The 122,879-nt window shown below is 38.2% G+C and overlaps 3 protein-coding genes and 1 pseudogene across 11 annotated transcripts; 2 read left to right on the forward strand and 2 right to left on the reverse strand.

The window, feature by feature from the left end:
• Window positions 1-7,125: 7,125 nt before the first annotated feature.
• On the reverse strand, window positions 7,126-21,817 carry Pm20d2 (peptidase M20 domain containing 2). 2 transcript variants are annotated; one of them, XM_004860216.3, is made up of 7 exons: window positions 21,197-21,812; window positions 19,091-19,239; window positions 17,481-17,623; window positions 15,570-15,724; window positions 12,873-13,008; window positions 8,919-9,026; window positions 7,126-8,717 (listed from the first exon to the last, which is right to left on the reverse strand). In XM_004860216.3, the coding sequence occupies exons 1-7, from the start codon at window positions 21,665-21,667 to the stop codon at window positions 8,563-8,565; spliced, it is 1,317 nt and encodes a 438-aa protein (XP_004860273.1). In that variant the 5' UTR covers window positions 21,668-21,812; the 3' UTR covers window positions 7,126-8,562. The 2 variants fall into 2 exon arrangements, with proteins under 2 accessions (XP_004860273.1, XP_004860274.1); XM_004860217.3 differs by lacking the exon at window positions 8,919-9,026 and having other exon boundaries at window positions 21,197-21,817.
• A 33,961-nt stretch (window positions 21,818-55,778) lies between these two features.
• On the forward strand, window positions 55,779-60,409 carry LOC101702136 (KRR1 small subunit processome component homolog pseudogene; annotated as a pseudogene).
• A 5,996-nt stretch (window positions 60,410-66,405) lies between these two features.
• On the forward strand, window positions 66,406-84,391 carry Srsf12 (serine and arginine rich splicing factor 12). 8 transcript variants are annotated; one of them, XM_013077974.3, is made up of 5 exons: window positions 66,406-66,608; window positions 73,893-73,997; window positions 75,851-75,954; window positions 76,121-76,262; window positions 83,852-84,391. In XM_013077974.3, exons 1-5 carry the CDS (start codon window positions 66,451-66,453, stop codon window positions 84,219-84,221), a joined length of 879 nt encoding a protein of 292 aa, XP_012933428.1. In that variant the 5' UTR covers window positions 66,406-66,450; the 3' UTR covers window positions 84,222-84,391. The 8 variants fall into 8 exon arrangements, with proteins under 8 accessions (XP_012933428.1, XP_087044140.1, XP_004860275.1 ...); XM_087188014.1 differs by lacking the exon at window positions 73,893-73,997 and adding an exon at window positions 74,121-74,462 and having other exon boundaries at window positions 66,439-66,608; window positions 75,831-75,954; XM_004860218.4 differs by lacking the exon at window positions 66,406-66,608 and adding an exon at window positions 66,824-67,014.
• Window positions 84,392-94,036: 9,645 nt separating this feature from the next.
• On the reverse strand, window positions 94,037-97,366 carry Pnrc1 (proline rich nuclear receptor coactivator 1). Its single transcript, XM_004860221.3, has 2 exons — window positions 96,887-97,366; window positions 94,037-95,111 (listed from the first exon to the last, which is right to left on the reverse strand). Exons 1-2 carry the CDS (start codon window positions 97,364-97,366, stop codon window positions 94,668-94,670), a joined length of 924 nt encoding a protein of 307 aa, XP_004860278.1. The 3' UTR covers window positions 94,037-94,667.
• Window positions 97,367-122,879: the final 25,513 nt, after the last annotated feature.

A 122,879-nucleotide genomic window follows, 5' to 3' on the forward strand; every position in this document is an offset into this window, starting at 1 on the left:
CAGCCATCTCATCTTCGATAAAGGAGCCAGACACCCTCACTGGAGGAAAGACAGCCTCTTTAATAAATGGTGCTGGAAAAATTGGGCTTCAACTTGCCAAAGATTAAAACTAGACCTATATCTCTCACCATGCAGTAAACTAAAATCAAAATGGATTAAAGATCTAAATATTAAAATAGAAACTCTGAACCAGTTGGAACAGAGGTTAGGTAGAACCCTTGAAGCCATCGGTGTAGGAAAAGATTTTATGAACAAAACCTCAGTTGCCTGTGAACTAGCACAAACAATCAACAAATGGGATCTCTTCTTATTAAAAGGCTTCTGCACAGCAAGAGAAACCACCAGCAGTGTGAAGAGGCAACCCACAATGTGGGAAAAAATCTTCACCTGCTCTTCCTCAGACAAAGGTCTACTGTCTCGAATCTATAAAGAACTTAAAAAGATGAGACCTCCCAAATTTAAAGACCCAATCCAAAAATGGGCATCTGAAATGAAGAGACATTTCTCAGACAAAGAAGTAGAAATACCAAATAAATACATGAAAAAATGTTCAACATCACTGGTCATTCGAGAGATGCAAATGAAAACAATGCTGAGATTCCACTTCACTCCAGAAAGAATGGCTGCTATCATGAAATCAACCAATAAGAAATGCTGGCAGGGCTGTGGGGAAAGAGAAACCCTGCTCCACTGCTGGTAGGAGTGTAGACTGGTGCAAGCATTGTGGAAATCAGTATGGAGATACCTCAAAGAATTAGGACTGGAAGTCCCATTTGACCCCACTATTCCACTGCTGGGGATCTTCCCCAAAGAATTAAAAGAATCATACCACAGTGATATATGTGTGCCCATGTTCATAGCAGCACAGTTTGTGATAGCTAAAACTTGGAAACAGCCCAAATACCCATCAACTGGAGACTGGATAAAGAAAATGTGGTTTTTTTTATAAAATGGAGTACTACTCAGCCATCAAAAATGAGAAATTAGAGACATTTATAGCTAAATGGATGCACATTGAGGTGATACTCTTAAGTGAAATAAATAGGACATTTATAAATACCGAATAGTTTCTCTGGTGTGAGGAACTGAAAGTGTAAATAAGGACTAAAATGTATAATAGGTAATGTGAAATAGGAAGAAAATAGCCAAAGGGGAAGGAAGTGGGAGGGCTAGGGGAAAGTATAGAAGGGAATGGGATTAATATGAGAAAATGGAAAAATAGGAACAAAATCTTTGTAAATAGGGAGGAATGGAGGGGTTGAAGGGAGAGCTGGGCAAGGGGGAAAATTAAGAACCAAGAGAGACTATGTAAAGGTGCAAATTTCCAATGATGAATGTCATTATATTGTATACCTAAAATGCACCAATGATTAGAATGAATAATCAATAATGCAAAATAGGAAGAAAAGGTCCAAAGGGGTAGGGGTAGTGGGAGGGGCAGGGGAAAGGAAAGAGGGGAAAGGAAAAATGATGAGAAATGGAAAAAATGGAAATAAAGTCTTTGTAAATAGGGAAGGGTGGAGGGGGTGAAGGGAGGGCTAGGAATGGGGAAAAAATAATAAGCAAGATGCATTATGTAAAGGTACAATTCCCAATGAGAAATGTAATTGTGTTGTATATCTACAATGTACCAGTAAAAGAATTTAACACAGTGCAAAAAAAAAAAAAAAAAAAAAGAATTTACCACGAACCACAGCTTTTTTTTTTTTTTTTGTATCAGGGATTGAACTTGGGTCCTTGCACTTGCACTGCGAAACCACTGAGCTAAATCCCCGGCCCAACCACAGCTTTTTGAGCACGGACTTTATCTTACTTTTCTTCTTTCACCTCGTGCTTAAAAATAGCCATTGTTCAACAACAGTTCATTGAACACAAAAATTGATATTGTAATAGTTAAAATACCAATAAAACTATTAATAAATTACTTTGGGGTATTATGAGAAATCAAAGTGCTTTAAGTTTACACAAGTAATCATAAATTCAACAAATGCTCTCTTATATCCTAAATTCTGTGGCACTTAATGAGTCCTACAGAGAGAAGTAATTAAAAAGGAAAAATTTCCTGAGAATTTCATGAGAATTTAAGGTTAAACAGCATTCCACAAATTAAGAAGAAGCAAGCTTAACATTATCTACACTCATCTTGGGGGAAGATAGCAGTAATTAATAGTATGGTTTGAACACCCACAATCTGAAAATCCAAAATTCAAAATGCTCCAAAATGTAAAACATTTTGAGCACCAACATGACAAAAATGGGAAAGTCCATAACTGACTTCATGTGATGCATTGCAGTCAAAATACTAAAAATGCTATATAAAGTTACTTCAGGCTCTCTGTAAAAATGAATATGAAACAAAGGAATTTTGTGGTTAGACTTGGGTTCAATCCTTAAGAGATCTCACTATGTCTATGCAAATATTTTAAAATCCAAAATATTTCTTGAAAGAGGAGACCACCCCTCTGTATGGCATTGGGCAACTATGGGTTAAATGTGTTATTAGGCAACTATGGGTCAAGTAGATAACTATGGTCTTTGTAGAATGTACCTGAGTAGCCATGACAGCTTCTGTAATGTCAAGAAAGGAGTGTTAACAAACTCAGAAAATCCTGCCAGAACTCTTTGCTCTCCCCTACTCCACTGCTCTGCTTTGTGTAAATCTTGCTTGCTATATTCCCAGGGAAAATTTAATGGAATCAGGCCTTGTCGATGTCAAAAGAGGTATATAAAAAAGCACTAACTTCTATTCAGGGCTCTTGAGACTGACAGGAATCACTTGCTTAACCACTAGCACTATAAGCCACTTTTTTGCTTCTATCTTCGTGTTAAGAGTATCTGTCCGGAGTTCTCACAGTTACCTGCTTCATTCAGACCCCAAGTACTTTGGATAAAGGATACTCAACCTTAAACAACTAATTTTATACAGGTCCTATACTTAGGCCTGCTTAAAATTAACTCACTAGAGAGTTAGAAATTTCCAATTTGTAGTTATATTTAAACCACTAATTTAGGTTTACCCTTTTTTTTGGTACCGGAGATTGAACTCAGGACCTTGTGCTTGTGAGGCAGGCGGTGGAACCACTGAGCTAAATTCCCAGCCCTAGGTTAACCTTTTTAAAGTCTATTAATTTAACATAATCCTATATTGGTATTTGAGGAAAAGGCTTTCTATATAGAGTATGAATGAGGTTATAAAAACATGTAATAAAAACATTTTCCAAAGAACAAAGACATCTAAAGCAGGACCACTTATACCTCTAGTTACACAAGAGACAGATACACTCAGAAAGTTAAAACCTATCTTGTGATCACACTGTGTCCACAAAGCTATTTTATTCATTGCTTTGTTGCACACCAAGTTACCTCCTACTGCCCAGAACTTGATCCCCAGCCCCTGGCCACCTGTGTTCACCTTACCTGACTAAACTTCCCCTCCTCTTCAGCATTTCTCTACCCTCTCTATTGAACTCACTAACCTGTAAGATTAAAAAACTTGCTGGCTGCTGTTGTGCTAAAAAAACCTCAGAGGCCTAGACTTGTACACTGTAGTGAAGGGTGGACTCTCTGCCAGGAAACCTGTAAAAGGGTGGACTTGTGCCTTTTTCCAGGAAACCTGTTGTCAGGTGGTTCCTTTAGAAATGGCTCACCAAACAAAAGTATTAGCAATCCTTCTCATCTTGAACAAAGACTTGGACATCTTGAACAAAGACAGGGCCAAAAGTTTAAAGTGAGAGGTGAAGTTGGATAAAGGAAGAAATAGCTCTGCAGTTCTCTCTGCCAAACAGAGAGAAAAGGATAAAAAGTAACAACAAAAGTACACCCAGGAGACACAGGGTAGGCTGTGGTGAAGTCAGGATACATCTCTATTATGGTGTCCACATCTTGTGGCAGCTCATGAGAAGTTCTATATACTGAGTCCTGAGAGTTATCTGGTGCCACCCTGGGGTCTTGTTAATTTACAAGTCCTGCTTATTTCCCCAGCCAGTTTTGCCTATCTGCTGTGTCAAACATACTGTTTCTTCCCAAACAAGTCCAGAGGCATACAACATGGCATCAAAAGGCTGTGTAATCAAGCCACCACCCTACAGAATCAGGCCTTGTCCTGGACCCTTCCTGGCTGGCTGACCACTTTCTGGTGTTCCTGGCTCATACTCCTTCTTGGGCCCATTGTTTCAATACCTTTAATCACATTTGCCCCTTGCCTCTTCCAGTCTTTGTCTAGCTTCATCCAAACACAAATGTTTCAGTTCACTTCTCAAGGGGCTACTGCCGTTTCTCACCAGTTGTCCCTACCAGCTCCACAATTTTGCCTCCCATTCAGCTTGAAGAGTTTGATGAGCACCCATTCCCCCTTACCCAACACCTTACCCTGTTCTTCATTACCTGTTAAAATCCAATAAATGATACCCTATTTGTTCCCAGCTGTCCAAGTTCCTGAACTCCATGAACAATCATAGCCTCTCCTTACATCCTGCAGCACACCCTGAAATTAAGTGAAGGTGCATCTGGGGCAACAAAACATTAGCCATTGCTATGACAACCAATTGCCTCATGACAGTTGCCGTTCAGCTAGTCTCACTTCACTGATTCTTGCTCTCGGCCTGTCAATAAAAGGCCACTTAATAAACCTGAGGCACACTTCCTCTGCTAGCCATTCCTGGGAGGTCTCACTCTGAACCCAAAATTTGGGAGGCAGGTGGCGGCACCACTGAACTAAATCCCCAGCTGAACCCCAAATTTGGGCTGCCCGAGTTTTACTGAGTCATCACCATTTACCTAACAAACAACAAAAAGTCTTATTCACCAGGAATAGTGGCACATGCCTGTAATCTTAGAACTCTGGGAGGCAGAGGTGGGTGGAGCACTGCAAGTTTGAGCCCAACACGGGCAAATTTGAGAGACCATGCCTCAAATAAAAATGAAGGGCTGGAGATGTAGCTTAGTGTGAAGGCCTTGGTTTCAATCTCCAATACCACTGGAAAAGAAAAAGTGTTTGTTAGTAGAGTAGTCATACATGCCTGTAATCTCAGCTATTTCAGAAGCTGAGGCAGGTGGATTACCAAATTCAAGGTAAGCCTGAACAACTCAGCCAGACCCTGTCTCAAAAAATAAAAAGGACTGGGGTGTAGTTCAGTGGTAGAACTCTTGCCTAGTATGTGTGGGTCCCTGGATTCATTTTCTAGTGCTATAGAAAAGTCTTTTTTTTGGTCAACCTCTTAAAAAAATAAACATTCATCTTTTAAGAATAAAGAACTTATGTGGTGGATTACAAACCTGTAATCCCAGCTACTCACTCAGAAGGCTGAGACAGAATTGTGAGATCGAGACCAGCCTCAACAACATAGTGAGACCTTGTCTCAAAAAAAACTGAGAGAATGAATGAATAAATTTAGCTAGGCATGGTGATGCGTGCCTATAATCCCACCATTCAAGAGGCTGAGGCAGGAACATTGCCTAGCAAGACCCTGTCCAAAAAAAAAAAAAAAAGAAAGTGCTAAATAGAACCTTTATCTAAAAGTGACTCTGTTCACATATAATTTAGCATTTCTCTTTACATTCCAAAATCTTTGAAAATTTAATCCAAAATGTGAAGACCAATGAACAATGGTAATTTAAGCTAAGTGTGTTTGTGAAAATTTAAGTCATTTAGGATACATACCTTTAAATATAAGGGGAAAGAAAGAAATTAATTCCAAAAGAAAAACAATAATTTCAAAAGAAGCAGTATCCTAAATTCAAATGACATAATGAAGGTCAGTTGTAGTTCATGTCTAAGGATACAGGAATTTACTTGAGAATTTATGTTTTTATTTATACTTCTAGTTGTAACACAGCTTGATAAATTCATTGGTATATGAAAAGTAAAAAAAGATTTTAAAAAATCTGAATTATATTAATAAGTAAAGTAAAATAATGTTAAATGTCAAAGATTAAAAAGCCAGGGCTGAGGATTTAGCTCAGTGGCACTGTGCCTGCCTCTCAAGTGCAAGGTCCTGAGTTCGATCCCCGGTACCAAAAAAAAAAAAAAAAAAAGAATGAAAAAGCCTTATTTCTAGACAGATTTAAAGACTGTCAGTTCAACTTCTCTGACATATCTGTGACCATATTCCAATGGATAAATCCATATTTTAACTGAAAATTTAAAATTAAAACAGAAATATACCAAACTCAAAAATGGCTCAAATCTTAGTGGTATGTAAGGATTAGTTCTCCACACTGGGACATGACGCACAGAATTATGCAGATTACACCACTGTTCTGTGGGTCGGCTGCAACTCCACACTTTGCTCTCATATGCAACTTTATCAAAATGTAAACAAACCATTAACAGCAGAATGTTAACCTTGAATTTTCTCTAATTTTTTTTTTTTGGTACTGGGGATTGAACTCAGGTCCTTGCACTTGCAAGGCAGGCGGTGGAACCACTGAGCTAAAATCCCTGGCCCTAATTTGTTTTTAAAAAGTATATTAATCACATACAAAGCACAAATATTTTGTATGAGTAACAACTTGCGACATTTCACAAACAACAGGATGTATCAGTGTGTTGGAATACCAATTAATGATTACTAGCTCAGTGGTTTCGATCCCTGGTATCAAAAAACAAAACAAAACAAAACAAAACAAAAAACAATTAATGATTACTGAGAATTTTATAAAGGTTTTAGAAAATAAAACCTTGTTTCTTGGGATGCAAGAATTTACATTAGTAATTTAAAATATCTATTTGAGAAATTTAAAAATTGATAATTGATAAACTAAATCTGTTTGTACAAACCAGGTATCTCAGACATGTCTAATTCAGGCTGAAGCTTCTGTTGATGCCCTCTCCTCTATATAATCAGACAATGGGTGGCATGCAGGATCAAGTTCTAAATGGTGATATGAAGAGTGAGACAACTGCTTGGCATAGAGCAAAATCCTAAGGCAACAGGGTAATTGTAACCCAGTGTGAGGTAAAGGTTAAATGGGGACAGGAAACTTCTAGTGTATAATACAAAACTGCTAATGAACTATAATATATTAACCAAGGTCAACATGTCAGGACATCTAAATCCCTTTCTTGGTGTTTTCAATGTAGAGGCTTTAAATTTTATCCCAGGACAAAATTTAACATGACATACATCAAAGAGAAATTGGTTTTATTTTACTATACAGAACAAGGGCTGGCCAGCTTTTTAAATTAAGGGCCAGATAATAAATATTTTAGGGTTTGCAGGTTACATCATCCAATCTGTTGCTTTTGTTTTTACAGTATTTAAAAATATAAAAACTATTCTTAGCATACTGATTGTATAAAAAAGGTGTTTGTTTAATCAGGCTGTTGTCTACAGACCCCAATATGAAAGAAAAGTAATTCTTAACTATTAACCCTTCCAAATACAACCCCTCTTTCTAAATAATTTCAGATAGAATAGGAATTAGGAGTTATCTGAACACTGTAAGAAGAGGTGATCTCATCTAACTTTCCAAGTGGCAAACTGGCAGATCAGAGGTCCCAAATGATTTGCTTATACCAGAAAAGACAAATGCACACTTTCCTTCCTCTTTCATTTCTATCCAAGACCTCCCTTTACAATAAAGTATAGCAGAGTTTTACTCTAATCACAGCATAAAATATGTTTTACTAGATATTTTTTTCACATCCTTTTATCATGTTCAAGAAGTTCACTCTAAGGAACCATGAAAAACTTATAATTTTTAATAAATATTGGGCTAGCATGAGGTTTAAGGAGCCTCAGAATTCTGTGCAGTCAGGTGAGCCAGGCTGGCTTCCAAGTAGAAGGCACTACTGGGGGTCATCAAAGATTTCAGAGAGTAAAGCAGGTGCTAGCCAGTGTTTCTCTTTCAAGTTCTCCTAGAACATCAGGGCTACTACACAAACACCTTATAGGAAGTCCAATCCTGTTTGTCTGTAATTTTTCCTGTTACCATACATTGCATTAGGAATTACTTTAATGCCACTTCTTAGCGTTAACTACATGTAAAAAGAAAAAAAAAAAAGAACATTCTCATTTTCCTTCAAATGGTAAAACCAAAGCTTATTCTTTGTACCTGAGTTTCTAGCTGTTTCCCACAAGCATTTCTGATTAAAAGCCTACTTTTATTACAAAGAATTCTTCTAAAGCAAAACAACTGTAGTCAGATATTTGAAACAAACTTTGCCTAAATTTAAAACATGAACTTAAAAACTACTTCAGAGAATATGTTTACCACTTATACCATAAAACTGTATCATAGGTGTCAATTCAAGTTTTGAAATTCCTTAGACCTTTACAAATACACATTATATAAATTTATAAAATATTATCAATGATAAATCATGTATCATCTAGCTTCTTTAGGAAATGGTTTCACATACCAACTCCTGAAATATTACAATTCCAGCAAGTATAGACCTGCAAATATTTCCATTTTAGATATGAGTGTTTTCTCCACATCCTGTCCTTATCACATAAATTTGATGTCTTTAAGAATAAAAAATAAACACATTTTCTTTAAAAAGATTAAAGAAAAATTATCATTTCCTCTTGACTCATAAATGACTTATAAGTCTCCCTTTTATTCTACTGTATTTAAAAACTGTTCTTCTTGAAGTTTCAATCTAAAGTCCTCTCTGATTCTTTCCAGCAACCCTGGTTTAAAAATAACGTCCAATGCAGTCATTGCCAGAGCTTTGGCCACACGTAAAGCATAGAACTGAGCTTCTTGTGATCCTAAAAGATAGAAAAAAATGAATTAAAATATCTCCATAGTTATTAAAAATTAATTCAAGTTATTTCTCAATATCTAAACTGCCTCTCCAACTGTCTACCACACTACAGTACTTAGGTGACGTTAGGTAGTGAAATAAGAAAAACAGCTACCACCAGTGAAAGAGAGCACACACCAAAAAAACACTCATGTCTGACACTTACCTGCAGCTTCCGTGTATTGTTCAGTATGATTCAAGGCCTCAGATCCGATGTAAAAATATGGATGAATTCCAGGAACCACAAAAGTAACATTTCCAAAATCAGTAGATCCTCAGAATACACAAAGTATGAAACTTATATTTGAATGATGAAATTATAACCAGAAACCTGTACTCGGCTATAGTTCTCTACCTTGTTAGAAGAGATCTAAAGAAGTGAACTCCTTGGAGAGCTGTCCATGCACCCACACTCTCACTGCCTCCCCTTCCACTTATTTGCTTCCACCTCCATCATTGCCGCATAGCCCTAATGATGTCTCCCGGGCCTGCTTGCCAGCCCAAGAGCTACTCTCACTTGTCCTCCAAGTAGCACTCCACTGTTGTCTTCCTGTCTGTACACTCTGAGGGCCCTTCTTCTGTCTCTCTCTGGACAGCCTCCTCTGACCATGAAGTATTCCTTATTCAAGATTCAATTCCAGGCCCTATCTTTTTCTTACACTTCATACTGTCTCAAGATTCTGTCCATGAGTATTGCTTCAAATAACCACCAACTCAAATTAATTAATTCTTAGTCTCTTTTAAGCTCCATGCTTGTACATCCAATTGGCAACCTGGTATCTCTGTTGGATGTCTTTAAACTATGTATTTTCAACAACATATCCAAACAAATTCCTTGCCTACCTGTTAGCAACACCTCCCAAACAGCTCAGAATCATAACACTTTTCTAATCACCTTCACCAACATCTGTCTTCCTTTTTTTGGTACCAGGGATTGAACTCAGGACCTTGTGCTTGCAAGATGCCACTGAGCTAAATCCCTGGCCCAACCCCTCTTCCTTTTCCAAGCACTCTACACTAGATCTACACTTTTTCCTGAACTAATATAACAGTCTCCTAATTGGTCTGTAGCATCTACTCTATTTGCTAATACTTTTTTCAATCTTACATGGTTTGGTCTGACTCCACTCTCCTTTCTAACCTCATTCTCATAACAAGCTCCCACTTATCCTCTAGCATCCAGCTGCTCTGGACACTCACCACGTTCTCTGCTCCACCACAGACCTTGCACATGGTGTCTTGTTTTTACCAACTTTACTTGTTACACTCTGGATACTACATTAAACACCATTTCCTTGGAGAAAGCTGACTTCACCTCCCTCATAAGGCCAAATTCCCCTAGCAGAGGCACTCACAGTATTATATTAATTTCCTAATTTACAGAACTTTTCAGTTTCAGTTTTCCATTTATTGAAGTATTGGTTAACGCCTGTCTCACAAACTAGAATGTGAAGCTCAATAAGGCAAGAAATGGTACTTTAAATCAGCATGCATCTAGCCTTTTACATGACTGAGGCTAACTTTTTTTTTTAGTAAATCATAGTAAAAACAAAGCCCTCGGGCCAGGGATTTAGCTCAGTGGTTCCGTCGCTTGCCTTGCAAGTGCAAGGACCCGAGTTCGATCCCTGGTACCAAAAAACCCCCCAAAACCAAAAAAAACCAAAAAACAAAGCCCCGTGTCCACTCAATGTATACAGAATGCTTATTATGCATCAAACACTGCCAGGCATAGTTAGACTACACAGGAATAAGTGATAAGGGAATGAAAGCAAAATATGTAACAGCAGCTAACATTTATCTGGAATTAATATGTTCTAAACATAATTCTACATGCTTCATATATATTCTCATTAATATTTTGAACAGTTCTCATTTTACACAGGAGGAAGCGGAGGTTTAAAGACATGAAATAATGTGCCCATATTCTCATAGATACTAGCTATGGCCAAGCTACTGGAAGTTACTAGTTACTACAAGTTACTAGTTACTACAGAAGTTACTAGTTACTACAAGTTACTAGACCAAGGCCAAGCTTTGAAGGTTCTATAAAAGCACACCACTTCAAAAAATATTCACTAAATGGGCCGGAGATTTAGCTCAGTGGCACTGTGCCTGCCTAGCAAGTGCAAGGTCCTGAGTTTGATTCCTGGTACACATACAAAAAAAATTCACTAAGCACTTCATAGTGTCAGAAATGGCTCCATACACTGGGGATATATGAGATGGTAGAGCAATGACAAGATGAACAAAAGCCTGCTGCGTATTTTAGCACCTTACTTGTGGGCATGACCCTAAAAAGCCTAGAAATCATAGCCAAATCATAGCCTCTTTATTCTACTGTTTTGTCTATTATATATAAGGCAAACCTTGGCTAGATCTCACCATGTCTCTTTCGGCAAATAGCTAGAATGTAGAAACATGCTAGGGTACAAGCACAGAACCATGAAATTGCCTTGACAACAAATTCAGTCTTTAGAATGGAGCTGAGCTCTCAGTGCTGTTCAGAAAATGCATGTGCGCACATACATACCCCTCTGATGAGCCTGGCCAACTCCTTTCCATAGCAATTCTCTAGCAATCCGCTAGCTAACCACCTCAACATTCACCTTGTACTACCAACTGCTTCCTAGGGAGGACATCTCTCACTCAATTCCTGCCCTCCTTCCCAAAATTTACCTGCATTTATTTCTGTCAAGTATTTCTTTTAAAAATCTTTCCTAAGTCTCCCTCAAGTTTGCATTCTATTTTACTTTAAAGCTAACTTTCTTAGAAAAGAAGACTCTTTCTTTGCTATCTTTTAAAAAAGAAGAGTCTTGCCAGGGATTTAGCTCAGTGGTTCTGGTGCTGCTCGCAAGTGCAAGGTCCAGAGTTCGATGCCTGGTACCAAAAAAAAAAGAACAGTCTTCCTTTGTTATCTCTACTGTCTCAACAGTAAATAAATAAAATGGGTGGAGAAGTGAGATTTTGCATCTGGTCTCAACCCCCCTTCAACTGTCTCTTCCAGACCATCCATAAATTTCTTATTGCTGGTCTAATAGACACAGACCAGACTTATCTTATTCAGTCTCTTCAGCACCTGACATTATTTATTCCTGTTCTAGAAGTTCTCTACTCCTTTGGCTTCCACGACTGCACTTTCCCCTGACTATCTGGCTTTCTCTAACTACTCTATCTCCTTCTCAAGCTCCTTTCTTTGCCATATCTTAAATGCTATTGATCCCAACGTTCCACTTTGTGCATCTTCTCCTCTCTGAACTCAAGATAATCTCATTAATACCAGTCTTCAATTACCTCCCACATACTGACAACTCCTAAGCCTTCAACCTAGATATCTTTCAGGGTTCAAACTCAGAAAAGCTACTGAACAGTTCCACTTAGAAATTATATAAGCACCTCAAATTTAACATACTAGCAATCTATATACCAACACACCTGGCCCCAAACCATTCTTGAATTCCTTTTCTCAGTGAATGACAATGACACTCCATTTTTATCATCAAGTCCTTTGGGGTCTACTTCATTAATATTTATTATATTTAGGAGATACATCTCTAACTTGCAAATGTACAGTAATAATATGCTTATAAAAGGAAATAAATCTAAAATAAACCCAAGTATGATTAAATTCTTTTTTTCCTCCTGGTACCAGGGCTCAAACTCAGGACTTTGCGCTTGCAAGCCAGGTACAGTGCCACTGAGCTAAATCCCTGGCCCTAATAATTTAAATTCTTATAACCATCGGTTACTCCTTAGAATCTGAAAATGCCCCAGATAACCAAGTACTTAATAACTTGTTTATTGTGATGACTGAGAACAAATTAAAATTTATTTCCTATTTTATTATCTTACTTCAAAATTTGAAGTGAATTTAAACACTAGAAATATTTAAAACATAGACCAAAAAGTGGGTTGGCTATTGCTAAAAACAAATCTATTAATTTGACATTTTACACTCATTGAAGAGTATGTTAGCTTCTTTCCCCTGACCATTAAGTTTGTGAAAATACCATTTAAAATATCAGCAGAACCTCTTCACCTCCAAACCATTAATCAAAATCATTTGACCAAAGATGGCATTTCTCTTCCTCAAATAGCTCAATAAATAAAAGAACTTAATTACCTGAAGGGCCATTCAACATTGCATCTTCTGAAATGAATTCTATACCCAGTTTTTTTCCATTTTCCATATAAGTTTTCCATAGGCTCTTATTGGGAAGAACATTGTAATAATCATGTGTTCCACTTTTAATTTCTACCTAATAAAAATTATAAAACATATTTTGAAATAAAAAACTCAAATAAGTAATTTCAAACAAGGGCTGGTTTTCAAACAGGAAAAGATATTAAGAGCAGGCACTTTCCCATCCAGATATAAATTCTCTCAAATCTCTTACCTTAAAAAAGGTATATTTTTATTTTTTTATAAAGAGTTCATAAAACCCTATCTTCTTACTTATGCGCCAAACCTTATAATGTCACCAAGCTCTATACTACCAGCATGTGCCAACTTCAATCATCTAAAAAGGGTTTGGGGATAACCAGAAACTTCAATTTTGATACTAGCACCCCCGAGTAATTTTGATACAGATGGTCAAAAAACCACATTCTTTGAAGAACACTGCTCTGTTTCATCTCCAAAAGAAAGAAATTCTGCATTACAAACATTCAACATACAAACAGACACTGACACTACAGCCTGGTCTGAAAGGGACCCTGTGAAAGCCTCATAACAAAAAAGAGCTGAAAATGGTCCTCATTTATTAATTCAAGTGTATGAAAACAGAGAAGCAGTTTATGTGTGCCCAGCTACATAGATTTAGACTTAGCTTTCATGGAATAAAAATGGGCACTATTCTCTCAAACTAAATTCCAAAAAGTTAGCAAAAGCTAATCATAAAATAGCAGAGATCACATCTATATTTGGCAATATCTAAGGTAGAAAAATGCCAACCTTGTAATCAGATCTTACAAGTCAGTCAAAATTATTAAAGAAATTATTTAAAAAATTATTAAGAAGGGCTGGAGAGTTAGCTCAGTGGTGCCACCACCTGCCTCACAAGCGCAAGGTCCTGAGTTTGATCCCCGGTATGAAAAAAAAAATTAAGAAATTATTTAAAAATTTTTTTAAATATAGGTTCAAATCTAATAACAATAAACTCTACTCTAAGGATATTGTATATTTTCAGATATTAGCTAATTATAATAGTTTAGTATGTTATTTTGTCATGGCTTGTACCTAGATGTCCCCTCAAAGCCTCATGCACTCATAGGTGGAGCTTTTTGGAGCTGGCAGGGTCTATGGTGTGTGTAATACTGAGATTAAGACTTTGTGGTACAAAATTAGTCCACTGAGAGGGTTAGCATAGTTCTGGATGGAGATAATAGGAAGGCCCACCTTGGGTGTGGGTGGCACCACCCAAAAGGCTGGTAGCCTGGATGGAATAAAAGGGAAAGGGAGGCTTACTGCTGCTGTTGCTGCTTCCTGCCTACCCTACCATAGACTGTTTCTCCTCTGCCTTGCTCCTCTGCCTTGCCCCTCTGCCTTGTCACCCTGGCTTGCAGCCAGCCCGATTTTGTAGTAAAACCTCTAAAAACTGTGAGCTGAATTAAACCTTTCCTCCTTTAACTTGTGGGTGTCAAGTATTTTGTCCTAGCAACAAAAACTAAGACAATTTTATAAATATTTTAAATACTGACCATAAATTTTTACATTATCTTTGCTGACTACATTCTCTGAGAGCTCTTACTCTGTCCTCAAATATCTGAAAGTAGTATCATCATCCTTCAAAGTTCAATTTAGATGTACTGTCATCTGTGACACCTTCCTCTTAACAGTCCGAGAATACAGCTTTCCTGTCTTAGATTCTTCCTGATGTTTACTATCCATGCTATTCCTAGAACACTTAGCATACACTGTCTCGAAATTACTGCTACTGTGAGACAATGCTACTATGTTAATATATCATACATCACTAGACTATTAGGTACAGAAAAATCTAAGTAATACATATGAAGGCTAGGCTCTAACACATCTGTTTTCACAACATCTGGTTTAACCTCTCACGAGAACCCTAAGATAATGTTATAATCCCTATGTTTTTAAGTAAGAAAACAGAGTTCCAGAGATATTAAATGTTTCTAAAAAGCTACAGAATTATCAAGGCTGAGAGGCACAGGTCAAGATCCTGTCTTTCCAACTAAACTAAGTGTAAGATTCTTATTTTGTGTAATTCTAAACCTCATCTACTTTACATCATATAGCCTGATACTTAAATATTACTGACTTTACTGTTCAACTCAACAAAACATTATGACTACCTTCTGTGTCTACTTTAACTTCCATTCTAGCAAGCCATATTTATATCACTAATACACTTTCATATCACTACACCAAAAACAGCTTTTGTAGGTTTTGTCAAAGTCTTCATTTCAGGAACTACTGTAAATAAAGTGATTCTAAAAGCATATCTGCCAATAAGGAAGGATATACCTGCAAAAAGGCAGGGATTCTAGTGCAGCAGTACCCAAACTATTATAATTACTATATAAGTGAAGTGACCTATATTTTTCATACTGCAGACATTGAATAAAATACATAATTAAAGACTGTCAATTAACTATTTGGCCAACTCATTTTGCATATTCAAAACATCATCAGCAAACACAAGGCCCTGGGTTCAATCTCCAGCACCCAAAGCAACAACAAAAACCATCACCAAATGAAAAAGAGGTAAGTTAGGTTTCAATTTAACTTTATATAAATAGCTTCAACCCACATATATTCCTCTGATTACAATTAACTCTGGAAAGTTCTTACTGTGCACCCTGTGGCCAAAGCTGCAGCTCTGAAGCAATCTTCTGCCTTTTTGGTCAAAACTTGAAGTTCTTTCATTGAGGGTGCACGGAAGTAATAGATTAATTCAGAATAAGAGGGAATGATATTGGGTTTTACACCACCATTTTTTATTATACCTATAAAAAGAACCAAATTACTGGAATTAAGCTTGGTGATCATTATTTTAAATTTTAATACACCCATAAAGAAAAATAATATAGATTAGCTTCACAGATATACCAATCAAAGATGTTGATATCTTGTACAAGTTTCTATACAGATAGTGATTATTCCCAGCTAATAGGAAAAAACTGACTATATGTATTTTATCCTAATAAATCTAGATAATGTTAAGAAATTACGATGGAGGTGTGCAATGTAGCTGAGTAATAATATATGAGAGGCCTTGAGTTTGACCCCCAGCACTATAAAAACCCCCACAAAATTATAATCTAGACTATACAGAAACTGTTAGAAATTACATAACTACAGAAAAAGTACTATCTCAAACTTTCTTGAAAAAACTGGTTGTATAGTTTGATAAACTTTGACATAAAAAAACAACCAAGCCAATGTGAGGATGCACCTGGAATCCCAGCACTCAGGCCAGCCTGACTACACAGTAAGACCATGTCTCAAAAAAACAACAAAAAAAAGCTGGGCATGGTTACATATCCCTATAGTCCCAGCACTCTGAGAAGGTGAGGCTGGGGCATTATAGATTCGAGCCCACCCTGGGCAATTTATTAACCATAAAAACTCTGGGTTCAATCCCCAGTACCACCAGTGAAAAAAGTAAACAAAACAAAAAACAAAAAAGAGAAACCCACCAAACAAATCCCCCATGCTGAAAAAACAAAATCCTCCCCAAAAAACAGTGGTATAGGTTTTATAATTACTCTCATACTTTAAGAATCCCATGAATATGTTAAATGGCATCTAGGTTTGGGAAAATAATTTTTATACCAAGAAGAAACCAATGCAGATAAAAGATGACTAGGTTCTATAATCTGGCCCCCCAATCCCACATTTATTTTGAATTACACAGAATGAAGATTTACCCACTGAAAGTATTAACTAGAGATATGAAATCTAATTCTATATGACCTACTTAATAAAATGTCTACTCTAAAAAAATCTTATTTGTTCTTTTTTTTTTTTTTCCAGTACCAGGGACCGAACTTTGGACCTTGCACTTGGGAGGCAGGCTTGGTGCCACTGAGCTAAATCCCTGGCCCTTATTTGTTCCTTTTAAGGAAATTATGACAAGTAGGTAAAAGTCCAATTACAGAATGACTTTAGCCTTCAGCAAAATCAGTTAAAGAAATGATATTTAAGTATAACAGTTTCCTAAATCATAAGGAAATAAACTAAAACATACAATTTGTATCTTGAAGACAGTACTTTATTACTGGGTTTTTTTTTTTAAGTAGTGGGGATCTATTACTGAATTTATATTATGGCGATAAGCATAATTTTAAATGATTTTATTCGGGATTTAACAGCACATGGGTTTTAAATAAAACCAAGAATCATTACATCTTAAACTGAGGAAATGACAAAACCTTGTCATCATTAAGACAGTGGAAAATTAATTCCAACTTTTAAATACCCACAGAAAGAATATAGCCACCTACATAAAGCCTTTTACTATATTACTCCAAAGATATCCATTTGTATTTATGTACAATGGTCCTGTCTTCTTACACATACATAAACACTGGAGTATCTGGTCACATCATTTTCTGAAAATACAGTTAAAATTATAAAAATATTCATATGAAACACAAAAGTTATTTCCAAGTGGTTTTAAAAAAATCTAACATTACATAATTATGTTGCACTGAAATATATTAAACATCATCTATTATACAAAGCATTTGACATTCATACCATGAACTCTCCAGGTTGGTTTAATTTGTTGTCTTAACACAGACAGATTGTTGTAGGCAAGAACAGCAGCGTCCAAGGCATTTACTCCTTCCCAAGGATAAGCAGCAGCATGAGATGCTTTTCCATAGTATTTCACAGTCACACTAAAAAAATCATCTGAAATTACTTTCTCTAGTATGCCTGAAGTAAGAAAATCCAGTTAGGCATGGTGGCACACACCTGTAATCCTAGCACTCAGGAGGCTGAAACAGGAGGATCACTGGAAGTTTGAGGCCAACCTGGGTTATGTAGTGAGTTTAAAGCCAGCTTGAACTACACGTCTCAAAAAAAAAAAACCCTCAGAAGAATTACTGTCATACAAAACTAATTCAGACTGTTGAAATTTTGACTTGCAAATCACTTATAGTAAAAACAATGTAATTTACTTATGTTATAGTTTATTATTTTATTATGTAACAGCGTGCCTGATGCAAAGAAAGCATTCCAGAGAGAAAGGCAATTTTGTTCAATCAACCTTCTGCAGATTAAATATTGCACAAAAGAAGAATCCTGTCTTCTTTTATACTGCATTGTAATGGTTCTTTAAGTCTGCAAAAATTCAGATAATTCTGTCTTACAGAGGAAAGGTCAGAAGACAAAAAGTAACATTTGAAATTAAGACAACAACTGAAAATCAGATTATACTCACAATGCTATCCAGGTTCTATATTTTGGCTCACGACATAGTTTATCCTCTTTGTTGAGAGGCAAGTGGCGGAACCACTGAGGTAAATCTCTAGCGATTTTTTTTTTTTGGTACCAAGGATAGAACTCAGGACCTTGTGCTTTTGAGGCAGGGGGTGGCACCACTGAGCTAAATTCCCGGCCCTCATCCTCTTTGTTGGGACCAAATTGAAATAAATAAAATGGAGATGTGTGTTTTCTTCCCAACAGTTTCTTGCACATCTTTTCAGTCAAAAAGCCAATTTCATTTCAAAGGACAGATTATTTTCTAAAAACCATATTATTCTCAGAGTTCAAAATTGAAAATGAATGTCAATATTTTTTGTTTTTTAATTTTTGTTTTATTTATTTTTGGCAGTACCAGGGATTGAACCCATGGCCTTCACACTGAGCTATATCCCCAGCCCTTTTATCTTGAGACAGGGGCTCACTAGTGCCCAGGGGGCTCACTTTCAATCCACCTGACTCAGCCTCCCAGTGTACTCAGATTACAGGTGTATGCCACCATGCCCAGATAACTACATTATTCCTATGTATTAAGGTATTGTTTTAATAGTCCACTATGAACACTGTAATTAATCTCAATTAAAAGAGCTTGTCAAAAGTCATCCAATATAAGTCAAGATACCATCTCATTATCTTTCAACTTACTTTTTTTGTTGTTTTTTTTGATACAGGGTCTCCTAAAATTGCCCAGGTTAGTCTTGAATTCATGAGCTCAAGTAATCTTCCCACTTCCTGAGTAGCTCAGACTAGAAGCACATACTACTGTACCAAACTCGATTTACTTTTTAAATGCATAAATGTGAAAGTTTAATCTCTGATTTAGACATAGAAGACATAGCCTGTTTTCCACTAAGAAGTTCATCTTCAACTTGCTTACTTACTCATGTTCAGCCACATCCAGGAGATAAGCAGCATTCTCTTGGGATGGATGGGCCATAAAAACAACATCAAGGTTTTTAAAAGCACCGGCTTCAATTAAATCAATTTTGCCACCACCATCTTCTTCTGCAGGGGTTCCCAAGACAATTACCTAGAAAGAAATATCTATATCAGAGCAAAACAACCAAAGTCCTAGTAGGAAAATATCAAACAGGTTCCCTAGCATATGCATTCACAATCTACAACAAAGCCTGTAAACTATGGAGAGAGATTTTGTCCTATGCTTATACAGTTGGTGTACATATATAATCCTAAAACACAAAATTTAATTTACATTGTTATACTAATTTGGTGCTAAGAATGAACTGGAAAATTTCCCCAATTTTTTTTTTTTTTTGGTACCCAGGATTGAACTCAGGCCCTTGTGCTTAGTTAGCTAAATCCCCAACCCTATTTCCCCAATTTTTAACAACAAAATTAAAAAAAAAAAAGGAATATCACATCCTTAGTTTCTCAAAATTTGTTAGGACTTATTCCTTAAGGCTTCTTCATGGCTAAGCTATTTAGTATTTGTACGTAATTATTTGTATTTTATTGGTAAGGAACTTTCCAGGGACTTATTAGTTATCCTCACAACAACCCTGTGAGGTAGGTGAGTGATAAGTTTTAAGAAGGGTCATTTTGAGAAAGAGTGAAATGTCATGCTCCAGGTCACAGAACAATTCTTCAGGCAGAACTGAGATTATTTTGCATAGACTATCTTGACCTTCAGGCCTGAACTACCTACTTTAAAAATCTTAATTCATTAATCCTTTATGAAGAGCATCAAACAAATCTTAATACCATGGTTAGAAATGGCCAACTGTTACATAAACTTACTAATTCGATTCCACCAGTTCAATCAGGCAGATTTACTGGTCACCAAACACCTAATTAAACAAAAGAGAACTTTACAGAATAAACATTTTACTTTGATATTTAAACTTAACTTCTTCAAACAGTTTAAAAAGCAAAGATAAATATGTATAAACAACTAAAACACAATGAAATAAACTAAAAGTGTCTTAGCTTGTAATGAGAATCAACATAAATTCCATTTTTAGGTAAAACAGTTTACCTTGATAAAACTGAGAACAGCCACTTGAAATTAGAAGTTGTTGCAGTTCTCAAAAGTCCAACTTTCTTTATAAGTTACACCCAAACTCTTAAATTAAACCGCTCTTTATCTTTGACTTATTAAGGGTTCCAGAGGACAGCTCAGAACCTTTATAAACCTGGTTAAAGGTAAATCCAGGTTTTCAGCCAATGGGAAAGGACCTTTCCCCTCCCTAAAACAAAGACCTAACCAAATCCAAAAACAAACCCCCGGAGGCAGAAAAGAGAACACATCCTAAGAGAAAAAGCCACAAGAATTGGAACTGTTAGAATAAAAGAGAAAAATTACTGACATTGGAAAAAATGGGCTAAAGAATATTAAAACATTTGTCTTCCCTTTAACCTGAGTGATGATGAAAGTATCACAGAATGAAGAATACATCATCTGGAAAAAGAGTAACACAAGATGAAACTTGCCTATGACAAACATAAATGATATTCCCCTGTTGAAAGAATCCAGATATTAAAACCGTAAAATAAGAAATTAAGACTTAACGATGAACTCATCATTGCAGTACACGTTTATTAGCTTTCCGGTTATGTGTCTACTTCTAGAGGTTTGGTGGTTCCAGCGACCGAAAACTTCCTATCCAACTAACGATTACTCAAATTACAATACCTCCTTGGACTGCCACAAACCAAAGATTCTGGGGAGTCTGTAAAGAGTAGTTGTAGGGTTTCCCACTTCTTCCAGATTTTACACAACCTTGTCAGCAAACTACAGTTGCTATCAGTTACCTAAAATGACCCATAAGGAAAACTGGGCTTGGTTCTAAGTTCTTTCCTAAGGAAGAGTTCAATTAGTTGTTTACAAATTCAAAGAAGAAAGAAGCCTGCAGAACGCACCCGGGGTGGGGGTGGGGGGCGGGCAGCAAGCGAGCCGGCAGTGGCTCGCGGCCGCCCGCGAGACTCGTCCCTGCACCTGCCTGGCCCGCGCCCTGGCCCCACCTCACCTTCACTGGCGGCGGCCCGGGGAGGCTCTCCAGGGCAGCCCTCAGGCCCAGCGCGGCCGCCGCCCCGACCTCGGCGATGAGGTTGTGGCCGCAGGCGTGGCCGATGCCGGGCAGCGCGTCGTACTCACAGAGGAAGCCCAGCTGCAGGGCGCGCGCTTCAGCGCCCGGCGTGCGGCTCCCGGGCGGCGCCCACTCGGCGCGGAAGGCCGTAGGCAGCTTGTAGTGCCGCTGCACCGCCCAGGACGCGGCCGGCGGCTCCTGCTCGAAGAAGCTCGTCAGCACGCCATGGGCATGGTGCTCCTCGTAGGCCAGCTCGGGCTCGCTCCAGATGGCGCGGCTCAGGGCCCGCAGCCGCTCGGCTGCCTCGTCGATGCGCTCCGCCGCGCGCAGCTTCAGCGGCTCCAACAGCTCCAACTCGGAGACGCCATCGCGTGCGTCACCCTCCAAGGGCCGCTCCTCTCCAGGTCTCATCCCGACGTACCTCTCAGCTCTAAGCTCGCTAGCTCTGGCAGGTGGCGGCCCACTTCGCCCGTCCACACCGCCGCCGGCCCAGAGAACTACGGAGGAGCAAGCCGGCCCCAGCTGCAAGTCTCCCGGGAGCTCCGCCCCAGAACCCTGGAGCCCCGCCCCTCGGCGTTCCTCTTTTACTCTCTTGGGTCTCCTTGGCTGTCCTGGCTATTGAATTATGCTCCAAAATCATTATTACTTTTCCATTGCTGCTTATTTTCCCCAGAAGCAGGAGAACAGTTTTATTGGTTAATAGCCATCAGAAACAGGCCAACTGGAGCACTGTCCTCTGAAACATGCCTCTTATCTAGTTCTAATGATTTTTTTTTTTTAAATGGTACAATGCGGGTTGTGGTGGTGCACAGCTGTAATCCCAACATTTGGAAAGCTGAGGCAGAAGGACCAAGAGTTCCAGGCCAGCCTGGGTTACATAGAAAGATCCTATTTCAAACAACTATAATAACAAAAACAAAGCAAAAATTGTATGGGGTAACTTCTAAAAGAGCGTCAACAGAAATGCTATACAAAGAACACTATAGCATCACACATTTAAGTTTTTGGTACTACCCCTCCTTTCTTTTCCTTGAGGTTGTGCTATTCAAAAGCTGTAACAACAACAACAACAACAACAACAACAACTACTACTACTACTACTACTACTACTACTACTACTACTACTTACTGCCGGGGATTTAGCTCAGTGGTTTCTGCGCAAGCGCAAGGACCCAAGTTCGATCCCTGGTACCAACAACAACAACAAAAGCTGTAACTACTTTATATATTTTTATCATTAGAATAAACTAACATCTAAAATAGCACCTGTGTGTTGGCTATATTACAGTTCATCTGAATAGAGTGGAACTGAGAATTTGAAATGTTAAAAAAATAAGAAAGTTAAAATATTTATGGCAATATTCATACGATTTTGTTGATGTGGACACTTGTTTTGAATAGGATCAGCTTTGAAAGGTAACATGACTAGGCTTGTTTACAATTTTAATTGATGCTGAATTCAAGTAACATGATATGTACAGCTGGTGTTCACATTATAACTAGGTTTTAAATTACCCAGTGAAGAAATCAAGATGTCATACTCTTTTTTTTCTCCACAGTGTAACATAATGTCCAAAAAACTGTTGTTGATTATATGCCTATTAATAACACTGTGGAGATTTATAGTCTGAGGTTTTCCCCTTAGTTTTCAACTATTCCTACTCTACCGTCTCTTTTTTTTAGTTAGATTAAGACAAAATATATTAATGTAAAAAGCCAAATGTAACTTTTGAAAAGAAGTCTGTAGGAAGCTATCATACAGGAAAACTATCAACTATTGTTTTTGCTATTTTATATGTTAACATTGCCAGATTGTTATTTTCTAACATTAATTGAAAATTAATATGATTCTCAGCACCCTAACTGAAACTCAGCCCTAAAGACAACAAATGTGGTATTTAATTCCTGGACCCCCACAGCTGTACTTAGTAAACCTTCTCTGGTATGTTTCTGACAAAAATTCTCCCGTGTCTATAAGATTCAATATTATTGTGCTTAGTTGACTAAAAGCCCTATTAGAGTGAAAACAATAGATGACATTTGTATAGCATTTCCTCTGTGCCAGGCACTGTTCCAAATGCTTTACTATTAATGCGTTTAATCATCACAATCTATGAGGTTGTTAATGTGATTATTTATCTTCACTTTACAGATGAGTGTCTGAGATTACACAGCTAGTAAGCAGTGGATCCAGTGTTACAGAGAAGCCAAACTCTAGCCACCACACTCAACTGCTTGTGTAAACAGACATTCAAATTCATAAATGTATCTACAGCTCATCTATTCATATAAGACTTACAATAATCACTCATCTTGGATAAATTGTACTGCAGCAACTCTCCCTCATCAGTAGAACCCATGTTTATTCTTATTAGACAGCAATAGAAAAGGAGTACATAAAAATTTTATATACAAATTGCTATTTCTATTATTTGTCATAAATTAACAAAGCTATCACTTGATATTATAGTTTAGATCTAAAATAGCCTCCAAGCTTCATGTGTTTGGAAGATGATTGTATTATCAGGGCATTATAGTTGCTCACTATTAGGAAGTAGGATTTGGTTGGAAGAGGCAGGTCACTGGGGGCATGACCTGAAAAGATGTATCTCCCTTCTTGTCTCCTTCCTTTGCTCTCTGCTTCTTGTACACCATGTGGTGAACAGACTCCATTGGCAGTTGGACTCCAGACCATGTGTGCTATGCTCTGGCAGAAAATTTGTCTTTATTTTGCTCCTGTCCTGGAACTTTGTAGGAGACTGAGATTAAGGGTAGTGAATTTATTAATCTGGTGGAGGAAATTTCAAATATTCAGGCTGCAGCGTGGTTACTGCTTGCTACTTTTAGTGAGATCTACTGTGAGAAGCAGTGGGTGAGATGAGGTGAGTAGAGATAGTTCTCACTTGAGGTCTGGTTTTAAAATATAAAGATGCTTCTTCTTCCCTGGCTGCCAAAAAACAAAAACAAAACCCAGCTGCTATCACAACTGACTTAATGTTGAAACAAGAAATTCATGACAAATTAGTGCTTTGGTAGAAAGAGTCGAGAAAAAATTTACTTTACCATGAGAAAGCAATATTATTCATGGGTGAAATACTACCCAGATTGTATAAGACTATACTGCATGTTATTTTAGCCTTCAGATTTAGATTTTCTTGTAATAAGACAACATGCTTTGGCATGATTTATAATTTTTGACTTAAGATAAAAATAATAATAAATAAATTTCCAACACAGTCCAACAAACATAACCTAAATGTCTTTTGAGAACACAGAAAAAGGAATTCAATGAAAAAAAAATAAAATGAGGGCCAGGGATTTAGCTCAGTGGTTCCGGCACTGGCCTCGCAAGTGCAAAGTCCAGAGTTCGATCCCCGGTACCAAAAAAATGAAGAAAATTAAGGGTAGAGTTAAAGTAACTAGAAATACGGGAGAGAAAAGTAATAAAAGGTGATAAAATGCTGTGACATTTGCATGCAGATATTTCACCAGAAAACAAATAAAAGCAAAAATACCTAGAAGGCCTTTGCTTCTATTGGATAAGGTTCTGTTACAACTGGTTTTCAAGTTCTGTGTAGATTGGCTCAAGTGGCCATGAAATGCCGGCAGCTATTTTAAAGCACTGACCTGGTATTCAGTGACTTGAGGCTCCCTTTGGCTTCCTTCCCTCCTGCCAGTGAGATTAGTTGCTCTGCTCTCCATAACCATTCCTGGAAATGAAGACAGCAAGGTTCTCTCAGGGGACAGGCCTCTTGTTTGCCAATTCTCCACCACGGCCTGTATACAACACTACAAAGACATACATAGCCCAGACTGTGGTGGACAAGAACTTTTCCCCCCTAAAGTTACAATTTAGGGAAATGAGTGGAGAAGTTTCACTGCTCCCTAGCCCCTACTGGCACAGTGCACATCTAGAGCCTGGGCCCAATGCAGTGCTTGAAGGTCTTCCAAGAGATTTCTGCAGTGATTTCTCAAGCAATGTATAAGAGACATTATCGAAAATCCTGGCCATGGGTCTTGTCCTCCTGGGAGCCAGTACGATGTCTGTGAGACTGGAAAGAGGAAAATAAAGACACAGAGACAGAAACTTGAGAGTAACTGAGTCTTGGGCTGATCTAAGCTACTCTGGGCAGTAAAGACAAAGACACCAAAGACTTCCAGTGTTTTTTGTTTTTTTCCTTAAATTCTTTTATTGGTACATTTTAGGTATACAATACATTTATATTTATCATTGGGTACTTGTACCTTTACATGATGTATCTTGGTTCTTATTTTTTCCCCATTCTCCTGCTCTCCCTTCAACCCCTCCATCCCTGTCTATTTAGAAAGACTGTTTACATTTTTTCCTTTTCTCATATTTTTTCCTTTCCCTTCTTTCCTTTCCCCTACCCCTCCAACTTCCAGTTTAAAGCAGCCTGCTGCATACATGAAATATCCTTGAAACTCAATTTATTATTCAAATTAACTATCAAATGTACTTTTTAGTCATAATTCTTTTTTTTTTTTTTTTTTTTTTGGTACCGGGCATCAAACTTGGGACCTTGCATTTTCAAGGCAGGCGCTGGAACCACTGAGCTAAATGCCGGCCCTCAAATATACTTTTTAGTAAGAATATATCATGTTTAGGGCTGGGGATTTAACTCAGTGGTGCCGCTGCCTGCTTCACAAGCACAAGGTCCCAGAGTTAGATCCCTGGTACCCCCCCCCCCCAAAAAAGAATATGTCATGTTTGTTAGGACTTCCAGTATTTATTCATTACAAGCGTGGGAAGGAGGGGAGCTAGGAAGGCCTTGGGACACCTGCTGATAGCAAGTATCAAGCAGGCAGAACTGTAGAATGAGGCACAAGCGTATCTTTGCTAAAGAGAACAAACAGTTAATTCAGAGGGGAAGAATTTAGTTGGAGTCAGTTGACCTTGGCTGGAAATGAACTCAGCTGATTGGACTACTTCCAATGTAACACTGTGGAATTATGGAGGGGCAACGTCAGGAGCCATTCTACACAATTTGTGGGAAAAGATCATTTCATAATTAAATTATGATTAAGGCTGTCTGAGGCCTCAGTGGTCCTGTGATACTGTGACACTAAAGGGAAGATTACATCAGCTAAAGACATCCTGGTTCTTTGAGAATCAAGTAGTAATACAAAACAAAACAAAACAAAACAAAAAACAGGTTTTCACCCTAGGGAGGGACAAATTCCTTACCAGCTTAACTCATCCCACCTACTGCTGTAAGAACATTTAGCTCATCTCACTATCCTAATCAACATAAACTTCTCTTTGATCTAAAATCCTCATCAGCATAACCTCCTCATAGGATTACTGCTGCCCTCTGAGACATCTGATACTTCCTCCAATTATGAGATCCTCATCAATTTAGGATTATCGATGCCCTCTAGTCATCTGATACTCCCTATGAATCCAATAAATAGTGGCAAGCTTGGAATGTCTGTCTTTGCCTACTCTGAGGCATTGACCTCCTGGGCCCCTGTATACTTTGAACCTACACAAGTCTCTATTGGCTTTTTTTTTCTTTAGCCCTTGCCATCCCCCTTCCTCGGCAGCTGAAGGATTGACCTCTGATAGGGCAAGAAGCTTGTGCCACCATAACAGAGTCTACAGAGAGTCTGCTACAGCAATGCATGCAACTTAACCTCATGCATACCCTGGTTAATAACTATCTACTATTTACTTCTCAAATTTCCTAGTCATTTTGACAGTTCATACTTCAAAATCACTAGCAGGAATTAATAATATACATGGTCAAAGATGATTAAAATCCTGAAGATGCTCTACAGAAAAATTTTTTTAACAAATGACACATTAAGAAGAACTGCTAATAGGGCCGGGGATTTAGCTCAGTGATTTCACCACCTGCTGAGCAAACACAAAGACCCGAGTTCGATCCCTGGTACCAAAAAAAAGTAGGTGAAGAAGAACTGCTAATAACCCTGGAGGTGTAGCTCAGTGGCAGAGTGGTTGTCTAGCATGCTAGGCCCTGGGTTCAATTCCAAGAACCAAAACAAACAGAAGAAGATTTATTAATTAAAAAAATATGTGTAGATGAAAGTTAATAAATATATATCTAGTAATTGCAGGAATGATAGAAGATGAAGCAAGGAGTAAACAAGAAATTTCCAGCAAGCCCCATTAGGAAAAAATTATAATGTTCTCAGTGGTCTTCTACATCTAAAATACCTTTCCCTTTCTTTGCCTTCACTGCAGAGTGAGAAACCAAACAAGTAGTGAAGAAAAATTAGGAAAGACAAGTTGTTGCTCTTACTAGTTAACATGTAAAAGTATTCAGGGGCCGGGTATTTAGCTCAGTGGTTCCGCTGCCTGCCTTGCAAGCGTAAGGACCCGAGTTTGATCCCCAGCACCAAAAAAAAAAAAAAAAAAAAAAGTATTTACTGTTTGTAAGTATGACACAAAATAAGCCTCTTATAATTGGTTAAATAGAAACTAGACCAATACTGGAAGGTTGAAGGGCTGGAGAGAAGTGTGGGAAGAATCTCAAAGCCTTCAGAATGTTGTACTTATTTTCCCATAGCATTGTGAATTCCAAGTGAAAAGTTATGGGATACTTTAATCAATTGTAAGGGTAACTTCTATCTTAGCTTAAGTAATCACTAAGAACATTTAAATATTAGTGGTTATGGGAACAAATTATACCTGAGTCTGCATTTTAAAAACATGCTTCTAAATTGTGTACACCCTGTGTTAATGTAGCAAAAAGAGACAGGGATCTTGTCACTACCTTGACAGTATGTGTGTCTTCTCAGAAGATTTGTGTTCTTACACACACACACACTTTGATTAAATTGATCATGGATGGGGAGAATTAATCAAGTCTAGACTCTGATTGTTTTTTTCAATTCCCATTTGCCCTTTCCTCCTCCCCTGCCTTGTCTTCCCCTTTCTGCTCCTCTTCTTCCATCTCTTTCTCCTCCTCCTCCTTCTTTTTTGGTACTGGGATTGAACCCAGGACTTTCATATTGAGTTATATGACCAGCTCTTTTTATCATTTTTTGTTTTGAGACAGAGTCTCACTGAATTGCTAAGTTGCCCAGGTTAGGCTTGAACTTTTGATTCTCCTTCCTCAGCCTCCCTGAGTGCTGGGATTACAGTACACCACCAAGCTCAGATTTATTTTCTTCTTTAGTGCCATTTTAAAATTTCTGATTTTTACATATAACAAAAGTTTTCTCATCTATAAAATGGTAAGCATAATATATACAATGACACCTAACAAATAAGTTGTTATAAAATTAAATGAAGTCATTATACAGTAGTTTCCCTGATCCTTAGGGTGAATGGCTGTGTTATGGTTTGGGACTGACTAGATGTTCCCCCAAAGCCTCATGTGGACAGAGATGCTGAATCTAGAGTGTGTGAAGCTGGGATTGAGGGCGTGTGATTACTAAACCAGTACACTGATTGGTTTAGCACCTCCCTGACCCTGATAGTCTGGATAAGATAAAAGGGACAGAAAGACGCTGTTAAGGTTCCCCAGTTGCTTTTGCTGTCTTCTACATGCAGTGCAATGAACTGTTTCTCCTCTGTGACACCCCTCTGCATGTGCCACCTTGCCTTGGAGCCAGCCAATTATGAACTGAAATCTCTATAAAATGTGAGCTAAGTAAAGCTTTCCCTCTTTAATTTGAGGTGTTGGGTATTTTGTCTTAGCAATGAGAGAAAAGTAAGGAAGACAGCCTGAAACCACAGAAACACCAAAACCTACATATATTATGTTTGTTCTTAGACTATACATACATAATGAGGGCTGGGGATTTAGCTCAGTGGTTCCGCCGCCTGTCTTATAAGAGCAAGGTCCCGAGTTTGATCCCCAGTACCCAAAAAAAAAAAATTTAATTTAATAAATCTCTCATACCATAGCTTAGGTAACAAAGTGTAAAAAAGACAAACCTTGGGGGTGAGGATGTAGCTCAACAGCACTGCACCTGCCTGGAAGTGCAAGGTCCTGTGTTCAATTCCCGGTACTGGGGAAAAAAAGAAAAAACAAGACAAACCTTGGATAAGGGGGAACTACTATATATGTAAACACTTGGAACAGTGCCTGTCATAGAATCACATAAGCATGCAAAACTATTAGCTATTATTAGGATTATTAACATTATTTTTACATGATTTCACCATAAAAATTGGAAAAGTAAATAAAGTATAGGAAAATATTTGTGATTTATGATCCCATTCACATGACTATTGCCATGAAAAATAACTATTTGTTTTTCAGTCCTGGGGATGAACCCCAGGCCTCACACATTTTAGGCAAGTGGTCTATCACTGAGCTACATCCCCAGCCCTGGAGTAATAACTATTAACATTTTAGTATAGATTTTTCCAATTTATTCCCTCTCTCTCTCTCTCTCTCTCTCTCTCTCTCTCTCTCTCTCTCTTATCCTCATATGTGTGTAACAAATGTAGTCTTTACCTGAGCCCCTGTTTTTCAGCTGCTTTTCATGTTTGGCCAGACTTAATGCATTAAATTCAAATCCAGACCATTGGTGATTATTATAGATTTTACAGAATGTATTGAAAGAAGATAGAGCATTAGATCCTACTTCACCCTGTAAAATTTTATTAAAATGCTTTAAACATTCTTTTTTACCCCAAAGCCCCTCTTTCTCTGCCTCTTCTGTCCTGTCCTGCTCATCCATCTCCTACACAGCCACTCCAGCCTGGGCCCCACCAGTATGACCTCATTTAACTGTAAGCACTTCCCTAAAGACATATCTCCAAGTAAAGTCACATTAGGATTAGGACATCAATCTATCAGTTTTGGGTGGTGCACAATTCGGTGCACAGTAGCTAACAACACCAGTAACCAAGATGATTACAAATTAGCAAAGCAGATGATTTGTTTTGAATAAGGATCTCATTATAGGCTAAAATATTATGTGTTTATAAAAAGAGTCATTGTGGGACACACATGCACAGAACTATATAACTTCTTAATAAAGTCTTTCTAAATATTTTCTTTGAAAATTTAAAAACCCTAATAGACACAATAACACTAGAATTGAAAGTGTTCATTAATTCTCAAGAGATCATTCCTTAATTTTTCAGTGATAAATGTGAATCAGATTAATATGTTTTACAATCCTATTTGCTTCCATATTGTTTTTTATATTTACTAACAAAAGTTTCATTGTAATTATAAGCCACTTCATTAAATCAGCTTCCTTTATTATAAATTAATTTGGCCTAGAATAGTTCATTCAAGCTGAATTACAATAAAAATATTTAATTCAATATTTTTATTTTTTTCTGGCTAATGTGGTAGCTGGCCAGTTTTTAAAAAAATCTACAACATCACTTTATTATCACTTCAGAAACGCAAATATTTTATTCACTAATTCATATGTAAATGGCAGGAACTGGTGATCTTATTGTTTTCATTGTCTAAAATTAGTTTATAATTTTACCCATGTAAACAAATCCTTGATTTGAAAGGTAAGCAAACCTCCAGAAACTGAAAAACCTTAAAACCTGGCAGAACAATCTAGAGGAAGCATACAAAATGACCTGAAAGTTAAAAATACTATACCAATGGATTCTACCCTTAGACTCCACAATACATAACAAAAAATTGTCCAACATCCCTTTGCTTTGCTGATACTTTCTGGTGGTAGCATACAATGAAGAAAAAGTGGATCATGAAAGTATTCTCAATAAATTCATAAGATTAAGTAATAAGTGTATAAAACATGGAAATTTTCAAATACAAAAGGATATATACTGTTCCCAATATGACCAAACAGACCCACAACAGATGCAGAGAAACCCTCCCCCAACACAAGCAAGCAGGCCCATGTGGAATAGCACCCCCTCACAACGTGAGCAAGTACAGCTATGCCAGAGGGCAGTGTAGCCCCTCCCCATACAAGGGCAGGACCATCCACCAACTCCAAGTCAGCTCTACATTTTGCTTCCCCTTGACACAGGGAAGCAGAGGCAAGAACTAACCAACCAACCTGATCCTGGACAAGGACAATAGCTGGGAGCAAGGGGAGCAACTAAATCCCATGACTGATGCCATCCATGATTGTTGATATTAATCCAACAGTCCACTCAAACCCCCACCCTGAGCCTAAATCCAGCAGAGACCAGATTGCATTTCCTATCTACCAACAGGAGCAAGAGCAAGGACATTCCTTGGAGGCTACGGTAACCAGTCTCCGGTGAATGAACAGTGGAGCATCTGGTACAGGGAGGGTGCCTCAAAAACCCATATGGCCTAAACTTTGGCAGAGGAAATGCCTGGATCCCAAGACTGAAGATTGTGGAAATAAACCACTCATTCAAAAACACAGGAATTTTTTTCTTTGACTCAGTCTTTTTTGATTTTTGTATTTTTAATTATTTTTAATCTTACATTCATTAGATTTTGTGGAGGTTTGTGAGGGTTTTTGTTCTCCCATCTTCCCCTTTACTTTCTTTTCTTTCCTTTTCTCTTTTAACTTTTTTCTCTTTCTTAGCATTCTTTGATTTTCTCTATTTTTCTCACTATTTATCTTTTTTCTCCTTTTTCTTGTTTATTCTTTCCTGCAACTATTCTCTAACTCAATTAATTTCCTTTTACTTCTCAATACAATCCTTTATCTCACTTTTCTCTCCTCCTTCTCATACTCCATTGATTGATTTCTCAATTTTTGCTGTTTTCATTCTGATTCCCCTCCCCTTTGCTTGTATAATTATTAAGCTTTATAAATCTCTAGATAGTTAATTTTATACTATTCCTGTTGAATACTGTTTGTTTTTTGGTTTTTTTGCTTAAATTCTTTTATTGATAGATTTTAGGTATACAATACGTTTACATGTATCATTGGGTGCTTGTAACTGTACATGATGTATCTTGGTTCTTATTATTTCCCCATTCCCTGTGCTACCTTCACCCCCTCCACCCTTCCCTATTTACAAAGACTTTGTTTCCATTTTTTTCCTTTTCTCATAATTTTTCCTTTCCCTTCTTTGCTTTTCCCTTCCCCTCCCACTTCGTCTATCCCTTTAGACTTTTTCTTCCTATTTCAAATTATCAATTATTCGTTTTAATAATTTTAATCCTTATTTACACTTCCAGTTTCTCACACCAGGGAAATTATTCGGTATTTACACATGGGTGTCCTATTTATTTCACCTAAGAGTATGGCCTCAATATGCATCCATTTAGCTATAAATGTCTCTAGTTTCTTGTTCTTTATGGCTGAGTAGTACTCCATTTTATTTTTTTAAAAACCCACATCCTCTTTATCCAGTTTCCAGTTGATGGGCACTTGGGCTGTTTTCAAGCCTTAGCTATTACAAACTGTGCTGCTATAAACATGGGTGCACATATATTGCTGTGGTATGATTCCTTTAATTCTTTTGGGAAGATAACCAGCAGGGGAATGGCTGGATCAAATGGGACCTCTAGTCCTAGTTCTTTGAGGTATCTCCATACTAATTTCCACAGTGGTTGCACCAGTCTGCACTCCCACCAACTATGAAGAAGGGTTCCTTTCTCCCCACGCCCCTGCAAGCATTTGCTATGGTTGATTTCTTCATAGCAGCCGTTCTTTCTGGGGTGAGATGGAATCACAGTGTTGTTTTCATCTGCATCTCTCGAATGATCAATAATGTTGAACATTTTTTCATGTATTTATTTACTGCTTTTACTTCTTTGTCTGAGAAATGTCTATTAATTTCAGATGCCCATTTTTGAATTAGGTCTTTAAATGGGGGGGGGTCTGATTTTTTTCAGTTCTTTCTATATTCTTGATAGTAGACCTTTGTCTGAGGTACAGCTGCTAAATTTTTTTTCCCACATTGTAGGTTGTCTCAGCTCTGTTGGTGGTTTCTCTTGCAGTGCAGAAGCTTTATATTAGGATGAAATCCCAGTTGTTGATTCTTTGTGCTAGTTCCTGTGCTACTGAGGATTTGTTCATAAAGTCTTTTCCTATGCCAATGTCTTCAAGAGTTCTACCTAACTTATCTTCCAGCAAGTTTAGTGTTTCTGTCTTAATATTTAGATCTTTAATCCACTTTGATCTTAGTTTAGTGCATGGTGATAGGTATGGGTCTAGTTTTAATCTTTGGCAGGTTGAAATCTAGTTCTTCAAACACCATTTATTAAATAGGCTATCTTTCCTCCAGTGAGGGTGGTTGGCTCCTTTGTCAAAGATGAGGTGGCTGAGTACATCTGGAGTTGTTTCTGCATCTTCTAACCTATTCCACTGTTCTTTGGGTCAGCTGCTTTGCCAGTACCATGCTATTTTTATCACAGTAGCTTTGTAGTATAGTTTCAAGTTGGGGATTGTGATACCCCCTGTCATGTCTCTGTTGCCTAGAATTGCTTTTGCTATTCTAGGTTTCTTCTAGTTCCAAATGAATTTTTGGATGGTTTTCTCCAGTTCTGTAAAATATATTGCTGGAATTTCAATTGGCATTGTATTAAATCTATATAGCAGTTTTGGAAGTATGGCCAGTTTCACTATATTGATTCTTCCTATCCAGGAACAAGGGATGTCTTTCCATTTTCTTATATCCTCTTCAAAATCATTTTTCAGAGTGTTTTATTTTTCTGTGTAGAGGTCTTTTGCTTTGTTTATTATTTTGATTCCTAGATATTTCATTTTTTGGATGCTCTTGTAAAAGAATTGTTTCCCTAATTTTTCTCTCACTGAGTCTGTTATTTGTGTACAAGATGGCTATTGTTTTTTGAGTGTTGATCTTGTATCCAGCTACTCTACTGAATCTGTCAATTAAGTCTAGAAGTCTTTTGGTGGAGTTTTTTGGGTCTTCTAAGTAAAGTATCATTGTCAGCAAATAATGACAGTTTACCTTCTTCCTTTCCTATCTTTATTCCTTTTATTTCTTTCTCTTTTCTAATTGCTGTGGCTAATGTTTCCAGAAATATATTGAACAGGAGTGGTGATAGTGGGCATCCTTGTCTTGTTTCTGATTTTAGCGTGAAAGTTTTCAGTTTTTGACCATTTAGTATAATGTTGGCTGTTGGTTTTTCATAGATAGCCTTAATCAAGTTGAGATAAAGACCTTCTATTCCAATTTTCTGTAGGGTTTTTTTTTTTTTATCATGAATGAGTGTTGCATTTTGTCGAATGCTTTTTCTGCATCTATTGAGATGATCATATGGTTTTTGTCCTTAGCTCTGTTAATATAGTGTATTACATTTATTGATTTACATATGTAGAACCATCCTTGCATCCCTGGGACAAATCTGACTTGGTCAGGGTGTATGATCTTCTTGATGACCCTCTGTATTCTGTTTGCCAATATCTTGTTGAGGATTTTTGCATCTATGTTCATTAGGGAGATTGGCCTGTAGTTCTCTTTTTGGGTTGGGTCTTTCCCTGCTTTTGGAGTCAAAGTAATACTTGCTTCAAGGAATGAATTTGGAAGTATTGCTTCCTTTTCAATTTCCTTGATGAGTTTAAAGAGTAATGGCAATAGTTCTTCTTTAAATGTCTTATAGAATTCAGAAGTGAAGCCATCAGGACCTGGGCTTTCCTTTGTTGGTAAATTTTTAATGACATTTTCAATTTCACTCATTGCAATTGGGGTGTTTAGAGTTTCTATATCTTCTTTATTTAACTTTGGCCATTCGTATGTATCTAGGAATCTGTCCATTTTTTCTGTGTTTTCCATTTTATTAGAGTCCAGGTTCTTTAAGTAGGTATTGATGATCCTCTGGATTTGTGCTGGATCTGTTGTGACTTCACCTTTTTCATTCTAAATTGCATGTTTTTGATCCTTTTCCTTCCTTTTTCTGATAAGGTTGGCTAAAGGTTTATCCATTTTATTTATTCTTTTGAAAAACCAACTCTTCGATTCATTCATTTTTTTTGTACTGTTCTTAGTCTCCATTGCATTGATTTCTGCTCTGATTTTTATAATTTCCTATCTTGTATGAGCTTTGCGTTTGTTATGCTCTTCTTTTTCTACAAGCTTGAGGTTCTGCATTCAGTTGTTTATTTGAGTTTTCTCTGTTTTCCTAATGTGGGCATTCACTGCTATGAATTTCCCTCGTAGAACTACTTTCACTGTGTCCCATAGATTCCTGTATGTTGTACTTGCATTATCATTTACTTGTACAAACTGTCTAATTTCTTCGTTAATTTCCTCTGTGAACCATTGGTTGTTCAGGTGGGTGTTTTTCAATTTCCATATGTTTTGGGGGGTTTTGCAGTTTCTTATGTTATTGACCTCCAATTTTATTGCACTATGGAATGATAATATACAGGGGATAACTTCAATTCCTTTACATTTACTTAAACATGTCCTATGAGCTAGCATGTGGTCTATTTTGAAGAATGACCCATGTGCAACCAAAAGGAATGTATACTCTGATTTTGTGAGATGGAACACTGTAAACATTTATTAAGTCCATCTGTTCAATAGCTTGGTTCAGTTCTAGAATTTCATTGTTGATTTTTTGTCTAGATGATCTGAGTATTTGTGATAGTGGGGTATTGAGGTCCCCCTGTACAATTGTATTAGTGCTTATTTGGTTTTTCATGTCCATTAATATTTGTTTTGTATAGTTGGGGGCATTCGTATTTGGTGCATATATATTTAGGATTGTCATCTCTTCCTCTTGGATTGTTCCCTTCACAAGGATGTAGTGACCATTTTTATCTCTCTTCATTAGTTTTGGTTTGAAATCTACTTTGTCTGTAAATAAGACTGCTACCCCTAGTTTTTTCTGGGTTCTTGTCATGTGGAGAACTGCTTTCCATCCTTTTACTTTCAGTCTATGAATTTCTTTTTGAGTTAGGTGTGTTTCTTGTATACAGCATGTTGTTGGGTTTTGCTTCTTAATCCATCCTGCCAGCCTATTTCTTTTGATTGGTGAATTGAGGCCATTAATATTGATGGTTATAATTGATAGATATTGACTCATCCTTGTCATGACATGTTACTATTATTGGCTGTTTTATTTTTTACTTTTCCCCCTTTCCCTTTAGTTTCTTGCCTTGCCTGGTGGCTTCCCTCTGTTGGGCCTCATGGAGTTGTGATCTTCATTGTCTTTTTCTAGGATACTGTCTAGAATTGTTTGGAGTACTGGTTTGGTGTTCATGAAATTTCTCAGGTGTTCTTTGTCATGGAAGTATCTAATTTTCCTCATCAAATTTGAAAGATAATTTTGCAGGATACAACAGTCTAGGTTGGAAGTTATTTTCTTTTAGGACTTGAAATACTTCACCACAGGCTGTCCTTGACTTGAGGGCTTGTGTTGAGAAGTCTGCTGTGATTCTGATGGGCTTTCCTTTGTAGGTAATTTGTTTCTTTTCTCTAACTGCCTGTAGGATTTTGTTCTTCTGTTGGGTTTCTCAGATCTTGACTATTATATGTCTAGGTGTAGATTTTTTTTAAAATTGTGGCTAGTTAGAGTAGTATATGCCTGTATATACTACTGTATGTCCATTTCTCTACCTCTTGCTGGGAAGTTTTTTTTTTTTAAATTCTTTTATTGATACATTTTAGGTATACAACACAATTACATTTCTCATTGGGAATTGTACCTTTACATGATGCATCTTGGTTCTCATTTTTTCCCCATTCCTAGCCCTCCCTTCACTCCCTCCACCCTTCCCTATTTACAAAGGCTTTATTTCCATTTTTTCCATTTCTCATCATTTTACCTTTCTCTTCTTTCCTTTCCCCTGCCCCTCCCACTACCGCTACCACTTTGGACCCTTTCTCCCTATTTTGCATTATCGATTATTCATTCTAATCATTGGTACATTTTAGGTATACAATATAATGGCATTCATCGTTGGAAATTAGCAACTTCACATAATCTCTCTTGGTTCTTGTTTTTCACCCTTGCCCAGCTCTCCCTTCAATCCCTCCATTCCTCCCTATTTACAAAGATTTTGTTCCTATTTTTCCATTTTCTCATATTAATCCCATTCCCTTTTATCCTTTCCCCTAGCCCTCCCACTTCCTTCCCCTTTGGCTATTTTCTTCCTATTTCACATTACCTATTATACATTTTAGTCCTTATTTACACTTTCAGTTTCTCACACCAGAGAAACTATTCGTTATTTATAAATGTCCTATTTATTTCACTTAAGAGTATCACCTCAATGTGCATCCACTTAGCTATAAATGTCTCTAATTTCTCACTTTTTATGGCTGAGTAGTACTCCATTTTATAAAAACAAAAACCCACATTTTCTTTATCCAGTCTCCAGTTGATGGGTATTTGGGCTGTTTCCAAGTGTTAGCTATCACAAACTGTGCTGATATGAACATGGGCACACATATATCACTGTGGTATGATTCTTTTAATTCTTTGGGGAAGATCCCCAGCAGGAGAATAGTGGGGTCAAATAGGATTTCCAGTCCTAGTTCTTTGAGGTATCTCCATACTGATTTCCACAGTGCTTGCACCAGTCTACACTCCCACCAGCAGTGGAGAAGGGTTCCTCTTTCCTCACAGCCCCACCAGCATTTCTTATTGGTTGATTTCATGATAGCAGCCATTCTTTCTGGTGTGAGGTGGAATCTCAGCATTGTTTTCATTTGCATCTCTCAAATGACCAGTGATGTTGAACTTTTTTTCATGTATTTATTTGGTATTTCTACTTCTTTGTGTGAGAAATGTCTGTTCATTTCAGATGCCCATTTTTGGATTGGGTCTTTAAATTTGGGAGGTCTGATCTTTTGAAGTTCTTTATAGATTCGAGATAGTAGACCTTTGTCTGAGGAAAAGCAGGTGAAGACTTTTTGCCAAATTGTGGGTTGTCTCTTCATACTGCTGGTGGTTTCTCTTGCTGTGCAGAAGCTTTTTAATAAGAAGAGATCCCACTTGCTGATTGTTTGTGCTAGTTCACAGGCAACTGAGGTTTTGTTCATAAAATCTTTTCCTATAGCAATGTCTTCAAGAGTTCTACCTATCCTCTGTTCCAACTGGTTCAGAGTTTCTATTTCAATATTTAGATCTTTAATCCATTTCAATTTTAGTTTAGTGCATGGTGAGAGATATAGGTCTAGTTGTAATCTTTGGCAAGTTGAAACCCAATTTTTCCAGCACCATTTATTAAAGAGGCTATCTTTCCTCCAGTGAAGGTGTTTGGCTCTTTTATCGAAGATAAGATGGCTGAGTGTGTGTGGCATTGTTTCTACATCTTCTAATCTGTTCCACTGGTCCTCAGGTCTGTTTCTTTGCCAGTACCATGCTGTTTTTATCACAGTAGCTTTGTAGTAGAGTTGCAGGTTGGGGATTGTGATACCCCCTGCCATGTCTCTGTTACCTAGAATTGCTTTTGCTATTCTAGGTCTCTTCTTGTTCCAAATGAATTTTTGGATTGTTTTCTCGAGGTCTATGAAGTATGCTGCTGGGATCTCAATTAGAATTGTATTAAATCTATATAGCAGTTTTGGAAGTATGGTCATTTTCACTATATTAATCCTTCCTACCCAGGAGCAGGGGATGTCTGTCCATTTTCTGATATCATCTTCAATCTCTCTTTTCAGAGTGCTCTAGTTTTCAGAGAAGAGGTCTTTGATTTCTTTCATTAGGATGATTCCTAGGTATTTCAGTTTTTTTGGATGCTATTGTGAAAGGAATTATTTGCCCTATTTCTCTCTCAGTGAGTCTGTCATTGGTGTAGAGGAAAGCTACTGATTTTTGTGTGTTGACCTTATAACCAGCTACTTGACTGAATTTGGTTATTAAGTCTAGAAGACTTTTGGTAGAGTTCTTGGGGTCTTCTATATACAGTATCATGTCATCTGCAAATAATGACAATTTGACTTCGTTTCCTATCTTTTTGCCTTTTATTTCTTTCTCTTGTCTAATTGCTGTGGCTAATGTTTCCAGAACTATATTGAACAAGAGTGGTGATAGTGGACATCCTTGTCTTGTTCCTGATTTGAGTGTGAAGGATTTCAGTTTTTGACCATTTAGTATGATATTGGCTGTTGGTTTTTCATAGATGGCTTCTATCAGTTTGAAGTAGAGACCATCTATTCCAATTTTTTGTAGGGTTTTTATCATAAATGCATGTTGGATTTTGTCAAATGCTTTTTCTGCATCTATGGAGATAATCATATGGTTTTTGTCCTTGGCTCTATTGATATAGTGTATTACATTGATTGATTTTCGTATATTGAACCATCCCTGCATCCCTGGGATGAATCCCACTTGATCAGGGTGTATGATCTTCTTGATGATCTTCTGCATTCTATTTGCCAGTATCTTATTAAGGATTTTTGCATCCATACTCATTAGTGAGATTGGCCTATAGTTCTCCTTTTCAGTTGGGTCTTTCTCTGCTTTGGGGATCAAGGTGATGCTTGCTTCCTGGAATGAATTTGGGAGTATTGCTTCCCTTTCAATTTCATTGAAGAGTTTAAACAGTAGTGGCAGTAGTTCTTCTCTAAATGTCTTGTAGAATTCAGCAGTGAAGCCATCAGGGCCCGGGCTTTTCTTAGTTGATAAGTTTTTAATTATGTTTTCAATTTCATTGGTTGATATTGGGTTGTTCAGAAGTTTTAGGCCTTCTTTGTTCAACTTTGGTAATTCATATGTATCTAGGAATCTGTCCATTTCTTCTGTGTTGTCCATCTTATTGGCATATAGGGTCTGGAAGTAAGTATTGATGATCCTCTGGATTTCTGCTGGGTCTGTTGTAATTTCACCCTTTTCATTCCTAATTGCATGGATTTGGGCCTTTTCTTTCCTTTTTCTGATAAGGTTGGCAAAGGGTTTGTCAATTTTGTTGATTCTTTTGAAAAAACCAACTCTTGGCTTCATTGATTTTTTGTATTGTTCTCTTAGTCTCCATTGCATTGATTTCTCCTCTGATCTTTATAATTTCCCCCTTTGTATGAGCTTTGGGGTTGTCTTGCTTGTCTTTTTCTAGAAGTTTGAGGTTCAGCATCAGGTTGTTTAATTGGGCTCATTTTGTTTTCCTAATATGCATATTCACTGCTATGAATTTCCCTTGTAAGACTGCTTTCATTGTATCCCATAGATTCCGATATGTTGTATTGTCATTGTCATTTAATTGAAGGAACTGTCTGATTTCTTCTTTAATTTCCTCTATGACCCATTGGTTATTCAGAAGCGTGTTGTTCAATTTCCACCTGTTTATGAAATTTTTTGAGTTTCTTTTGCTATGGATCTCCAATTTCATTGCACTATGGTCTGATAATGTACAGGGGATAACTTCAATTCCTTTGCACTTACTTAAACATGTCCTATGTGTGAGTATGTGGTCTATTTTTGAGAATGACCCATGTACAGCTGAGAAGAATGTGTATTCTGATTTTGTGGGGTGGAAGACTCTGTAAAGATTTGTTAAGTTCATTTGTTCAAGAGTTCGATTGAGTTCTAGTATTTCATTACTCATTTTTTGTCTAGTTGATCTATTTGTGACAGTGGGGTGTTGAGGTCCCCCACTACAATTCAATTTGTGCATATATGTCTTTTCATGTCCATTACTATTTGTTTTATATAGTTGAGCACACTAGTGTTTGGTGCATAGATATTTATGATTGTCATCTCTTCCTCTTGGATTGTTCCCTTTACAAGGAGGTAGTGTCCTTCTTCATCTCTCTTAATCAGTGTTGGTTTGAAATCTACTTGATCTGGCAAGAGGATAGATACTCCTGCCTTTTTTTGGGTTCCTGTCACATGGAGTATTGTTTTCCACCTTTTAACTTTCAGTCTATGAGTTTCCTTTTGAATTAAGTGTGTTTCTTGTATGCAGCATATTGTTGAATTTTGCTTCTTGACCCATTCTGCCAGTCTATTTCTTTTGACTGATGAATTGAGACCATTAACGTTGATGGTTATAACTGAAACGTATTGACTCATCATTGCCATGACTTTTTCTTTTTGTTGGGTTCTCCTCCTTTACATTTAATTTCTTGTCATGCCAGATGGGTTCATTCTGCTTTGCTTCATGGGGTTGTGATCCTCAATGTCTGTTCCTAGGATATTGTGTAAAATTCTTTGGAGTGCTGATTTGGTATTCACAAAGTTCCTAAGGTGCTCTTTGTCATGAAAGTATCTTATTTCTCCATCCATTTTGAAAGATAGTTTTGCAGGGTACATCAATCTGGGTTGGAAGCTGTTTTCTTTTAGGGCTTGGAATATGTCACTCCAAGCTCTTCTTGCCTTGATGGTTTGTGTTGAGAAGTCTGCTGTGATTCTGATGGGCTTTCCTTTGTATGTGATTTGTTTCTTTTCTCTAACTGCTTGTAGAATTTTGTTCTTCTGTTGAGTTTCTGGAATCTTAACAATTATATGCCTATGTTTAGATGTTTTTTGATCAAGGCTATTTGGAGTCCTAGATGCCTCACTTATCTGTATGTCAAGTTCTTTTCCCATGCTTGGGAAGTTTTCTGCCATTATTTCTGTGAAGAGATTTTTTATGTCATCGGCATTCTCTCCTGTTTCTTCATTGACTCCAATCAGTCTTATGTTATTCTTCTTTGCATCATCTAGCAGCTGCTGGATTGATTTCTCATGTTCCCTTATAATTTTGACACAATTTTTCTTTTCCTGGTCATTAATTGCAATCTTATCTTCTATAGCTGAAATTCTGTCCTCACATTGGCTCATTCTGCTGTGTAGACTTTCAATGGAGTTTTTCATGTCCTGGAAATCTATTTGCCTCTGTTTTATGGATTCCATTTGTTTCTTGTGTTGGGATTCCATCATGTTCCTCAGGTCCTCTCTAGATTTATTAATCATATCTTGCACTAGGAGCACAATTTCTCCTGTTATCTGAGAAATTATTTCTGATTTGATTTTTTCCCAGATCCCCTTTTGTTGCCAGTTCAGTGGGTCCAGGTGGTTGAGTATCAGAGTGTTCCATGTCATTTCCCTTTGGGGTTGCTGTAGGTGATCTGGAAGTCTGGTTTTGAGACTTATTTACGTGCTTTCTCATTTTGACTGGGGGGTAGGGGGGTGCCATTGGTGTCCACACAGCTCACCTCCTCTGAGCTGGGAGAGGTGGGCCAGGGGCCAGGAGCGGTGGTAGGGATGTTGGCCTGAAAGCCCCTTCCTCTGGGCCGGGAGCGGCGGGATGTTTGGTGGTCCGGAAGCCCCTTCCTCTTTACGAGGAGCAGTGGGATGGTGGCTCAGATGCCTCTACCTCTGGGCAGGAATTCTTTAAATGCTGAGAACTTGATTAGCTCCAGTACAGTGGTCTGGTGGTCCAGTGTCCTCTGCGTCTTTGTAGTGTGGAACCAGGTGGCTGTACAGAGAAGAGGCCAAAGGAGTGGCGGGGAGGGGGCCGTCCAGTGGATTGTTGCCGGGGCATGGGCTGATTCGGTGTTTTCAGTGTGACTGGCGACCTCTGGACCACGTCTGCAGACCTGCCTGTCTGCAGCAGACTGATTTGGTATTTTCAGTGTGACTGGTGACCTCGGGACCACATCCGCAGACCTGCCTGTCCGCAGCAGGCTGATCCGGCACCCCCCAGCACTAGAGGCGCCCTCGGGACTGCGTCTGCAGATCCGCCTGTCTGCAGCAGGCTGATTCGGTGTTTTCAGCATGACTCTCTGGGACGTTTTATACCATTACATTGTGAACAGTTTTTTTATGTCATTTGTACTTTCTCCAGCTTTTTTTGTGGACTCCTATCAGTCTTATGTTATTCTTCATTGGACCATCTAGCAGTTGCTGGATTGATTTCTCGTGGTCCCTTACTATTTTTTTTTTTTTTTTTTTTTGGTACCAGGGATTGAACTTGGGTCCTTGCGTTTGTGAGGCAGGCGGCTGAACCACTGAGCTAAAACCCCAGCAAGTCCCTTACTATTTTTAAGAAATCTCTGTTTTCATGGTCATTAACTGAAATCCTGTCTTCTATATCTGATATCCTATCTTAACATTCCCTTAATCTGCTGTGAATACTTTCAATGGGGTTTTTAATCTCCTGCATATCTGTTTGAATCTGATTCATGGATTCCATTTCTTTCTTATGTTGGGCAATCATGGTTTCCCTTTCTTTCTTATGCTGGGTATTCATGGCTTCCAGCATGGTTCTGAGCACATCTATTTTTTTTACCTGTTTCTGTTCTCGAACCTCTGATCATGTCTTTCACCCTGCTCACCATCTCTGTCGTTATCTGGGAAATTATTTCTGTTTAGATTTTTCTAGGGCTTCATTCATCTGTTTTGTTACTTCCTGTGCTATCAGTTCAGGGTGTCCAGATGGTTATCAGACTTTTCCACCTCGTTTTCCCCAGAATTTGCCTTCGATGGGGTGGGAAGTCTGAGTTTGTGCCTTGCTTTAATGTCTTCTCATTTTTGTTTTTGATACTGTCCTTGGTTCAATTCCTGGGTTGATATTTCAAAATTGCTTATTGTAAATATCTTTGTTGCTTGTATTTAGATCACTTATGGAATGACTGCTTCTCAGAGATGTCTTCCAGATATAGCTGGTCTTTAGGTTTTGAGTCTCTAATGACTCTGAAGTTATCTCATTTTCATTATACCAGGAAGGACAACTGATTAGATCAATCACAACACCTTAGCCCAAGTGATACAATTAGCAACACCATAGCATCATGCACAGCTTAGAAAATTACAATTTGTGGTATTTATTAATCTATCACCTTTAACTGTAGGAATTAAATCAAAATGAAGGACCAACCCAACATACGTTTATAGTGAATAAGCTCTTCAATATAGCAACTTTACCCTTTGGGATGGGGAGTTAGAAGGAGTTGTGGAGGGAGGGATAGATAAGTAGAAGGATAGGGAAAGGTTAGCAGTGAGGCCAGAGGACACAGGAAGATCATGCAAAGTCTAAGAAACTATTGAAGACAAGAGGAAAAGACAGAATGAAACAACAAAGATGAGAACAGAACAACCCAACAGCAATAGGGAGGCTAGAAACTGTATTTACTTTCCTTTAAAACTAATGACAATCAAGAGAAGGAAATAGAGAAGAAAAGAAAAATAAAGAAGGCATCCGAATTAGGGCCAGAACAGGAACAAAAAGGGAGATGAAGAACAATGTGGGATTGAGAGAGAGTGAGTAAGAGAAAGAAAAGAGAAAAGCAAGAAAAAAAGAAGAGAAAGATAAAAATTTGAAAGCAGTAGAAAAAGAAAAAAAAATTAAAAATTAAAAATAAGAGCAGAAAAAAATAATTTTGAAAATAACAAATAAAAAATAAAAATGAAGGGCAACCTTCAGGGTATGCCTCTGCTGTCACAGTAGACAACGTTGGCAGCCGTGTGCAGATATAAGTCAATGAATCTCAGCAAGCCAGTAGCAGACCTGTGACAGTCAGGCAGATTTCTGGCTGGAAGTCCCAAGTTGAGCTCCCTGTCCTCCTGCAGGGTTGAACTGTGCAAGGTTCTACTGCAGGTTCCAGCTGTCTTTCCCCTGAAGATAGTCCAGGTTCTGATGGGAGATGATGATCCCTTCAACTTACCAAATCCAGTGGTCTGGTGTGCCTTTGTTGAATACTGTTTTATTGTTAGTAAAGATAAAGTTGTTCTCTTTAGTAGATATTTACTATAGGTCAAAATCAGGTCAATATTGGTTTGTCTCAGTGTTCAGACTATAATTATACATTTTTTTTTTTTTTGGTACCAGGGATCGAACCTGAGTCCTTGTGCTTGCGAGGCAGGTGGCGGAACCACTGAGCTAAATCCCTGGCCCTATTCATCTCCTTTTTATGAGTAAGTGGGGCATGTTAGTGATTGTTAGTTTGTCAACAGTCAGTTTCAATTTGTTATTATAATTGGTATTGATTTTATTAACTATAGCCAAGGTGATGTAGCTGATGCTATTAATTGGTTTTCTTGGGATGCAAGAAATAATTCCCCTGGAGTCATTAACAACATTGTGGACAATTCCTGGTGAAGTGGGGCCCAGGCCAAAAATACACTGTAATGTCCCATCTTAAGTAAACAGAGGTGGTTAGATCCTGGGATGGATGCAAAGGCTAGCAGTTAGCCATGCCCAGAAGACCAGTGAAAAGTAGACATTAACTAAAGACATCTCCAAACTAGTAACAAAGCTTTCCACTACAATCAACCCACAAACCTAAAAAACAAATAGAAGCATGAGAAGACAAACCAACAAAATGGCTTTAAAAACTGCCAACTTCCCCCAAGTTGACCTCAGGGGATCAAAGGGGATGAAACTAAAAGGCACACACTCAGATTATTTGAAATGACATCACAGGAGAAAATAAAACAGATAAATAAGTCATTTGGCCAGTTTATAAAAGATATAAATAAGTAATAAGATATTACTTTTTTTTTTCTTATACTGGGGATCAAACTCAGGACCTTGTGCTTGTGAGGTAGGCGTGGTGGCACTGAGCTAAATCCCCGGCCTGATCATAATAAGATATTACTAATCAAAAACTAGCAGAGCTAAACAAAATGATGTGAATAATGTGAAGCATAGAAAAGAATTGAGTCCATTACAAGGCTCCAAATAGAAATTCAGGAGACTAAAAATTCTCCCAAAAGTATGGGCAGCAAAAGCTACCAATGTGAGGACAGAGTGTCAGAACTAGAAGACAAGACTGTTAGCAATGAACAATTTGTGAGAAATGCCTTAAAACAAAAAGAGAACATGACAGGCTATCATGGCTTTCCTTATGACAGCCTTCCCTGTGTCCTCCAGGGTGTACTTTTATCTTGCTTTTTCTTCTTTTACTTGGCCCATGCTCACTCTATAGAGCCAGTTTCTCTCTCACTCTACTTTTCAAATAAACTTTGTAAAAGAGAGAGAGAGAACATGACAAATGGATCCAACACCTGCTGGAAGGTGCAAAGAAAACTAATCGAAGATGAATTGGAATTAGTGAAAAATTAGAAGACAGTGCAAATGGCATAAAAAAACCTTTTTACTGGAATAACAACAGAAAACTTTCCAAATTAGGGGAAACAATTTAACATACAGATAAGTGAGACATATAAAATCCCAAATAGCCACAATCAGAAAAGAACCACTCAGGACACATCATAGTCTAAATCTCTGAAGTTCAACACAAGAACAGAATCTTAAAAACAGAGAAAAGCACCCCAGTACCAAAAAAACAAAAACAACAAAAACAAAACAAAACAAAACAAAACGGAGAAAAGCAACCCTTTAGAATTACAGGAGACTTGTCAATATAAACTTTAAAGGCCAGAAGAGCTTGAAGTGAAGTATTTCAAGCACTAAAAGAAAACAAATTTCAACCCAGACTGATATATCCTGAAAAACTATCTTTGGAAGTAAGATATTTTCATGATAAAGAGCACCTAAAGAAATTCCTGACTACCAAACCAGGACTTAAAAAAATTCACAAGAATATCCTAGCAAGATACAATGAAGCCAACAATGACAAAAGGTCTAATAATGAATACGCTAGGTACAGTGAACAGTTAATTAGGAGGTAAATATAAAGAATCAGCAACATGAAATGACAAGAATAAATGATACCTACCAATAATAACTGTATTGTGAATGGTTTCAATTCCCACAATCAAAAGATGCAGATTGACAGGATGGATCAAGAAACAGCAGTATGTTATATACAAGAAACACATTTAACACCCCCCCCAAAAAAACTTCACAGATTAAAAATCAAAGGATAGGAAATAATATTCCATGCAATGAGAACCTGGAAAAAAGCAAGGATAGCTATCTTCTACTTAGACAAAGTAGACTTCAAGCCAAAATTGATCAGGAGAGGCAAAGAAGGTCACTAGATTTTGATTAAAGGAATACTTTAACAGGAAGAGATAACAATTATTAACATATATGCAGTGAAAAATGGCACATTCAACTTTATAAAATGAGTACTACTGGACATAAAAAGACCAGATAAAAATGAACACAATTATCCTGGGAGACTTCAATACCCCACTGTCACAAATATACAGATCAGCCAGGCATAATGGTGCACACCTGTAGTCCCAGTACTACAGGCAGGAGGTTTTTGAGTTCAAGGCCAGCCTGGTATACATAGTGAGTTCAAGGCCAGCCTAGAGAGACTCTCTCTCTCTCTCTCTCTCTCTCTCTCTCTCTCATATATATATATATATTTGTCTAATATATATATAAATTAAATATCCATAAAGAAATATCACAGTTGAATCAAACTTTTGAACAAATAAACTTAATAGATATCTACAGTGTTCCACCCCACAACAGAATACAGATTCTTCTCAGTAGCATATGGAACTTTCTTCAAAATAGTCCACATACTAGCCAATAAAGCAAGCTTAAGTAAATGTAAAAGAGTTGACATTATACCATGCATATTACCTGATTATGATGTAATGAAACTAAAAAATAAATGACAAAAGAAAACATAGAAATCATCCAAATGCATGGAAACTAAAAAATACACTCAAGGAAAAATACTTACAAAAAAAAAAAAGGAAGAAATAAGACAGTTACTAGAACTAAACAATACTGTCACTACAACATACCAGAAATTACGGGACCCAATGAAAGCAGTGCTAAGGGGAAGTTTATTGCTGTGAATTCCCACATCACAAAATCAGAGTAAGCCCAAATAAAAACCATAGAGTTGCACCACAAAGTCCTAGAAAAACAAGAATAATCCAAATCCAAAACTAGTTCAAGGAAGTCAATTATAAAGATCAGAGCAGAAATTTAGACAAAAAAAACACCAAACACCCAATGAATCAATGACTCAAAGAGTTGGTTTTCTGAAAGCATCCACAAAATAGACAAACCATTATTCAACTTAATCAAAAAAAGGAGAGAACAGACCCAAGTTAATGCCGGTAGAAATGAAAAAAGTAGGGTCAGGGATGTAGCTCAGTGGCGCCACACCTGCCTGGTAAGCATAATGTCCTGAGTTTGATTCCTGGTAACAAAAAACAAACAAACAAACAAGCAAAAAGAAATGAAAAAGGTGAAATCACAATAAAAAAGATTATTGACAACTATTTCACAAACTTTTATGCCAATAAATCACAGAATTGGAAATAGATTCCTTGATACATATGAATTACCAAAACTTCAAAAAGATTCAGAAAGTCTGAATAATCCAATACAGGCAATGAAATTGAAAGAGTAATAAAAATCTACCAACTATGAAAAGCCCATGTCTGGATGAATTCACAGCTGAATTCTACAAAAACTTCAGGGAAGATCTAACACCTATACTCCTAAAGTCCTGTAATGAAATTGAAAGGGAAGGAGTTTTCCCAGAGTCATTCCCAGAGGCTAGCATTACCCTGATTCCAAACCAGACAAGAATCCAACCCAAAAAGAGAACTATAGTCCTATCTCTTTAATGAATATAGATGTAAAAATCCTCAACAAGATACTGGGAAACAGAATACAATGAATCATTAAAAAGTTCATCCATCATGATGGTGGAGGCTTCATCCCAGAGATGCAAGGATGGTTCAATATAAGCAAATCAACAAATGTAATGTATCACAAAAACAGATGCAAGGAAAAAAAAATCACATGATCTCAATAGATGCAGTGGTTGCTTAACAAGGCAGAGAAAGCTGAAATTTAAGCACTTTCAGGCAGAAATACCAAAAACCTAGACCAAAACACCTGAGAATTGTAGGCATCTCTCATTTTGTTGCAGGGCCATGAATTAAAAGCAAGTTTAGCTGAAAGTCCATATAGACAGCAGCTTCCCTGGCAGATGGCAGCTCTAACCTGGAACAGCTAAGCATATGAAGCTTTTTCATCCCAACAGAAGGAAGGCACATACCTCACTGGAAGAACTGGAAAAATGCTGTAGGCTCAGGGACATTTTAGGAGAATAAGGTGAAACATAAAATATGGAGGCTAAGTTAAATTCTACTTATCACATTATGAGAACCTTAGTTCTCTGCCCCACCCAACTTCTAGAATAATAGCAGACAGGCCTACACCATCCACAGGAAGATGGAGAGCATATCTCTCTTAAAAGACAAGCAAGCAACAACAAAACCAAAACAAAGAAACAAAGAAAACTAGCCCAAGAGAAAAAAAATTAATAGATATTAATATTTGAGGGATTAACAAACTGATAGGCCTGTGTTAACTATACAGTAAAACCTCCACTTAACACACTGTGGACAAGCTCCCTTTGTGTGAATAGAGAGTCAAGAATCAAACATTTGAGGAACAACTCTACAAGATCAATTCTATTGCCAGAGTAAGGACCTGTGAACATGAGTTGCAGAGATGCCAGTAACAGATACTTGTTCTAGTTCTGAAGCTCTCAGGTCACAAAAGTGTGTGTTCACAGGCAAGGTGCAAATGATAAACAGGGATTTTGTTAGTGTTCAGCATTCTGCTCCGTACTGTGTTCATGGTCAAGATTGATGGGGTGTATCTGGCTGTAATTAAATGGTCTCTGATACCTAACAGGATTGGCTTAAGTGCAGAACTGTGCCAAGCTCTCACCCCCTAAAATTATACAAAGCAGGTGCTCACTGCTTCCCTACTGAATATTACCAGCCTGCTGCCACTGCTGGTTGAAACTACATCACTGTTAAAGGACAACAAAGACCAAAGATTTCAATAATTCTCTGGGTGATGTCAGAGAAAAATTGGCATAAGGAAGAAGCAACTCAATCAATCTCATTAACTCATAGTGACTGCATACTCAAGAACAGGTGAAAAGGGGCAGCCCCAGAGGGGTCTAGAAAATTCATGAACCAAACATCTGAAGATATCATTGTCCCCATTGCATGATCTCTTTCAAAAGAACTGAGGCTCAAAGGGATGTGAGTGACTAAGCTTTGTTTATTGTTGACAATGCCCACATTAACTCTAACCCATGTAGTAGAAGACATAAGAAAATCAGCCCAGAAGCTGGGTGCAGTGGTGCATTCCTGTAATCTAACCTTGGGAGACTGAGGAAGGAGAATTCCAAGTTTGAGTCCAATCTAAGCAATTTAGCAAGACTTTGTCTCAAAATGAAAATTTTAGTTGAGCAGGGCTGGCATGTGCCTGTAATCCAAGTACTGTGAGAGGCTGAGGCAGGAGGATTGAAAGTTCAAGCACAGCCTGGAGAGTTTAGTGACTTAGTGAGACCTTGTCTCAAAATAAAAAATAAAAAAGAGGCTGGGTGTGGTGGTGCACATCTGTAATTCTAGCACTTGGGAGGTTGAGGCAGTAAGATCGCTGTGAGTTCAAGGCCAGCCTGAACTACACAGTGAGATCCTGTTTCACAAACAAAACAACAAAAACAACAACACAAAAAAACTGGGGGGAGTTGGAGATAGAGATGTAGTTCAGTGCCAAGGCCCTGGGTTCAGCCTGGGTTCTGTTCTTCAGAAAATAGAAATTTAAAAAAATAAATAATTTTAAAGGGGTAGGGATGTATCTTAGTGGTGGAGTGCTTGCCTTGAATGTTTGAGGCCCTGAGTTCACTCTCCAGTACTGCATGAAGAAGAAGAGGACAAAGAAGAAGAAGGAGAAGGAGAAGAGAGGGAGAAGAAAGAGAAGGAACAGGTGGAAAAGGAGGAAAATGAAGGATGGGCAGGGAAGGAGAAGTAAAAAGGATCAAAATGTGCTATGTATATGTACCAATTTTCCACAATGAGTGTATTATTATGCATCACAAACTATACTGATACAAAATTCCAGATATTCTAAAAATTAAAAAGAAGAAGGAAGATGGTGGGGCATGCCTGTAATTCTAACACTTGGGAGGCTGAGGCAGGACTGCTGAGTTTGAGGCCAGCCTGGGCTACATAGTGAGTTCAAGGCTAGCCTGAAGTACACAGCAAGACCTTGTCTCAAAACAAAATAAGACACACCATCCTGGGATCTAAAATTCTACTGAACATCACTTTGAGCACAAATATGTTCTTTAAAGTGGCATCAGTTTTCAAAATGCTAACAAACAAGCTGGGCATGGGGGTACTATTATGGATAGCTAAATTAGGTAGAAATATTATAGGTAGTCAGACAGGGCTAGGCCCTTGAAGAAGTCAGTGCAGAAGATGAGAAAACACACACACACACACACACACACACACACACACACATGCACACAGATAAGAATGCGGGCGAGGGATTTAGCTTAGTGGTTCCACCGCCTGCCTTGCAAGTGCAAGGACCCGAGTTCGATCCCTGGTACCAAAAAAACAAAAACAACAACAAAAAAAGAGAACACGTTACAACTGTGGGTGGAGGTGCATCTATTGAAGGCCAGGCTTCAAAACAAAGATAAAATGAGTACACTTACTCCCTCAGGGATAGACAATAATGATTGATATTTTAAATAGGCATCAATCACCTGGGTGGGGGATCAAGACCTTGATCCATCCCTTCCAGGAAAGGTCTTTGTTCTTTACATGACTTGCTTCCCCATTGTATCAATATTACCTAAGCAACTACACTTGTATGTAATCATATTAGTTGACCATATTTTGTCTCACCTTATATCCACTTTATGATTTTGTACCCACTTAATGATTTTGTACTCACCTAATGATTTTGCTCTATAAAGCTTCCCCTGTAAGCAGAGTCCACAGCAATCCACTTTCTGGGTCCCTTTTTGTTTCTCTTAGACAGAAGCTATCTTTTCCTCAATAAATATTTCTGACATGCCTGGCCTAAATGAGACTTTCACAAGCAAATAGGCCACTCTCTGTAAACAACAGGCTACTCTAAGTAAATAAGACAGACAGCCATAAAGAAACAAATTCATTCCTGGAAGCAAGCATCATCTTGATCCCCAAAGCAGAGAAAGACCCAACTGAAAAAGAGAACTATAGGCCAATCTCACTAATGAACATAGATGCAAAAATCCTTAATAAGATAAGGGCAAACAGAATGCAAAAGATCATCAAGAAGATCATATACCCTGATCAAGTGGGATTCATCCCAGGGATGCAGGGATGGTTCAATATACGAAAATCAATTAATGTAATACACTATATCAATAGAGCCAAGGACAAAAACCATATGGTTATCTCCATAGACGCAGAAAAAGCATTTGACAAAATCCAACATGCATTGATGATAAAAACCCTACAAAAAATTGGAATAGATGGTCTCTACCTCAAACTGATAGAAGCCATCTATGAAAAACCAACAGCCAATATCATACTAAATGGTCAAAAACTGAAATCCTTCACACTCAAATCAGGAACAAGACAAGGATGTCCACTATCACCACTCTTGTTCAATATAGTTCTGGAAACATTAGTCACGGCAATTAGACAAGAGAAAGAAATAAAAGGAATAAAGATAGGAAATGAAGAAGTCAAATCGTCATTATTTGCAGATGACATGATACTCTATATAGAAGACCCCAAGAACTCCACCAAAAGTCTTTTAGACTTAATAACCAAATTCAGTCAAGTAGCTGATTACAAGGTCAACACACAAAAAGCAATAGCTTTCCTCTACACCAATGACAGACTCACTGAGAGAGAAATAGGGCAAATAATTCCTTTCACAATAACATCCAAAAAACTGAAATACCTAGGAATCATCCTAACGAAAGAAATCAAAGACCTCTTCTCTGAAAACTATGGCATTCTGAAAAGAGAGATTGAAGATGATATCAGAAAATGGGCAGACCTCTCCTGCTCCTGGGTAGGAAGGATTAATATAGTGAAAATGGCCATAATTCCAGAACTGCTATATAGATTTAATACAATTCTAATTGAGATCCCAGCAGCATACTTCATAGACCTCGAGAAAACAATCCCAAAATTCATTTGGAACAAGAAGAGACCTAGAATAGCAAAAGCAATTCTAGGTAACAGAGGCATGGCAGGGGGTATCACAATCCCCAACCTGCAACTCTACTACAAAGCTACTGTGATAAAAACAGCATGGTACTGGCAAAGAAACAGACACCAGTGGAACAGATTAGAAGATGCAGAAACAATGCCAGACACACTCAGCCATCTTATCTTCGACAAAGGAGCCAAATATCCTCACTGGAGGAAAGATAGCCTCTTTAATAAATGGTGCTGGAAAAATTGGGCTCCAACTTGCCAAAGATTAAAACTAGACCTATATCTCTCACCATGCAGTAAACTAAAATCAAAATGGATTAAAGATCTAAATATTAAAATAGAAACTCTGAACCAGTTGGAACAGAGGTTAGGTAGAACCCTTGAAGACATCGGTGTAGGAAAAGATTTTATGAACAAAACCTCAGTTGCCTGTGAACTAGCACAAACAATCAACAAATGGGATCTCTTCTTATTAAAAAGCTTCTGCAGAGCAAGAGAAACCACCAGCAGTGTGAAGAGACAACCCACAATGTGGGAAAAAATCTTCACCTGCTCTTCCTCAGACAAAGGTCTACTATCTTGAATCTATAAAGAACTTCAAAAGATCAGACCTCCCAAATTTAAAGACCCAATCCAAAAATGGGCATCTGAAATGAACAGACATTTCTCACACAAAGAAGTAGAAATAGCAAATAAATACATGAAAAAATGCTCAACATCACTGGTCATTTGAGAGATGCAAATGAAAACAATGCTGAGATTCCACTTCACTCCAGAAAGAATGGCTGCTATCATGAAATCAACCAATAAGAAATGCTGGCAGGGCTGTGGGGAAAGAGGAACCCTGCTCCACTGCTGGTGGGAGTGTAGACTGGTGCAAGCATTGTGGAAATCAGTATGGAGATACCTCAAAGAATTAGGACTGGAAGTCCCATTTGACCCCACTATTCCACTGCTGGGGATCTTCCCCAAAGAATTAAAAGAATCATACCACAGTGATATATGTGCACTCATGTTCATAGCAGCACAGTTTGTAATAGCTAAAACTTGGAAACAGCCCAAATACCCATCAACTGGAGACTGGATAAAGAAAATGTGTTTTTTTTAATAAAATGGAGTACTACTCAGCCATCAAAAATGAGAAATTAGAGACATTTATAGCTAAGTGGATGCACATTGAGGCAATACTCTTAAGTGAAATAAATAGGACACAGATGTGTAAATACCAAATAGTTTCTCTGGTGTGAGAAACTGAAAGTGTAAATAAGAACTAAATGTAGAATGGGTAATGTGAAATAGGAAGAAAAAGGGCAAAGGGAAAGGAAGTGGGAGGGCTAGGGGAAAGGATAGAAGGGAATGGGATTAATATGAGAAAATGGAAAAATAGGAACAAAATCTTTGTAAATAGGGAGGACTGGAGGGGTTGAAGGGAGGGCTGGGCAAGGGTGAAAAATAAGAACCAAGAGAGACTATGTAAAGGTGCAAATTTCCAATGATGAATGTCATTATGTTGTATATCTAAAATGTACCAATGATTAGAATGAATAATCGATAATGTAAAATAGGAAGAAAAGGTCCAAAGGGGTAGGGGTAATGGGAGGCACAGGGGAAAGGAAAGAAGGGAAAGGAAAAAATGATGAGAAATGGAAAAAATGGAAACAAAGTCTTTGTAAATAGGGAAGGGTGGAGGGGGAGAAGGGAGGGGGAATGGGGAAAAAATAAGATCCAAGATGCATTATGTAAAGGTACAATTCCCAATGAGAAATGTAATTGTGTTGTATACCTACAATGTACCAATAAAAGAATTTAATACAAAAAGAAAAGAAAATTCAGGATGAAGTGTACAATCTCCCGAGTGCTGAATAAGACCAATCATTGTCTGTACACTGGCACTGACCATCCTTGGACCCTCAGTCATAAACATACCTTATGATCACAGGCCCTTTTCAAGCCCTATATAAACAATTTCTCTAACAGCTAGCAGCTGATTCTCTCTCTCTCTCTCTCTGTCAGCCCATCCACAAACAGATGACATAAATTTAGCTCTTCCAGCTAGCTGCTGAAATCTGTCCCCAATTTCAGTCTCTATTCATACCTGGACAGGAATAAAACTTTTTTCTCACAAAGCCTGTCTCGGAGTGGCCTCACACACGCCATTTATAACAATTTCCTACTCCTAACCTCTGTTGTTTCTAGAATTCGTTCTTCAATTTCAGAGAACATGAACTGAGCATATCAGACATCTAGCAGGTTGGAAGTTATAATATTTCCTTATATCATTTGGAGGTCCTTATATCATCCCTCGATCCATACATACCTTGTAATCCCAGAACTCTGGGAGGCTAAGGCAGGAAGATCACAAGTAAAATCCCACCCTAGGCAACTTAGTGAGAACCTCTCTCAAAACATAAAAATTTAAAAAGGCTGGAGATGTAGCTTAATGGAAAGGCCCTTGGTTTAATCCCCAGTACTAGAAAAGAGAGGGAAAAAAAGCTAAAGGACAAGATTAAAATTTCTTTTGAATAGAAAAAGTCTCTAGCTTCTTGATGCCCATTTTAATAGCTGGTTTGTCTGAAGCCTGACTTAATTTGAAAGAACTCTTTTCTGTTCTAGGGAGAACTCATTTGTTTTCTGGCCCTCTGTAATGAGGAAGGAAAAACTCTATAAGCACTTCCCTACAGAGGATGGTAAGGAAAAAGAAGAACTGTCACCTTGGACCCAGGGCAAACATGAGCCTCCTATTGGACAGAAGGTGGGTAAATGTGGCCTGGAAGCCCAGGAGGCCTCAGTGGAGGGATGAGAATGGCTCAACCCTATGGAGGGACAATAAGGGAGCCATGGTTTGGAAAAGCATCCTGTCATGTGGTGACTCCTACATCACTGACGGCGTCATCCTTGTGACTTCAACCATGTCTCTCCTCATGTATGCTGAGTATGTCATTCACTTCTTATTGCTTTCTTTCTTTTTTTTTGTTTTCTTTGAGACAGGGCTCCTCTTTGTAGTTCAGGCTGGACTTCAGCTCACTATGTAGCACATGCTGGCCTTGAACTTGCAGCAATCTTCTTGCCTCGGCCTCCCATATGCTGGGATTAGGATTATAGGCATCTACCACCATGCCCAGCTCTCACCATTCAGCTCTTTAGGAAAAGTATTTCCTCCTTCAGGATTTCATCAGCTTTCCATTGGTGTCTGCTAGGCTCTGTATTTCTGATGACTTCCTCTGGGCTGATATCTTCCAAAGATAACTGAGTCTCTGCATTTTCCTTCCAAATGGAGCCAAGCTTGTCAAAGGGTTGACATTACTGCAGAATTAGGAGAGCCACTTTGTGAAAGTGGCCCTTCTCACATCACATAAATTCAACTTCTAGCCAAGTGGACAAGTCTGAACAAATACAAGACCTGCCAAAAGGTACGCACACCACTGAATCTGTGGTGTGGAGGAAAAGTAGTGAAGGGCAGGTCCAGGACTCACATCATCCAGCTACGATGTCACCATCATCTCTTGTAGCTTTCTAAGGTCCAGCTTGAGTGGACCTTAGGTTGTAGCTTGAGTGGTTGGAAGCCATTCCACAGTACTTGGAGACCACCAGAGTTCTGCTGAGTGACCTCACCTTCCCCAATCCATAGCTTCTGTGACACCTTCATTTATGCCTGTAACCATCTCACATTGGCAACCTACACAGTGGAGCTGGTTGAATGCCAGGTTAGTTCCATTTTAGAAAATATATTACCATTACTCTTCAGAGACTCCTTTTCTATATCAATTCTTGATTTTGAAAAAGAAATTATGAAACATTTTAATTAAGATAAAATATACATACTGTGAAATAACATACTAAATATATAATTCAATGACTTGAAAAAATATGTTCATCTATGTAGCCAACAGTACAATCCACAGAAAGTCCCTTCATTCCCCCTACTAGTCAATCCCTATTTCCCCTTAATTTGGACACTTCCTGAACTTCTTATAAATGCAATTATACAGACGGTATCCTTTCATATCTAGCTTCTTTTTCTTAACACAATACGTGTGGGATTCATCCAGGTTGGTCAACTCTTTTTTTCTTCTTATTCTGATAGAATGTCACTGTACAAATATATTGTATTTTTTTTTTCAAATATATTGTATTTAACATGAGCCCTCCTCCTCCTACTTCCTATTTTCCCTCACCTCACTGCTGCCTACTCTTTCTCTCCCTTGTTCTGATCCCTCATTGCAGTGGTTCCCTGGCTCTTCAGGAAAAGCCTCTCTATGAGTTTCAAGGGGGTCCTAGATCAGAAAATGACAGGCCACCTCATCCTCCAGCATTCATCCTCATCCACATCAGCTTCCTTCCTTTATTTCTTGTAATTTATTTGTTGAAGAAACTGATAGTTGTCTCACAGTTTCTCATATTGTAGATATTGTTGATTGCTTCCCTGTGGTGTTCTTAATGTGTTCTTTTATCCCCTATATTTCTTGAAAACTGGTAGAGCCTGAGCGGTCATGAGCCATATGTAGATATTGAACACTTTTTTTTTTGACTAACAGAATTTAAAATTTTACTTTAAAATTTTAAATATCTCCATGTGGTTAGGGACTGGAGCATTGTACAGTGCAGATATAGAACATTTCCATGATCACAGAAGGTTCTATTAGCCAGTGCTGAGCTACAGGGTGGACTCAGTATTTTTTTAATAGCAAGGCATTTATTGGTACATTTTAGGCATATGTATGATAACACTAATCATAGGGAATTTGAACCTGTACATGATGCCTCCCACCTCTTTTTTACCCATTCCCTCCTCCCTGGAAGCCCCCCTTACCCCTTATGTACAAAAGCTTTGTTTCTATTTTTTTCCTTCTATTTTCACCTTTTTTTCTTATCTATTCCTTCCTTTCTTTATCCCCCTTCCCTTTTTCTCCTTCCCATTTGAACATTTTCTTCCCATTTCCCAATATCTATTATATATTTTAGTCCTTATCTCAACTTTTGGTTTCTCACACTAGAGATACAATGTAGTATTTAAACATGTGTGTCTGACTTATTTCACTTAAGAGTATGGTCTCAAGGTGCATCCATTTAGCTATAAATGTCTCAAGCTCATCCTTCTTTGTGGCAGAGTAGTACTCCATTGTGTAAAAAAACTACAACTTCTTCATCTTTTCCGGACTCAATATTTTTGTAACAGTATTTCATAGGTACTGACATGAATGTCCAGGAGAAGATACAATGCCTTGCCACTTTATATGAATTTAGCATTCATTTTTGGCCATTGCCATTGTTTCATTAGGGATCGCAAAGCTACAACATTCTCTGTCATTTCTTTTTATTTTATTGGTTGAAACAGTTTTAGAAAAACAACAAACTTTGCTCATCAATCACTTAGATTACCCTGAGTTAAAAGTTTGCTCAGGAAAGTTAGGATCTATTAAGTTTATTTTTTAGTACAATTATGAACTGGTACACTTGAAAATATTTGATGTTTTAATTCATTGCAGTTATTATTCTTGATACTCAAACTGTCCCATCTTTCACCAAGTTTAGAGAGTCCTTTAGACATGACTCCAGAAGCCTTTTATGACAAGCATGTCTAGGCTCATCCTGTACATTTTGGCACCAGATCTGGAATCATGCACTCTTCCAAACAGTCATGATTTCTTTATGAGGAAATGATATTTGGAGACTATGACCTAGATTCTTGGTGTGCTGAATGCTATTGGGGTGGTCATCATGTTTAAGCCTTTTCAGTGGACAAAACTAAGAAATATTTTTTTTAGAGACAAAGTATATCATATGCAAGAGACTTATTTTTCTGTGTTGGGGATTGAACCCACGTCCTTTTCATTGAGCTACATCCCTGGTCCTTTTTAATTTTTTTTGTTTTATTTTGTTTGAAACAGGTTCTCACTAAATTGCCAAACTTCCCAGGCTAGGCTTGAACTTGTGATCCTGATCCTCCTAGTTTAACCTCCGAGAGTGCTGGGATTACAGGTGTGCACCACCATACCCCATTTGCAAGAGCCTTTTAATCTCCAATTTATCCTCCAGCTACTTCTGTCAGAATCATCATTAAAAATCATAGATCTGATTTTTTTCTTTTTCAGTGGTGGGGATTGAACCTGGGGCTTCACATATACTATGTAAGTGCTTTACCACCAAGCTACATCTCCGTTCCAGATTTGGTATTCTGAATTATCTGCTTTAAAAACTCCTATTGGTGTTTTTAGGCAAAATATCTTAGATTAACAATCTTAAAAAATATAATAAGCCTGGCGTGGTGGTATAGGAGGATTGCCACAAATCCCAGGCCAGCCTGGGCTACACAGTGAGCTCAAGGCTCAGCTGAACTCTGTACAAAAACCCCAAAAAACAGGAAAATGGCATCCTCCTCGAAGAACGGGATGTCTGCAGCACCTGAGAAAAATGAATTTTGCAGCCAGAAACTGAAGCCAGAGAATCGAGCGCATTAATGCAACCCTGGACCCGATTGAGGGCAGCATGACTGCTTGTACTACAAAGAAGACTTTTGATCCATACAACATCATCAGGGCCAGAGATCTAATAAAACTGTTGGCAAGAAGTGTTTCATTTGAACAGGCAGTACGAATTCTTCAGGATGATGTTGCGTGTGACATTATTAAAATAGGTTCTCTAGTAAGAAATAAAGATTTGTAAAAAGAAGACAACGACTTATTCGTCCCAAAGGATCTACTCTGAAGGCATTGGAACTCTTAACAAACTGTTACATTATGGTTCAGGGAAACACAGTTTCAGCCATTGGATCTTTTAGTAGTTTAAAAGAGGTTCGAAAAGTAGTTCTAGATACCATGAAGAATATTCATCCAATTTATAATATCAAAACCTTAATGATAAAACAAGAGTTGGCAAAAGATTCTGAATTACGATCACAAAGTTGGGAAAGATTGTTGCCACAGTTCAAGCACAAAAATGTGAATAAACGCAAAGAACCAAAGAAGAAAACTGTTAAGAAAGAATATACACCATTCTCACCACCACAACCAGAAAGTCAGGTTGACAAAGAATTGGCTAATGGTGAATACTTTTTGAAGGCAAATCAGAAAAAGCGACGGAAAATGGAAGCAATAAAGGCTAAACAAGCAGAAGCTCTCAGTAAGAGACAAGAGGAAAGAAATAAAAATGTTTATTCCACCTAAAGAAAAGCCAGTTGCAAAACCTAAGGAAGCTTCTACTGAAACTAAAATTGATGTGGCTACCATCAAGGAAAAGATTAAGAAAGCAAAGAATAAGAAACTTGGAGCCCTTACAGCTGAAGAAGTTAAGCTTAAACTGGAAGCACATGAAAGAAAAAGAAAAAAAGTAACATTAAAATACCAGACCTTGAACTGTTAATTTATGAATCTACCTCCTTTTGTAAAGGATTTTGAGAAACAGGGCATTAGTTGTCCTATAATATTCTGATCACTTTTTTCTGAGTTTCAGTTGTTTTGTTCATAAAATAGTACTTTTTATAAATAAAAATTATTCTATTTTTCATGTGTGTTCTGAGAAATTTTGTGCTACAAAGTAGTATACATGTCGTGTATATTGTATAACCAGTTCCAGGCAAGTTTTACTGACACATGATTTTAGGAAAAACTTTTTACTTTTCAGTTTTAGGATGTGCATGTGACTACTGTAATTATGCATTAAACCCAAAGAATGTCTGAGCTGTTGGTTAGTCTTTAAATATGCTATCCCAGCATTTGGTTTTAAGAAAAATAAATGCAAAATTTTCAGTGAAAACAAAAACCAAAAAAAACCCAAAAACAAAAACAAAAAAAGCACAACAAAAAAACACAAGATGAGGCTTGTGCCTTCCTTCTGTAAAATGGGCCATTCACCTGTATGTACATGGGCTATCCCTTTTCACCTGTAAACTGAGGCTGTGCTTTCTTTCTTTTTTTTTTAGGCTGTGCTTTCTATAGATTCACCAACCCCACCTATTTCCTCCCCTCAAAACACATATCTATTCCCAGGGTTAGACCATAATGTGCTTCTCTCTTCAGGGCCACTCTCCATTCTCTTTGAGTGTGCACGTTTTAAATTCTGGGTAATAAAACCTTCCTATACTTCTCAAACAAAGAAAAAACTACTCCTGATGTCTGATGGAGTCCCATTCCCAAAAGAATAAAACCAAATCACCTTGGCATGACATACATGCACAGGCTCTCAGAACGTGCCTCTGGATCTCCATTCACCATTCCGTCCCCCTAGTACAGCAGCAACATGCTGCTCTCACAACTGTGTCTTTGCTCATCTAGTTCATTTTGTCTAAAGGCTCTTTTTTTTCTATTCCTGAAATTTATTTATCCTCCAATAAAGAGCTTAAACACTGATTTCATCTAAAATAACTCCCAGATATGCTCCTCCATAAAGAACTAATCTGTTTCTATTATGTACAGTACTCTGAAATACCTTTATGTAGCACTAATGAAACTGTATTATGATGATTTATTTACATGGGTGGCTAGGCTGGCTCCCAAAATGTAAAGCACTTACCATTGGGGGTACTTACACTGATATATCGCTAACTATGGAATTGCATGGTATAAGGGTTATTCTCTTTTAATACTTTACATTAGGGAGAAAGTTTTAGTTTTGTACTGGCACATCTTCAACATCTCTCTATTGGGTGGTTAATTTCCCTTTTATAAGAGAGGGCTCGCGCTTGGAAACTTTGTGGCTCAAAATAAACACCTTACATGATATTTTCTAATGATTACATTCTGCCTATAAAACATTTTAAATGAATATTGGTGGCAGAATTTGCTTTAAAAATAATCCCAGTATTCTGGGAGGCCGAGACAGGGGGATCACAAGTTTGAGCCCAACTTGGGCAACTTAGAGAAACTGTTTTAAAAAAAATTTATTTTTAAGGGCGGAGGACATAGCTCAGTGCAAAGGCCCTGGGTTCAATCCTCAGTATCACAAAAATAAATAAATGAAAATAAAAGTCAGCTAATTTAAAATAAACATTTTAGTTAAAGACGTGTATCATTGAAAAATTCTCAACAGATGTATGAAAAAGATTTAAGTCTGAGAAATATGGAGCTAGGTGTTTGAGAATTAGAGAGCGTCACTTCTATTTTCATGCCCAGTTCCTAAGACTCTGCTTAACATACATTAACTGAACACCAAACATTTGACAGATTAAGAAGCAACACCCAAGGGTCAGGGATTTAGCTCAGTGGTTTCGCTGCCTGCTGCGCAAGTGCAAGGACCCAAGTTCGATCCCTGGTACCAAAAAAAATAAAACATACCAGGAGCAAAGTAGGTGCTCATAAAAAAAAAAAAAAAAAAAAGAAGAAGAAGCAACACCCATTGCCGACATTTTGAAGGCCTAATTCCATTATAGGGAACATGTAGGTGTAGTGACAGGCCTTCTTTAAACTAACTTTTCTGAAAGAGTTAGATTAGCTTGATTCTTCCTAATTGCATTATTTTCATACAAATGACTTTTTACACAATTCCCTATTGCTACAGTATAAGAAGTCAAAGTAGACTATGTGGAATGGTGTTTATAAATCAAAATGAAGGGGCAACAGAAAAAAATGTTCACAATACATTTCACATGAATCCCCACAGCAATCTTAAACGTGTTAAGTAAGGGTGGGCCAGGGCAGCTCTCACTAGAGGAGAGCTAGCACCATCTGTTGGGGAGTCCTTTCACAGAGTGAGAAGGTGTTCACTCCAGTGATTTCAGTAATCCTGATACTTTGTTAATTCAAAGTGCTTTTTATCACACACATTTTAAGACATTCATACCACTCTAAGTATGATTTAATTTTCAGTCAGTTCTAGTTCTCCACTATGACACTCAAAACCAAAACTAGCTCATTAACCCAATGAAAATACACTAGTCCTTCATGTGACTCATTTTGATCCATTTAAGAAATGAAAGAAATGAAAGAAGAGCCAAGTATGGTGGTACATGCCTGTAATTGCAGCATTCTGGGAGGCTGAGACAGAAGGATTGTAAATTGGAGCCCATCCTGGACAACTTAGTGAAACCCTGTCTTAAAATAAAACATGAGTTGAGGATGAACTCAGTGCAAAGTCCCTGATTCAATCTCCAGTTTAAAAAAAAAAACAAAGAAAGAAAATTTAAAAAGCTTCTTATGTCATACAGTCCAGTACATTGTCAGATTGGTTTAGAATAACAAATATGTGTTGCTCAGTGTTATCAACCAGCCTTGGCATCTCTTGGTATCCATGGTAACTAGAAATAGAGATAGCCTTGGAGTTTGATCTTTGTTAACAATCCAGAAACAGTAATTTTCTACTCTCAAACTCCTTACTCCAAAACCTACTGATGAAACTGAGAAAGCTTTGTCTCACCCATGCCATACTTGCTCTCGAGTGACAAGAACTATAAACTCAGGGTGTGGCCAATAGACATTAAAAGGGAAGGGAATATGCACTTAGATTATAGATGATACTGTTTGCTATCAGCAATTCCCTTGGAGATAAGTGTCAGGAGTAAATACACAAACATCAGGAATAAATTCATATGTGCCTATATTTTAAACACAACATAGAATGCTGATTTTAAATAGCTGTCCTTTAAGACAAGCTTTAACAAGTAGAAAACATTCTCAAAAATTTTTTTGCAATATTATAAGGAACTGTGATTTCAGTGAAAAATTTAAAAATTATTTATTTTTGAAAAGTGAGATAAAGTAATGATAGTATTTAAATGAGAAATTACACTGATCTAAAATATTTTAAAATTTATCTATCTTAGTGGGGAAATTAAAAAGCATCAAGTATACTGCAACTTTTTAATGTGTTAAATGGAAATGATGTAATAATTACTACAAAGAACAGTACATTAAACTCTGCTGTAAAAAAGGAGCTTTAGTTATTAGACAATTGTCAGATTTGCCAGAGGTATATTCCTTGAGAATTCTCTGGGAATAAAGAAAGAACATTATCTCTCCTGAGCCTATAGAGGATAATTTGGTGCTTTAAAGAAATGATTCGATAAAGTAATACTTTTGCTAAATTGTACCGAGGTTCTAAGACTGAAATGTACTCAGTGTAGACATGAATATATTTTTGAGCCCAAGGATAGGCAGGATGTTTAGTCTTCATCTAAACTTGTGCCCTAGTTCTTCAAGAGGACTATAAAAACATCAAAGGAAAGATAAAGTACAGCTCATCAGTTTTTTATTTCAAATGGTTAAGACACTGGCCAAGCCTAGTGTCAAATTCTTTAATTGTCCATTTCTGAAAATGTTCCTGCCACAGGCCTTCCAACCAGGAAGCTTACATTTCTTAAACTTATCTATCTCAAATTGTTTCTAGAAGTAGAAAGGGCAGACATTTTTTTTGTAATATAAACAATAATGGTTCCACAACTTATTTCAAATCAATTTGAGCTACATTTCAAGTTTCTAATTGATCTTCCTTTCACAGTTGAAAGATAGCCTCAGATATTTCCATCAATAGGAACAAAAAAAAAACTACTCCTCATCTGCACTATCTTTTCATGTCCTCCTACAAAAGCTTTTTTGGTGTTGTTGTTGTTGTTCAAACTGTAAAGAGCTTTGGATTTTTTTCTAATTATAAAAGGCATTTCAAAAGTAATCTGAGCCAGGCATGGTGGTGCATACTTGTGCCTCTCAGCTACTCAGGAGATGAAGGCAGGAAGATGGAAAGCTTGCACCCAGTCCAGTAACTTAGCAAGACCCTGCCTCAAAGTAAAATATAAAAAGGACTGGAGTTGTAACTCAGTGCAAGACCTTGGATGCAATCTCATCTACAAGGGGAAAAAACATCTGAAAGTACCAAAAGGTAAAAAGAAATATTCAGTGCTAGACATGGAAGCACACACCACACACCCACAATCCCAGCACGCTGGGAGGCTGAGGCAGGATTACAAGTTTGAGCCCAACCTAGGCAATGTAGCATTTTTTTGAGACCCAGTCTGAAAGATTAAAAAAAAAATTTTTTTTAAGGACTGGGGACATAGTTCAGTGTAAAGGCTCTGGGTTCACTCCCTAGTAAAAAAAGAAAAGTAAAAGGGCCTGAGATTTAGCTCAGTGGTATTGTGCCTGCCTTGCAAGCACAAGGTCCTGAGTTTGCTCCCTGGTACCAAAAATAAAATAAAATAAAATAAAAAAATAAAGAAAAGTGAAAAAAAAATCAGTGTATAGTGCTTCTAACCTACTTAACAGTCTGTAGGCTACCTCTGACCACTCACAAGGGCAAGTTTTGTTCCTTGGAAAAATCACTATAATAGGTTAATAGAGACATCAAAAAGAAAAAAATAAGAGTTATAACCCCTGGTCTGTGAACCTATCTGGAACAAAAGGTCTTGCAGGTATAATTGAGGGTTTCTAGATGAGATTAATTCTAGACTAACCAGGTAGGGCCCAAATCCAATGACCAGTGTCCTTATAAGAGACAAAAGAGAAAACACAGAGGAGACCATATGAAGATAAAGGTGGAAGTGAGTCATGCAGCCACAGCCAAGGAATGCCTAGCGCCACCAGAGAGTGGAAGAAACAGGGAAGGATTCTCTTCTAGTGCCTTCAGGGGGTAATATGGCCCAGTGGACACCTTCTTTTTGACTCCTGCCCTCTAGAATTGTAAGAGTAAATTTCTGTTCTGAGCCATAAAATGTTCGGCAATTTGTTACAGCAGCCCTAGAAACTAATATACATTATTTTAAAATTTCCTATGATAAACCTAGCCTGTTCTCCAGCCTCTGTTTCTAATTATTTTCCAGCTTTATGACCCTGTTGGCCTCCTTTCCACTGCTTTGTTGACTCAGGGCCCTTGTACATGCCATTCCAGTGCACAGATTGCTCTTATTAATTCTTCGACTATTTCTTCAAGACTTCAAGGAAAAGTTAAGTGACCTCCCAATCCTGTTTATCATCACAGTAAATTCCCCTCTCAGCGGCACATACACTCCGGTAGTTCTTTTTATAGCCCTTATCATAGTTTGTATTTTTGCCAGTGTGAGTCTACCTCTCTAGGGATGGGGTGGGGGGTGGCGTAGTTCTGTGATACCACAGTGCTAACAAGAGTAAGGTCTTGGATTTGACTCCCTAGAACCACGGAAAAAAATGTTTAAACAGATTCTGTTCTGCTAATTGTAAGCTCCCTGAGGAGCCTTGACTTGGCCTCCCTCCCTGCCGTTGTATTCCCAGCCTACCTCTGAGCCTGCTGTGCCATTTGAATGAATGGCCACTTTTCCAGAAGCATTACAGACCTTGGAAACCTCTACTAAGCCCCAGAAAGGGCTGTGGGTGATGTCCGGTGACTTTATCATACCCCAAATCAGACCACTTCTGAGAGTACTTAGTAATTGAGAGTCACCTGGCTATAATCCCAGCTCTGGGTAAAAATTTGCCTACCGCAGGACCAAACAAGAAGGCAAGAGGAAAGCTAGAGGGGGGCGGGCTACAGTACATATTTTGGAAGAATGGGGAGAAAGGGCGATTTAAGTTTTTTAACTGCCACGGCATCTTAACCGCTTTCTTCCCCACCATGCATCCATTTGTCCATTCGTCTGAGCGTCCTCTCTACTGGAGTGAGCTCCGAGGGACTTCACCTGTTTGTTCAGCGCTGTACCTCACACCGTCAACAGTGCCTGCCACACTGCAGGCGCTCAGTGATATCTGGATATCACCGCAACCGAATTATGGGTGAGAATCAAAACGCTGAGAGAACAGAGATTCCGCACAGGTCAAAAAGCTGGAGACCAGAGGGTGAGAGGCCTAACGACTGCCAGGTCTTGGGCTGTGCACAACGCCCGGAGGTCCCGGCGGCGGCGCAGGCTGAGACGGCCGTCACCCTAGCGCCCGAAGCCCCCCGCCCCCGCGGTCCTTCCTCCCGGCCCGCACCCGCAGCGCCCCCTCTGCGCTTGCCTCTGCGGCTGCGCGCTGGCGGCCGAGCCGAGGGGCGGGGGTCGCGCAGAGGGGCCGTCCGAGTTGCTGTGGCGGCGGCGAAAGACCGAGCGGGACCCGAGGGTAGGTAGGGAGCGGCCATGTCTCGCTACACGAGGCCCCCCAACACCTCCCTGTTCGTCAGGAACGTCGCGGACGCCACCAGGTGAGCGGCGGCCGCCGCAGGTTGGGGACGCGGGGGCCGGGCAGGGTAACGGCCGGGCGGGCGTGCCCAGGCCTCGTCGCCCGGACACGCGAGCCCGCGAGCACGGGAGGCCCCTGCCCGGAGCCGCAACCCTCAGCCCAGCCGGGGCGGCTCGGCCCCTTTGTCGCCGCGTCCGGCCTCCCGGCTGGAGAGGAAAAATCAGGGGGATGAGGACGTCTAAGAAAAGAATGCGTATCTTGGGCCTTGCCATTTCATTTTCCCCAGTCCTCGTTTACTTGCGGAGAGTACGCATGGTTTAATTGCATTCTTTACACAATTTTATATTATATACAAAAGATAACTTCAGCTAGTGAGATTTATACCTTTTTCCTCGAAGTTCTGAACCGAATCTGCTGCTAAGCCTCAGCTGATAGCTGCCCTGGAGACATTGAGACTCCTGCTTGCCACATCTTAATTTCCAGACAGATCAGATCAAAGAGTATTAACACCCTTTGTAACAGTTTGGGTGGATTTAACTATTAATTCTGATGTTCTCAGTCCCTATTCCTTAAACTCCCCTTTGAGAATTTTGTCTACATAGTATCTAAACATACCTGTTAAGGAATGGCTTTTCATGTAGCACTTATTCATTTAGTGGGAACCAGAGAGAATTGGGGGCGGGGAGGGGGATTCATAGACTTTAATTTCACAGGGTTTCGCCTCCACCTTTCTAGTTATGGAATATTATGTTACTGTACATAAGGGAGATCTGAAGCTTACAGTTTTAATGACTTAGTCTGGGCTAGACAGGCACGAATGTATACAGTCCTTTGTAATCATCTGGAATAATCATAATTGACTTTTGAGTAGTAAATGTTATGTATCTTTCATTTGATCCCTACCAAAATATATGTCACAACGGTAAATTGTGAGTTAGTACAGTATATCTTAGTTAATATCTAAAAGATACCCATGTTGTACATTTCTTCTCTAAACCTGTGTATCAGTACATTACTGTATATAGCAAAGCAAAATTTTGTGATTTGCTCAGGATTTTTTAAAATCTCAGTTAAACAGACCACCTGAAAACTGAATGAGCATCAACTCTCTTTAGCATATTTGCAAAACAACAAAAACCTAGTGGTTTCCAATTGTAATGGCCACAGGAGCCAGCCAGAGTAACAGAAATGAGTGAAGCTTTCAGATCATAAGGCACAATAAGATGAGGTGGGCTGTACCAAGTCAGTAAGGACATGTGCCATCTAAAGGGAACAGAAGCTGCTACTAAGCATCAGGTGATGGCTGTCCTATAGACATTTGAATCCTTGTTGCCACCTCTATGTCAAAAGACAAACCAGAAATCTGTACTCTGTGTATAAACTCAATTCCAGAATGTTAGCATTTGTTAAGCTGAATACTAAAGAAATTCCAATTTTTGTAGATTTAGAAACTGCACTATATTGGCATTTTCATACTTCACATGTTTTAAAAAAATTTTAACATTAGGCTTGCTAAGTAGAACATATCTTGGCTGGGGATATAATTCAGTGTTAGAGCATTTGCTTAGCATGCACAGGTCCCTGTGTTTGACCCCCCGGCACTGCAAAGAAAATAAAAAGACTTACTCTAAACAAAATATAACTGCATTGACAACTAAATTTTGATCTAGGTAATCTGTCATTGAGTATTGAGACTATAATTGATATTTACTGATATCCTCTTCCATTCTTTCACTACTTTTTAGTACTGCCACTGAGAAGGCAACAAAATTTATAAGATTATGTTGTATTGTTAACATTTATTAAATATTCCATGTATGCCAGGTGCTATACTAAAAACTATATATATTATTAATTTCTACATCAATCCTATGCATTCTTTATTAACCCCATTTACAAACAAGAATCAGGATTAGAGAGATTAAATATCTTGCTTTAAAGTACATAGCTAGTGAATGGTGCTATGTAGAATTACCACATGCAACCTATGTTAACTCTTTTATACAAGTGGTATACAGTGTAAGCTAATTATCAACATGACAACTTGACACATCTTATGTTAACTTTAACATTTAGTATACCCATAAAGAAAAAAATTGGGATAAAATGTCGAACAAAACCAATAGAGTATAAAATTATATATGCAATAAGACTTCAGTTATAAAAAAATGAGGAAAGGAAAAGCTATGGAAAACGACACTGAGAAGAAAGTGAATGATAGGACATGACTGATTTTCTTTTATCCCAAAATGTTTTTCAGATTTTATTTAATAAGAATATGAACTGGGAGTGTAAGTCATTGCTTGTCTAGCAAGCACAGGGTCCTTGGTTCAATCCTCAGAATTAAAAAAAAAAAGTCTTGATATGTAGTTTTAAAATAAAACCAAATTTCAGTAAAATTTTCTGGTAAACCAGATGTGTGGCATATGCCAATAATCCCAGCAGTTGGGAGGCTTAGGCAGGAGAATTACAAGTTCACGTGAGTTCAAGGCCAGCTTGGACTACATAGCAAGACCCTGTCTCAAAACAACAAAAATTATTTTGTCCAGGTGTCCATTTTAATATATACCATGAAGCAAAAGACACTGTGGATTAGTGTAAAATCTAGTAAGGATGAAATTGGGAACAAAAACTGAAGAAATTTTTAAAATAAGGTTTAAATTTTGTGTTGTTTCTTTTCACGGGTGAAACAAAATGTAGATTGGGAAAATATTAATTTTAATATCTTTGTTCCTTTTACTATATAGAGAAATAATTTCTAAATGACAAAAATAATATGCTAATTAATAGACCAAAGTAATGTAGCATTCCCATTTTGATATGTAACATCTTGTTAGGTTGGGGACCAACAGTTACCTCTTGGATTACTTAGCATTCTTTGGTTACAGTATATATAAGGCTATATACTTTGGTGATAGATGTAGAAAAAACATTAAACAAACTTTAGCAACATTTATGATTAAAAAGTTCCAGAAAACTAGGAATAGAAGGGAACTTCTTCAGCCTAATAAAGGGCATCTCTAAAAACCTATAGCTGCTGGATGTGGTGGGTTAGTTGGGGCACCAAATGTAGGGAACAGGGGAAGGGGACGTTACCAGAACCTCTGCAGTAAGTCCTAGTCTCCTGCGAGCCACGGCAGCACTCAAATTACAGGAAAGGTAGACAAATGAGAAGAAGCTGAGCTTTGGGTCTGATCAGTGCTGCTCTGGGCAGCAAAGACAAAAGCCCCCTAGCTTGCAGCACTTTTTATTCAGTACATGGGGAAACAGATGTAACAAGTGAAAATGCAGAGTTCAGTACTTTACATTGGGATAAACAAGGTGTAAAAAGACTGGGGGGCAGTGGAAATCTAAGAACTATGAGGAACTATGTAGATGAAGATTTGGTTCCTCCCTGGCGTCTCCCGAAGGTGTGGTCTCGTCCTGGAGCATTATAGTATCCGGGGATCACTGAGGTCTCAGTTGTCACCTGAGGCCAAAATGCAATTATGTCTGGAATGTCGTAGCTGGCCTGTAGGCAGGAGAACTAGGCCTACTCAAATGATTTTTCCCTAGAATTATGTAGCATTGCTCCCAACAAAATGGCCTTTCATGCTGCACCTCACTTGCCATTAGGTAAATTAAAAGTAAAACAAAGCTGGATGCAGTGGATTTTACCTGTAGTTCTAGCTATTTGGGAGACTGAAACAGGAGGGTTGCTGGAACCTAGGAACTCAAACTAGCCTGGACAACATAATGAGAGCCCATTCCAAAACAAACAAAACAAAACTAAAAAATGAGATACCCATATCCTTCAAAATGGCAGGAAATGGAAGATATTAATGCAGAACTGGAATTATGTGAATTCTAATGCCATGCTTTAGGGTTGTGTAAGTTGTTTGTACCTTTGGAATAGTGAGACTAAAGATAGGCATGTTCTCCAATCCACGAGTTCCTTTTCTAATGATACATGTCAGAAAGCTAGCAGAACTCTAGGAAGTACAGACATAATGTGCACTGTAGCACATTTGACAATTAAAATTTTTTTAGAAAAAAAATTTTTTGAAGGGGCTACCTTGGTGTATACAAGGCCCTGAATTCAATCTCTGGCACTGAAAAAAAAAAAGGCCATAATAAATCTTGTTGCTAGACACCTATTGTAGATGTTCTGTTATTCTCTATAATACATACAGTTCTAAATATAAACTCTGAATGTTGAAGTAGAGCACACCCAAAACGCAGAAATAGATGAAAACAAAACAATAGCTAAGAAATAAGGGATGTGAAGATAATGAATGGGAGCCAGCTCATTTGGATTTTCTCTTTCAGACTATCACCCTTGCTTTCTAGGATTCCAAGCCTCTGTGACACACATTGTTCCAGACTTTTTCCCTTATATTACCCTGGATCTCTTTCCTATTAGCTACCAACATTTGATGGGATGGGTTACCTTAGAAGATCTTCATTTGAGTTCTAGCTTTGCTGCCTGGCTTAGTGAATGGTTGTACTGGTCTGGGTAACTTAATTTCTCACCCTAAGTCTCCTTGACTCTTAAGAATAACCATAATATATTCTTCACTCATTAATAGGCAAATATATATATTGAGTGCTTTACTCTGTACCCATCAGCTATGCTAAGTACAGAGGTATGCTGGTGAAGATTCCTGATTTAACAGTGATTCTCAATCTTCAGTCTCAGAATTGCCTAATGAAACTTTTTCATTTTTGGTAATGGTACTGGGAATTAAACCCGGAGCCTTGTGCGTACTAGGCAGATGTTCTACCACTGAAGTCCTTTATATAACATTTTTAGAATTTTGAGACAGAGTCTTGATAAGTTGTCCCTACTATCCTCAAACTTGAAATTCTCCTGCCTCAGCCTACCGAGTAGCTTGGTTTACAGGTGTGCACCACCATTAACTAGGTCTAGACTTCATGCATCAGGCTGGGGTGCCTATTTCTGTAACATTCCCTTCACAGATGATTCTAATATTCATGAGTGGTTGAGAATCTTTATCCTATAGTTTATGTATTATGGGAGCAGAAATTATGTTTTTATTCTTCACCGTGTCCCTAGGGCCTGGCACACAATAGGTGCCCAGTAAGTACTTGTTGAATAAAAAAATGAAAGAGAAAACAAAAACAAAAACCAAAACATTATCTCTGTCCTTTAAAGCTAATAGTCTACCAAAGAAGGCAAAGAAATGTTATTATACTAAAATATGTCTTAATATGGCTTGTTCTGCCTAACGTAGATTGAATTCTGTCAATACTAGTTAAATTATTATGTAATGAAACCTAAATTCTTATCTCTCACTTTAATCACTTGTCTTCTAGTCTTGAGAGAAAATAAAATTAATATAATTTGTGTAGTCTTAATTTCCAGTTGTTCACAGAGCTCTTAAGAATGTTCCACCATCACCTCAAAGTCTGCATTTCTAAATCTGAAAGCTGCTATTTTTGCCTCTCTTCTCTCTTTTCATTCTATCTCTTTTCCAACTAATTTTTTTCAACTATCTAATTTTTTTCTTTTTTTGGTACCGGGGATTGAACCTCAGGTCCTTGCACTTGCGAGGCAGGCGGTGGAACCATTGAGCTAAATCCCCGGCCCTCAACTGTCTAATTTTTGTCATGGATATCTTTCTTCTCTTTGCCCAAGCAGAAGCTTTGCAATTCTTTGATTCTTTATATGTTTTGAATTACACAATTTTTTTTTCTGATCCATGTATTATGCTCAAAACTAGATGGTAAATCCATTTGATTTTTTTTTGAGATAGGGTCTTTTTATGTAGTCCAGACTAGTCTAAACTCATCATCCTCCTGCCTCAGTCTCTCAGATGCTGGAATTAAAAGCATGCACACAACACAGCCAGCTTCCTGTAATCTTCATGAGCCAGTATGTACACAGTTAAAAACACAGAGTAGTGTCAAACTGTAGAAGTTTGTTTTCAGCTGTGTCATTGCTGACTTAGTGACCTTAGAAGGATTAATGTATGTCCTCATCTGTTAACAACCATAGGGTTGTTGTGAGAACCAAGTGATTTTTTTCTTGTTTTTTTTTTTTTTTAAGACAGGGTCTCACTATGTAGTATAAGCTGATCTTGAACTCACTATGTAGCCCAGGCTGGTTTTGAACTTGTGATTCTCCTACCTAGCCTCCTAAGTGGAGGAATTACAGGTGTGGGCCACCACATCTGGTGAGAATTACGTGATTTTATAATGACCAGTGGCTACTATATAAATGCACTGAAACTGTCAGCTTATTACTGTTAAATATTTTTATCTCTTTAGATAAATTGTAGCTCCAAGAAGACAAATACACTACGTATTTCTTTGTATTTCTGTTTCTCTTCAGTACCTGTTACAGTAGAAGGCATTATAGGAAGCTCAAAATACCTGTCAATTTTGAGAATACAGTATTTTGCTGTATGTTTAATAATAAAACATCTATTTTCCCTGAGAAGTAATTTTAGGACTTTTTTAGAATCACATGATTGCTATCTGAAAACAAGACTAACAGAAATGTCAAGTGACAGTGAAACAAATGGATGTGTTCTTAATGAAACTATTAGGTCTTGTAACTGAAATAACTTTCAAAGGTAGATGTGCTGGATCAGTGTTTCTCAAAATTGACTAACCATGACGGTCACTTGGAATGCTTGTAAAAATACAGATACCCTGTCCCTAATCCAGATTTCCTGAATCAGAGTGTCTAAGGGAGAAGACTGAGAAGCTTTTTTTTTTTTCCTTTCTTCTTTTACTTCCATTTAAAAACCTTGGATAATTCTTGTAAGAAACAGTTTCAGATAATACTGGTCTGGATGATGTACTTTCTTTTGAAGGTTTCAACTAGATTTCTTTAGGCAAAATATTTTAATCTAGCTATTCATATTTCTTTGCCCTATTTCTAAAACACTTCAGGCCTGAGGACTTGCGCCGTGAATTTGGTCGATATGGCCCTATAGTAGACGTTTACATTCCACTTGACTTCTACACTCGCCGCCCAAGAGGATTTGCTTATGTTCAATATCCTTTATTTTGTGTGCATGTTAATGTGCTATGTACATGTGCTTATGCATATATGTATTCAGGATCATATGTTATAAGATTAACATTGCCTAACTAAATGTGTTTATTTCTTTATCTCAGAAAATCTAAAGCAGTCCACAGTAGCTGGCAAGCACCCCCCAGTTTGAACCAACCTGTTAGCTAGAATCCAAGCATAAACCGAACAGGCGAGACAAAAGGCACCTAAAGTTCAAGCATCAAGGAGTAAAGAGGGAGGGTGGACACAGATATAAAGACCTGGAAGAGGGGAAGTCTTTATCAAGCAAAAGACAAAGCCAACTTTGAGACTTCGGCTTTCCTACATTTACTCAGAGTTCCAGAGTCAAAGCCAAGTCTGATTTTGTTGGTTCTGCGTCTCTTATAAAGTCCATCTTGGAAGTCTTAAAGAGTAAAGGTCAAGGTTCAAGATCAAGAGACATTGAGGTAATTGCCAGTCTCATTTTATATTGCATTTCTTGAGCTTTTTTGTTTGCTTTTTAAAAAAACTAGTTAATAACTTCCTGAAATATAGGTATTTAATCCTTTATATAGCTAATATCCATTATATAAGGATTAAAATATTATATAATTTATATAGCTAAGGGAGTTTAGTGGGTTATTTCAAACCAATATATGTAAGTGCACGTGTTTGCAAATTGCTTTTGTGTTTCTTTTCTACTTATATCCCAAATAGTAAAAACATAAAAGATTGTTTAAATGATAGGTTCAAACATACATATGATTTTTGAAGGATTAAACCAGTTTTTATAAGCTTATTTGTCTGTGTGCAGTTTTGTTTTGTTTTGAAACATAGTCTTGCTATGTAGTTCAGGCTGGCCTTGAAGTCACTGGGTGGCCCAGACTGGCCTCAAACTCACTATATTACTCCTGCCTCAGCCTCCTCAGTGCTGGAATTACAGGCATGTACCACCACACTCAGCTTCTATGTATGCAATTTTATTTATATAATTTATCCTAAATATCATAATTATAAATCCTTTTAATGAAAGAGTAATTTTAATTTCAGAGTAAAGCCTTCTGCAAGCTGATATTTGCAGTGAAAAGCCTGATGGATCCTTTTTATGGAAAGAAGCCAGGCATGGTGGCACAGGCCTGTAATCCCAGCACTCTGGGAGGCTGAGGCAGGAAGATCACACAGTTAACCCCAGCCCGGGCAATTTAGCAATTTCTTGAGATCCCATCTCAAATATAAAATATACAAAAGGGCTCTGGATGTAGCTGAGTGAGAAGACCCTGAGTTCAATCCCTAGTACAATTAAAAAGAAAAAAAGGAGTGAGTTCTGAACAGGCTTTTTTTTTTTTTTTAAATAATGCCAACAGATTTGGGACTAATTTTTTTTTCTCATACCATGTTTCAAATTATACAGGGACACTGTAGCTATACTAATGTATACATTAAAAGTACAATTAAACCATGTGAGGTGCTGCACATCTGTAATCCCAGCACTCTGGGAAGCTGAGACAGGAGTTTGAGCTCAGCCTGTGTAACTTAGTGACTTAAGTGAATCCCTGTCACAAATAAATAGGCCTGGGGATGTAACTCAGTGTGAAGGTCCTGGGTTCAATTTCTAGCACTGAAAAAAACTAAAATTTATATGTTTGTTTCTGTTTTTATTTTTAGATTCATTCTCCTAAATAATAGAGTATTTGTGTAATAATAAGAGTAAATTTTTTTCTGATTGTTCATATTGGAGATGTGAACTTAATAACTAGAACTTGTTTTTCCTGTTAATTTCATTTTACATGTATAATACCTTAAAAATATTTTTACTTGCTGTCTGATGTTCAAAGTGTCCTTAACGGCTAGTCATATTTGAAGATGTTCGAGATGCTGAAGATGCTCTTTATAACCTCAATAGAAAGTGGGTATGTGGCCGTCAAATTGAAATACAGTTTGCACAAGGTGATCGCAAAAGTAAGTGTGACTAAACATTAGATCTTTTTTATTCAGCAGAATGAGTTACAGCAATAGCAGATTTTTAAAATTTAAAAATCTTTCAGCAAGTGATACTAGTTGATTAGCTGTTATTGTGGTTTTTAAGTGATGAATTATGTTACAAGCCTTGTTTTTCACATTCTAGCACCAGGCCAAATGAAATCAAAAGAACGGCATCCTTGTTCTCCAGCTGATCACAGGAGATCAAGAAGCCCCAGTCAAAGGAGAACTCGAAGTAGAAGTTCTTCATGGGGAAGAAACAGGAGGTGTTCAGATAGCTTTAAAGAGTGAGTACCAAATATAAGATTAAAAATTTGTTCTTTTTTTTCTGGAAAACATCTTTTTAAGGAGTTTTTTTGTAAAGAGATCATTTGAATCATTTTGTTTAATATACATTCATAATGAACTTTTGGAGAAAAGTATGTTCTTTGTATCATATATTGTCATTTAACTTGGGTTTATTGGATACCTTCCAGTGTTTTTATTTCATGATAGACTTTAATTTTTTTTTGTATCGGGCATCAAACTCTGGACCTTGCACTTGCAAGGCAGGCAGCGGAACCACTGAGCTAAATCCCTGGCTAATTTTTTCAAGTGGAAAGATGCTATATTATAGAATGTGCCCAAAAAATGTGTACACATCAGCAGTTTGCTGTAATAATAAATATCTGGAAGTTAATGGCCACAACTTTCCTCTTTTAATTGTAGAGGCCAGAGGTAACTTGTATTAATCTCATGATGTCTCAGTACATTTAGAATTACAGTATTTGTATAAGTTTTTCTTTTCCTGATGTACACAGTTTTCTGCAGACTCTGTGTAAACCAAAAAATAAAACAATAAAAAATATATATTTGACAAACAGGGTGCAAAATTTTAGATACTAAAATTTTCCTAAATGAGCCTAATAATTCAGAATCTTGAATTCTGAAAATTATTACAATTAAATACAACATTCACTTGTGAAAGAGGATTGACCAACATTAATATAAATCAATTTACTTCAAAGGTAAATTATCAAGAACAAATTCCAAGTATAATAGTATTGTAGGAAGCTATAAGTAGTAAATTTGAGGGGAAAAGATATTTGCAAGTTACCTCATTTGCTAACCATGAATTGGTTTCTGTTAGAATAATAGTACCTTACAATGGAAATTAATTACATGGTGAAGTTATTGAAATAGTAACTGGAATTGTATTGGCATACCTAAATTTTTAAATTAATAGTACTTATCTTGAGTTTTAATGCTTTAATTTTTCATAGGCATGTAGAATTTTAAGATAAATTCTGTTCTCAAAGAATTCTGTTCTCATTTAAACAACATCCTTGCTCTCAGATTAGATTGGCTGATCTGGACCACATGTAGTATATGTAAACTACATAGGCCCACATAGCTTCAAATCAGAGCTGGTCACCAGGGCTATTTACTTCCACTTCTAGTTCTTCCATTTTTCAACTCCCAGAGATTAAACAAGAAAAAGACTTCTATAGTGTATACATATCAAAGCTCATTAGATTCATTGCCTCAAGCCCCTAAAGTCCAGACTGAAGTTGACTGGCTCCTGTTCACCTAAGTGGAAGGGGGACATATGAAGAACCATATCCACATTTATGACTTTTAGTATCTAAGAAAATTGCTAGATTTCTGATTGATAGAAAATGTGACCTAGTCAGAACCCTCAAATCTTATATTATCACAAAGGTACCTCTTCTCTGGTATGAATCAAATGGTTTGATTTTTTTTTTTTGGTTTGATTTTGGCCCATCTTTGGGTAGGGTGTTGAAGGTGGGGAAGCTTTAAGCTCCTTTGATAAGCCAGAGGAATCCAAGTCAGGACTGGGCATTAAAAAGATAAGTGAAATATTATTTCTAAACAGCTGTAGCACATTTTGGAATATGATTCTTGTTATTATCCATTCTCTGTTGTAGTAATACTATAAATCTCCCTAGCATCTTAGAGTAATCCAATTTGTCCCATGGCTAAGGGATATGGATTGCCGGTTTGAGATTTCATCTATGATAGTTTCTAAGATAGTCATGGTAGCACATGCATGTAATCCCAGCACTTGGGCAGATAAACAGGAAGATCAGCAAGGGCTACATTCTGAGACCCTGTCAAAAAATAAAACCAAAAACCCCAAGTAGTTTCTATACCCAAATACAAAGATAGATACATATATATATATATACCCACACCCACACATATATTTACACATATATATACATATATTTTTTAATTTGCATGCCTTATGTACAGGAAAGCAGCACCAATACCAATACTGCTTATGGCAGTATTGATGCCATAAGCATTGTATGTCTCCCCTCCACTTAGGTGAACAGTACTATTGATAGTCACAAGTTCAGATTACTGTGAATTTAAATTTTATCTGTCTGTGTATGTATGTATATATATATATATATATATATATATATATACACATACATATACATATACATGCATAGTTTACACTAAGTATAGAATGGGGTGAATGTTATGTATAAAATGGTTTAGTCTATAAATTAAAGATGAAAGTAAATGTAATATATTATATCTAAGCACCACTGTCCTAAATTACTGAATAATAATCTGCTGACCTTGATGAAAAAGATTTAGTTTGTAAGAAAAGTTGTTCCTTGGATTCATTAAGAATTTGTTTCCAATGACATTAACTAGAGTCTTAGTTACCCAATTTTTTCTCCTGATTGATTTAAATAAGATGAATATTCACATCATTTCTTGCCTTCTAGTGGAAGTAAATATAACACTTGGTTGGAGGTAAAGTGACCATTAATTATCCCAAATCATCATGCAGTATCAGGCATACAAGGACCATATCTTTCAATACAATGCTGTCTGTTTTGTACTAGTTAGAAGAGCATTGCTTAACCTTCTAGACTCATTTTTAAAATTGCATTACAGAGATTAGAAATTTTAAATGAGTTCTCAATGTATTTCTAAGGATCCAATTTTATGTGTGTAGCTGCATAGTTTTGTTATATGTATGTATACGTATGGATTAGGATATCCATAATTTAAGCATAATGTATACTGCAAGTATATATAGTATACATAGTAAGAAGTCTCTTTGCCTCTGGTGTAGGTAGGAAGAAAAACTAGTTTGTTGCTCTCACTAGACTATGAATTCTTTGACTTAATTGTTCTTGGTGTGTGTTTTGAAACAGGGTTTCACTATGTAGTTCAAGGTGGCCTTGAGCTCATTATATAGCCCAGGTTGGCCTCACCCTCTAGGTGATCCTCCTACATCAGCTTCCTAAGTGCTAGGATTACAGGCATGTGCCACACCCGCCTCTCTTTGCCTTACTCATATTTATAGCCCCAGTGTTTAGTAGTAGTCCCTAACTCATGTTAAGTATTTAATAAATCCTTGTTGACTTATTTCAGTAAATGTGTATATTTGAACTCTGAATGTTCCTGAAGAATGTTAAAGTTATTTCTCAGTCCAAATATAGCATCTTTTTTTTATTTAGTATTTTTTGTCAAGGATATTTTTCCTATTATTTTCTATGAGTTAAATTCAGTAATTCCTAAATAACAGCCCATTGATTCCAGGATATGTTCTATAGTACTTACAGTCACACAGCCAGGCACTGAGGTACACATTGGTAATTCCAGAAGCATCACAAGTTCAAGGCAAATCTGGGCATTTAGTAAGACCCATCTCAAAAAGGAGGGTAGAGGGCCAGGGATTTAGCTCAGTGGCACTGGTGCCTGTCTCGCAAGTGCAAGGTCCTGAGTTCGATCCCTGGTACCAAAAATTTGGGGCGGGGCTAAGGCGAGGGATGTAGCTAGGTAGAACACTTGGCTAGCATACATGAGGCTCTGGGTTCAATCCCTAGCACCAGGAGGAAAACGTTATCTTTATTCTTTCCAGTTTTATTCTTCTAGTTCATTGTTTCTGTCTGGGATCATTTTCCTTCAGTTTGAAGAGTTTTTATTATTTTTTTATAGGAAAAGTATGCTGGAAATGAATTCTCAACTTTTGTTTTTCTGAAAACATCTTTATTTTACATGCATATTTGAGGGATACTATTTTTGCTATGGATAGAATTCTAGGTTGGCAGATACTTTCCTCCTTCTTCTTACCCCCTAATACCAGTCCATTGTTTCTCTGATATCCAAAGTCAGCTCCTGGTCTTACTGTTATTGCTCCTTTGAGCAACAGGTAATCTTTTTTTCTGGCAGCTTTTCCAGATTTTCTCTTTGACTTTAGTTCAGGTTTAGCAGCTTGACTATTACAGTTTTCTTTGTGCTTATTCTACCTGGGATTTATTGAGCTTTTTGAATTATGAGTTGATGCCTTTGTCTGGGTGAATTTTAGGCCATTATCTCTGCTTCTGTCTTACTGAATCTTTCTCTTAGCTGTGTGACTGTGTACCACACATCTCTCATGCTCTGCTCTGGATTTATTAAAATTCCTTTTCTCCATCGTGTTTCAGTCCAGTTCACTGTTTCTTTTGCTATGTGTCCAGTTTGCTATTAAATATATCCAGTGATCTTTTTTTAAAAAAAGCTTTATTTTATTAGTACATGTTTGCAATACATGAAGTTTACATTCATGTTAGGGAGTAGGTACATGTGTATGACATATCTTGATTCTTTTTTTATTCCCCTTCCCATTCCTACTAATCTCCTTCCTCCATCTCTAGATCCCCTTTTCCCATTTTCATTATTATTGTTAATACTGTTATTTTTAGTTCATATTTATGACGAACAGTGTTTACATTCATTGTGGCTGTTTGGTACATATACATGATACATCTTAAATCCTTTTCCTTCCCTTCCTCCTTCCTGTCCCCTTGGTCTCTTGGACCCCCTCCTGTTTGCAAAAGGTCTTGTTTCCTTCTATCAAACCTTTACTTTGCCTTACTCAAATGAAAGATACCATATTGTATTTAAGCTTGTGTGTTTATTTCACTTAACATTATATTTTCCAGGTGTATCCATTTTCCTACAAATGTCTCAAATTTATCCTTTTTTTGGAGGTTGCTTTTTGTTTTTTGAGACAGGGTCTCATTATGTAGTTCAGGTTGGCCTTGAACTCACGGCACTCCTGCCTCAGCCTCCAGAGTGCTGACAACCAGCCAAATTTATCCTTCTTTATAGCCAAGTAGTATTCCATTGTGTATAGATACCACATTTTCTTTATCCATTCATCTGTTGATGGATATACAAGCTGCTTCCAGGATTAGGCCATTATGACATTGTGCTGCTATAAATGTTGGCATACATGTGTATCATTGTGTTATGTCCTTAGCTCTTTTGGGAAATTACCTAGAAGGGGAATGCCTGGGGCAAATGGAATTTCTGTTTTTAATTTTTTGATAAATCTTCATACTTATTTCCAAAGTAGTTGTACTAGTTTACATTCTCACCAACAATGTAGAAGGGTTCTTTTTTCACTGCAGCCATACCAGCATTTATTTTTTAATTTCTTGATGAGTGCCATTCTTTCTGGTGTAAGATGAAATCATAATGTTATTTTAATTTGCATTCTCTAATGACCAGAGATACAAAACATATTTTCATGTTTATAGACCGTTAATACTTGTTCTGAGAAGTGTCTGCCCATTTCAGGTGCTCATTTATTTTTTGACTCTCATTTTAGATTGTCTAGTTTTTTTGAGTTCTTTATAGTACTCTAGGTATTAGTGCTCTGTCTGAAAGATAGCTGGCAAAAATTTTTTCTGTTCTGTAGGTTGTCTCATTTGCTGATTGTTTCCTTTGCTGTGCAGCTTTTTAATTTGATGTAATCCCATTTTTTGATTCTTGTTGATATTTCTTTTGCATTTGGAGTTCTGTTCAAAAAGTCCTTGCCTAAACATGATTTAGGTGTTTTACCTATTTTATTTCCCAGTAGGTTCATTATGTATTTAAATGCAGATCTTTGATCCATTTTGATTTTAGTTTAGTACATTGTGAGGATATGGGTCAAGCTTCAGTCTTCTGCATATAGATAGTCAGTTTTCCCAGCTCCATTTGTTAAATAGGCTATCTTTTCTCCAATGTATGTTTTTGGCCCCTTTGTCAAAGATTATAACAGAACGTGTCTGGGGGTATTTTTGTATCCTCTGTTCTCTTCCATTGATACCCAATGACTTTTTTTTATTCTAGAAATACTTTCAGTTCTAAATGTCTATTTGTTTCTTTTTATGGATTCCCATTTTCCATTGAAATTCTCCATTTTTGCACATTTTGTCTGTTTTCCGTATTTTCTTGAACACATTAGTCATAGTTATTTTTAAAATTCTTATCTGATAATGTTAATACCCAGATTACTTCGGGTCTTTTTCCCCCCTCTTCTTTTTCTTCCTCTTCTCCTTCTTTTGTATTTTTCTTACTGTCATTTTTGCCTATTTTTCCAAATACCTTATTTTTAAAAATTTAGATGTTAGGCATGGTAGATGAAAAAATTCAGAGGCTTTGGATGATCTAATCATCCTCCAAGGAAAATTGTTTTCTTCTGATAGATAAGCATACTGGTAGATCACCTTCATCCTGTTAAGGTGTGATTTTGGTGTTATTAAAACTGATGTATTTTGGCTTTGCTTTTACTCCTAGAACATGGCCCTTAGCTCTAGGATGTTTCCCTTCTGGGTGATTATTGAAAGTCTGAGGGCTGGGGATTTAGCTCAGTGGTTCCACCGCCTGCCTTGCAACCGCAAGGGCTGGAGTTCGATGCCTGCTACCAAAAAAAAATTAATTAATTAATTAAAAACATTTTAGGGCTGGGGATTTAGCATAGTGGCACCATGCCTGCCTTGCAAGCACAAGGTCCTGAGTTTGATCCCCGGTACGGCAAAAAAAAAAAAAAAAGTCTGGATCATTGTCCAGGGACTTTTGGTCTTAGTGGCTTGAATTCCGGCCTGTCTTCTCAGCACTATCTGATAAAAATTCAGTTCACTTCTTGGACTTCCCAGTTGCTGTTTTTTGCTGGCATCTTGGAGTCTTATCCTGTATACTCACAACTTAAAAGATAGCCAATGACTTATGGAGAATTTGTAGGCAGATTTTAGGAGGTCTACTTGGCTACAGTTTCCCTCATTTCTAAGATTTAGTCTCTAAAGTCCCAACCATTTATGTGGCCCTGAATTTTTTTATCCCCTCATTTTAATGAAACAGCCATCTGAGGGCTCAATTTCCCCATGCTGTCATGTAGAAAAATGGCCTTGGTAAAGAAGTCGAGATTTGTAACCCCTCAAGTTCTGCTTGTTTGTTATTCTCCAGTGCCTTTGAACAGTTTTTTTAAGTGTTGTGTAGCTTTTTTATGCGGTCCAATCTGGTCTTGAATTTGCTATGTAAGTAGCCTAGGCCTCCAACTCACAGTCTTCCTGGTTCAGCCTCCCAAATGCTAGGATTATGGCATGCACCACCATGCCCAGCTTAGGTTTTGTTTTTGAGCATTATTTGATAAATTTTAAATAACTTTTCTGTCTCTATTTTTAATCTTTTTTTTTTCCTTAAGATTTTTATACTTCTGAAGTGTTATTTAACCTAGACTAAACATGGAGGACATTTTTCAGAACTGATTCATAAGATATATCAAGCAAAGTAAAAATCTTTTAGTCATATATTTGACTATAACAAATATTATAAACTTGTTACTTAGGTTTGAACCAAATGAATGTGTAATAAAAGCAGAGTTATTTCTTAGTGGTAGAGCACTTGCCTAACAGGCACAAGGCCCTGCATTCAATCCCCAGGCACTATTTAAAACAAAAAACAAAAAAACCTGCTACTTGTAGCTTCTCTAGTAAAATCATAAGTGTTATATAAAGCATATAAGTTCCTGAAAATGTTTCTTCTTAACCTATTGCTTTGTATGAAATATATGCTCTAATTATATGGATGTTTGCAGGTCTCGACACAGGCGATTCTCTTATAGCCAGTCTAAATCTCGTTCCAAATCACTACCAAGGCGGTCTACCTCAGCACGGCAGTCAAGAACTCCAAGAAGGAATTCTGGTTCTAGAGGACGGTCAAGGTCCAAATCCTTACAAAAAAGGTCCAAGTCAATAGGAAAATCACAGTCAAATTCACCTCAAAAGCAGACTAGCTCAGGAACAAAATCAAGATCACATGGAAGACATTCTGACTCCATAGCAAGATCCCCCTGTAAATCTCCCAAAGGGTATACCAATTCTGAAACTAAAGCACAAACAGCAAAACATTCTCATTTTCGGTCACATTCCAGATCTCGGAGTTATCGTCATAAAAACAGTTGGTGAACAACAGAAGAGCACTACATAGTCTTTAATATAAGTTATTATATCTCTCATTATGTTAAATAAAAATTTCAAGGCTTAGAAAAATTTGAGTTGATATTAGTTACTTTGGGCATGTGAAAGAAATAATACCTTTCTAGATTTGGATTAATAAAGATTTGGTCTCAGTTTAAGGGCTCACACCACAAATTATGTGTCTAATGTTACCACTTTATGGACCTTTTAAAAGAAATTTTATTTTATTAGTACAAGTTTGTAGTACATGAAGTTTACGTTCATGTTAGGGAGTAGGTACATGTACATATCATCTCTAGATCCCCTTTCTCAGGGTAGGAAGGGAAGGGGGTGTAAAAAAGATTTATGATAGACCATGTTTTATTTACATTGTAACAGAAGGTTAATTCTCAAAGAAAATGGGTAAAATGAAATCAATTTAGAATTCCATTTGAGTATTGAGTATTAGTTATATTAACTTTAACAAAAATTATTTTCAATCTAAAGCATTTTTCATGTAAAAAGTAATTATGATTTTATATGTTTGATATCTGTGTCTTTTTTGTCTCTTTGTTTAAGCTTAGGGCAATTCCTGGAAGGGTGGTACTAGTGCAAATAACAACATTGTGAAATCCCCAAAAGTACATAGTGATCAAGGATTCAAAGGATACATCGTCTCCTAAGCTCAAAGAAGCTTATATTTTTATTGAAGAGTATAGATAAGTTGACATGAAATTGTATCCTATACCTTATTAACTTCAAAAACATGGAAACATTTTTAGAAATACTGGATTTTGAGTGGTTTGAGCCTCTAAAAATTTTCTCTAAATTTATGTTCTCTAAAAATTATGGCCTGCACACAATTTTGCATAATTCATTATGCAAAAATATTCATTTTAAGCCGTACACAATTCAAGGCTAAGACAAAACTATCACAAGTTTGAACCCAGCCTAGGAAACCTGGTGACTTAGCAAGAACTTGACTCAAAATTTTAAAAAGAACTGGAAATACAGCTCAGTTCAAAGGCCTTAGGTCCAGTACTCAGTCCTAGGGAAGAAAAAAAGCCTTAGTACATTTGAAAAATAGTACATTTTGTATAAAATCATATTTTTACCATTATTTCTATATGCCAGTTTTCATCTGTTTATTCTTTTTAGAGCTCTCTCAGTATTTTAAATTATATAGAATGCCTTATTTCTGAGAATAGTACCTTTTATTAAGAAACTCAGAAGTCTTCAAAAAATAATTTTACAGTATCAGAATTTTACATTATACTGCTTTCATTTTTTAAAACCAAATTTAACACTGTCAATATACTTACTGCTTTTATAATTGTTGTGATTAAGAATTTCTTTTAAAAATGTATTTGTAGGGCCGGGGATTTAGCTCAGTGGCACCACGCCTGTCTTGAAAGTTCGAGGTCCTGAGTTCAATCCCTGACACCAAAAAAAAAAAATGTATTTGTAGCCAAATGTGGTGGCAAATGCCTATAATCCTAGCATTTGGGAGGCTGAGGCAGATGGATCACTTTGAGTGCAAAGCCAGCCTAAACTACATAGTGAAATCCTGTCTCAAAAATTTTTTTTTTCATAGTTTCTTTTTCTTTTCTTTTTTTTTTTTTGGTTTTGGTTTTTTTTTGTGGTACCAGGGATTGAACTTGGAACCTTATGGTTTCGAGGCAGGTGGCAGAACCACTGAGCTAAATCCCCGGCCTTTATTTTTCATATTTACAGTGTTCTACTTGTGTACCTTACTGAATTATATTACTAAAACTTAAAAGTTACCAACCCATATACTTCATATTTATAAAATGCTTAAGAAATATTTTATATCTTTAGTATATAGGAGTCATTGTTCCTTCTATTTCTTTTGAATACAAATTTTGCTTTTCTTTGCATGTTAGAATGTGCAAGATAACATTACAAAAATAACTTATTTGCCAGTAATATTTGGACAAGTACCATAAATTCATATATATTGTACTTAGATGTCCCTATTTAATCAGCAAAACTCATTTTAAAACTACAACCCTTAAGTGTTCATTTATAAAATTATGTAGCACTATTGAAAATTTAAAGGGGACTCTGAAGAACTAGTAAGACAAATACAAGTAAATGGATTCACACATATACTATATTCAGTAGCTCAGTGATAGAACACTTGCCTGGCATGCATGATGAGGCCCTGGGTTTGTTTTTGCTCTGCATTCACAAATCGTTATGTTAGTAAAAAGTTAAGGCAGTATTCCTGAACATAGGTAATGCCTCCATTTAACTTTGACTTGGTTTCCCATGGTAATCTCAAGGGTGGTCAAGAGGATACTATTTGGTTTGATGGAAAAGCTGGAATAATAGCTCAAACTATTTGAGCATTTACTATGTACTTGAAACTGCTCTATAAGTTTCAAGTAATTCATCTGTCTAATCTTTACAACCACCTTATAAGATAAATAACTGCAAATAAGGAAACTTTTGATGCAAAGGGTTAAATCACAACCATTTTAACTGGGATGCTAGGAAATAACTGGGCTCAAGTCTTCCTGACACTATGTTTTTTGAAACAGCAAAGTCTTTGAGAGATAGATGGTTAATATAATATTTAGGGAGAAATGAGAACATAGAATTAGGAAAAGAAATGCTTGTAGGCTTCAGTAAAAAATGTTTCTGTGACTGGATGAAAAGTGATTTGCTGGATATCCTGGAAAATTGTCTTCAGGGAATATCTTTATTGTGAGGTTTACTTTGTCATAGAATTGTTTCTTGGGGCATTTAAGAGAGATACTTAGGATAAGATTGTCTGTTAATAAAACAAATGTGTTTTGATTTGGTTTGGTTTTGTGAGACAGGGTCTTGATATGTAGTTCAGGCTGGCCTCGAATTCATATTGATCTTCCTGCCTCAGTCTCCCAAGTGCTCAGTTTATAGGCATGTGACAACACACCTGGAAATAAAGCAAATGTTTTTGCTTTAGCATCTATAATCAATTCCTTTGAAGAGAACACATGTACTTAGCTACTTCCCAGGTTTAGTACAGTGGTATACCTATCACTGTTCAAAATAACAGAGGATAGCTTAAGGGCAAAGAAAGTTAAATATGACCAATGCAGCTGCTTGTTTTCTTTTTCCCTGCAAGTAATGCCCAATAATTTTTGTATAGCAGCCAATATTTTATAGCTGCTAAAAGATAATGAACTTGTTGGAAATTTTATTTGGAACCTAGGACTTAATTTTGCACCACCGGGTTAATTTCTTTTTCAAATAAAATTAATTAATTTCAAGACTTTATTATTTGGGGTTTTGTTACTTTTGAGACAGGGTTTTGCTATATAGTCTAGGCTAGCCTTGAACTCACTGACTAGGCTAGGCTGGCTTGGACTCAGTCCTACTGCCTCAGCATCCCATGTGCTGGAATTACATGTGTGCACCACTACACTGGGCTAAGACTTTTTTTGTTTTTGTTTTTTTGAGACAGGGTCTCATGATGTAGTTCAAGCTGTTCTTGAACTATGTGGCCCAAGCTGGCCTCAAACTTATGGTGATCCTCCTGCCTCAGCCTCCCAAGTCCTGGGATTACAGGCATGCATCAACATGCCCGGCTAGGACTTTTTATTTGTAATGCTTGAGATATAAATTTGTTGTTGTTTTATGACAGGGACTCTATATGTAGCCCATTTGGTCTCAAACCAATCCTCATGCCTCAGCTTTGAGTACTAAGATCACAGTCCTTGCCACCAGGCCCAGCTGAAATATAAGACAAATTATTGTATTACAAATAATCACTGCCGTTATGCCAGGCGTGGCAGTGCATTCTTGTAATTGCAGCACTCTGGGAGGCTGAGGCAGGAGGACTGCATGTTTGTGCTAACCTGGGCAACTCAGCAACTTTGCAAGACTGTGTCTCAAAATAAATAAAAGGGCTGGGGATGTAGCTCAGTGCAAAGGCTGTGGGTTCAATCCCCAGCACCACACATATACACAAATTAATGCCTGTATTCTGATCCCACTGCCAGAGACAAAATTAGTTTAAAATGAAGTATTAAGAAATACTTTTATAATCCTTAAAATTATAATTTCTCACAAGATGCCATGGTGTATGCTTATATTCTCAGCTACTCCAGAGGGCGAGGTAGCATCAAAACCTTAGTCTAGCTTGAGCAATTTAGACCTTATCTCACATTTAAAAGGGTCTGGGAATGTATGCACATCAGTGGCAGAATGCTTGCCTAGCATCTGTGAGTCACTGGATTCAATCCTCAATACCATGCGTGGTTGTGGAGGTGGTGGTGGTAGTGGTGGGGGTGTTCAAGGTCTAAGACTGAGGGGGAGCAGGAAAAAATGTTTATAAAGCACAAACACAACTGGGTCAAATATATTTTTCAAAATATAACAGTCCCTGTTGGGAGTGTTAGATAAACATTTCAGGTTGATTCAGCGTCTGTCTAGTTGAAATAGCACAATAACTAGAACAAGCTGGGCAAGGTGGCACCTACCTGTAATCCCAGCACTCAGGAAGTTTAGGCAATGAGATTTGAGGCCAGCCTGGACTATCTGGCAACACTATCAACCAAAAAAAGGGGCCAGGGATTTAGCTCAGTGGTGCCATGCCTGCCGCACAAGTGCAAGGTCTCAAGTGCGATCCCACGTACCCCCCCCCATGACAAATGCTGTCTTTAGTGATAGCATGTGAAGAAAAGCTGAATTAAAAAATACAAATATAAGCCAAGAACAGTGGCCAATGTCTGTAATCCCAGCTACTCAGGTTGAGGCAGGAAAATTCCAAGTTCAAGACTATTTTGGGAAATTTAGTGAGTCACTGTCTCAAAATTTAAAAAGGCTAGGGATATACTTCTGAGCAGAGTACGTACTTCCCTAACATGCATGGAGCCCTGGCTTCAACCTCTAGTATTACAAATTAAGCAGATTATCATACCCCAACAGCAATGGTTTCTAAAACACGGTATTTTTTATTTTGTTTTGGGAAAAGAGTTGTATGACTGCTCAGCTAGATGTGGTAGTGTATGCCTGTAATACCAGCATTCTGGGAGATTGAGAGGAGGATCGGATGAGTTCCAGCCCAGCCTGGGCAATTTAGCAAGATTCTTTCTCAAAATAAAAATGGATGCAGTTCTGTGGTAGAGCACTTACCTAGTATGTGTGAGACCCTGAGTTCAATCCCCAACACCACATAAATAAATGAACAAGTGAATAAATAAATACTGTAATAACAAAAAGGGCTGGGGAATGTACCTCAGTCCAAAAGTCCTGGGTTCAATCTCCAGTACCTGTTTGGAGATCTTACCCTGTTAAGCAACTTTGAGATCAATTTAAATCAAACATTTGTATGCTGGAAATAAAAAGTCATCAAGCCGGCCCGGATTTAGCGAAGTGGCACCGAGCCTGCCTCGAAAGTGCAAGGTTCTGAGTTCAATCCCCTGTACTGGGAAAAAAAAAAGTCATCATCAAAATATTTTGGTACCGGGTACTGAACTCGGGTCCTTGCGCTTGTGAGGCAGGGGGCAGAACCACTGAACTAAATCCCCGGCCCCAAAATATTTACAGAAGGAAAAATGGGCTTTTTGGGGGGTTGAGGCAGGGTCTCACTATGTAGTTCAGGCTAGCCTCAAACTCACTATGCACCCCAGGCTGGCCTCAAACTCAGGGCGATCCTTCTGCCTCAGCCTCCCAAGTGCTGGGATTACAGGCGTGCACCACCATGCCTGGCTAAAAAGGCTTTTGATACTTTTTAAAAGCCTGAAAATGAACTGAAAAAGGAGAGGAAGAACTCAGCTTGTTACTTAAACTTGAAAATAGCCAGGCATGGTGGTTAATAGTAGCACTCAGGAAGATGTGACAGGAGGACCAGGAGTTCCAGGTTGTAGTACATAAAACTTGTCAAAAAAAAGAAATACCTTTTGCCTGCCATCCCCTTCCCCAAGATTTTAGACTTCTATCAACATATTTGTTTTTGGTTTTTTGGGGGTTTTTTTGGTACTGGGGATCGAACTCAGGTCCTTGCGCTTGCACAGCAGGCGGTGAAACCACTGAGCTAAATCCTTGGCCCATCCCCTATTTGAGTTGAGAGGAAATACATTCTAATTCAACAACTAATTGGCAATTGTAGATGTAACTAAGTCCATATAAGACAGAGGATGAGGTCAGTAGTAAGTGCTAGGCCTTGAAAGAAAATGGAGAGGTTATGGAAAGAAACTATTTTTGGCTCCATTTTTATGTTGTAATTATTGCTTCTGTACACTCATTAAAGGAGTACCTCTACCTGTGACCTATTCTGTTGTACCTTTCCAGAGATGCCCTACAAGGTCCTCAAAGTTCAACAAGCCAAATGAAAATTACTTTCCTCTGTAATTCCAGTCCCCCGGCCCGGTGCCCTAATTGCTTGCTTTGTCCTCCCAGTCAATTAATTTAAAAGCCTTCTTGCCGGGAATGTAGCTCAGCGGCACCATCCCTGCCTGAAAGTGCAAGGTGCTGAGTTTGATACCTGGTACCAAAAAAAAAGAGCCACCTTTTCCTGTCCTTCATACAGATGCTCAACTATACTTCCAAAATATCCCCTCAAAATGTCTATTCCCTCTGACAATGTCAAACGGCACTTTTCCTCTTTTGAGCTACTATAATATGCTCATGTGCTGTTTCAGGTATTCTCTTTCCAAACTGTTCTTCATATTTTAAACAATTTTTCAAGTATTCATTCTCTTTAGCATGACCGTTAAGGTCTTTAATGTTCTTACAATATACCTTTCAAATATATTGAATCTTTCAAATATATTGAATCCATATATTGAAATATATTGAACCACCTCTCAAACTGTACATTCTACATGTCTTTACACCCGTGGCCTCCAACTGGCAGCGATTCTCCTGCCTCAGCCTTCCAAGTACTGGGATTCCAGGCTGCACCACCATGCCCAGCTGCTCACTTTTGTCTTCTACTGCTGTGTATTAAACACTCGACTTTTTTTTTAGGGCCCAACTCTATGCTTCCCCCAACCCCTCCCAGCACTGTGGATTGAACCTAGGGCCTTCACACTGAGTTTACATCCCCCACCCTTTTAAAAAGTTTTTGATACAAGGTGTTGCTCAGTTGCCCAAAGTTGGGCTTGAACTTCAGCTCTTCCTACCTCAGCTTTCCAGAATGCTGGGGTTATAGACATGTACCAGCACACCTGGCTCATGTGGCTTCCAAATGATAGTTTTAAGTACCAGGCAAAAGAAACTGCTGCTGGGTGCAGTGGTTCAGGATGCCTGTAATCTCAGCTACTAAGCTACTGCAAATTCAAACCCAGCTAGAGGTACACAGTGTGACCTGGCCAAAAAAAAAAAAAAAAAAGATTGGGGGGTATAGAGCATTTGCTAGCATGCGGGAGGCCCTGGGTTCAATCCTGTTTCCAGGAGAAAGAAGTATACAAACCATTTTCCCAAGCACAGAATCACTGGATTTTCACATTAGTATACTAGGCTAGCTTTACATTAATATTTACACTGACATAGGGAAAGGGCTGATTATATTGTACTATGCCCAAAACCTGAATGCTGGACCTAAGGAAATGATTAGCTTATGAATCACATTAACCACTGTAAAATCTGTATTATTGTTAAAATTTGAAAAGAACGTTTCCTGTTAACCTTTAATTTGATATTTTGCTGGCTTTTCTCCACCAATAAAAACACTAGCAAAATACTTAGCACAAAGATTAATGCAAATAAAAGCAGCACCTTCCATGTCACGATCACTGGTGAGTTGGACAAAGTCAGTATCAAAGTGTAAACTTATCTCAAAACTTCAGTGTAAAATACTAATCACATACTGGTATTCTGTTCTCTAGTTAAGTGCCAATGATGCAACAATTTCTTCTTCACACTTATAAAGCTTTTATCCCTTCGCAATTAACGAGCCCCTCTTACCAAACTACTAGTTTAAATGCAGGTCTGAAGCTGGTGACTACTGCAGAACACATTGTTTGCTTATATACCCACAAAACAGACACTGGAGGAAATGTATTGAGATTCCAATGAGAAAAATAAAACGTGGCTGAACAATGGGCATTTTAGTAAGACAACAGTTATTCAACTTTTAAATTCACTAATAACTTTTCCTTGAATAGGTATCATCTATAGTATATATTCAACCAATTTTGTTCAATCTAAGACCTATTGAATACTTTATAATATAGTCTATTTCACTGTTACTCTGAAAATTTTTAACATTTCTTTCAGTATTAACTCTTAAAGCTCTTCGAAAATCTTAATTACAAGGTTGAGAGTTCACCTACATTTCCATATTAAAGTACCACTTCTTCTACATTTACAAAAAGCAAGCTGTGTGTGTAAATACTGAAGCTAAATTTCTCTACATATGAAAATAAGACTTTATAGCCAGCAATAATGAGTGCAAGGTTTGATACACACATGCACACACAGTAGCACACCTCTGACTTTATCAGGCAACAGTTAACATGTTATACCCTCTTGGCACTGCTTATTAAGTCAATAGTGATTGTAAAGTTAGCTTCTAACAGTACTCACTTTCAAACAGCTAGGAAATTGTTTTCCTTTCCCTCGTCTATGACCAAAAGATACAAACTCTCTAAAACTAAGCTCCAGGTAACAGCTTTCTCATCTCCCACCTTTCAGCATTTATACTCTTAATATCATTTTTCCTTTTTGTATGTCTAAACACTAGCCTATTACTCAGAAAAACTGTGATAAACTTTAGCTTTGTATAACATAAAGCCCACACTAATTTTAATAACTTCTCAGCTGGAGAGACACACATACATACACACTACTGAGAACAATGTTTGAATGTCTGTACTTTCACAAAGTACAACTACATAAACTGCCATATATATCTTCAAGTAAGCTATAGAATCCAAAATCTGCTTCTAGTATCCTAACATTATGCTTGTGTTGGTTCATAACAAAAAAATCAAGCTGGGTGTGCACCTGTAGTAATCTCAGCTACCTGGGAGGCAAAGGCATGATCCTAAGTTTGATGCCAGCCTGGGCAACCTGGAGGCTCAAGGTTTGCAGATGTAGCTCAGTGGGTGAGTACTTGCCTAAAATGTTAAGTTGTGGATTCAATTTCCAGTACCATAGTAAAAAGCAAAAAAACCCCCATCAATGCAAGCTTAATAAACCAAATGTCCTTTCTTTCGAGATATGGTCTTATCATATAGTTCAGGCTGGCCACAAACCTCCACTGGATCGTCCTGTCTTCAGCCTCCTGAGTACTGGAATTACAGGTGTACACCACCATGCCCAGCTTAAGTGTCATTTTCTTTCACTGAAAAATTTATGTAAGTCAAATAGTACTTTATAAATGGTTCACATATAAAAATATTTTCTACTCAGAAGGCTGAGGTGGGAGGATCTCTAATTGGGAGGTCAGTCTGGACAAAATTTTAAGTTATAAACTAAGGAGCCTTACTTTTATCTATACTCATTTCCATTTGTGATGGAGGATTCTTTCTCTCAGCAGCCAAACTAAGTTATTCAATCTTCTAGCTGGGCAAGGTGGTGCACACCTGTAATCCCACCACTTGGAAGGCTAAGGCAGGAGGGTCACTGCCAGTTTGAGGCCAGCCTGGGCTCCACAGTAAGTTCAAGGCCAGCTGGAACTACAGAAGAACCTGTCTCCAAAAAATAAAAAAACAAAAGTTATCTGAATCTTCTAAATTTCGCAGGATGGTATCAGCATAAAGTCAAAGACAAAGCCAATGAAATGTAAAGTTAAAATCCAATCATACAAAATCATCTCTTGGTCACATTCAAACAAGAAACATTCATACACAAAGAATCAAGACTAGTTAAAAGGGGAGAGGGCCAAATTATTATTTAAAATTTGATTACAACCAATTCTGTTGGCATTAAAATTAGAGGCATTTTCAATTTGAATAATGGCTATATACCAAAACCCACAAATTAAGTTTGGTAAAAATGAGAGTAAGAATTTTCCAATAACAGATTAGAAGGCAGAAATCAATTTAGAGAAACACAGACAAACCCCATGTTTACAATGATTGTGCCACAGATTTGAACTTCAGTAGTGCATTAGTAAATTGTTCACATTTAGATCTTCACTTTGAGAGTTAACAGCTGTTTCTTGAAAAAAATCTTAGTACCTTGTGCAAATAAATCAGTCTTCCATGTGCCTTGGCACAGTTAAAATTTGTCCACTATATATACAAAACACCTACCATGTTGGCAGGGCAAAATACATACTTTCATAACAAAACTATAATGTACCTCTCAAATATGAACAATATACACATAATACATGTTATACAGTATTTACAAAATATAAAATATAATACAAGCTGTTTGTATTCTAAGCTCATCTTTTGCACTCAAATGGTACAAGGCAAATTTCCATTTCTGTATCAATTTTAAAGAGTCCAGGGATTTGGGAAAACCTATGTTTTACATACATACTGAAATCTAAGTTTGAACTTTTAGGAGCGTTTTTAAGTGTACTGCCATTAGCTCCCTATTTTGGATGGAATTTTCAACACTGCTTCCCATCCAGTGACTAGGAGGCTTTGGAAGAACACTAGGAGAAGGCGGATCACTGAACTTTGCCCCAGCATAATTTTCCTTTTGGCTCACTTCAGTTAGAAATGCTGATTTCTTCAAATGCATATTTTTAATGTTTTCAGTATTTTTAAAAGGCTTTTTTTCCTGCTTCTGAATTCTATCAGGCGAAACAGAATCCTGCCAAAAGTTATTCTCATTCCTTTTTGCAGAGGTCATCTTGGTTAGTGGCAAGTTATATTTGCTTTTCTGTCTGTTTATCTTTGGTTGTTCACACAAGGGTATACCATGAACGAGCTGGCCGTGGGGAAGGGCAATTTTCTCCGATTTTCCCATCTTTGATTTTAAAACCTACAAAGAAAAGGAACACAACAGTGAATATAATTTCGACATAAAAATCAGCAATAAACCTCATACCATATATTACACATATTTTCTTTTTAAAAGTTCAGGTTAACTTATTGCTAGATGTCCAAATATGTGTACCTCTTATACCAGTACACAACATGAACTGGTTCTACAAAAAAACCAACTAACCCAATTCATCTTCTACAACTGTAAGGAAAGGTAAAGAAGCTCTTCCAAATAAATACTTTATAAGAAACATTTCCTATCTATTCCTTACCTTCTGGTTTAAAAGTTGCTTCAACTTGTTTCACCAACTGCCCTTTCCCGAAGGTGCAATCAGATGGGAAAGTGAAGATAATCAACCCTGGCCTTTTCGACACTAGAAATGCGAATGGCTCAGTAGGACACAAAAAAATTAAGCGTTCCAAGTTAACAAGGGCCACTGCTAGCAGAACTTTTCCCGTTTTAAGATATTCTAAATGCATGTTACTGTCCAGGAAAACAAGTACAGAAAGTTCTTTTAGATTATTACTAACATTTCAATAATCGGATTTTCTCCCAAGGGCTCGGCTTGATAAACCGCTCTTTATTCAGTCCAGTATTATTTCACAAGACAGTAACCTTTCATGTCATTACAAAAACAGAGTAAGTCACTAAAATTAAGTCAATAAACGTTTTAGCCAGGCGTGATGGCACAGGCCTGATCCCAGCACTGTGAGAGGTGGAAACAGGGTGGCAAATTCGAGCCCAGCCTAGGCAATTCAGAGACTTAGCGAGACTTTGTCTCAATAAAAAAATGGGCTGGAGATGAGGCTCTGCGCGAAGGCCCTGAGTTCAATCCCCGTTACTGCCTTAACCCTGTTGGAATTTTCACCCATTTTATCCAAATTCAATAACACCTCAACTGGCCAGCGAAACATTTCAACGTTGACTTTTCTTGCTGAGACTTATTCTGGACACAATAAAACCACAGGCCGTTTAAAACGCGCAGTCCCGTACACTGGGAACTGCTAAACACATACAGTTCACCTGAGACTTGGCACACAAAATCCACAGCTTCAAAGAGGCAAAAAACCTAAAGCCTCTGCTGTCAACTTTGCAATTTCAAACTCCCACTAAGTAGGTCAGGCCCGGGGCGTCCAGAGCCTCGCTGCACTGGGCGCCCCACACAGGGCACCTGACGTCTCGGCCAAAACTCAGCCACACCAAGTTGAGCCATTGGCGGTCCCCCAAGTCCCACGCCCCAAGCACGGAGTCAGGCCCACTTTGCGCGTGCCTCTGTGACAAGGCACACGAGGAGCTCGACGGCCTGGGGAGTCCCCCGCCCCTACCCCTTCTCCTGCCCCTTCCCCTTCCCAGGCCCTCCGCGCCGCCTTCATGAGCGCAGCGGCACCCGGCACGTAGCGCGCGCTGACGTCAGACTCCCGCGGGCACCAGCTCTTCCCCACACGGCGCGCGCCCGTTAGGCCGAAACCCCCTGAAACGCCGCCAGCTTGCTAAATCGGGTCTGTTGCTGGGGCCCAGCCGCTCCTCTCATTGGCCGGCTCCCGGGAGCCAATAGGCAGAGCCAGCGCATGCCTCCCCTTCCCCCTGCAAGAGCCAGCGAGCGGGCGTCACAGAAACTTCCCTCCCGAGTAAACAGCCGCCCCTTGCCCCGCCCCCACTCTGCCAGCCCCGGGCCAGGCCCAGCTCCGCGGCCCCCACGCGGCTCCCACCTCCTTTCTGAGCGGGGCTTGGCCGGGCGCCGCGCATCGCAGCGGCTCGGGTACCAGACTTACTTCCTCAGTTGGGGCTGCGGCCGCTGGGCCCGGGGCCGAGGCGGCGGCCTGACCAGGGACCTCTTGCGCTCCGCCTGGGCCGGTCCCCGAGCCCCGGCCGCCCTCCAGGTTCGGCCGGTGCTGCTGATACTGGTGGAAACGACTGGGCAGCTGCCCTGCCGGGCTGGCTCGAACCTTCTTCTTCCGCCGCTTCTTCGGTGCTGCCCGCGGGGCGCCTCCCGCCACGGCTGGGCTGCAGTGGGGCAGAGCTGCTGGTGGGGCGCGAGGCTGGGGGGCCAGGCAGGGCCCGTCTCCCCCCAAGAAGTGAGGGAGGAATAGAGTCGGGGGCAGCGCCCGGGGGTCCGGGATCCGGGGTACAGGCGGCGGAGCCGTAGTCACCATCGGGAGGGCCCCGAAGTAACCACGGGCAGAAAAGCCAAGCGGCGCAAGACGGCCACTCAAGACGAGCGGCTCCCGCTGCGGGACAGACACGACAGTCATAGCGCTAGGAGTCGGGAGGCTCGGCAGGAAGAAGAGGAGGAAGTGAAGCCCGTGATCACCGGGCGGCGGCGGTTGCTGCTGAGAGCCACGGAGGAGCGCGGAACATGACCCGGGCGGAGGCAGCGCAGCAACAAATAGCCCCGATCTGGCTTCTGAGTGTTGTTATCAGAGGCTCCGCCCCAAGCCCGCCCTCCTCCCTGCGGAAGCCCAATCCGAGTGCAACGAGGAAGGCCACGCCCCTCGGGCTCCACCTCCACGGACTCGAGCAGAGAGACACAAACAAGCAGCTTGCTGCAGCCTGGCACAAAGAGCCCGTAATGCGCAGGCGCTACCAACCAGCTCTTTCGGGAAGAGTCGGTCCCGCGAACAATGAAGTTCGGCTTAGGCCCCGCCTACCCTGCTCCCACCTCGCCCGGACTCGGCCCTTGCCTGGGCCAAGCTTCAACGGAGAAGCCTCGGTGGGGGAAGGTAGGAGAGGCCGGAGGAGGAATTTGGGAGCATCAAGGCCAAGGATGCCTGCTCAGCTACTGACCTTGAGGAAGTATCCGCTTTAACTCCAGCAAGGAAAACAAAAAAAGATTTTAAAAAGTTGTAAGAATGTCTTCCCTAGCAGTCGTGATCAGTCTATGTTTGAGTACTGGATATAAATACGATATATTTTTAGTGAAGTGTGCCCCCCTTTTTTTTCATTTACTCGGTTCAGCGACGCTGTTTACTAGCTCTAGTGATCGGAGTAAGAACTAAACAAGGACTATTAATGATTGAACTGGCAGCTTAATATACAGAAAGTTCTCAATGGAGAACTTATCCATAACAGGCATTAGGATTATTACCGCCTTCGTGCTTAAAGGATTGAGAACTAGGATCTCACAGCCGGCGCAACTTGAGGCAGCAAATGCTTTCCTTGCAAAGGGAGAAAGTGAAACTGCTCTGAAACATTTAATTTATTAGCGAGCCCTGGGTTGATAGAATTCCCTCATCTTCCCGAACTGCTCTCACCAAACACTTGTGGCCATCTATCAAACACTTGTTCCAGGAACTGTTCTTTAATGTAGATTATTTTATCTCTCATAATAACCCTAACGATAGGTGCAGAACATTAAATCCCTTTTACAAGAAAGAAACTAGAGACTCACTGAGGCTAAAGAACTTGTCAAAGATCATGCAGTAATTTAGCAACTGAATCTACACGTGGTCTGGAAGAACAAAGTTTAACATTAGCCATACTACCTGCCACATTAGATTGTCAGTTTTTATTTTTTTGTATTTTGCCAGAATAATCTTCCACTTCTCAGAACTTATAACCACTGTTTTACAGCTTTGTAGTGGTGATGAGTTGGTATTTAAAAACGTATTGTAGACGTCCTACTGAGGTCGCGAGTCGCGTGGAACACGCCGAATCAGCCCGCGCCCCGGCAGCAATCCACTGGACAACCCCCCTCCCCCAGCTCCTCTGTACAGGCACCTGGTTCCACATTACAAAGACGCAGAGGACACGGTACCACCAGACCATGGTACTGAGTCCCACCGCTCCTGGCCCAGAGGTAGGGGCTTCTGAGCTGCCATCCCACTGCTCCTGGTCCAGAGGAAGGGGCTTCCCAGCCACCATTCGTCCCGCTGCTCCCAGCCCACAGGAAAGGGCTTTTGGGCCACCATCCCTACTGCTGCTTCCAGCCCCTGTCCCACCTCTCCCACCTCAGAGGAGGTAATCCGTGCAGGGGCTAACAGGCCCCTGCCCCAGTTGAAATGAGAAAACACGTAAATAAGTCTCAAAACCAGACTTCCAGATCACCTACAGTGACCCCAAAAGGAAATGAGATGGAACACTCTGATACTCAACCACCTGGACCCACTGATCTGGCAACAAAAGGGGATCTGGAAAAAATGAAATCAGAAATAATTTCTCAGATAACAGGAGAAATTGTGCCCCTAGTGCAAGACATGACTAATAAATCTAGAGAGGAGCTGAGGAACATGATGAAATCCCAACACAAGAAACAAATGGAATCCATAAAACAGATACAAACAGATTTCCAGGACATGAAAAACTCCACTGAAAGTCTACACAGCAGAATGAGCCGATGTGAGGACAAAATTTCAGATATAGAAGATAAGATTGCAGTTAATGACCAGGAAAAGAAAAATTGTTTCAAAATTATAAGGGAACATGAGAAATCAGCTGCTAGATGATGCAAAGAAGAATAACATAAGTGACTGGAGTCAATGAAGAAACAGGAGAGAGTGCAGATGACATAAAAACACTCTTCACAGAAATAATGGCAGAACACTTCCCAAGCAAGGGAAAAGAGCTTGACATACAGATAAGTGAGGCATCTAGGACTCCAAAGAGCCTTGATCAAAAAAATCTACACATAGGCATATAATTGTTAAGATTCCAGAAACTCAACAGAAGAACAAAATTCTACAAGCAGTTAGAGAAAAGAAACAAATCACATACAAGGAAAGCCCATCAGAATCACAGCAGACTTCTCAACACAAATCATCAAGGCAAGAAGAGCTTGGAGTGACATATTCCAAGCCCTAAAAGAAAACAGCTTCCAACCCAGATGGATGTACCCTGCAAAACTATCTTTCAAAATGGATGGAGAAATAAGATACTTTCATGACAAAGAGCACCTTAGGAACTTTGTGAATACCAAACCAGCACTCGAAAGAATTTTACACAATATCCTAGGAACAGACATTGAGGATCACAACCCCAGGAAGCCCAGCAGAATGAAGCCATCAGGAGTGACAAGAAATTAAATGTAAAGGGGGAAAACCCAACAAAAAGAAAAAGTCATGGCAATGACAAGTCAATACATTTCAGTTATAACCATCAACGTTAATGGTCTCAATTCACCAATCAAAAGAAATAGACTGGCAGAATGGGTCAAGAAGAAAATCCAACAATATGCTGCATACAAGAAACACACTTAATGCAGAAGGAAACTCATAGACTGAAAGTTAAAGGGTGGAAAACAATACTCCATGCGACGGGAACCTGAAAAACAGCAGGAGTAGGTATCCTCTTTGCAGATCAAGTAGATTTCAAACCAACACTGATTAAGAGAGACGAAGAAGGACACTACATCCTTGTAAAGGGAACAATCAAAGAGGAAGAGATGACAATTATAAATATCTATGCACCAAACACTAGTGCACCCAACTATATAAAACAAATACTAACGGACGTGAAAAGTCATATATGCACTAATACAATTGTAGTGGGGGACCTCAACACTCCACTGTCACAGATAGATCAACTAGACAAAAAATGAGTAATGAAATACTAGAACTCAATCGAACTCTTGAACAAATGAACTTAACAGATGTTTACAGAGTCTTCCACCCCACAAAATCAGAATACACATTCTTCTCAGCTGCACATGGGTCATTCTCCAAAATAGACCACATACTCACACATAGAACATGTTTAAGTAAGTGCAAAGGAATTGAAGTTATCCCCTGTATATTATCAGACCATAGTGCGATGAAATTGGAGATCCATAGCAAAAGAAACTCAAAAACTTTCATAAACAGGTGGAAATTGAACAACACACTTCTGAATAACCAGTGGGTCATAGAGGAAATTAAAGAAGAAATCAGACAGTTCCTCCATTAAATGACAATGCCAACACAACATATCAGAATCTATGGGACACAATGAAAGCAGTCTTACAAGGGAAAATCATAGCAGTGAATACACATATTAGGAAAACAGAACAAGCCCAATTAAACAACCTGATGCTGAATCTCAAGCTTCTGGAAAAAGAAGAGCAGGACAACCCCAGAGCTCACACAAGGGAGGAAATTATAAAGATAGAGGGCAAATCAATGAAATGGAGACTGAGAACAATACAAAAAAATCAATGAAGCCAGGAGTTGGTTCTTCGAAAGAATCAACAAAATTGACAAACCCTTTGCCAACCTTATCAGAAAAAGGAAGGAAAAGGCTCAACTCCATGCAATTAGGAATGAAAAGGGTGAAATTACAACAGACCCAGCAGAAATCCTGAGGATCATCAATACCTACTTCCAGAACTTATACACCAATAAGATGGGCAACACAGAAGAAATGGACAGATTCCTAGATACATATGAATTGCCAAAGTTGAATGAAGAAGACCTAAAAATTCTGAACAACCCAATATCAACCAATGAAATTGAAAACATAATTAAAAACTTATCAACTAAGAAAAGCCCGGGCCCTGATGGCTTCACTGCTGAATTCTACAAGACATTTAGAGAGGAACTGCTGCCACTACTGTTTAAACTCTTCAATGAAATTGAAAGGGAAGCAATACTCCCAAATTCATTCCAGGAAGCAAGCATCACCTTGATCCCCAAAGCAGAGAAAGACCCAACTGAAAAGGAGAACTATAGGCCAATCTCACTAATGAGTATGGATGCAAAAATCCTTAATAAGATACTGGCAAATAGAATGCAGAAGATCATCAAGAAGATCATACACCCTGATCAAGTGGGATTCATCCCAGTGATGCAGGGATGGTTCAATATACGAAAATCAATGTAATACACTATATCAATAGAGCCAAGGACAAAAACTATATGATTATCTCCATAGATGCAGAAAAAGCATTTGACAAAGTCCAACATGCATTTATGATAAAAACCCTACAAAAAATTGGAATAGATGGTCTCTACCTCAAACTGATAGACCCCATCTATGAAAAACCAACAGCCAATATCATACTAAATGATCACAAGCTGAAATCCTTCCCACTAAAATCAGGAAGAAGACAAGGATGTCCACTATCACCACTCTTGTTTAATATAGTTTTGGAAATATTAGCCACAGCAATTAGACAAGAGAAAGAAATAAAAGGAATAAAGATAGGTAATGAAGAAGTCAAATTGTCTTTATTTGCAGGTGACACGATACTGTATATAGAAGACCCCAAGAACTCCACCAAAAGTCTTCTAGACTTAATAACCAAATTCAGTCAAGTAGCTGGTTACAAGGTCAACACACAAAAATCAATAGCTTTCCTCTACACAAATGACAGACTCACTGAGAGAGAAATAGGATAAATAATTCCTTTCACAATAGCATCCAAAAAACTGAAATACCTAGGAATCAACCTAACAAAAAAAATCAAAGACCTCTTCTCTGAAAACTATGGCATTCTGAAAAGAGAGATTGAAGATGATATCAGAAAATGGGCAGACCTCCCCTGCTCCTGGGTAGGAAGGATTAATATAGTGAAAATGGCCATACTTCCAAAACTGCTATATAGATTGAATGCAATTCCAATTGAGATCCCAGCAGCATACTTCATGGACTTCGAGAAAACAATCTAAAAATTCATTTGGAACAAGAAGAGGCCCAGAATAGCTAAAGCAATTCTAGGTAACAGAGACATGGCAGGGGGTATCACAATCCCCAACCTGCAACTATACTACAAAGCTACTGTGATAAAACAGCATGGTACTGGCAAAGAAACAGACCTGAGGACCAGTGGAACAGATTAGAAGATGAAGAAACAACGCCAGACACACTCAGCCATGTCATCTTCTATAAAGGAGCCAAACACCCTCACTGGAGGAAAGATAGCCTCTTTAATAAATGGTGCTGGAAAAATTGGGTTTCAACTTGCCAAAGATTACAACTAGACCTATATCTCTCACCATGCACTAAACTAAAATCAAAATGGATTAAAGATCTAAATATTAAAATAGAAACTCTGAACCAGTTGGAACAGAGGTTAGGTAGAACTCTTGAAGACATCGGTGTAGGAAAAGATTTTATGAACAAAACCTCAGTTGCCTGTGAACTAGCACAAACAATCAACAAGTGGGACCTCTTCTTATTAAAAAGCTTCTGCACAGCAAGGGAAACCACCAGCAGTGTGAAGAGACAACCCACAATATGGGAAAAAATCTTCACCTGCTCTTCCTCAGACAAAGGTCTACTGTCTAGAATCTATAAAGAACTTAAAAAAATCACACCTCCCAAATTTAAAGACCCAATCCAAAAATGGGCATCTGAAATGAACAGACATTTCTCACACAAAGAAGTAGAAATAGCAAATAAATACATGATAAAAAGTTCAACATCACTGGTCATTCAAGAGATACAAATGAAAACAATGCTGAGATTCCACCTCACTCCCAAAAAGAATGGCTGCTATCATGAAATCAACCAATAAGAAATGCTGGCGGGGCTGTGGGGAAAGAGGAACCCTGCTCCACTGCTGGTGGGAGTGTAGACTGGTGCAAGCACTGTGGAAATCAGTATGGAGATACCTCAAAGAACTAGGACTGCAAGTCCCATTTGACCCCACTATTCCACTGCTGGGGATCTTCCCCAAAGAATTAAAAGAATCATACCACAGTGATATATGTGCACCCATGTTCATAGCAGCACAGTTTGTAATAGCTAAAACTTGGAAACAGCCCAAATGCCCATCAACTGGAGACCGGATCAAGAAAATGTGGTTTTTTTATAACATGGAGTACTACTCAGCCATAAAAAATGAGAAATTAGAGACATTTATAGCTAAGTGGATGCACATTCAGGCAATACTCTTAAGTGAAATAAATAGGACACACATGTGTAAATACCAAATAGTTTCTCTGGTGTGAGAAACTGAAAGTGTAAATAAGAACTAAATGTAGAATAGGTAATGTGAAATAGGAAGGGGCAAAGGGGAAGGAAGTGGGAGGGCTAGGGGAAAGTATAGAAGGGAATGGGATTAATGTGAGAAAATGGAAAAATAGGAACAAAATCTTTGTAAATAGGGAAGAATGGAGGGGTTGAAGGGAGGGCTGGGCAAGGGTGAAAAATAAGAACCAAGAGAGATTATGTAAAGGTGCAAATTTCCAACTATGAATGTCATTGTATTGTATACCTAAAATGTACCAATGATTAGAATGAATAATCGATAATACAAAATAGGAAGAAAAGGTCCAAATGGGTAGGGGTAGTGGGAGGGGCAGGGGAAAGGAAAGAAGGGAAAGGAAAAATGATGAGAAATGGAACAAATGGAAATAAAGTCTTTGTAAATAGGGAAGGGTGGAGGGGGTGGAGGGAGGGCTAGGAATGGGGAAAAAATAAGAACCAAGATGCATTATGTAAAGGTACAATTCCCAATGAGAAATGTAATTGTGTTGCATAACTAAAATATACCAGTAAAAGAATTTAACAAAAAAATAAAAACATGTTTTATAATTGATAACAAAGTTGAATATCCAGAATAATGGATCTCAACAACTTTCTATAAACTCTATATTTCATTGTGATCGCTTGCTGTATTTTATCATTCTTGCTAGATTTTACTCAGTTTTGTGTCTGTAAAACTCAGTACATAATAAGCGCTCATGTTCATTGGACAAGTGGGAATCATACAGTTCCAGAGCCAGAAAAGATTGTATAAAACCTTGAATACAAATCCTCCGACCTATACATTTTAAAAAAATTTATTAATTTTATTTGTACATTGTAGGTATACAATATGCTGAGATCTATAAATTTAATTTGAGTTTAGAACGCTGTTTTTTTTTTTTTTTTGGTGCCAGGGATTGAACTTGAGACTTTGCACTTGTGAGACAGGCGCCAGAACCATTGAGCTAAATCCCTGGCCCCTAGAATGCTCTGGGAATGGCCTGGCCAGAGTTAGTGAAAAGAAATGAGCAAAAGCCAGGCATGGTAGCACATACCTATAATCTCATTGAAAATTCTAACTTACCCTGAGTAAATTGTGATTTACTAAGACCTTGTCTCAAAATTGTAAAACAGAAAAGGGCTGGGGATATAGTTCAGTGCAATGGCCCTGGGTTCAATGGGGGAGGAGTGGGCAGAGAATGTGGAACCTCTGAAGTGAGGATAAATTGTTCTTTTATAAGATTCTCTTCTTTTTCAAAGCACTTTCTCATCCGTTATCTCATTTTATTTATTTATTTATTTATTAATTTATTTATATTTTTTTGGAGACAGGGTCTTAGTCTTAATATGTGGTTCAGGCTGGCTTGAACTCACTATATAGTCCAGGCTGGCCTCAAACTTGCTGTGTAGTTCAGGCTGGCCTCAAGGCAATCCTCCTGCTCCCAAGTCCTGGCATTACAAGTGTGTCATTTTATTCTTACTCCTTTCCTGTACATAGAAATAGGTTCACTCTTAGATAAAGTAATTTGCCCCAGGAGTCACACAGTGAGTCAGGGACTAAACTAATTCAACTCCTGAGGCCTCACGTCGGGGTCTTTTCACTATATTCCAAGCTTTTAGACTTGGCTTTCTGGGCATAATATCATACTGCCTTGGAGAACTGTTTAAACTTCAGAGAGCTGCTAATTGGTTGCAAGGTCAGTGGGTCCTTGGTCAAAGACATCTATTTGTGGGTACCTCTTGCGTGAATGCTGGAGTTGATGCATGGTATATAATTTATTATTTTGAGACCATAAAGGTAGGCTTCATGTTAGACCCTGGAATTTGTACTGTAAGAATCAGGGAGGCTGAGGCAGGAGGATCAATGCAAATTTGAGACTGGCCTGGGCTCTATAATGAGTTCAAGGCTAGCCTAATCTATATAGCAAGAATTTGTCTCAAAAAACAAAACAAAACAAGAAAGAAAAGGTAGCCTTATACCCAGACATAGTGGCACATGCTTATCATCCTAGTATATTAGAGAGACACAGAGAGGAGAGAGCACCCAGGGCAAGCATTGTGTGAGCAACGAAGCTTGTTTAAGTAGGCTGAGTCTGAAAGGGAGTGTAGAGCAGGCAGAGAACAAAGAATTTAAAGGAAAGTGGAGGGGTAATTGCCTTGAGGAATTACCCCCCTTGGGGGGTGGATAGAGTGAGGTCATTCTTCTCTCAGGACAGCCAGTGTCTTATCTTTGTTCTTCTTTGAGGTTCCCATACTTCCATTGCAGAGGCTTCATGGCACCCATGGTGCCCTCGGCACTACACTCCTGCCCACATGATTGCCTTACCGGCCAGTCATGACACCTAGCTACTTGGGAGGCTGAGGTAGGAGGATGGTGAGTTCAAGGACAGCCTGGGCAACATAGGGAGACCCTCCATCAAAAGCCAAAAAAGGAAGGAAGGGAGGGGAAGGGTAGAGGGGAGAAGAGGGAAGGGAAGGGGGCCTTGCTGCTGTGATAAATGGCTGCTAAGATTGTTACCATGGAACTGGAAGATATAGCCCAGACTCTAGTGTTTGACAAGGAAAGAATTGCCAAGTGTACACTCAGTACCAAGTGGCAAAGCAGCTACATTTATTGAAGATGATAGCAAGCTGTGCTCAGAGAAGTCCATGCTGAGAAAAGATAAGGCACAGTTAGAAAAATGATGCTGGGGTGACAGAAAAGTAAAAGCACTGCACAAAAGTGTTATCATATGGAACAGCTATAGCAACCACTGCCTAGATAAATCAGGCTTTTGGAATTTAAAGGATATGTACTTCAGCCCAGGCACTTTCCTCTGAATCTCTATCTGTGATTGACAATGGTGACTGATAGAGTGCTGTGTTACCTTGGGGTGTTACTGGGTTTTGGAATGCTGGAGTCTACTAGAGGTGATTTCTAGGTTCTTTCTGTTCTGAACAAAGAATTAGTCAAGGCAAGTGCAAACAGTAATGAAGTTTTACATCTACTAAAGATAGGAAGAGAAACAGGCTATGCAGAGTAAATTTGTGCCAAGTAAAAGTAGAAAAGTATGGGCTACAAGAGAGACCTGGCAACTATGAGAAAACAAAGTAGCAAAGAGCTCAGTGTTGACTGTTCTTTTCATATCACTCACTCCTTAGGCTGACATCAGGTGTAGGCCATCCTATTGAAAACCTGCTGCTGGAGTTCTCAGAAGTCCTCATGCGGGGCTTTGGAAACTGTTCTGCACACGTGTCCTGGGGTTAATGGGTCACACCAACTTTCCTGCCAGTCTTAGCCATACCCTACTTTCTGCCTCATTTCCACCTGAGAGACACATATCTCCATAATTCTTTATAGAGTGGAGGTCTCTGTCTTTGTATAGCTACTTCCTGTTGGAAGGGGCTTTCAGTGCTACCTACTGGGATTATGTGCTCTCTCTTGGGGTGTTGTTGCTTACTGACTGGGTTGAAAAAAAAAGAAACCTATTCAAAGACAATGAAGAAAGTGTTAGTGTTAAAATGTCTGTTTAATAGCACAAAGAAAGTAACTAGATTGGGAATGTAGAGCCCAAATATGAGAAGTAGTTCAGATTTCCACACTTCCTGTGGAGGAGAAAGTATAGCAAAGAGGGATGTCTGAAAAAGTACTGAGAGCCTGAGATTTATATCCTTAGCAAGATCACCCACATTAAGGATCTAATAAAAAGTAGAAGTCTCAGTACAGGTGCCTGTTTATCTGCACCCAGAACAATACTAGAGTCTTGCTTTTTTAAGTGGAGAGACCCTCCTTCCTCAGCCTCCGAAATACTGGAATTACAAGCATGTGCCATGATGTCCAGCTCCTTTTTTAAAATTTTGAGGTGAGTCTTGCTAAATCACTAAATTGCCCAGTCTGATATTAAAATTTTTAATCATCCTGCCTCAACTTCCTACAGTTCTAGAATTTTAGTTTTGTGCCAACAGGACTGGCAATTATTTAAATTCTAATTTGACTCGTAACATTATGAAATCACTTAAAACATTTATCCCATTATAAAAAGGATTAGTTTTATTTTCCAAATAATTTAAATTTTTAACCCTCACTGATAGATAACCCCTCATATATAATCCTTATATGCCTCCTTAATCCTCTAATCTCTTTTGCCTTTCTTGATTTTGCTGAGTTTTTAAATTTTTGTTTCATTTTTAAGACAGGGTTGTACTATGTAGTTCAAGGTCTCCATAGCCTTGGACTCACTTTGTAGCCCATCCTGGCCTCAAACTTTTGGTGATCCTCCTGCCTCAGTGCTGGAATTTTCTAGTGCTGGGATTACAGCTGATTTTGCTGAGTTTATATCATCCTAATCTTGCTCATCTTGAAGGGCTGGATTCCTGTAAATCAGAAGTTTCTCAGATATAAAAAAATGGAAAGACATCCCCTGTTCCTGAGTAGGAACAACCAATATAATGAAAATAGCCATGCTTCCAAAACTGCTATACAGACTCAGTGCAATCCCAATTGAAATCCCAACAGTATATTTCACAGAAGTAGAGAAAACAATCAAAAAATTTATTTGGAACCAGAAGAGACCTAGAATAGCAAAAGCAATTCTAGGCAACAGAGTCATGATGGGGGTATCACAATCCCCAACTTGAAACTATACTACAAAGCTACTGTGATAAAAACAGCATGGCACTGGCAAAGCAGTAGATCTGAAGAACAGTGGAATAGATTAGAAGATGCAGAAACAACTCCAGATGTACTCTGCCACCTCACCTTTGACAAACGAGCCAACCATCCTCACCGTAGGAAAGATAGCCTCTTTAATAAACGGTTTGGTAAAACTGGATTTCAACCTGCTGAAGATTAAAACTACATCCCTATCATTCACCATGCTCCAAACTAAAAGTGAAATGGATTAAAGATCTAAATATTAAAACAAAAACACTAAACTTGCTGGAAGATAAGTTAGGTAGAACTCTTGAAGACATTGGCATAGGAAAAGACTTTATGAACAAAACCTCAGTAGCACAGGAACTAGCACAAAGAATCAACAACTGGGGTCTCATCTTATTACAAATCTTCTGCACTGCAAGAGAAACCAGCAACAGAGCTAAGAGACAACTTACAATGTGGGCAAAATTTTTAGTAGCTGTGCCTCAGACAAAGGTCTACTATGTAAAATATATAAAGAACTCAAAAAAAATCAGACCCTCCAAATTCAAAGACCCAATTCAAAAGTGGGCATCTGAAATGAACAGATAATTTCTCAGACAAAGAAGTAAAAGCAGCAAATAAACATATGAAAAAATGATCAACATCCCTGGTCATTCAAGAGATGCAGATGAAAACAACACTGAGATTCCACCTCACCCCAGAAAGAATGGTTGCTATCAAGAAATCAACCAACAACAAATGCTGGTGGGGTTGTGGGGAGAAAGGAACCCTTCTCCATTGTTGGTGGGAGTGCAGACTGGTGCAACCACTGTGGAAATCAATAGATACCTCAAAAAACTAGGATTAGAGATCCTATTTGACCCAGATATTCCTCTGCTGGGTATCTTCCCAAAAGGATTAAAAGCATTGAAGCTGGGGATTTAGCTCAGTGGCTACGCTGCCTGTCTTGCAAGCACGAAGACCGGAGTTCGGACCTCGGTACCAAAACAAAAAACAAAACAACAACAAAATAAACCCCAAGTTCAAAGAATCATACCACAGTGATATATGCACACCCATGTTTATAGCGGCACAGTTTGTAATCACTAAAACTTGGAAACAGCCCAATTGCCCATCAACTGGAGACTAGTTAAAGAAGATGTGGGTTTGTTTTTTTTTTTATATAAAATGGAGTACTACTCAGCCATAAAGAATGAGAAACTAGAGACATTTATAGCTAAATGGATGCACATTGAGGCTGTACTCTTAAGTGAAATAAATAGGACAAATGTGTAAATACCAAATAGTTTCTCTGGTGTGAAAAACTAAAAGTGTAAATAAGGATTGAAATGTATAATAGATAGTTAAAATAGGAAACAAAGGTCTAAAGGAGTAGGGGAAGTGGAAGGTGTAGGAGAAAGGAAAGAAGGGAAAAGAGAAAAACATAAGAAAAGAAAAAAATGGAAACAAAGTCTTTGTAAATAGAGAAGGGTGGAGGGGGTGAAGGGAGAGCAGAGGAATGGGGAAAAATAAGAACCAAGACACATCATGTAAAGGTACAAGTTCCCAATGGTGAATGTAACTGTATTGTATACCTAAAATGTACCAATAAACTTAATCCCCCCCAAAAAAGTTCCTCTTCAGGTGGGCCAGCCAGAACTGATTGGATCTAACATGACTGCTACAGTGGCCACTATACTACCTCTAACTTCAGTCTAATCCCATGCACAGGAGAAATGACTAATTCTCCAGTGCCACTGAAGTTGACAATTGCCAATGATTAAAAAGAGGCACAGGGCCATGGATTTAGCTCAATGGCACAGCGCCTGCCTGGTAAGTGTGAGGTCCTGAGTTCGATTTCTGGTACAAAAAAAAAAAAGCATAAAAGGGGCAGAAGGAGGTGGCACTCTTAATTCCCAGGTATTCATCCCCTTTATTTCCCTAACCCTACCCTTTGAATTGTTTTTTTGTTTGTTGTTTTTTTTGCAGTACTGGGGATTGAACCCAGGACCTTTACTCTGAGCTACATTCCCAGCCCTTTTTACTTTTTATTTTGAGATAGAGTCTTGCTAAGTTTTCCAGAATGGACTCAAACTTGTGATCCTCTTGGCTCAAGCTCCCAGAGTCTTGAGATAACAAGCACATGGCACCACACCTGGCTTTTTTTTTTTTGGTTTGTTGTTGGTAGCTATGCTTTTTTCCCCCAGGTTGGCCTCAAGCTCAAAGTGATCCTCCTGCTTCAGCCTCCCAAGTGCTGGGATTATAGGCATCTGCCACCACATCTGGCTCTGTGGGTAGCTGTTCTGACTGTGATGAAATGGAATCTCAAGCCTGGCATGGTGGCACACATAGTTCAAGGCCAGCCTTGAACAACATAGTGAGATTCTATCTCAAAAAACAAAAACAAAGCAAAAAACACAAGCAAATAATAGTTTGAATTTCTCTGATGGCTAGAGATGTTGAAGATTTCGTGTATTTTGGGCCATTTTAACTTCTTTTGAGAAGTATCTGTTCAATTAACTTGCCTCCACTTGAGGGGCTCTTTATTTTATAGGGGTTAGTTTTTAAAGTTCTGTACATATTCTAGATATTAGTCCTCTATTAGAAGAGTAACTAGCAAAGATTTTCTTCCACTGAGTTGTCTCTTCACTCTGTTGTTTCCTTTGCCCTGTAATTATTTAAAAAAAATTTTTTTTGAGACAAGGCCTTGCTATGTATAGTATAGGCTGGCCTCGAACTCACCACAACCCTTCTGCCTCTGCCTCCTGAGTATTGGGATTACAGGAGTGTGCCACCACACGTGGCTTTTAAATTTAATATAGTCATATTTGTTGATTCTTGATGTTATTTCCTTTACTTTTGGCACCCTGTTCAGGAAGTCTTTGGTGTGCCTGTCCTTATGACTTCATGTGCTTCCCCTATGTTGTCCTCTAGCAGTTTTAATGTTTCTAGTTTATTTCTAGGTCCTTGATCCATTTGATTTGATTTTAATACAGGATGAGAAGTAAGGATCTAGTTTTAATTTTCTGCATGCAGATATCCAGTTTTCCCAGTACCATTTATTTAAAAAGGCTGTTCTAGCTGTGTGTGAGCTGGGGATGTAGCTCAGTGGCACTGTGCCTGCCTAGCAAGCACAAGGTCCTGAGTTCAATGCCCAATACAAAAAAAAAAAAAAAAAAAGAAAAGAAAAATGGCTGGGTGTGCAGGTGCATGCCTGTAATCCCAGCATTCAGTAGGCTGAAACAGGAGGAACCCCCAAAATTCAAGGCCAGCTTAGGGTACACAGTGAATTTGAGGATAGCCTGAACTATGTAGAGAGATCTTACTTAAAAAAAAAAAAAAAAGAAAAGAAAAGAAAAGAAAAAGATATCTTTTTTCCAGCATGTTTTTTTTGGTCTCTTTGTTAAAAGGTGGCTGTAGGTACTTGAGTTTGTTTTTGTGTCATCAGTTCTGTTGCATTGGTTCACATTTCTGTTTTTGTTGCCAGTACTATGCTGTTTTTGTTACTAAGACTTTGTAGTGTAGTTTAAAGTCTGGAAAAGTGATACCTCTAGCCTTTTGCTCAATTGCTTTGGCATTTCTGAGTCCAAATGAAGTTCAGTATTGCTTTTTCTAGTTCTGTGAATTATTTTGTTGGTATTTTAATAGGGATTACATTGAATCTATGGATCATTTTTGGTAATATGGCCCTTGTAACAATTTTAATTCTGTTAATCCAAGAACAGGGATGTCTTTCCATTTTCTAGTCTTTAGTTTCTCTCTTCAGAGTTCTGTAATTTTTATTAGTTAGGTTGATTCCTAGGTATTTAATTCTTTTTGAAACTGTTGTGAATGAAATTATTTTCCTGATTGCTTGCTCTGTGGGTTCATTATTAGTATACAGGAATATAGTTTATTTTTGTGTATTGATTGTGTACTCACATAATCCTTATTTCATATTCCCTCTCAAATATTCAGAGCATGAAAGTAAAACAATTCTTCCTTTACAGTTTTTGTTTTGTTGTTTTTGTTGTTGTTGTTGCTTTGTTTTGAGACAAATTATAACTCTGTAGTCCAGGCAGGCCATGAAATCATGATCCTCTTTCCTCAGCCTCCTGAGTGCTACGATTATACACCACCATTCCAGTTTACTTTACAGTTCTTTGTGATTTCAGAGTTACTGTCTGTCTCTTGATTTTGGGTCCTCAAAAAACTTGGGCCATTATTGGGAGCCATTCTACATAATTATGGGGAAAAAATTATTTCACAGGGGGCTGGGGATTTAGCTCAGTGGTTCTGCTGCTTGCCTTGCAAGCGGAAGGATCTGAGTTCAATCCCCGGTACCCCACCCCCCCAAATTTCACAATTAAATAATGATTAGGGCTATATAAGGCCTAGTCTTCTTGTGGGCCGGCTATGGCATGCTGAAACATAACTCCATTTTGCCTCTGGTCCCAGCTGAGACCTCAGTGGTCCATGATGCTGTGATGCTCAAGGGCAAGATTACATCAGCTCACCTGGGGAGGGACAAATTCCTTAACTCATCCCACCTACTACTGTAAGCACATCTTTGTTCATCTTACCATCCTAATCAACATAAGATCCTAATCAGCATAAGATCCTCATGCTTCTAGGATTACTGGTACCCTCCAAGACATCTGATACTTCCTTCAATTATAAGATCCTTGTCAATTTAGGATTATTGCTGCCCTCTGATTCATCTGTTACTCCCTATGAACCCAATAAATAGTGTCAAGCTCCTGGTGCCCTTGTCTTTGCTGCCCAAAGCAGCATTGATCAGACCCAGAACCCAGATTCCTTTTTAAGTCTCATTTCCTGTCTTCATCCTTTAATTCACTTCATGTTGTCATAGCTCACAGGAGATCAGGACCCACTGCTGGGGTTCCGGTAACATCCCCTTTCCCTGTTCCCTACAGGCCACCCAAGCCAATCCTTATTTGTACTATTTTATATCAAGTCAATAAAGTGTGGTGGTGTATCTCTGTAACCCTAGCACTCTGGGAGGCTGAAGCAGGAGAACTGCAAGTTTGAGACCAGCCTGAGCCACTTAGAGGCTTAGTGAGACACTGTCATAAAAAATACTCAATGCCCAGGCTGGGATGTAGCTCCATGATAAAATGGTTCCAAATACTGTATATGGTTTGATCCCCACCTTGGGAGGAAGGAAGGAAGGATAAAAAAGAAAGGGGAGGAAGGAAAGAAAAAAGAAAAAGAAAAGAAAGAAAAAAAGAAAAACTCAATGCTATTTTTATCTGTGTGACAGAATGCACTCTTTGGGATATTGACACTCCTTTTCTTTCTTTCTTTCTTTCTTTCTTCCTTCCTTCCTTCCCTCCCTTCTTTCTCTCTCTCTTTCTCTCTTTCTTTCTTTCTTTCTTTCTTTCTTTCTTTCTTTCTTTCTTTTTCTTTCTTCTGTAGCACTGGGGATTGAACCAAGGGTCTTCACACTGAACTACAGCCCCAACTTATTTTTTATTTAATTCCTGTCTAACTAAGTCACTAACTTGTCCAGGCTGGGCTTGAAATTTCGGTCTTCTTACCTTAGACTCCCACAGTGCCAGGATTACAGGCACACACCACATTTTTTTGACTTTTCTTGATGTTCTTTTGTCTAAGTAGTCAATGTTCTTACTAAGTATTCTTGATAGACAATTTTCTACATTAAAACAAAGAAGGGTAGAAGACCAGGAGGGATGCTTGGGACAGTTAACAATTGATCAATATTTGAATAAAATTATCTTTTTTTTAAAAAGAGAGAAGCACAAAGAATACTGTGTAGTATCTGGCAGACCTGGAATGAAGTTTGAAAACTCAAATTTTATTCAGGATCCAGTGCAGCCCTAGTTGCTAGGTTATTTTATCAATGCTTAAAAGATGTCTGTTGATTCTTGCTCTAATGCTTTGGCATCCCCAAGGCTCCACCACTCAATCCATTCTTTTTCTGTATTTCTATTTTTGTGATCACTAACTAGATCAGTGTTCAAAGATCAAATTTCAGAGGGAGGGTAACTCATTGGTTCAGATTGGATTGGTCCTCATTAAACAACTCGTCACTTTCATTGTGGTTCAACAAAAGTTTTCAACTAGGCTGCTCTGGGTGGCTTCTGTCTACAGTGATGAGCCAGGATGGTGACACACCTACCTGTATGACACCACTTGGGACACTTCAGTAACTGTGGACATGAGAAGCACTGAGAAGACTGGCCATCCCAGCTATTATGGTCTGAATGTTTGTGTCCACCTCTCCCAAATGCTTATCCTGAAATCCTAACCCCCAAGCTGGGTCCTTTGAAAAGGAACCTTCATGAATGAATGAATGTCCTTCTAAAAGAAGACCAAGAGAGACTCACCCCATTGCTTTCTGTTCTTTTTTAAAATTAGTTTTTACAAGATCTTGTTATGTAGCCCAGGTTGGTCTTAAATTTGTGGTGATCCTCCTGCCTCAGTCTCCTGAGTGCTAGGATTGCAGGCATGTGCTGCCACACCCAGCTGTGATGATGCATTTTAAGGTCCTAGAAAAACAAGAAAAATTCAAATCCAGAGCTAGTACCAAGAAAGAAATTATAAAAATCAGAGCAAAAATCAATGAAATGGAGACAAAAACAAAAATAAAACAAACAAAAAACATACAAAGAATTAATTGAAGACCTGGTTATTTGAAGGAATAAACAAAATAGACAAACACTTAGCCAAGCTTAACAAAAATAGGAAAGAAAAGATGTAAATCTATGTAATTAGAAATGAAAAAGGTGAGATCAAAATGGACACCACCAAAATCCACAAGATTATTAGCAACTATTACATGAACCTGTATGCCAACAAATTAGAGAACTCTGAAGAAACAGAGATTCCTATATATGTATGAATTAACAAAACTGAACCTAGAAGACTTAAAAATCCTGAATAATTCAATAATAGGCAATGAAATTAAAGCAATAATTTTAAAAAACTACCAACTAAAAAAGCCCAGGACCTGATAGATCACTGCTGGATTCTATAAAAACTTCAGGGAAGACATAATACTAAAACTCCTCAAACTGTAATAAAATCAAATGTAATGATTGTGTTCCCACAGTCATTCTGGAAAGTTACCATTACTCTGATTCCCAAACCAGACAAGGATCCAGTAAGAAAAGAGAACTATAAGCCAATCTCTCTAATGAACATAGATGCAAAAATCCTCAACAACCAAGGATTTAGCTCAGTGGTTCTGCCAACTGCTTCGCAAGTGCAAGGACCCGAGTTTGATCCCCGGTACCAAAAAAAAAATCCTCAACATGATACTGGCAAACAAAATACAGAATCATCAAAAAGATCATACATCATGATGAAATAGGCTTCCTCCCAGGGATTGCAAAGATGGTTCAACAAATGGAAAGCAATAAATATAACCTACCACAAACAGACACAATGACAAAAAACACATGAGCTCAATGGATGCAGAAAAAGCATTTTAGAAAACCCAACATCTATTCATGATAAAAACCCTGAAGAATATAGGTATAGAAGGATCTTATCTCAATCTAATAAAAGCCATTTATGACAAACCTACTCACAATATCTTATCAAATGGGGAAAAACTGAAAGCTTTCCCTCTGAAATCAGAACCAAGACAAAGATGTCCACTAACACCACTCCTGTTCAACTTAGCCCTCAAAACAATCAGAAGACTCATGCAAGAGAAAGAAATAAAAGGGATACATATAGGAAAGGATGAAATCAAAGTATTATTTGCAGATGACATGATCCTTGTCTTAGCTACTTTTCTCATTGCTGAGGCAAAATACCCACTACTCAAAGTTAAAGGAGGAAAGGTTTGTTTGGCTCACAGTCTGTAGAAGTTTCAGTTCATAGTTGGTTAGCTCCAAGGCAAGGTGGCATGGCAGAGCAGCATCACAAAGGAAAAAATAGTTCATGGCAAGCAGAAGGCAGCAAGGAAGCAAGCAGCAAGCTATAAGCAACAAGCAGTGACTCTCTTTCTGTCCCTTGTATCTTATCTGGGTTACCTACCCTTAGGGCAGGTAGCACTCACCACCAAGGGAGAGGCAGCCTTAATCCAAGCATCACACTATAAATCCCAGCATCATATCCTTGATGCCAGCATCATACACCCTATATCCAGCAATTTCTGAAAAGCCACACCTATGACTGCATTAGGCTTTGGGGGACATCTAGATAGAAGCCATAACAATTCTCTGTTTACATGCCCAAAGAATTCTACCAAGAAATTTCTAGAATTAATAACCAATTCAGCAATGTAGAAGGATATAAAATGAACACACAAAACACAATAGTGTTCCCATACACTAATAATGAAATTACTGAGAAAGAAATTTTTAAAACAGTAACTTTTGCAATAATATCAAGAAAAGTTAAATACCTAGGAATTAACCTAACCAAGAAAGTGAAAGACCTCTTCAATGAAAATTACATCATTCTGAGAAAGAAGAGGACATGAGAAAATGGTAAAATATCCAGTGCTCCTGGATTGGCAGAACCAATATAGTCAGAATGACTATACTTCTAAAACTGATACATAGATTTGATGCAATCCCAATCACAATACCACAACATTCCCCACAGATCTAGGGAAAACAATTTCAAAATTCATATGGAAGCAGAAGAGACCCAAAATTTCAAAAGTAATCTTGATTAAGAAAAGCAAACCAGGAGGCATTACAATCCCAGATTTGAAGTTATATTACAAACTACAATGGTAAAAACAGAATGGTGCTGGCACAAACACAGACATGTGGATCAATGGAACAGAATAAAGGAAGTAGAAACAACCCCAGGCACATTCAACTATTTGATCTTTAACAAAGGAACCCAACATATACATTGGAAGAAAAGTAGCTTTTTTAATAAATGGTGCTGGGAAAATTGGATATCCACATGCAGATGATTGAGTCTACAACCATCTCTCTCACCATGTGCTAAAATAAAATTAAAATGGATCGAATATCTAAATGTTAAAACAGAAACAATCTGCTGGAAAATAAAAGATAAAAGCCATGAAGACATAGTTATAGGTAAGGACTTTCTAAACAGGACCCTAGTGATGCAAGAAATAATACTGAAAATTAGCAAATGGGATTGTATCAAATTAAACAGCTGCAAAGCAAAAGAAACAACCATCAGAGTGAAGAGATAACCTACAGAATGGGTCAAAATTTTTTGCCAGCTATTTTTCAGAGAGGACTAACATCTATAATATATGAAGAATAAAAAAGTAGACTCCCCAAATAAAAGACCCAATCAAAAAATGGGCTACTGAAATAGACACTTCTCCAAAGAAGTACAAATGGCCAATAAATACATGAAAAAATGTTCAACATCTCTGGTTATTAAAGAAATTCAAATTAAAATAACACAGATATCATCTTACTCCAGAAAGAATGCCTACCTCTCCACTATCTTTGGAGCTACCTGGAAAATGTTTGTTTTTGAGACAGAGTCTCACTGTGTAATTCAGGCTTTTGTCAAATTCCTGATGTGTCTACTATCTCAGCTTTCCTAGTGCTGGGATTACAGGAATGTGCCGCTCTGTGTGGCTATAGGTTTTATTTTTCCCATTCTACATTTTAAAATCAAATGAATTAAAATTTTTGTCTTATCTCTCAAAAAGAAAAAAATTCCCAAATGAGTAAGCTCCTTTTTATTTGCCTATAAACCCCTGGTACAAAAAACATTCCTTGCTACTCTTACTCAGTGCAAAATGTGGAAATCCATTTATTTAATCAATCTGGTTGTCTTTGGTGATTTCACTTGACATCTTAAGAGTAAAATTGCTTCTAAGAAGTTTAAAATAAATTAAGGAAAATGGATGGAAACACATTCTGCCAAATCTCATTTATTTTTTAGATCCCAGGACAGCCAATTCAGTCCTTAATTCTAGTCAGCTAAAATTCCATAAGGAAATAGCATATTTAATTTTTAAGACAGTTGCATTGCCTCATGGGATGGTTGATTGATGTATCAACTTGAGTGAGAAACACTAAATTGGCTCAGCATAGTTCTGAGTGTGGAAGACCCACCAACCTTAGGGTGGGTCGTCTCCAGAATAGTAGAAAAGAGAAATGAAGAAGGAATGCAGGCTTCTGTTTCTTCAGAGGAGCTCCAGTCTTCATCTTCACCTTGAACATTGTCTCCTGGCTTCCAGTGCCCCTTCAAATTCCCAGTGCCCAGACAAACCTGTTACACTCTTCCAAACCTGACTCTGGGGGGCCATTGTAAGCCAATCTTGTAAATTCTTATATATTTGAATATCTTGCATTAAATCTGTTTCTCTAGTAAGCACTAGCTGATACACCCCATTTTTACTGTATTTGAATTAAGAGTAATATGATAGGGTAGAATTTCATACTCTAGAGCTCTTTTAGCTGTGCAATAATAGGTTACAAAATGAATACTTGTTTTAGAGAAAGGCATGAGTTTTTATGCCTATGACTTTTTTTTGTTCTTTTATTGGTACATTTTAGGTATACAATTCGTTTACATTTATCATTGGGTGTTTGTACCTGTACATGATGTAGCTTGGTTCTTATTTTTTTCCCCATTACCTGTGTGCCCTTCACCCCCTCTGCCCTTTCCTATTTACATAGATTTCATTTCCATTTTTTTTTCTTTTCTCATAGTTTTTCTTTTCCCCTTCCCCTCCCTTCACTCCTTCATCTTTGGATCTTTTTTCCTGTTTAAAATTATCAATTATTCATTATAATCATTTTAACCCTTGTTTACACTTGCAGTTTCTCACATTAGTGAAACTATTCGGTATTTACACACGTGTGTCCTATTTATTTCACTTAAGAGTATGGCCTCGAAATGCATCCATTTAGCTATAAATGGGTCTAGTTTTTCATTCTTTATGGCTGAGTAGTACTCCATTTTATAAAAAAACCCCACATTTTCTTTATCCAGTTTCCAGTTGATGGGCACTTGGGCTGTTTCCAAGCTTTAGCTATTACAAACTGTGCTGCTATGAACATGGGTGCACATATATCGCTGTGGTATGATTCTTTTAATTCTTTTGGAAAGATATCCAGCAGGGGAATAGCTGGGACAAATGGGACCTCTAGTCCTAGTTCTTCGAGGTATCTCCATACTGATTTCCACAGTGGTTGCACCTGTCTGCACTCCCACCAGCAGTGGAGAAGGGTTCCTTTCTCCCCACAACCCTGCCAGCATTTGTTATTTGTTGATTTTTTGAAAGCAGCCATTCTTTCTGGGGTGAGGTGGAATCTCACTGTTGTTTTCATCTGGATCTCTCAAATGACCAGTGATGTTGAACATTTTTTCATATATTTGTTTGCTGCTTTTACTTCCTTGTCTGAGAAATGTCTGTTCATTTCAGATGCCCATTTTTGAATTGGGTGTTTGAATTTGGGGGGTCTGATTTTTATCAATTCTTTATATATTCTAGATAGTAGTCCTTTGTCTGAAGTACAGCTGCTAAAAAGTTTTTCCCATATTGTAGGTTGTCTGTTAGCTCTGTTGGTGGTTTCTTTTACAGTGCAGAAGCTTTTTAATAAGATGATATCCCAGTTGTCAATTCTTTCTGCTAGTTCCTGTGCTGCTGAGGTTTTGTTCATGAACTCTTTTCCTATGCCAATGTCTTCAAGAGTTCTACCTAACTTATCTTCCAGCAAGTTTAGTGTTTCTGTCTTAATATTTAGATCTTTAATCCACTTCAATCTTAGTTTAGTGCATGGTGATAGGTATGGGTCTAGTTTCAATCTTTGTCAGGTTGAAATCCAGTTTTTCCAACACTATTTATTAAATAGGCTATCTTTCCTCCAATGATAGTGGTTGGCTCCTTTGTCAAAGATGAGGTGACTGAGCATGTCTGGAGTTGTTTCTGCATCTTCTAATCTATTCCACTGATCCTCAGGTCTGCTCCTTTGCCAGTACCATGCTGATTTTATCACAGTAGCCTTGTAGTATAGTTTCAAGTTGGGGATTGTGATATCCCCAGCCATGTCTCTGTTGCTTAGAATTGCTTTAGCTAGTCTAGGTCTCTTATGGTTCCAAATGAATTTTTGGATTGTTTTCTCTAGTTCTGTGAAGTATATTGTTGGAATTTCAATTGGCATTGCATTGAATCTATATAGTAGTTTTGGAAGTATGGCCATTTTCACTATATTGGTTCTTCCTACCCAGGAGCAAGGGATGTCTTTCCATTTTCTTGTATCCTCTTCGATCACTTTTTTCAGAGTGCTGGAGTTTTCAGCGTAGAGGCCTTTTGCTTCCTTTGTTAGATTGATTCCTAGACATTTCATTTTTTGGAATGCTATTGCAAAAGGAAGTTTCCCTAATTTCTCTCTCAGTGAGTCTGTTATTTGTGTACAAGAAGGCTATTGTTTTTTGAGTGTTGACCTTTTATCCAGCTGCTCTACTGAATCTGTCAATTAAGTCTAGAAGTCTTTTGGTGGAGTTTTTTGGGTCTTCTATGTAAAGTAGCATATCATCAGCAAATAATGACAGATTAACTTCTTCCTTTCCTATCTTTATTCCTTTTATTTCTTTCTCTTTTCTAATTGCTGTGGGTAATGTTTTCAGAATTATATTGAACAGGAATGGTGATAGTGGGCGTCCTTGTCTTGTTCCTGATTTTAGCTTGAAAGTTTTCAGTTTTTGACCATTTAGTATGATGTTGGCTATTGGTTTTTCATGAATAGCCTTAATCAGGTTAAGAAAAAGACTTTCTATTCCAATTTTCTGTAGGGTTTTCATCATGAATGAGTGATGGATTTTGTTGAATGCTTTCTCTGCATCTATTGAGATGATCATATGGTTTTTGTCCTTGACTCTGTTAATATGGTGTATTACATTTATTGATTACAAATGTTGAACCATCCTTACATCCCTGGGATAAATCTGACTTGGTCAGGGTGTATGATCTTCTTGATGACCCTCTGTATTCTGTTTGCCAGTATCTTGTTGAGGATTTTTGCATCTATGTTCATTAGGGAGATTGGCCTGTAGTTCTCTTTTTGGGTTGGGTCTTTCCCTGGTTTTGGAATCAAAGTAACACTTGCTTCCAGGAATGAATTTGGAAGTATTGCTTCCCTTTCAATTTCTTTGATGAGTTTAAAGAGTAATGGCAATAGCTCTTCTTTAAATGTCTTATAAAATTCAGCAGTGAAGCCATCAGGACCCGGGCTTTTCTTTGTTGGTAAATATTTTATTACATTTTCAATTTCACTCATTGTAATTGGGGTGTTTAGAATTTCTATATCTTCTTCATATAACTTTGGCCATTCGTATGTATCTAGGAATCTGTCCATTTCTTCTGTGTTTTCCAATTTATTGGAGTAGAGGTGCTCGAAGTAGGTATTGATGATCCTCTGGATTTCTGTTGGATCTGTTGTGACTTCACCCTTTTCATTCTTAATTGCATGTATTTGTGCCTTTTCTTTCCTTTTTTTGATAAGGTTGGCTAAAGGTTTATCGATTTTATTTATTCTTTCAAAAAACCAACTCTTTGATTCATTGATTTCTTTGTATTGTTCTCTTAGTCTCCATTGCATTGATTCCTGCCCTGATCTTTATAATTTCCTCTCTTGTACCAGCTTTGGATTCATTATGCTCTTCTTTTTCTAGCAGCTTGAGGTTCTGCATTAGGTTATTTATCTGAGTTTTCTCTGTTTTCCTAATATGGGCATTCACTGCTATGAATTTGCCTCGTAGAACTGCTTTCATTGTGTACCATAAATTCCTGTATGTTGTACTGGCATTGTCATTTACTTGTAGAAACTGTTTAATTTCTTCTTTAATTACTTCTGTGACTCATTGGTTGTTCAAAAGGGTGTTATTCAGTTTCCATGCGTTTGTTGGGGTTTTGCGGTTCCTCATGCTATTGATCTCCAATTTTATTGCACTATGGTCTGATAATATACAGGGGGTAACTTCAATTCTTTTACATTTACTTAGATATGTCCTATGAGCTAGCATGTGGTCTATTCTGGAGAATGACCCATGTGCAGCCGAAAAGAATGTGTATTCCGATTTTGTGGTGTGGAACACTCTATAAACATCTATTAAGTCCATTTGTTCAATGTCTTGGTTCAGTTCTAGAATTTTGTTGTTAACTTTTTGTCTAGATGATTTGTCTATTTGTGATAGTGGGTTATTGAAGTCCCCCAATACAATTGTGTTAGTGTTTATTTGGTTTTTCATTTCTATTAATATTAGTTTTGTATAGTTGGGGGCATTTGTATTTGGTGCATATATATTTAGGATTGTCATCTCTTCCTCTTGGATTGTTC

Source organism: Heterocephalus glaber, unplaced genomic scaffold (genome assembly GCF_053883595.1).
Source record: "Heterocephalus glaber isolate CG9 unplaced genomic scaffold, H.glaber_assembly_v1.0 deba00001523, whole genome shotgun sequence".
In the NCBI taxonomy this organism is placed as follows: domain Eukaryota; kingdom Metazoa; phylum Chordata; class Mammalia; order Rodentia; family Bathyergidae; genus Heterocephalus; species Heterocephalus glaber.

Bases quoted from the DNA above. Each gene is read 5' to 3' on its own strand.
- Pm20d2 (XM_004860216.3), bottom strand. From the start codon at position 21,667: ATGAGACCTGGAGAGGAGCGGCCCTTGGAGGGTGACGCACGCGATGGC. The intron at 13,009-15,569 runs GTAAGAACTTTC...AATTTTTATTAG, and splicing joins CTTTGGCCACAGGGTGCACA to GTAGAAATTAAAAGTGGAAC. The intron at 8,718-8,918 runs GTAAGTGTCAGA...TCTATCTTTTAG, and splicing joins ACAATACACGGAAGCTGCAG to GATCACAAGAAGCTCAGTTC.
- Srsf12 (XM_013077974.3), top strand. From the start codon at position 66,451: ATGCATCCATTTGTCCATTCGTCTGAGCGTCCTCTCTACTGGAGTGAG. The intron at 66,609-73,892 runs GTGAGAATCAAA...AAAACACTTCAG, and splicing joins TCACCGCAACCGAATTATGG to GCCTGAGGACTTGCGCCGTG. The intron at 76,263-83,851 runs GTGAGTACCAAA...GGATGTTTGCAG, and splicing joins TGTTCAGATAGCTTTAAAGA to GTCTCGACACAGGCGATTCT.
- Pnrc1 (XM_004860221.3), bottom strand. From the start codon at position 97,366: ATGACTGTCGTGTCTGTCCCGCAGCGGGAGCCGCTCGTCTTGAGTGGC. The intron at 95,112-96,886 runs GTAAGTCTGGTA...TTTTCTTTGTAG, and splicing joins CCGCAGCCCCAACTGAGGAA to GTTTTAAAATCAAAGATGGG.